Source organism: Arabidopsis lyrata (assembly GCF_000004255.2).
Source record: "Arabidopsis lyrata subsp. lyrata unplaced genomic scaffold ARALYscaffold_2, whole genome shotgun sequence".
Classification (NCBI taxonomy): Eukaryota; Viridiplantae; Streptophyta; class Magnoliopsida; order Brassicales; family Brassicaceae; genus Arabidopsis; species Arabidopsis lyrata.
In genome coordinates this window covers 8,413,324-8,554,541 of record NW_003302554.1, presented here as the reverse complement: position 1 = coordinate 8,554,541, position 141,218 = coordinate 8,413,324, and the positions used below count along the sequence as shown (strand labels likewise).

The window sequence follows — 141,218 nt, the reverse complement described above, 5'->3', positions numbered from 1 at the left end:
TCCGCCGCTCCTTTTGCTTCTTCCGCCGCTTTCTAGAAGGCGAATCAGACTCGTCGGAGCTGTATGACGAAACAGACGACGACGATGTTGCTGAAGATGGAGTATCGTCTCCCGAATCAACCTCTCTCTTCCTGTGCTTAGCCATTTTGTTCAATCCCTGAATCAGATTTTCCAAATCCAATCAAGAGCCTAAAATCCCTCAATCACCAAATTGAAACGTGTAAATAAGCTATTACCTGTTCTCCACTCCTCCGGCACCGTTTAAAACGAGAATTAACTTTCCGGCGGAGTATTCCGTCGTAAATGTCTGTTTGTTCCCCTTTAGGTCGTCGTTGTCTACAGTCTGCTCGTGGAAGAAGAGATGAGCGAAGATCGACACAGGAAACTGCGTCGTTTAGGATTTAAAACTAGCAAAAATAAAAATAAACCGGTTTAGTTTAAAGGGGTAATTGCCAAAATGGGCATTATTTGGCCCAGAAATTTGGATAAAGGAACATCTACCGGGCCTTTCAAATTGGGCATTTATCACTCGTGCGAAATTACACATTTGCCCTCTAAAAGTTGGGCGGGATTGGAATTGCTTGAATTCCGAAAACTGACGACGGAGATGACATCTCCAACAGTGCCGGCTTTTTTGTGGCTGAGAAACGACGATGTGTAAGCTTAATCCGTGGGGTAGGTAAACGTGAGAAACGATATAGGATATAAGAAGAGTGGTAGGTGTTTGTGGATATTTGGATCTGATAATTGTTGTTTAAAATTGTTGGATTCATAAAGCTAGAGCTGAAGATAGAAGTTTAGAGAGAAGGTGGCCGTTTGAACCATGAACTCTGAGGTAATGATTTCGCTTTTATACTCCTATACATATCCATTAGCTCTGGAATCGATTACTCTGAAGCTCATTGTGAGGTTACTGATGTTAAGTTGGAAACTCACACAACTGTCACTGGAATTTAGTTGTTTGTATGATGGGTAGTAGTCCGTTTCTGTTATGGATATTAGTCGGGTTTTTAATTATATTATGCAGAGCTATGTTTGTTGTCGTTTTGGATGCTAGGTTGAATTTTTTTTGGGTTTAAGTGGTTTTTGTACTTGTAGTCAGTGTATAGCAGAATGAATTCGTCAATGGAGTTTGGTTCTGTATCTTATAATAACTGGTAGCTGGGAGTGCTGTGAAAATGGTATATGGGATTTTCTCATTGCAAAGGAGTGCTATGCCCGAAGCATATCAATGAGCATGACAATGAGTTATGACGAGCTGATAGCGAAAGTTACTGCGGAGTTTGATCTGTCCGAGATGACCCTGATGCCAAAGCTGAGTTATTGGCTTCCAAGCCAACTGTCAATGTTTTCAGTTAACCGCAGACCTCCTGTAATAATTTCAAGTGAAATGGGAATCCGAAATTTCCTTAATGTCCGAAGAACTGCAATTCATCTTAATTTGCTCCTGTCTCTGCAAGAGGCTTCAGAAGCAAGTTGTAGTACACGCATGAGAAGAGTTTGTGTTGCAGCAGAGGATGAACAGGATCCTATCCATGGAGATGGGATCAGGATGTATAGTGTCGAGACTGCCACAACTGAGAACAGGAACGAAAATTCCGGCAGTCAGGTAAGGCGTAGGCTCTTTGGAGAAGGCCTTGATAAAGGGAAAGGGGTGATGATCGATGAAGGTGGTTGTAGTCGGCGGGGATGCCTGAGTTATGTGTTGATGCTGGCCCTAGTTGTGTAAGGGAAAGTGTTGCTGGTTTTGGAAGGAGTATTGAGGAGATACCGGGTAGTACTGTCCCTGGTATAATAAGTCTTTCAAATGCATCAACACCTTCTTTATCAAATTATCTGAGTGAGCCCAATACTGAGGATGAACTAATGTTGCGAGAGTTTGAAGCATTGGAGAAGCGTCAGGCAGATTTGGCTAAAGAGAAACGTCAAACCAGTGCAAGGGAAAGGGGGAAGTCTCAATGTGATGGAGAGTCTGACGCCTATTTCACGGATGGGGTTGAAAGTTCAGGTTCTGATGAAAATGGCTTGACTGTGTCTGAGTTGACTGCGTACGCAAACTGGGGGGACCTTAATGACTCCGATTGGTCAGATGATTGGGCGGTTCCTGTTATGGAGGAAGGAGGCGCTTCTGCTGTTGAAGAACCTCAAGATGCTGTAATAAGTAATGAGTGGATGGAGGAACCAAGGCATTCCAGAGAAAGAGATGTTGGTGATGAGGTCCTCGCTTACTTGAATAGATCTCTTGATAAACCTCTGAGTCTGCAAGACACTGATGATATGGGTGATGAGGTGGGCACAATGCCACCAACTAATGCAGGACCTTCTGCTGTTGAAGAACCTCAAGATGCTGTAATAAGTAATGCCTGGATGGAGGAACCAAGGCATTCCAGAGAACATCATGTTTGTGATGATGTCCTTGCTTACTTGAATAGATCGCTTGATAAACCTCTGAGTGTTGAAGACACTGATGATATGGGTGATGAGGTGGGGACAATGCCACCAACTGATGCAGAACCTGTGTTTGATGATGTCGTTGACTTGACCAACACAGATGGATGTGCTCCTGTTTCAGCTGAAGATGATGCTATCTATATTGGACGTGTTTTCAAAGATAAAGTTGATATGCAGAACACCTTAGCCGTTTATGCAATCAAGAGAATGTTTCATTTCAGGCAGACAAGGTCTGATCCAAGAAGGCTAATCTTTGTGTGCGTTGACCCCGGATGTAGGTGGAGAGTGTTTGGGCATCGTGTCTCAGACAACTCTACAAATTTCCAGGTCCGAACAATGACTTTAACCCACAGTTGCACAATTGCGGCAAGGTCACAATATGGAAAGCAAGCTTCAGCTAAGGTTATTGGTTCTGTATTGGAGAAGAAGGAAGAAGTTTGCAAACGGATTAAGGGGGCCAAGAGCTGCAGACATTCCTGACATTGTACTTGAAGAGCTGAAAGTATCTGTGACTTACATGAAGGCGTGGCATGCGAAAGAAGCAGCAGTTAGGAAGAGCAGAGGCAGTGACGAAGAGAGTTACAAACTGCTTGCTGGTTATATGTATTTGCTAAGGGAAGGTAATCCTGGGACTGTTTACAAACTTGAGCACAAGTTGGGTGCAAAAGGGAGCACCCAGTTCAAATATCTTTTCTTTGCACTTGGTGCAAGCATTGCTGGTATTCCGCATATGAGGAAGGTAGTCCTTGTGGATGGGACAGCTATCAAAGCAAAGTTCAAAGGAGTTCTGTTAGCTGCTAGTATGCAAGATGCGAACTTTCAAGTCTATCCTATAGCATTTGGCATTGTTGACTCAGAAAATGCCCCTGCCTGGACATGGTTTTTTAGGCAGCTAAGTGCCCTACTTCCTGACTCTGAAGATTTGGTGATCATTTCTGACAGGCATCGAGCAATATATGCGGGACTTCTTGAGGTCTATCCTCTGGCTTTCCATGGTGCATGTGCAGTGCACATAGAGAGGAATGTTAAGCACTTTTCTGGGAAAGGACTTGCATGCCTAGTTGGAAAAGCTGCAAGGTCTTTCAATGTTGGAGAGTTCAAAGAACACTATGTAGAAATTTGTAGTAGAAGCAAGAAGTGTGGAGAATACTTGGATGCCATTCCCCTTGAGCACTGGACGCAAGCTTACTGTAAGGCGAAGCGGTATAATATGATGAGCAGTAACATTGCTGAAGCGCTTAATAGTGCATTGGCGAAGATTGTTGAACTTCCTATTGTAAGTATGGTAGAGTCGATCAGAACAAAACTGATGCAATGGTTTTGTTTTAGAAGAGCAAAGGCAAAGCGTTTGTTTTCACTTTCGGAACCTATAACACCAAATGTGAACAAGTTAATGATGCGCTACCATACAGCATCAGCAGGTTTGAATGTGAAAGGCGTTTCAGATTGGAGTTACCAAGTGAGTACACCTGAGGGGAAGTCATACTATGTGGATCTTCAGAAGAAGACATGCTCCTGTCAGCAGTTTCAAAAGTTGCTGATCCCTTGTCCTCATGCACTGGCTGCGGCAAGGATAAACGGTGTACACATCCCAACACTGGTTGGAGATGTTTACAAACTGACAGTCTTCCATGCTGCATATGAGCAGTTCATATTCCCTGTACCAAATCAGGGTGATGCAGAAGTCCCTGAAGTTGTGGAACAGGAGCAATTCAATCCGCCAAGGAATCCTCCTGGTCCAGGAAGGAGAAAGAAACGTAGGATTCCCTCAGCTGGAGAACATGTGGTACCTTTCTACACGCCTTAAACTTGTTATCAAATACAAGGATACACATACTGTATTTTACAGGCTTCCTATGGTTTGTCTATATCTCAGGGAGGAAAGCGGAGAAAGGGTGGTCCTCATAAGTGTTCAATATGCTATGAAACAGGACATAACAGGGCCACTTGCTCTAATCCTGCTGTATAAGGTTGGTCAAGTAGTTGACAAAAAGTTAGAAGTTTGGATTTGTAATGGAACTAGTAACATAGAACTTTTAACATAGGTAGGTTTTATAATTGCAGGGGAGAGAACAGTTTTTTGTGCCCCAAATGCAGGGCAGTGGAGGTTTTTTGGTAACTACTGTAAAGCAGCAGGCAGAGCCGGTATTGACTAGAGGCTGGGGTGAAATCTGTTGCGACTTGTAGAACAAGTCTTTTGTGGAACTGGTGCAAGAACGTTTTGGCCACTGGAGTAAGCATGCTTTTGGATTTCAGCTTGAAATCGTAGAAGGTGAAGGCGGAGACCTGAGGGGTTTTGTTTTGTGAACATGTACTAGGCAAGGTAATTGATTGATATGTATTGCCTGTATGGTTGTGTTTGCCTGAAGGATGTAAGTTTCTATTAGGGACTGCAAATAAGTTGCAAATATGTATGTCGCTTTGTAACGGCCCTAACTATATATATGACAATGGCATTTGGTGAAAATTTTGTTTTCTGAATCAAAAGGAAACAGTAGAGGTAGGACAGGAGTAGCAGGTTTTTTGGCTTAGGCGTTACACAGTTTGGCATAATAAAGACTACAGCATACGACAGTTCCATATACTAATACATCAGTAACATGGTCTACAGAATAAGAGCGAGATAGTGGCTGACGAGATAGGAGGATGGGTTAGCACATTGCCTGAATACGCCTTGCGTAGTGGAAGGCGAAGCATTTTGGGCAGAGATGGAGAAGAGAGAAGTTGTTGAGCACACAGTGTGGTAACCCACCAAAGCGGAGTGTGTTGTCATAGAGGCCAGAAGGTAAAATTCCCATGTCCGCTATTTGATGTATAACCATTTCAGCAACTCCAACAGCCTCCTCAATGGTGCTAACACTTCTGAAGAAAGCAAAGAACACTTCCATGCCTTGGTCAAATGCACCGCAGCAAATCAGGAAAGATCCAAGAGCAAAGTGAGCGTACATAACTTCGTCAGTTGCTGAAGCTATTAGATCGAGTGCCCTTTGGCTAGGGCCCGTCTGAACAGCTAAGCGGAGACCTTCGACATAGTTTGCAGTAACGTTGCCTGCAGCAACACATTTTAAAAGGAAAGGCCTGTACCTGGAGTTTTCAAGGCATAGGCGGCTCACGAAGATGAATTCATCTATGTCAGCATCCTGGAGCACTTCGTTTGCGAAAGCTATTGCTTTGGTAGCAGGACCAGCAGCGATTAGGGGCCAAGCTCACGGAACCCATGCTTCCCTACACGCCTAACAATGTCAGTAAGCAGAACATTTGGAATGGTATTCATTGTCTTGCGCTTGCTCTTTATGTGTTTGGGGTACGCTGAGGGAAGACGGTGGAGAGGTAGTTCTCAGTTTTATAGGCGGAAGAAGTTTCAGTGTTTTCCATTGTATGCAATAAATATGGTAGTTCAGAACTGAGTAAATGGTGTACTCATTTATGACTACAGGTGAAATAGGAGAACATAGTGGATGCGTTTTGGGGGAACAGAAGGAGTAGGTAAATGTGTCAGTAAGCTTATTTGGGTCAGTGGAGAGTAGTAAAAGGAAACAGAGCATAAGTTAAAAGAAGAATAACATATTTAAGCTGGAGAACAAACACATAAAAGGGAAAATACATATAAGAGGAAGAAAGACTAAAATTATTTAAAAAAACAATCAAAGACACCAACATAACTGAGCAAGAGCAGAGAACTAGCAAAGGAGGAGGTACATAACAGAGAACCAATAGAGGAAACAGTTAATGCATCTGTTGCTGAGGTTGCAGCCTAGACAGAGAGGAATGTCGACCCATTTCCAAGTATTACTATGACTCCGTATCTTCAAAGGGCCAATTTGCATTATTTGCCTGAAGACAGTACTGCCAATGGAATCTGCTGCTTCGAATGAGCCAGTAGAACATAAAAATGTAGAACAGCTACGAAGAGCATCATCGTAAAAGCCCAAACACACTTGCAGCAAGGCTATGGTGAAGTTAGCATGAGGTAGAGGATCCGGTTGCGATAGCAGCAGTTGGAGAGCATACTCTGCCCGACCCTCTCTTGTTGCAAGCTTTAGGCTTTCTAGGTAACACGCAGTTGGATTACCAGCTTGGACACAGCGGGAGAAAAATGGATGGAAAGGAGATTCATTGGTAATAAGATGAGGATTGTTGAAAAGATATTGTAGAGAGATAGTACGAAGAACTGCAGGATCAGAAGCAAGTGTGTTGTAGAACTTTGAAGTCCCAAGCATTCCCCCTAGATTGATGAAACTATCAGCTCCTACACGCATAGCAATATCTATGGCAACATTGATATCAAGGTTTTCCATATTTGTTGTTTGAGTTATGGTTTGGTAGAAGAAGCATGTACATTATATAGGAATTATTGCATAATAAGGCACTTACCTCAACTTATTTGTGCCTTTAGGCACTTTGAAGGGAGAAGGCACTCTCACATTGCCAAATCTCCATTATACCCTCAATCCGGTTCTACAGCCGGTTCTGTTTCTCTTCCTACAAACCGAACCTGGTTTGCCTCTGTCTCTATCCTCCCCACTTGTTACGGTTTCCCCCCCCACTGTAAAAAACCCTAATTTCTTCTCCCAACTTCTTTACCGTTTCTTCATTCTCCCGTTTAAAGCTCAAATCTGACCCGCCATTTCCTTTGTCAACTAACCCCTGTCGCACGGTTTCCCTACTTCATCGTTGTCGTAGGGCTGTACATCATTGTCTTCGAAGTGTTTACATTATCAGAAACTCCACGCATCTCCCTAATGGAAGGTAATTATTGAACCCAATGCTCATGTTCTCATAACTAATTTATGCAATTAACCAGTTCAAAAACCAACTGCAGCCTCGACTTCAAAGCAACCTTCTTCAGAATGGGATTCAAATCTTCCTAATCGACTATTCGCCACTGATCGTTATCCCAAAGCGAGGCTAAATGTCTATTGTAAACCCGACATTCTTTCGTTTATCCGGTCTATTTTCCATGGGACACCGGAATTCGACACTATTCTGCAATCTTGCTTCGGTCCTCTCTTCGACTTGCCGGTAAGTCGAAGCCCTAGTTCTTGCAAGCTGATACATTCTTTGCTATGTAGGCAGTTGATAACCAAACGGAAGTATGAATTATGGACTGTGTTTGGTGGACAACCCCTGAGATTTTCCCTTATTGAATTTGGTGCTTTAACTGGTTTGCCCTTCGGTGAATTTCTAGAGGACTATGATCCAGAAAGTGAGCCATCTTATGTTGAAGGGCAGGATTGTTACTGGAACGAGTTAATAGGGAAAGATAAGGACGCAACCTTAGGTGATGTATCTGAAATGCTCCTCAACCCCAAAAAACCCTTGTCTCCTGAACACAGAGTTAAGCTTGCGTATCTCCTCATTGTTGATGGTGTCCTCATATCCTCAAACCAAACGGGGAGGCCCACATTTAAATATGTTGAGATGTTGGCAGATATTGAAGCGTTCCTTGCCTTCCCTTGGGGTAGAGAGTCATTTATGAAGACAATAGCATCCATGAGACCCGGGAAACGTATTCTACCATCAGGCACTGGGAAAAAATTGGTGTCAACTGATCCTGTGAAGAATTTCGCCAAACAACTTCAGCAGATCACATTCCGTCTGAAAGGTTTTCCGCTTGCGTTGCAACTCCTAGCATTTCGAAACATTCCTGGCATGGTTGATTTGGTCACTGATGATTCCACCTCATTGACTATCAAACACTGGAATAAAGTCTCTCTGCCAAAACAATTAATTTCTCTTTCTCAAATACACGCTCTTGAGCACCACCTGAAGGTATAAGTTTCCAACCTTGGTAGCTTCATCTTTACATACCCTCTTTGTTACTCAATTTACCCTTCTGTTTGGTCAGGAGAAAGTGGATCCTTATATTCTTCTTGGCGAAAATGTTGACAAATCTTGGGGGGAGTGGGATGATGAGGTGAAAGACAAGAAAGTAGCTTATATGTTGGAACTGATACTCAGATCAAATAAATTCAATAAATCTGAATGGCCAGGAGGTGATGACTCATTACCATTCATTTCTATCCCAAAAAAGAAAGTCGCAGTTGTTCATAAAAGGCACATTGTCGAGCGTAAAAAGAAACCAGGGCAGAAGAAATCTAACACGCGACTACGTGTGAAGTGTCAGTCTCCAAAATCAAAGCATCGCTATGCTACCCGTAGCCGGTCTTCTCTAACTCTATGTGATGATGAGAAGTCTTCTTTAATGGTGGAACTGAAAAACCAAGTGGCAGAGCTATCAAAGCGTGTATTGAAGCTAGAAAAAAGAAATAAGGCAATCATATTCAAGCGCTCTAGGAAACTCTCTTCTAGATGTGGTGAATTTGCCTCTAGATCCAGGCGCATGACGCAAGCTAAAGTTCCTGTTAAATCTCAGACCACTCCGGATGATATGTCCAATGAGGTATATATCTTACCCTTCCTTCAGTGACACTGTTTGCCCCTCACCTTATGGAAACAACTTCTATTTCTTACCCGAATGATCGTTCAAGCAATGAATTTTTATCAAACGCACACATACATGAAGGCTTTCTTATGGAGGTTTATAGCTTCTACCACTCACATAGCTATGACTATAACTATAATATTAATATAAAAAGTGGTTTAACATTACAGGATCACTGCGCAACCAAAGTCAATGCTGACAATTTCGGATCACAATCAGACAATTATTTGCCTATGGCAAACAATAATGAAGGCTACAGCAATCAGTCAGAATATAACTCCGGGTTCGCGCAAACTAACACTGATTTGGATATGGAGGTATGTCTGTTATATCTTATTTGTTTCCTACTTATTGTGTAACAATATCTATATAATATTAAACATTTTTTACCTTTCTAAACAGCCACAATCCAACAAGAATTTCAATATATCGGATGTCGCACCTCAATCTCCTGGAGATATATTGGTTGGTGATGGTGTTCAGCACAACTGGAAACAATACCGGGAGGTATTTGGGTATCCTGGCCAGTTGGGCGTCCATGATGTGGTTGATGGTTTTGGCGAGGACTCCATTGAAAGAACGACATTTAAAACCCCGGTAGGTGTTCTGATTTTTTGCTACTCTTTAAAATTACCCTTTAATTAATCATTGCTTCACATATGACAATCAGGTGCTTGATGCTGACCCCATGGATGTCTTGATTACCCCACTCCCATCAGAAGAGCCTAATAAGCCTGATACACATCAAGGAAATCCCATTTATGACACTGCCAACAAAGATTCCCTTGGTTTGAATACCCCTTCTGCTCTCGAGGGTAACGAATACAATCCATCTTGCTCCAAGGTATAATTGCACACATATACATGTGTGGCTAGTCTTAAACGCGACCATTCCAGTTTTGTTTCTCTCTTGTTTAACAGTTCAACCTAACTATTCTTGATATGATGGACAGGAATATTTGGTCACTTTTATAAACTATATAATTTTTTCACTACCATAATTTCGAAACAAATCTCTTACCAGTTTTTAAATTATATCAGGAAACATTGGCTATTGTCCATGTGTCTGAATATGTTATAGATACACCTGTTGAACCAATGGATGAAGATAATCCACTGAAGGTCCCGTATTTTATTTCATTATTCCTTTTTGCAGTCCCATTGGTCTTTCGTGTGTTTCTAAAACTGCTCTTTATAATATAATATATACCAGTATAATATTGATAGTTATTTGATTTATTTGTTGTTTGCAGCCTTTGGTATTTGCTGAAGATGTCTCAATAAAGGTATACCTTCAAAAACAGATAGTAGTTTCCGAGTGTGTCTTGTTATAATGGTCACGAATTAATGGATACTTGTTTTGACATATCTATTTGACCATATTCCTTTTGCTAATACACTCAGGAAACATTGGTTAGTGTTATTGCATCTCAGGAAATTATTGATACACCTATGCAACCAATCTCTGAAGATAATCCACTCCAGGTCTTCTCTTCTCTTAAACTTGGCCAGTATTGTATGACGTGTATTTAAAGTTTTTTGTATACCAATTCCCAAATTCTTATGTGTATTTCTACTTATACTCACAGGACCACGTAAAGATTGTTCATACCCCTGATACAGAAATTTCTCAAGCAAATTTGAATATGGTCTACCTTAAAACTTCTCAGACCCTTATTATAGAGGTCGCCGTATAAATGCCTTCTTGATTTATATTATTTCTGTTTGTAGGCATTGGTATTGGTGGGGGATCCTGTTTTTGATACCACATCCAAATCAGAGATAAGCAACCAATCATCCCCAACTGAGGTATGGACATATTATCTCTGCCTATGAACTATTTCAGTCATTCTTTAATTCTTACCATTTAATCCCATTAACTTTACAATGTTTTCCATATTGGTGCAGGGTAAAATCTTCTTAAGGGAAAACATTGATGGACAAAACATTGTAGATAATCAGGTTTACTTATAATTTTATCCTTTTATAAATAGAACAAGTTTTAATTGATATTGACTTTTAAAATTCAATTTCTCCTTTATCTGCAGGACAAAGAAGATTCCATTGTTAGTCATTCATATGTACTTTCTATTTTGTTTCCTCCTAATTTGGTCTTTTTAATATAGCAGTATTATGATTGCTTATTTTATTTTATCTTCCAGGATAATAAATCGCAACTGTCTAACAAATCAGACCCTATAGAAGAGGATTTAGTTAATGTTTCAGATTCATCACCAGCACAAGCGAGAGAAAAACCTATTCTTTCGGAACCTGAGTCTATTCTTGTAGCTGAGTTTTTATCAAAACCAAAAATGGAGGCATACCAACTTTTACCACTCCTAAAAAAGACAGATTATGCCCATTTTTTGGATACCCTTTCATCAGCTCCTAATACGTATGCATACACTGTAATTGTTTTCTTCAATCCTCACATGTGGTCATTAAGGCACCTAAACTATCCTTGTTACTCCTCTCAGGGAACATGTTACGGATTCTGGATTCCTATTTCCCAACTCATTCCTCCTGAAGCTTGCAAAACCTCAAAATTGGGTTTCAACTCTGGTAACTATATTTTATTTTCAACTCATTGTTCTGTATTTAGCCAGTACTCAGAGATAATAATATATTAGCCTTTCTTTCCACAGCACATGGAGGTTTTAGTGGAGTTACTTTCTAGTAGGCTTGCAACAAGACTTGCCACACAGCGTGCTGCTTTTGTTGAACCATGGTTTGCTAACCATTTACAAGGAAAATACAAATCTTTCAAAGCAGCAAAAATCAAATCTCGCGTCCGCTGGTCCGATCCCATGAAACGCTTTATTGTTGGCCCCACCACCGAGTGGTTCACAGACATTGATACCATTTACGTACCTATGATCTGGAATTCTTGCCACTGGGTAGGCCTTTCAATCAATCTAGGAGTCTGGGAAGTTGAAATTCTCGACCCAAATACTGACCTCAATTCGGAGGAAAAAGTTAAAGAATGTATCGAGCCTGTTGTTACCCTTTTGCCACACCTCATCCAGAGGTACTGTAAGCCCGCATGTTCCCAGAACCATGGACTAAAACCTTTCCTGTGGAGGCGAATACATGGTGTATACAAGAATGTTAGATCTGGTGACTGTGGCCCGGTTGCTATGAAATTTCTTGAGATAATGGCAAGCGATAAACTCCCAGATCAAATGGAGAAAATCACTGACAAACACGTTGACAGTTTCAGGCGTCAATATGCAATGGATATTTATGAGCATCTTGTCTGTCCTGTTTATGCATCTGACTTTGCTGCCTAGTGTCTACATGTTTCCCAAGTTTCTGTTTGTAATCGTAACCATCATTTCCCTTCTTTCCTACTATATTCCTGTGGATACTGGCGCCTACTCTGTTTTTCTTTATTATGTACTCTGTACTCAAACTATTATTTTCTCTGTAATCGTAACCATCATTTCCCTTCTTTCCTACTATATTCCTGTGGATACTGGCGCCTGCTCTGTTTTGCCTTTCTTTATTATGTACTCTGTACCCAAACTATTATTTTCTCTGAAATTCATTTTGTCTACATCCTATCTTTCCATCCATATTAATTCATCCATTGTTACAGTCGTTTTAGGACTCTATTGTCACATTATTCTTATCTATTATCCTTCACATGAACTGAGTCTTAACAAATCAAATTACTTGAGTCGGATGAAACATAATGGAAACATAATTCATAGAATAAGTAGTCCCACACATACATTACATTTCATACTTAAATCTACTAACTCTACTCTCAACTGAATAATACATAGAATCCGAAAGCCATGATTAAACCACCAAAGATAAATACTTTGTTCTTCACACAAATATCTTCTCTATCTTTCCCACATAGCAACAGTCCACACTTAAGACCTTCAATCTGTTTCTGTGTTTGTTCCTTAAAATCTTCAAATGCTTTGAATTTTTTCTCTATCACTTCCAAGTCTTCTTCCAGAGTCTTAACCACCCTTTTAACACTTTCCATCTCTTCAACCATGGATATGTCGGTCCACTTAAACAAATGATTCTTACTCTATATTTGGCATACAAAATTTTAATCAAATGTTAACAAATAAATCAGATTTTCCTATTGATGTTGCTTATCTGCTTACCTCCTCCGATCCGTAAGGACAACAATGAAAGAGTCTACCAGGATTTTTCGGGGTCTTTGAAGTCTTCATCACAGATAATTGGCCACATGTACATTGCCGAGGGATTCCACTCACGGTGTGAGAGGACAGGTTGCTCACTCCTACACCAGATCAAAAAGATATCATCATTTATCTCGATAATAGCTTTTTCCAAAATTTTTACCATTTAAATTATAGATTACTCACCTCCACTTTCGCATGACGACATCGTGGTTCCTACTCCGGAATATCAGAATCTATATATGGAAAAAATCTCGAAAAGAAAAGCTCCGGATTATCGTGTTTGGGGGAGGTTTGATTATATGCGACGCCGTAAAAATATAAATATTTTTAAACGTGGATTTTTAGTATTGGACACCTTAACTCAGTCCATTCACAATATGTTATGTGATAGGGATACTTATTTTTGGACATCTCTACGACTTTGAAAAAGACAAACTTTTTGAATAAATTATGTTGTTTGTATAATTATAAACAAAATGGTTTCTTGATTATGTGTACTTGTTAATTATCCCAATAACTAATCTAAAACCCAATCCATTACTAAAGAAGAGTTAACAGTGAAAAGTTTAAATCATTATGGGGGAAAATTTCCTGCACAAATTTTAGATGGGCAGATTTAACGTAAGTTGACCTAATTAGCTAGATTGTTAATAAGGTGTCCAAGTCTATATAGGCAAAGTATAGTGTCCATCTGGATCAACTCGATAGGTTTTTCATTTCACAAAACACAGTCACTTTTAACAGGGGGTCACTATAACATATCACTCACATAATTAAGGGTAACTTATGTACTAATATCTAAAAATAAATCTAGTAATCCATCCATGTCCATTGAATATTTAGTAAGTTAGAGACTTGAATCATAGGAAAAATAACAAATTATTTTAATTTGTTACTTATATAATAATTAGTATTTATGAATCATAACTAATTTTACAAAAAATTTAGAAAGTTATTTTAATTTTATCTAATAATACAGATAGTAAGCCATCCATAACCTTTTCTATTGGTTATGTTAGAAAAGGTAAATGTAGAGAAATAACATATTTATCCCGAAAACCAGCTTATTTTGGCTAAATAAAGTTGGACACTTGTAAACCTAACTATGAGGGAAGAAGAGACAATCTGTCTTATCACCCCATTTAACTTTTAAGCGGGAAATTTCCCCCCTAAGGGATTACAACTGTTGGACACTTATGTCTTCTTTATTAAGGGATGTGATTGGTTTTTTCATACAATAAACAACTACAAATATAAAAGTCAAATATCTTTGACATTATAACCATGATGTAGGGGGTGAATGCTAATATGTTGTAGGAAACAAAATAAAAAAAAACAATCAGGGTATAGGGTTTAGATTTTGTTGCTTGGGTTCTCCAAGTATGGTCTAGGGTATAGTTATCTATATTAAAACATGAATTAATATAGTTCTAAAAAGCGGTCTAGGCGGTCGCCTAGGGTATATTAAAACATGAATTAATATAAAGTAGTAGTAGCCAGTATATCATCTCTGATAGGATTTGAACAAGTTATATGGATAATTAAAATTTTAATTAGAGTTTTATTTATATATATAGTTATAAATATTTATATATTGTTTAATATAAATATAAATAAATGTTTTGTCTAGAATAAGGGTTAGATATTACATCAGAGTACATCCTTACAAAAAGTTTAACAAAAACATTCACCAATCATCATAAGAGAGACATGAATATTAGTTTTAGCTTTTGGATAAGTTAATCGCCACCATTTTGATCTCTTCCACTTCTTCAATATCTGGCTCCGAATAAACTTTCGATATAGGCCCATGGCTAACAATCCTCACACTTTCCGGCCTTGCTGCATACCTATCAATCCTCCACCAAGCTAGAGCAAGAATAATATTCGGATGACCAAATCTGCGGTAGCTACTGTCAAAGTCTAGGGCGGTTTGCCCAGTTGCCTCACATCTCAGTACTACATGGCTGAAAATATCAAAAATATAATGTTAACATATATAAACACAAATTAGGTAGGAAATTATGAAATAATTCCTAACGTATATATATATTTATTGTATAATTACTTCCTATCCATGAGTTTGAAAGGAATTCTGTATCCATTGATATCAGCACGATCCGGAGCGTTATTGGTCAGGCTACCAACATAGACGACAGCACCAATTATATCTGAAATACAGAAAGATTAATATGATCGGTACAAGCGTTTAAACATATGTGAAGACTAAGTTTAAATTAAAGGGAATTCCAATTACCAATCAATGTATTTGTTGGGACAGTGTCCTCAACAATGTAGTCGAAAGGTGTGAAATTATTAAAGAGGACAGTTTCTCTAGGATCAGCAGATGTGACACAAGTTTCATCGACGAACCATATCCCATAAGTATGAGAGGTGGCTCTAACTTTTTCCGAGTTAGGGCGAACACGGAACGTTGTTATGGTTTTCCACTGATTTTCTTTGATTTTTTCATAGTAAAATTTAGAAAAACTCCGATCGATTATTGCCTCAATTTGGGTGCCCTTTAATAAACAATTGTGAATTGCATGTTAAGTAAGTATGATAAATTGAGAGATAAAATTACACATGACACAGTAGATAACTTACCGATGTATCGACCAACACCAAGCGAAGTTGGAACGAGGATTGATTGATCCATTTCCTGTAAACCCTAAGCACCATAACACAGATCGTCCATCCCGTTATCACAGGTGACAACTCGTAAAGATTGTGGTAATGACCCATATCGAATTGCAAAACCTAAATCCCTAGTTCTTCGAGACGGTGGAGACAAAAAGCTTTGGTTATTATATATAATTTTTTTATGTGTAAAGTCTATCTTTGGCGAGAATAAGGGGTAACGAATATATAATGGAAAAAATTGGAAGTCTGAAAGCCACGAACATAGTTGGATGTATGTACAGTCTCTAATAGTTTATCCTATATTCAATGAACTCTAAAAGGCAATGAATACGAAAAAGCCAAAAATAAGGATCAATATTGAATGCAATGGTTACTTTTTATTATCAATGAACCGTTGCGTCTATAGATACGAGTTTCGTTGTCCAAGCACAACAGTCCACGACTAACTAGAATTATCAGATACCAAGCGAACGGTTTATAATTATTAGTGAGTATTATAGAAGTTTAGTTAAAAAAAAGTGTCTATACAAGGTTTTCATAATATATGAATTTCACATTTACGTTTAATATACTTGGGTTAAGTAAATATGGACTAGGGTATAGTTATCTTTATGAAAAATTTATAAAATTTCAATATTGTTCGTTTTGGTATTCCTATGATGTATAAATCGAAATTAATATATTTTCCCTTCGGTTTACTAAATATATTCTAGGGTAAAGTTATCTTTATTGAAATTTTTATAACATTTCAATACTTGTTTATATTTTAGTATTATTAGTTTTGGTATTCCTATGATGTATATATCGAATTTATTATATTTTCCCTTGGGTTTACTAAATATGGTCTAGGGTATAGTTTTCTATATTGAAAAATCTATAAAATTTCAATAATTGTTCATATTTTAGTATTATTAGTTTTCGTATTCCTATGATGTTAAAATCGAAATTATAATATTTTCGCTTGGGTTTACTAAATATGGTCTAGGGTATAGTTTTATTTATTGGTTGTCCAAACAAAACAGTCCATCACCAACTGCGATAATCAGAAACCAAGCGAACGGTTTTCCCTTGGGTTTTCTAAATATGGTCTAATAGTAGTTAGGTATTGTATAATTTGGTTTTAGGGTTTAGATTTTGTTGCTTGGGTTCTCCAAGTATGGTCTACGCATGTATGTCCCTTAAAGTATTAATGGAAAAAGGCTTCTGTTGGTGTAAAAGGAAAACAGTAGGTACTTTATTTATTGGGTGAGTACAAGGTAGAGAATAGGATGTAGTTAGCATAGCTCGCGAAAGCAAGTAGCATACATGTAAACAAAACATCGACGACAAAGGGAAAAAACCGTATAATTGTTCAGAAAACAATTAGGCAGACCAGGACCAAAACGAAAGGTATTGTCATAACGACCACTCCTTGGTAATCTCAGGGATGTAACTTGATGTAGAAACGTTTCACCAATCTCAACTGCTTCGGGAATGTTAGGAAGAAGATTAAAAAATGATTCCATGACCACCATACCTTGGTCAAAAGAACCACAACAAACAAGAACAATTCCCAAGGCAAACCTAGCATATATGATGTGTGGAGCAGCAGCTCCTAACAGATCAATTGATAGCTGGGAAGGACCTGCTTCAGCAGCAAGGCGTAAGCCTTCAACGAACTGGGCAGAGTGATTATCAGCGTCCAAACACCGTAAAAAGAACTGCCTGTAGACAGAACCAATATTTGCCAGATGTGGTGCAAAGACGAATTCATCAATATCGACATCAGCAAGGACGGTCTCGTCAAAGGCAAGGGCCATACACTCGGGTCCAGCAGCTACCAAAGAACCTAACTCTCTGAAACCATGCTGGGAGAGACGCCGAACAATGTCAAGAAGCAGAGGATGTGGAATAATGTTCATTTTTTTGGAGTTTGCGTTTCTGAGGTTGCAGGAGAAAGAAAGAACAGCAGTGATTAAATAGGGAATTAGAGGCAAGAGAGGGAACGTATTTGGAGTTGAAATGCAGGTGGGGAGTAAGCGTGCAATGACATACATTAAGTGATATAGGTGGCACAGTAGCAGCAAGTGGTAATTAAAAGCTGTGTGTTCCCTTGCGTGTTGTGTCAAGGAAAAGTGACAGTGTAAAGTGCCTTGAAACTAGCAAATGATATGGAAACCTAAAGGTGTAAGCGTTGGTGTAGATACGGGAACTGCTTTTACTGGAACTGTCACATACAAGATACAAAAATGAAAAAGAAAAAAAAGATTTAGGAATAAGATCTTGAAAAGAGATTAACAAAGAAGGAGGTACATAACACTAAACCAATACAAAAAACACTGTCTGCAACGTCTGTCAATGCGGCACCTAGTAGCAAAACAGGTAGGGATGTCACCATAGTAACAAGTGTTAGCGTGCGAACGAATCTTCACTGGACCAATTTGCATTATGTGTTAAAAGATAGTGCTACCAATAGCATCAGCTTGACGGAATGAACCAACAGACGAGATGAAGCTATCAATTCTGGCAATTGATTCTTGGTAAAAGCCGAGGCAAACCTCTAATAAACCGAGGCAAACCTCTAGTCCATCACATCAATCGTAAGCCCAATATTAATATGACATGTCCATCATAACCTGACCATATAACATACCAATTTTTGGTAATTTGGTTGTCCATTTTTAGGCGGGATTTATCCCCCCTTTTCTTAATTACCGAAATCCATTACTATTAACCTTTATTTACTAATAAATTAGTCACTTTTGCCTTTCGCCCTTACTTTAACTAAAAAAAATTTTATTCTATCAGATTCCCTTCCAGATGTATTCGAATCTACAAACAGAGGGAGATGGTTGTTCTTGTTGGCATTAATTGAAAGAATACAGTAAGAAAGAGATAAGGAACTTATTGTGGATATGTGTAAGAGTAATTAAACAAGTTTGGTAGAACAACTACAATGGTTTACATGAGCGAAGAGAGCAACAATAGGGGAAAAAGTCTCAGTGTACTCCAAATGGAAAAACTTGGTCACGTTGAACTAAAGAGAAATGATAGTATCGAAAGGGTAATACAGCGTCAAGGCGAGAATGGCGTCATCCTAAAACCAGGTGCACTACAGTTTATTGACATATGTTTCGTAGATGTCAAGGGCATAGCGGAGGCGTGCATTGTCAATCTGGGTAGGAGTAATATTGAGAAGGCTACTCTGCAGACCTAACATGGTGAACTCCATAAACTTGACTGATAAAGGACCGCAGTCGCCGCCACGTTTATTCTGCGCAAGCCCAGGAACTCTTGTAAACGTGAAAGCAGTGTCAGGCCACAATGCAGGAATGGAACCGCAAACTGAGAGAATGAGCTCGGGCAGCATCTGCGCAAAAGGAGACATGAAAGAAACAACCTTACGGGCAGAAGTTAAGTCTTCAAAAGGGTCGAGGATATCGATATGGCCTTTCTTAAGATCGATCGCCAAGCCAACCCAATGACGCGTACCCCAATTCATCGGGAGGTAAACTGTATCAACATCTCGCATCCACTGAAGCTCTGGTCGCCTTCGCGAAACTTGACCTTTGACATAGGAAATAAGCAAAGGGTGCCAAACAAATGCTTTGTTATTGTTGTGCTGCTTGAAGCTCATGTACTTGTTGCTGATGATGGAGGTGAACATGGAGTCAAGAATGGTGATCCGGCGCGTAATAAAGAAGGGATTGTAAGTGTCCCAAACAAAGGAGATCAGCAAATCCATGTGCTGCTGAGTAAGGCAGTAGTCAGTTTAAGATACAGAGAACAACACAAAAGCAGTAAGAAAGGAGATGGTAGAAGTGGGTGAACAGACCATAGAGGAAACCCATTGCTGGGGTTTGAGAAGGTCAAAGAACAGTGTTGCAGGGAACACAGTTCCACAGATGCTGTAATCGCTGCAAGAAAGGGCAAAGGAAATGTAAAAATGTGAAAATGGTTACATAAAAATGACGAATGTAGGCGGAAGTGTTAAATGACGTAAGGACCTTTTCGTTGAACGCCTTAGCTGAGACATGAGGGTTGAAACTTTGGTGGGGGAGGGCTTATGAAGGGTATTAAGAAGTTTAGAACAGGCGGCTTCCAGCTTAACATCTCCGGAAGTATGACGCAGCCGGAGCTTAGGAGCAGGTGCAGGGGGATTGACTTCTGGTGCTGCTGAAGATCGAAGCCTTTTGGAACAACGGGTTTTGGGCCGTTGAGAAGGCAGAATAGATGGTGATGGGAGGACTGGAATACCGTGGGGAAGACTACGGGTGGGCATAACTTCTGCATTAACATCCATGGGAGGGAAAACATCTAAGGGTTCATCAGGGGGATCTACTAAAACAAACTGCGTGATGTCAACAGCAGCAACAGGGGGCACTTCCACTGGTGAGTCCTGCGTGTTATGACTTTAAAGTGAATGGTCTGACACTAAGACTGAGAATAGAGAAATAAAGAAGAATAATAAGTTAGCCAGCGTACCCCGGCAGTGGTCAACGATACTGATGGCGAAGAGAGCTTCTTAAGGTGATCGCTGACGGGAGGGACAGAAGGGGGTAGCTCATTTACCACCATGGAGCAGTGCCTATCAGCGGACGAGTGGGTAGCTTCAGCAAGTAGCGAGAACGCCTGCAGATAGGGGAAAAAAGAACAAGCGTAAATAGGCAAACGAGGATACAAGGATATGATGGGGCTATATGAGAGGTGCTCCTGTTAACAGTACCTTGGCAGGGGTTCTTTTCTGAGCGAAACGGAACTGTTGTTTTACCGTGGAGACAGCAGGTGGCTCTAGTGGTTGCTCCCGAGCAGTGGAGGATGGAGAAGGAGGCTGGTACAGCAGAGGATTATACCACATAGAATGAGAAAGATTATAAGGGTAGGGTAAAAATAAGGACCTGCGAAGAAAACTGAGGTACGGCGGTTGGAGATGTAGGACGAGAAGATGGAGGATGGGAATTTTTTTTTGCGTTACAGGTGGCCGATGTGGAACCTTCAGGTTCGATTGTATCTGATCTTGTACCATCACGTTGACTAAGGCTGTGACCAGGGGCTGTTGGAACACGGACATACTGACCAACACGGCCAGAACGGGTCACACGTGATGGTTCCGAAGACCGAGCTTCAGAAACATGAGAAGGGCTTTTGCCTGTCGGTGACTGAACAGCAGGTGGAGATTCATTTGCTCGCATCATTCCACGAAGGTCAGCGAGCAAAGATGCTTTAAAACCTTTAAGTTTTTTATCCAGAAGAGTGGTAACATCCTCTGCAGTATTGATAAACTTGGGCTTTGAAGATTTCCTCTGTCGTTGCATTTCGGAAGAGTCAGAATCAGAGGTGGTACTAGTTGCAGTTATTTCTTTCCGCCTGCGGGAAGTGTACAATGACGGTAAGGACCCATCACCACTACACCAAAAGGCTTTGGTAAATGGAAAACCAGCAAAAATAAGCCTTTCAAGGTTTCCGACTTTATCATCTTCTGATTCTGAAGAACCAAATGGAGGGCCATCCGGGTGTGGGTACAAAACCACCATCTGTTCACATGGGAAAAAGAGATTACACCAACAGTAAAGTAGTACACAAAAAGGATGCAAAACTTAAAAGAAGCAAAACTTACAGATGGATCATTTTCAACAGCTAATATGTTGGAGGTATGGAATGACTTGCATTTGGGAAGGCGCGTTAAGGTTTTGTGAAGGAAAGTTGAGTCATCTTCAGAATGAGGGAGGTATTGAAGGAGCAACGGGATGGATCGAAAGGTAAAGAGCTGGATAGCAAGAGGGAAACCATGAACAGCCATGGTTGATTGCTTTAGCTTGTTTATAAGGTCGGCCTTCGTCTCTATTTTTTCCCCAACTTTGACCATACGCAGAAGCCTTTGGAAAGAGTGGCGGCCCCAGGGATAATTTAAGAAGAAGTCAACATTCTTCACCATCTCTACAACTTCAACCGAAGGTTTAACAGGTTGGGTCTTGCACAAGAGTATTCCTTCAACAATAACAATAAGAGCAAGTCTAAACCTACGCCAGATAGGCATATTTGGTTCAGCCTTTAACCAACTAACAATTTCCTTAACCGTAGCAGCACCAAGCGTCGGACCAATTAGTTGATACCAATAAGGAGCACTACCATTCTCATGCGTTGTTGCTGCAGCAAGTTGTTCGACAGGCGGCAGAGGAGAACAACACAAACCAGTAACTTGGTGAAATTCTGTAAGAGAGAAACGCAAAGGCTGACCCCCATAGACAAACCAAGTTTCGTCTACATTGGTGGTATGAAGCTGTCTACATAACATCTGGTGCACCAATTGGCCAGATACAGAACTTTGCCTCACCGGCAAGGAGAATAAAGACCCAAGCGGGGACGACAATAGCTTCTGCAGCTCAGGTGTCCCTTCCAATGCAGTAAGTATGTCAATTAGGTATTGAGGCTTAGAGTATGAGTTGATACGCACCACATGGCCAGGGTACCGATCGACTTGAAAAATCCTTTCAGGCAGGTCTTCTACAAGGTATGGAAAAGCAGAGGTGGTTAAGAGTACTTTATACAAATACAATAAGAAATGGTATACAGTAATGGAGAGAAGGCTATAAAGCTACTTAAAAGGGCAACAATGGTGGAGAACAATGGGCAGGAAAAAGAACAATAATCAGTAAACCAAAAGAAGCAGGACATATAGAGTTCTTTAATATTCAAAACTAAACCCTACAGGAACAACATAGAAACACTAAACCCAACTACAAACACCAAAACAGTATACTTTCTTGTAAGCACAAGAAGCTTACAAGAAACACTAAACCCTACAGTAAACATTACAGGGCAGTACAATGGCAGCAAAGATAATAAGAGAAGCAGGACATATAGAGTTCTTTAATATTCAAAACTAAACCCTACAGGAACAACATAGAAACACTAAACCCAACTACAAACACCAAAACAGTATACTTTCTTGTAAGCACAAGAAGCTTAGCGAGGTTTGCGTGATAGAAAGTGGTAACAGCTCAGTATAATGACAATCAGAGGACACTAAACCATGGGATATAGAGTACTTTAATATTCAAAACTAAACCCTACGGGAACAACATAGACAGCCTAAACCCAAATGGGAAATGGTAAAACACTAAGCATATAGAGTTGTTTAATATTCAAAACTAAACCCTACGGGAACAACATAGACAGCCTAAACCCAAACGGGAAAGGGTAAAACACTAAGCATATAGAGTTCTTTAATATTCAAAACTAAGCCCTACGGGAACAACATAGACAGCCTAAACCCAAACGGGAAAGGGTAAAACACTAAGCATATAGAGTTCTTTAATATTCAAAACTAAACCTTATGGGAACAACATAGAAACACTAAACACAACGGGAAATCCCACAACAGTATACGTCATTATAAGCACAACAAGCTTAGCGAAGTTTATGTGATAGAAAAAGGTAACAGCTCAGTATAATGACAAGTATAACACACAATACCATGGGATATAGAGTTCTTTAATATAAAAACTAAACCCTAAGAGAACAACATATACAGCCGAAACCCAAACGGGAAAGGGTAAAACACTAAACACCATAATGAATACTATCAGGTTAGGGCGTTTTATGTGATAGAAACAGATAAGTATGGCTCGTGGGGTTAACATATACCTTTGGAAAGGAAATGATCAGCTAGACTCCCATTGGAAAGCATTGTTATGAGCTGAACCTGCTAGGAATCAAATACAAGTATGAAGGAAACGAAGGCGATATCCACGAGGAAAGAAAGCGCAAGACAAATCAGCGGGGATGAGAAAGGGGAAAAAAAACTGTTAATAAAAATGCATAACATTGGAAGTACATATCGGAAAGAAAAAATGGAATTTCAATTGGATTCAAAGATCCGAAACTAAAGAAAAGGGAGGTCGCAAAACTGTAAAATATCTGCAGAGAAACCCAGAAAAGAAGAAGATGGTCGGCGATGCGTACACTATTAGTCAGTCCTGTGTCAGCGGGAGTTAAGGGCGGAGCTTCGCAGGAGCTACTGGAAGGGTGATAATCGGAGAGTTGAGCTGCTGGAAGGGTGATAATCGGAGAGTTGAGCTCCTAGAAGGGTGATAATCGGAGAGTTGAGGTACTTGAAGTGCGATTAATGCAGATTTGATGAGGTTCGGCTCTCGATTTCAAGAGGAGTAAAGAAATTGTTTTTTTGAGCAGAGAGAAAGCACAGTGACAAAGCGTGTAACAGCTGCTTTGATTTAGCTCGTCTTATGAGAAACGTCATCATGGTCTCGAAGCGACGGAAAATCAAAATTCAAAGCGTACACGGGGAGCTTAAGCGTGAGGGCAAGGTGGACATTTCCTCGCAGGTGAAAATGCCTAAAACGAAAGTCCGGGCAATCGTACCGGATTCCGTAATTTTGTCTGGAAAAAGGCCCAGTCCGGTAATTATATCTTAGTTTAAATGCTATGGGCTATTTTTAAAATTGCTAAAGGCCCGTTTAGGCCCGCATGCCATTTTATAAAATTACAATCCTAAAACATTTTCTAAATTAACTAGGACCGTCGGATGGACGGATTTAATTGTTTTTAGTTAAAAACAAATTTAGCAAAAATTTAAATTAAAATTTAGTTATAAATAAAAATTACCTCAAAAATTAAAAAATATAGAACTGTTTTAGTTAGAGAAAAATTTATTTATATATTCGTTATGTTGTCTTAATACAGTAATTTACATTTCTATACTTTAAATTTATTGTAACATTTATTATAATAACCTAGTAAAGTTAAATTATTAATTACCAAAGTTTTGCTAAATATTTGCCATTATTGCCCAAACGTGATTTTGCATTCTCGCCAAAAATAATTTAACAATTTTCTTTAAAAACTTTTTAGATGCAAAATTTTTAAATCGTCATCTTATTTACATATATTAACCAATTTACAATTTACTTCACCACTAAAAAACTGTATTTCTGGGTTGAGAGGAGACGGTAGCTGCGATCATAGGACTTACCAACAGAGACATCTTACTCCGGCTTTGCTTCTAAGTGACAATTTACTCCATTTGGCGAGAACGGAACGCTTGGATTCATGGTACCGGCTACTTGACAACCCAACAAATAGTTCGAAACATGGAGAAGCTTATTCGCAACCGAATCTCCCCGCTTGATTTCAGCAAACCCACGACTCTGCCAGCTAATGCAACGCTGGTTCATGGTTCGCCCATAATCTCTCTTGCAAGAAACGTAGCCAATCGTCTATAGCTCTGTTTTCTCGATTTATGCATGGTTCAATTGGTCTCTCTGTTTTATAAAGACCTATGTTTTTGCATTCTCGTAGTTGATACTATATGAGTTTTGTACATATACCTTTCAGTATCCGTTTAATTAATTACACATTTAAACAAAATAAAAAGTGTATTTACATCCAATTTTTTTTTATCGTTGAAGTATGCTCCTAATCACTTGTAACACCCCAAATTTGAAGAAAATGAAGAATCAGATTTTGGGTTAAATTGTTCAATTTAGACAGATTGCAGGAAGATTTCTGATCGATTCAAAAGTTTGAACCAAAATCTATGAATAGGCAAAAGTTTGAGGACTAAAGTGCAAAAGAAGAAAATTAGGGATACACTCGGGTTTATGCTTTCCGAAAACGAAGGGAGAGTTTTTGGCAACTCAAATCTTGATCTTTCAACCCTGATGTTAAGTATATATATGCGTCTTGAAGCCCCAGAGATTTAGATGCCTATTCTCTTGTCAATTGGAGATTTTTGGTGAGTTTCCATACCCTTCCTCATCAACTCCGATTTGAAAATTGTGGGCATCTTGTGATCAAATTTTGTTGTGGCTTAGGTTGATCGTGCTTCTCCGTATGAGTGCTTTAGTTCTGGGTTGTTTTCAGCTATGGTAGAAGAATTTGGTAAGTCTCATCTTCTTCCTTCTTCAATTTTTCTCCATGGAAGTGAGTTTCAAACTCTTTAATGGTGGATTTCTTTTTAGGAAGAATTAGAACTCCATCTATAACTTGTTAGAAAGCTCACGTTCCTAAGAATCCAATTGGCCTCTTAATATAATTGTGACAAATAGTTATCATCAATATAAGTTATATTATATAGCGTATGGTCGGAAAACATATGATCTTTTTTACTACTTTTTTACCTAAAAAAAAAGCTTTACAAATAGAACGAAGTTGAAGCAATAGTGGTGTTTTTGAAGTTTTTTTTTGTGTTTTGTGAGAAAATATGAGACTATCTATTTTTTATATAGAGGTGAGTATATAGAATTATTTTTCTTCTAGGATTAATAATTAATTTTATAATTTTCTTAATTAACGTATTTTATTAATTAATTTTATAATTTCTTAAATCTTTTTTAAAATTTTAAAGAAAAGTAATATTTTTCTTTCAGAATTTGTAACTTTAAATTAGAATTAGTAAATAATTTTTTAATTTCTATTTTTATATAATAAGATACAAATAATTTCCTTATAATTATCTTTTTTTTTACATTTTTAATAAATTTTTTTATGTAAGATATGTATAGTTTCCATGTAATTATCTTCTTATATTCTCTAAATTGTCTAAATTATAGTTTAAAAATATCTTTTTATATTTTTAAATTTAATAAAAGAAAAATTTTACATGCCTCAAAATTGGACACATGGCACGATCCTATGAGATACTAACGTTGTTTTCCATACTTTATATAATAAGATAATTTTGATCGATTATTCCTACTAAAATTTTGATATATTATCCCTAATTTTCTGCTTTTGCACTTTAGTCCTTATTACGATAATATATCAAAATTTTATTCTAAAATAAATAATATATAAATTTTGTACTAAATGAAACTCAACCCGTGCTATAGTACGAGTAATGATCTAGTGAACAGACAAATCAATACAATAAAAAAAACAAAAGTCTCTCCAGTGCTGACACCTCAGCTTTTTGGAGTGTTCTGGAAGTGACACCTCAGTAAAATCGGAACTCAATCAGAACATTTCAAATAATACAGCTCAGTTTTGTCTTCCAGTAATATCATTTTATTTTTCCACGTACTCTTTCTGATCAAATTTCAAAAGAAATATTTGTTTAGGCCCAACCAAAGTAATAGCCCACTTAATAACCAACTTACAAGACAAAAATATCTAAAACCCTTGGATTTTAAAAACGTAGTAGGTAAACCTCGGAAAATAACTCTACCGCCGGTGACCGATCTTTCCACCGTGGAATCGTGGTTGCCTCGCCGTACACTCTCTTCCAATTGTGAAACCTCCGCTGCTTATGCCTCTGCTCCTGGCCAATCGTGCCGGCTGAGTACATAATGGTTTGTTGATATTGTAGATAGCTAGTGGAATATGGGCAAACACTGTAGGGGGCAAAAGGGTTCTTGGCTTCGGCGTTATCTGGTGGTCAATCGCCACAATTCTCACTCATGTAGATGCTAAACTCGGCCTTCCATACTTGCTCGTTGTTCGTGCTTTCATGGGAGTTGGAGAGGTTTGTTAATTGTGATTACTTTTTATGATGTTAGATATCAATCTCAGATTTGTGTATGTCGATAAGGAGAAGTTAATATCATTGGTGTTCTCCAGGGTGTTGCAATGCCTTCTATGAACAATATATTGTCGAAGAGGGTGCATGTGCAAGAGAGAAGCAGATCACTCACGCTTGTTTACAGCGGAATGTACCTTGGATCTGTCACCGGTTTAACAATCTTCTCTACTGGTTAATTAATTTGGTTTATGTAAACTGCTTTCTTTTGTTGGTTTGGATACAGAGCTGTAGAGTATCTCCACGAGCGTTGTCGTCCTCCGGTTATCCATAGAGATATTAAGTAGTCAAATATTCTATTTGATTCTTCCTTCAATGGCAAGGTAAATAACTTGAATCATTGTTGATGATTCTGTTGTGAATTTGTTTCCTAGACTAAAACAGAAACTGTTTTAAAATTAACAAAAGGCATGAATTTAAAAATTAGTAAGTCTCACTAAAAATTTCAAATGTGAATAAGCTGTGTCTACATAATGTGTTTCTAAAGGAAATATGTGGCTAACACAAAATTAAACAAACTTCACTTAAACAATAGTGCATATAGTCTAAGAAACGGAAAATTTCTTTGTAGATGAAACAACCATCACATACGTGATCAAAATCTCCAACAACGCACTCGTCATCAACTTTAATTTGAGTGAGGAGCATATCGTACTCTTGGTATTGCCTCACGTTTAACTTCAGAATTACCTCACCACAGTTTTTTTGGCATTGTCTAACAGCTTGAAATCCTTGATTTTTCCAAAGTTGGGTGATATAGTTGGATCCTTCATCTATTTTCCCTTCACCGATTAGAATCATCTTGTAAACATACATTGCTTCGGAATGAGTATCTCTAGCTGCGTAAGAGATCTTAGCAATACCTGTAGCAATTTCTTTTTTGAAATAGTAATCTATAAGACCAGACAAGAAGATAGCGTGAACATTCCCATTTTTTGCACATTCAACTAAAAATTTGAAATTTTTAGGAATCTCATTTCATGGTGGTGGAAATACTTCAGTGAGATTAAGATTCTTCCACACGTCTGGAAATTTGGAGATATGAAATAATGCTTTGCATGAAGTAAGGGAAGATACGAAGTCAAGAGCAGAAGATTCTCCAACCTTACCAAGTATGACAACTAGCATGTCGTCGGGAAGAAATTAGTTAGAACTGGCTGAAAACACTTTTTACTCATTATTTAGTTTTTGATATTTGAATTGATGTAGAAGTGTATGCCTTTGGTTCTATTTATAGCAAAATATTTGATTATAACTATCTTAATTTCCCCGAAGATAACGAAGCCACATAAATTCCGAATTCAGTTAATTCCGTGTGACTTATAAGTTACAACCAAATAATATAAATCCACAGCTGGGAAGATAGCCCAACAAATATATAAATGTATCCTCCTGGGATCATAAGATTTAAAGACTGCTATGTAAAAAAAGAAATTTGTTTAGTAATTGCGCCGTGGTCTACCTTTGATTGCTTTGGGAGAAGTTTAAGTGGAATCATCTTCTCATGGCAGCTTGTTGCACTTGTGCTCCTCCTGCTTGTCCACCCGTTGGTTCTTCAGCCATGTTTGATGCTTGTGTCACAGCGTTCATCACTACGAGTCCCAGCGGTATCAAATACATCCACTGCGTATCATATGAAATTTACATCAAGACCTAAAACAAAATAAAAATCATCAAAAGATCTTTATTGTATTACTCACATATTTTGCCCAAAATGATCTCTCTGGTGGCGGTTCAACTTCTCCCTCTACATTCTCACCGCCTAGAATCTCCTCAGTGAATATTGGAGTTCTGTGAAACAGTCAGGTAAGGATAAGCTAAAATATTAGTTATTAGGCTAAGCGGTGGAAGCAAAGCTGTTTATTGATATAACTTGATGAACTGACAAAAAATTTCATGCTATATAGAACACATGTAGAATATAGATGTGCAGGCTCATGTAAAGTTAAGCCATTTGATTTAAAAAACGCAACAATTGTTTTACCTTGGCGCCTGCTCACTGCTTTTCAGGACCATTTTGCTGGCTACAGTAAGCAAAAAAAGAGAAACATAGATTAGATAGCATAGATAATCAAAGTCAGAAGCTCTTACGAAAATGTTACCTTCTTCAATCATAATTATAAGGTTTTGGAGTTCAAGTAGACAAGAGATGTAATAGAACCCAAGCTTGGAATATTCTATCGGAAAATATTTCACTATTAGGAACACTTAGAGAGACCAGCAAATCTCCTAGTTTGTTTATTAGAGGAAACAATTAGCTCTAATCAATCCAAAACAAAAGACTACACTTCCATGGAAGGACGCTTACCCTCATATATAGGGGGCACAAGCAGACAGAAAGGGATTTAGAATGTGCGGAAAGTCAATTAGAGACACACAAACAAACTCACAAAACATGGAAAGTAGACACCCAACACTCCTCACTCCAAACCACACCCCAAAGTCACACAATTATGTAATGTTTACAATGATCCTAAGACCATATTCTCACATGTCTTATCCTCTTATGGTATTTCCTCAATAAAGTTTCTGCCGATATATTACAGAACGTTAATAGATAGTCCACTTCTGCTGAAAATACATAAGCATAATATAGAAAGAGGGTTTGCAATACTGTACTCTAGATTAGGACTCAAAATATGTTCAATCCCCGATAAAATTCGCAAACTGAAAACTAATAACTTAATTACTGTAAGACCACGATTTCTACGACATGGCAAAACTGAATAATTGCAATAGATAATGATAAAACCAGAAATAAATTACAACAACCGAAACCAATATTTGTTAAACAAAGAACGGTTTGTGCGGAGGCGAGACATTCTTTCCTTAATTCTTTAATTGCCCGTAGTGTGACGGCTTGACGCAATCAGAATCCCAGGATACAACCGCACCATCTTCTGATTTGCAACACTCAAAATCAGAAGCCTAACGAACTCTAGTAATGTGTGTACTCTCAGACTCGATAACTAGAGAAGAGAAGAAGAAGGAGATTGTGATCTTTTTGATCCATATGTCCATGAGATAAAAATGGAGAGATGAAGCCTTGGTTTTATAGTCCAAGCTCTCAACACTATAATGGAGCAATAAAGGTGAGAATGTTATTGTTATGAGAATGAATTCTCAACATCAATGCCATTGACTCCATCACCTTTAATTGTTGTGAATTAATTTTTGTTGTTACACAATTTATAATTCACATTAAAGGAGATAATTGTTGACTTAATCAACTTACACATTGGGTAATTAACAATTATCATTTGGGTTATAAGCCCATTTCCCAAATCTCAAAATCTCAAACCCGGTCCGGCTCAACACGATACAACACGGCTCGGCACACATGCCTGGTTTGGATTTCTCCTTTAACTTCCGAAGTGCGACATTTGATCCTTTAGTCAAATTTCAAGCTATCCAAGCTAGCTGATGTCTCTGTATTTTACCGCTTTTAAGCACACTTTTCTCGTGCATTTAGCTAAGTTCCATCTCTCTTTCATTGCATCCATAGTCCTTTTCATATCATTTTCATCACTTAGTACGATTTGCATTGCATGGCATAGCATATTGCATATTGGATGTGTTTCAGGTATTTGGAGCTTATTTGGGACTTAATGGATGCTAAGAAGAGAATTGATGATTCAGAGCCAGTCTGAAGTCCCTCAAAGATCGACTCAGATGGAAGTCTTTCATTGCGATTTAGCTTCAGAGCTCTTCATACAAGTTATAGGAAATTGAGTTACCTTTCCAACGGAGGTGATGTCAAGCGAATCAGAGCTTTGATGCAATAATTATGGTGGTTTTAATGGAGACATATGCAGAAAACTGGTTGGACTCGGCAGGAGGTCGAGCAGGCGCTCAGAAACCACCAAGGGTTGGACTCGACCACACCAACTCGACGTGAGGTCGAGTAGGAGGACATCAAGGAGCACCCTTTGAAGAATCACTCCCCCTCGACCACATGGACTCGACGACACGTCGAGTAGGACGTCAGGAAGCTGTCTGGACACGAACTCGACCACACGGACTCGATGACACGTCGAGTTGGACCACCCACCGACTTCTTATTTTGTCTTGTAGCCAAATTAGGGCAACCTAGTATTCCTATAAATAGGGGTACACCCTTTTATCCAGCGGATATTCCTTTTACCCAGTAGATATTCCGCTGTTCTCTCATAAACCCTAGTTTTTGTAATCGTTTTTCCTGCTGAATCTTTGAGTTTTTGCATTTCTTTTCTTCATCAAAGTTGTAGATCTCTCTCTTATCTATAACGTACTTGTTTTTTAATGATTTATGGGTTTATGCAATTTTCTGGGTTTTTATGCATGATGTTCTTCAGTGTTCTTGAGTAGTGGATTAGGGTTCTTGAGGATGGGTTAGATTAGGTGTGGAATCCTTAGTATATTTAGGTGGTTAAGTGTAGAATTGCTTGATTTCCCTTCTGGTTTAGTAGATCTTAATGCTATTTCTTCTCTGATCAATTGGAAATTGATCTCAGACATTTCCACACCCACAAGGTGTTTGATGAAATGTCTGAACAAAATTTTTTAGAGATTTGCATACTCTAGCCCAAGAGATTGGATGTTTAGAATGCTTATTGACTTTATTAGATTGAATCATAATGCCTGCTAGGTTATATTTCTTCAATGTGAATTGAGTATGAAAGTGATTTAACTTGAGAATCTCTGTCACGAGAGTGGATTGATTTGTATTTGAATCTATTGTCTAGGGATAGCTTGATTGAGTTTGTTAACCACCTAGGTAGATTAAGGAGACTGCCATAATCGATTACCCCATTCCTCAGGACCTTTTTATCTCTATTGTTTTACCTATTCTCTGTACCTATTGCTTGCTTGTTTATTGCTCCTTAGTATTGATAGTTCTTTCTCTTATGCATGATCACTCATGTTCTGTAGTTATTTCTCTTTATGCTTGTTCGCTTAGGATTGCTAAATAACAAACCTCTATTCTGCTTGGCTTGACTTAGTATTCTCTGAGCATATCTTGATTGATAGTAAGAGCGCCTGATTGGATTGATAACCTCTTATACTGCAATGACATGAAAGTATATTAGGGTAATTGATAGCAAAAATCCTAGTATCAATTTGGCGCCGTTGCCATTTGGGTGTCTGCTTGTTACATTCAAGATTTTAGAATTGCTAAGATCAAGTTCTTTCTTTACTTTGGTTACTAACTACTCTCTTCAGCTGCTTGTTTTTGTGCTCCAGGTACCAACTCGACCTCACGTCGAGCCTGCCACGTCGAGACTAACCACTTTGTATGCAAACTCGTTCTAAAGGCTCCAGCAACCTCATCAGCTACAAAGACAACATCAACCAGTTAGCCCGTGAGTTGAAAGAACGTAGAGCCAGAGACGGTTGTGAACTGCACAATCCAGTAGCCATGGAACCACAAGAACAAGACAATCAAGGAGTTGGGATACCAAGGAACATTGGTGCTGGGGATGCACCAAGAAACCATCAACAGAGACAGGGCATAGTTCCTCCTCCTGTCCAGAACAACAATTTCGAGATCAAGAGTGGATTGATCTCAATGATACAAGGAAACAAGTTTCATGGGTTGCCTATGGAGGATCCCTTAGACCACTTGGATAACTTTGACAGGCTCTGCAGCCTCACCAAGATAAATGGTGTTAGTGAAGACGGTTTCAAGCTGCGTCTGTTTCCCTTCTCGCTGGGAGACAAAGGACACCAATGGGAGAAGACACTACCTCCTGACTCCATAACATCTTGGGACGATTGTAAGACGGCCTTCTTGACAAAGTTCTTCTCAAATTCAAGAACTGCAAGGCTAAGGAATGAAATCTCCAGTTTCACCCAGAAACAGTCTGAATCCTTTTGTGAGGCCTGGGAGAGATTCAAAGGCTACACTACACAATGTCCACATCACGGTTTCAAGAAAGCTTCTTTGCTCAGTACACTCTACAGAGGAGCTCTGCCCAAGTTCAGAATGGTCCTGGACACTGCTTCAAATGGGAATTTCTTGAATAAAGATGTTGAAGAAGGTTGGGAATTGGTTGAGAACTTAGCTCAGTCCGACAGTCATTATAATGAAGATTTTGATCGCTCCAACAGAGGTATTGGAGAGTCGGATGCGAAGCATAGTAAAGATATCAAGGCTCTCAACGATAAGTTGGATAAGATTCTGCTGACTCAACAGAAGCAAGTCCACTATATCACTGAAGAAGAGCACTATCAACTCCAAGAAGGGGAGACTACTCACGCTGCAGAAGTCAGCTACATACAGAACCAAGCTGGTTAAAAAAAGGGCTACAACCCCTACCAGCATGCTCATCCTAATCTATCTTACCGGAGCACGAATGTTGCAAACCCTCAGGATCAGGTTTACCTTCAGCAACAACAGAACCAGTCCAAGCCATTCATACCATACAATCAAGGGTTTGCACCAAAGCAACAGTTCAGTGGAGGTTTTCACCAACAGAATCCACCACCCGGTTTTGCACAGCAAACCCAGCAAGCTCCACCTGCACAAGACCAAGACATGAAGCAAATGCTTCAGCAGCTTCTACAAGGTCAAGCAGCTGGTGCTATAGCTCTTGATAAGAAATTGGCTGAGATTCACAACAAAGTAGACTGCACCTTCAATGATCTCAATATCAAGTTTGAAGCTTTGAACTCCAGGATTAAGTACATGGAGAGCCAATTTGCCTCTACTTCTGCGCCTCAGAATCCAGGGCAACTGCCAGGGAAATCTATTCAGCATCAAAAAGGTCATGTTAATGCTATTCACCTTCGCAGTGGTCGAGAGCTGCAAACTCGACCTAGCCCCGCACCTGTCACTGAGGACAGTGAGATTCAAGAGGGGGAGGATTTCATTCAGCATGAAACTCAAGTCGATGACATCACTAAGCTCGACCAAGATGCTGTACCTCGTGATCAAGTCCAGAGCCCCCAGATCAAAGAACCAGTTGTTGATAAGAGTAAGAAGAAAGCTTTCGTTCCACCACCCTTCAAGCCCAAAATACCATTCCCAGGAAGATTCAAGAGGGATATCATTGAGAAGTACAGAGCCATGTTTGCTAAACACATCAAGGAGATTGAATTAAGGATGCCTCTCATTGATGCTTTCATGCTTATTCCGGATTCTCACAAGTTCTTTAAAGACATGGTAATGGAGAGAATTAAGGAAGTGCAAGGGATGGAGAGTCATGAGTGCAGTGAAATCATCCAAACGAAGATTATTCCCAAGAAATTGGGAGATCCTAGTTCGTTTACTCTACCTTGCTCTCTAGGCACTTTAGCCTTCAGTAACTGCCTCTGCGATCTAGGTGCTTTTAAAAGTCTCATGCCTCTCTCTGTGGCCAAGAGACTGGGTTTCAGCAAGTATAAACCTTGCAACATCTCCTTGATCCTGGCTGATGAGTCTATCAGATTTCCTCATGGGTTATTAGAAGATTTGCCTATTAAGATTGGATATGCTGAAATCCCTACAGACTTCATAGTGCTAGAAATAGATGAACCAAAAGATCCTTTAATCTTAGGAAGGCCCTTCTTAGCCACTGCTGGAGCTGTCATTGATGTTAATAATGGGAAGATTGATCTTAATCTCGGAAATGATTTCAAAATGAAGTTTGACATCAATGATGCCACGAGGAAGCCAACAATTGAAGGACAGACCTTCGTAGTTAAGGTAATGGATTGCCTAGCTGATGAACAGCTAGAGGAGGTTGCTGAGGAAGATCACCAACAAACTTCTTTGACTAAGAGTGGTGAAGCAGGATATCTTCCCACTGAAACCTTGAGCTGTGGTAAGTCACTAGATTCACACAAGGAAGTAGTAGGGTCAGAGGTCTTTAAAGGCTTGATTGGGTCAAAAACAGAGGTTAAGGTGGCATATGAAGCAAGCTCAACACATGCTCAACCAACTGACTCGAGTATACATTTGAGCAAGCCTTCAACTAGTCTGGAGAACTCTAGCTCGACCAAACATCGTGATAAGCTGCTAGAGTCTAGCAATTCTGCTCCAGATGGCTGGTTAGAACTCAAGGAGAGGTCCAAATGGCAGGATAAAGCCATAAGGGAGCTAACAGGCACTGTGAGAGAGCTGAATGATCAAATCAAGAAGCTCCATGGGATAGCCAACCAAGTACCACTCCAAATCAAGGACATCCCAAATGATGAAGCGTCTACTCTAGTCAGCGCAAAGGGGAGTGAATTCAGTTCAGCATGGTCTATAGAAGAAGACTATCCAGTTGCTTGTTACACAGAGGACTGTGTAATTTTAGTTTGGGGGAGGGCTCAGGGAGTATTTGACATTGTGTTTTGTTTTCTTATTTCAAATTTTGCATCATTGCATCTAAGGCATAGAAAAACCATAAAAATTTGAAAATTTTCGAAAATGAATTCACAAAAGAAGAGTGTTCATGTAGTTCGCATTGCCATTTTAAGACTGTTTTAGTATGCTCTCACTTAGGGCTGTCGCATCATGCATTTGCATTGGAGATTATGATGATTGCAACCTTGTAAATATGCATATTCACTAAGTAGAACTCAGTGCCCAGGTTGTTAGTTCTCTAATGCATAATCGACTGAACTTGAAGTAAGACCGCACCATCTTTTGAATTCAACGCTTGACTTTCTTGTTTTTAGTCGAAACTCGCTTTGATCTGATGCCATTCCCTATCTATTTGAACTTGAATTTTGACTTATAATTATCATGCTGTGCATTGTGCTATGAACTCATGGATACCTTAAAATACTTAGAATTTCTTTTAACTTTTGATCACTCTTGCTAGTCCAAGTATCTGACTCCCATCTTTGGAGCAGTTATTCCCCACCCTTAGCCTTAACCTTCTTTCAAGCCATTTATCATTTGTGTGTGAATGTGAGGCCTTATTTCGATTGAGCTTGGTAGAAAGTGTTAGGTCTGTAACGACAAGGATAGTATCTCATGTAGTTCTGGTTCACGTTATCTGGACCAGATAGGACTAGGTGGGTGCTTAATTCTGGGTTTGGGACATTCTTAAAAGAAAGAAAAGGTTGTGATCATCACTGGAAGAAAAGAAAAGGGAAAAGAGTTCTTAGGAGAAATAGCTAAAGTAAGAAAAGTCTAGTAAAGGATTTAGGAATGTTAAAGTAAAGAAAAGGGTTCTGTAATAGCTTAAAGAGAAAGACCAAAAATCCTTTTGTTATAAAAAGAAAGAAAAGGGAACCCTAGTTGGTAGAGAAATTCTAATCCGCTAGGCAGAGCAAAGTAAGAAAGCTTCTCCTAGGATAGAAAAGCAAAGACAAGAAAGGAATGGTGTGAGTAAAAGTCTGTAAATGCTTTGAGTGCAAAAGGGTAGAGTTAAGTTCATGATTCTGAGATTAGAAATAGGACCTCCATTTGGGTTTATATTGATTACATTCTGGGTAGATGAGGTTTTATCCTTGTATGCATAACTTGATACTCACCTTTAGCATTCTACTAAAGCTCAATCATTCTTGAGAGATCCCCTGTTGCGATTTAAACCAGATCTTTAAGGGACCGTCTTTGTCTCTAAACCTTTACCCTTAAGCCAAATGTGTTCATATCCACTGCATAGTATGATTCACGGTTCCTGCTTAATCAATGTTAAAGGGAATGTGCTGATTTGAATGCTTGAATTGATTAAGGCAGAGGTTAGGTTGAGATTGAAAGAGATGACTAATGTTTTTAAGTAGAGATCAGTCAACCATGCATTCTAGAATTAGCAACCTGGACATTGAGTTCACTTACTCTATATGCATGTTTTGGTTCTGAGTCTCCACTTTCAAACCTCTTCTCCAGCTTAGTTCTATTTGTTTGCTTGAGGGCAAGCAAGAGCTAAAATTGGGGGAGTTGATGTTGATGTCTCTGTATTTTACCACTTTTAAGCACACTTTTCTCGTACATTTAGCTAAGTTTCATCTCTCTTTCATTGCATCCAGAGTCCTTTTCATAACATTTTCATCACTTAGTACGATTTGCATTGCATGGCATAGCATATTGCATATTGGATGTGTTTCAGGTATTTGGAGCTTATTTGGGACTTAATGGATGCAAAGAAGAGAATTGATGATTCAGAACCAGTCCAAACTCCCTCAAAGATCGACTCAGATGGAAGTCTTTCATTGCGATTTAGCTTCAGAGCTCTTCATACAAATTATAAGAAATTGAGTTACCTTTCCAACGGAGATGATTTCAAGCGAATCAGAGCTTTGATGCAAGAATTATGGTGGTTTTAATGGAGACATATGCAGAAAACTGGTTGGACTCGACAGGAGGTCGAGCAGGCGCTCAGAAACCACCAAGGGTTGGACTCGACCACACCAACTCGACGTGAGGTCGAGTAGGACACCATCAAGGAGCACCCTTTGAAGAATCACTCCCCCTCGACCACATGGACTCGACGACACGTCGAGTAGGACGTCAGGAAGCTGTCTGGACACGGACTCGACCACACGGACTCGATGACACGTCGAGTTGGACCACCCACCGACTTCTTATTTTGTCTTGTAGCCAAATTAGGGCAACCTAGTATTCCTATAAATAGGGGTACACGCTATTATCCAGCGGATATTCCTTTTACCCAGGAGATATTCCGCTGCTCTCTCTAAAAACCCTAGTTTTGTAATCGTTTTTCCCTTTGATCCTTTGAGTTTTTGGATTTCGTTTCTTCATAAAAGTTGTAGATCTCGTTCTCATCTATAACATACTTGCTTTTTAATGATTTCTGGGTTTGAAACGTTTTCTGGGTTTTTATGCATGATGTTCTTCAGTGTTCTTGAGTAGTGGATTAGGGTTCTTGAGGATGGGTTAGATTAGGTGTGGAATCCTTAGTATATTTAGGTGGTTAAGTGTAGAATTGCTTGATTTCCCTTCTGGTTTAGTAGATATTAATGCTATTTCCTCTCTGATCAATTGGAAGTTGATCTCAGACATTTCCACACCCACAAGGTGTTTGATGAAATGTCTGAACAAACTATTCCAGAGATTTGCATACTATAGCCCAAGAGATTGGATGTTTAGAATGCTTATTGACTATATTAGATTGAATCATAATGCCTGCTAGGTTATATTTCTTCAATGAGAATTGAGTATGAAAGTGATTTAGCTTGAGAATCTCTGTCACGAGAGTGGATTGATTTGTATTCGAATCTATTGTCTAGGGATAGCTTGATTGAGTTTGTTAACCACCTAGATAGACTAAGGAGACTGCCATAATCGATTACCCCATTCCCAGGACCTTTTATCTCTATTGATTGTTTAAATCTTGTTTCTGTTAGTTTTTGTTGCTTAGCTCGACCTGTTAGGCCTAGATCGTTTCTCTGGATTGTTAGGTTGTTAGTTTCTTTTCCAAAGCTTATGCATGATAGTTTCTAGTCTTTAGTTCACTTCTTGCTCTTGTTTACTTGCTGTTTAGTTCTCTTTTTATGCTTTTAAATTCGGTATTTGCATGTTAAATTGGTTGCTTAGGATCAATAGAAACACACAAAACCCTTCCATAATTGGCTTGACTTATTTGCTTTATGTGCATATCTTAAATGCTTGCAGTCACACTGAGATTGGATTGATAAACCTGATATACTACAATGACATGTGTATTAGGGATTGATACTTGTTAGAGAGAAAACTCTAGTATCAATTTGGCGCCGTTGCCATTTGGGTGTCTGCTTGTTACATTCAAGATTTTAGAATTGCTAAGATCAAGTTCTTTCTTTACTTTGGTTCCTAACTACTCTCTTCAGCTGCTTGTTTTTGTGCTCCAGGTACCAACTCGACCTCACGTCGAGCCTGCCACGTCGAGACTAACCACTTTGTATGCAAACTCGTTCTAAAGGCTCCAGCAACCTCATCAGCTACAAAGACAACATCAACCAGTTAGCCCGTGAGTTGAAAGAACGTAGAGCCAGAGATGGTTGTGAACTGCACAATCCAGTAGCCATGGAACCACAAGAACAAGATAATCAAGGCGTTGGGATACCAAGGAACATTGGTGCTGGGGATGCACCAAGAAACCATCAACAGAGACAGGGCATAGTTCCACCTCCTGTCTAGAACAACAATTTCGAGATCAAGAGTGGATTGATCTCAATGATACAAGGAAACAAGTTTCATGGGTTGCCTATGGAGGATCCCTTAGACCACTTGGATAACTTTGACAGGCTCTGCAGCCTCACCAAGATAAATGGTGTTAGTGAAGACGGTTTTTAAGCTGCGTCTGTTTCCCTTCTCGCTGGGAGACAAAGCACACCAATGGGAGAAAACACAACCTCCTGACTCCATAACATCTTGGGACGATTGTAAGACGGCCTTCTTGACAAAGTTCTTCTCAAATTCAAGAACTGCAAGGCTAAGGAATGAAATCTCCAGTTTCACCCAGAAACAGTCTGAATCCTTTTGTGAGGCCTGGGAGAGATTCAAAGGCTACACTACACAATGTCCACATCACGGTTTCAAGAAAGCTTCTTTGCTCAGTACACTCTACAGAGGAGCTCTGCCCAAGTTCAGAATGGTCCTGGACACTGCTTCAAATGGGAATTTCTTGAATAAGGATGTTGAAGAAGGTTGGGAATTGGTTGAGAACTTAGCTCAGTCTGACAGTCATTATAATGAAGATTTTGATCGCTCCAACAAAGGTATTGGAGATTCGGATGCGAAGCATAGTAAAGATATCAAGGCTCTCAACGATAAGTTGGATAAGATTCTGCTGACTCAACAGAAGCAAGTCCACTATATCACTGAAGAAGAGCACTATCAACTCCAAGAAGGGGAGACTACTCACGCTGCAGAAGTCAGCTACATACAGAACTAAGCTGGTTACAACAAGGGCGACCACCCCTACCAGCATGCTCATCCTAATCTATCTTACCGGAGCACGAATGTTGCAAACCCTCATGATCAGGTTTACCCTCAACAACAACAGAATCAGTCCAAGCCTTTCATACCATACAACCAAGGGTTTGCACCCAAGCAACAGTTCAGTGGAGGTTTTCACCAACAGAATCCACCACCCGGTTATACACAGCAAACACAGCACGCTCCACCTGCACAAGATCAAGAGATGAAACAAATGCTTCAGCAGCTTCTACAAGGTCAAGCAGCTGGTGCAATAGCTCTTGATAAGAAAATAGCTGAGATTCACAACAAAGTAGACTGCTCCTTCAATGATCTCAATATCAAGTTTGAGGCTCTAAACTCCAGGTTGAAGTACGTGGAGAGCCAAATTGCTTCTACTTCTGCGCCTACGAATCCAGGGCAACTGTCAGGGAAAGCTATTCAGAATCAGAAAGGTCATGTTAATGCTATTCACCTTCGCAGTGGTCGAGAGCTGCAAACTCGACCTAGCATAGCTCCTGTCACTGAGGACAGTGAGATTCAAGAGGGGGAGGATTTCATTCAGCATGAACCTCAAGTAGAAGACACTACTAAGATAGACCAATAGACTATACCTAGTGATCAAGTCCAGAGCCCCCAGATCAAAGAACCAATTGTTGATAAGAGTAAGAAGAAAGCTTTCATCCCACCACCGTACAAACCTAAACTGCCATTTCCTGGAAGGTTCAAGCAGGATATAATTGAGAAGTACAGAGCAATGTTTGCTAGGCACATCAAAGAGATAGAAGTTAAGATGCCTCTCATTGATGCTTATAAGCTGATACCAGACTCTCACAAGTATCTAAAGGACATGATAATGGAGAGAATTCAGGAAGTGCAAGGGATGGCTATGGAGAGTCATGAGTGCAGTGAAATCATCCAAACGATGATTATTCCCAAGAAATTAGGAGATCCTGGTTCGTTTAATTTACCTTGCTCTCTAGGCACTTTGGCCTTCAGTAACTGCCTCTGCGATCTAGGTGCTTTTAAAAGTCTCATGCCTCTCTCCGTGGCCAAGAGACTGGGTTTTAGCAAGTATAAACCTTGCAACATCTCCTTGATCCTGGCTGATGAGTCTATCAGATTTCCTCATGGGTTATTAGAAGATTTGCCTATTAAGATTGGAAATGCTGAAATCCCTACAGACTTCATAGTGCTAGAAATGGATGAACCAAAAGATCCTTTAATCTTAGGAAGGCCCTTCTTAGCCACTGCTGGAGCTGTCATTGATGTTAAGAATGAAACGATTGATCTTAATCTGGGAAATGATTTCAAAATGAAGTTTGACATCAATGATGCCACGAGGAAGCCAACAATTGAAGGACAGACCTTCGTAGTCAAGGTAATGGATTGCCTAGCTGATGAACAGCTAGAGGAGGTTGCTGAGGAAGATCACCAACAAACTTCTTTGACTAAGAGTGGTGAAGCAGGATATCTTCTCACTGAAACCTTGAGCTGTGGTAAGTCACTAGATTCACACAAGGAAGTAGTAGGGTCAGAGGTCTTCAAGGACTTGTTTGAGTCAAAAACAGAGGTTAAGGTGGCATATGAAGCAAGCTCAACACATGCTCAACCAACTGACTCGAGTATACATTTGAGCAAGCCTACAACTCGTCTGGAGAACTCTAGCTCGACCAAACATCGTGATAAGCTGCTAGAATCTAGCAATTCTGCTCCAGATGGCTGGTTAGAACTCAAGGAGAGGTCCAAATGGCAGGATAAAGCCATAAGGGAGCTAACAGGCACTGTGAGAGAGCTGAAGGATCAAATCAAGAAGCTCCATGGGATAGCCAACCAAATACCACTCCCAATCAAGGACGTCCCAACTGATGAAGCATCCACTCTGGTCAGAAAAAAGGGGAGTGAATTCACTTCAGAATGGTCTATAGAAGAAGACTATCCAGTTGATCAACAAGAAGCTTACTATGAGAAAAGGGCCATTGAGTACTCAACTGCCGATTTGTCAAGCGAGCATGCTAAGTTTGATGATTCATCCATCTGGGTGACAGAGGAGACCTCATTTGCTCTCTACAATCCACCCTAAGCTCTTTCAGTGTGAGAAGTCAAGCTAAAGACTTTAAACAAGCTCACTTGGGAGGAAGTCCCATGTCTATCCTTGTAAATATTAGTTATTTCCTTGTTATTTTTGATGTTTTTGCTTAAGTGTCTCAGGATAAAGAGTTTTAAGGAAGCCAAGGCGCAAAACAGAATGAGTGGCCTTGTCTCGACCTGCCCTCCTCGACGTGAAGTCGAGCTTGCCCCTTGGTGTCACTCCAAACCAAAACCGAAGCCCTACTCGATGTACCTGCTCGATGAGACGTCGAGTTAGCCCATGAAGCCCACCAGTACCAGGTCAATCACCTCTTTTGTTCACCCATCCATGAGGTAACAACTCCAATTCACCATTGTATATACCACATTTCATTTTGTTTCTCTCTTGGTTTGCCTTGAGTACTCTCTTCCAAATGCTTGTTACACAGAGGACTGTGTAATTTAAGTTTAGGGGAGGGCTCAGGGAGTATTTGACATTGTGTTTTGTTTTTTTATTTCAAATTTTGCATTATTGCATCTAAGGCATAGAAACCATAAAAATTTGAAATTTTTCGAAAATGATTTCACAAAAACAGAGTGTTCATATAGCTTGCATTGTCATTTTAGGATTGTTTTAGTATGCTTTCACTTAGGGCTGTTGCATCATGCTTTTGCATTGGAGATTATGATGATTATAACCTTGTAAATATGATTATTCACTAAGTAGAACTCAGTGCCCAGGTTGTTAGTTCTCTAATGCGTAATCGATTGAACTTGAAGTAAGACCGCACCATCTTTTGAATTCAACGCTTGACTTTCTTGTTTTTAGTCGAATCTCGCTTTGATCTGATGCTATTCCCTATCTATTTGAACTTGAATTTTGACTTATAATTATCATGATGTGCATTATGCTATGAACTCATGGGTACCTTAAAATACTTGGACTTTCTTTTACCTTTTGATCACTCTTGCTAGTCCAAGTAGCTGACTCCCATCTTTGGAGCAGTTATACCCCACCCTTAGCCTTAACCTTCTTTCAAGCCATTTATCATTTGTGTGTGAATGTGAGGCCTTATTTCGATTGAGCTTGGTAGAAAGTGTTAGGTCTGTAACGACAAGGATAGTATCTCATGTAGTTCTGGTTCACGTTATCTGGACCAGATAGGACTAGGTGAGTGCTTAATTCTGGGTTTGGGTTGTGTTTAAAAGAAAGAAAAGGTTGTGTTCATCAAAGGAAAGAAAAGAAAAGGGAAAAGAGTTCTTAGGAGAAGTAGCTAAAGTAAGAAAAGTCTAGTAAAGGATTTGGGAATGTTAAAGGAAAGAAAAGGGTTCTGTAATAGCTTAAAGAGAAAGGGTAAAAAGCCTTATGTTATAAAAAGAAAGAAAAGGGAACCCTAGTTGTTAAAGTATCCTGATCCGCTAGACAGAGCAGTAAGAAAGCTTCTCCTAGGATAGAAAGCAAAGGAAAGAAAGGAATGATTTGAGTAAAGTCTGTAAATGCTTTGAGTGCAAAAGGGTAGAGTTAAGTTCATGATTCTGGGATTAGAAATAGGACCTCTATTTGGGTTGATATTGATTACATTCTGGGTAGATGGGGTCTTATCCTTGTATGTATAACTGGATACTCACCTTTAGCATTCTACTAAAGCTCAATCATTCTCGAGAGATCCCTGTTGCGATTTAAACCAGATCTCTAAGGGACCTTCTTTGTCTCTAAATCTTTACCCTTAAGCCAAATGTGTTCATATCCACTGCATAGTATGATTCACGGTTCCTGCTTAATCAATGTTAAAGGGAGTGTGCTGATTTGAATGCTTGAATTGATTAAGGCAGAGGTTAGGTTGAGATGTGAAGGAGATGACTAATGTTTTTAAGTAGGGATCAGTCAACCTTGCATTCTAGAATTAGCAACCTGGACATTGAATTCACTTACCCTATATGCATGTTTTTGGTTCTGAGTCTCCACCTTCAAACCTCTTCTCCAGCTTAGTTCTATTTGTTTGCTTGAGGGCAAGCAAGAGCTAAGTTTGGGGGAGTTGATGTCTCTGTATTTTACCACTTTTAAGCACACTTTTCTCGTACATTTAGCTAAGTTTCATCTCTCTTTCATTGCATCCAGAGTCCTTTTCATAACATTTTCATCACTTAGTACGATTTGCATCGCATGGCATAGCATATTGCATATTGGATGTGTTTCAGGTATTTGAAGCTTATTTGGGACTTAATGGATGCAAAGAAGAGAATTGATGATTCAGAACCAGTCCGAAGTCCCTCAAAGATCGACTCAGATGGAAGTCTTTCATTGCGATTTAGCTTCAGAGCTCTTCATACAAGTTATAGGAAATTGAGTTACCATTCCAACGGAGATGATTTCAAGCGAATCATAGCTTTGATGCAAGAATTATGGTGGTTTTAATGGAGACATATGCAGAAAACTGGTTGGACTCGACAGGAGGTCGAGCAGGCGCTCAGAAACCACCAAGGGTTGGACTCGACCACACCAACTCGACGTGAGGTCGAGTAGGACACCATCAAGGAGCACCCTTTGAAGAATCACTCCCCCTCGACCACATGGACTCGACGACACGTCGAGTAGGACGTCAGGAAGCTGTCTGGACACGGACTCGACCACACGGACTCGATGACACGTCGAGTTGGACCACCCACCGACTTCTTATTTTGTCTTGTAGCCAAATTAGGGCAACCTATTATTCCTATAAATAGGGGCACACACTATTATCCAGCGGATATTCCTTTTACCCAGGAGATATTCCGCTGCTCTCTCTAAAAACCCTAGTTTTGTAATCGTTTTTCCCTTTGATCCTTTGAGTTTTTGGATTTTGTTTCTTCATCAAAGTTGTAGATCTCGTTCTCATCTATAACATAATTGCTTTTTAATGATTTCTGGGTTTGAAATGTTTTCTGGGTTTTTATGCATGATGTTCTTCAGTGTTCTTGAGTAGTGGATTAGGGTTCTTGAGGATGGGTTAGATTAGGTGTGGAATCCTTAGTATATTTAGGTGTTTAAGTGTAGAATTGCTTGATTTCCCTTCTGGTTTAGTAGATCTTAATGCTATTTCCTCTTTGATCAATTGGAAGTTGATCTCAGACATTTCCACACCCACAAGGTGTTTGATGAAATGTTTGAACAAACTATTCCAGAGATTTGCATACTCTAGCCCAAGAGATTGGATGTTTAGAATGCTTATTGACTTTATTAGATTGAATCATAATGCCTGCTAGGTTATATTTCTTCAATGAGAATTGATTATGAAAGTGATTTAGCTTGAGAATCTCTGTCACGAGAGTGGATTGATTTGTATTTGAATCTATTGTCTAGGGATAGCTTGATTGAGTTTGTTAACCACCTAGGTAGATTAAGAGACTGTCATAATCGATTACCCCATTCCTCAGGACCTTTTTATCTCTATTGTTTTACCTATTCTCTGTACCTATTGCTTGCTTGTTTATTGCTGCTTAGTATTGATAGTTCTTTCTCTTATGCATGATCACTCCTGTTCTGTAGTTATTTCTCTTTATGCTTGTTCGCTTAGGATTGCTAAATAACAAACCTCTATTCTGCTTGGCTTGACTTAGTATTCTCTGAGCATATCTTGATTGATAGTAAGAGCGCCTGATTGGATTGATAACCTCTTATACTGCAATGACATGAAAGTATATTAGGGTAATTGATAGCAAAAATCCTAGTATCACTAGCCACTTCGGACCTCCATTTCTCATTCAAACGAACTTCAACTTTGAAAGTTACCCGAAAAAGTAGTCCGGCGCAACTAATCAAAATAAGTTCCAACAATCTCCCACATGAATAGAAATGACTCTAAACATATGACGACTCAAAAGACTTGACCTAACTAGACAAGACTCGACAGAAGGACTTTTGAGAGTAACAACGAAAAAATCCACTGTATCTGAGATGGTAGCATTTTTCAGCATTGAACCACTCATTTTAATATCTGTCGGATTTACTCGGCCAGGTGGTGAACATGATGTCTTGAACCACCCGGGCTTTAGTGTAAACCTAGACAACAGCTATGTCACAGCTTCATTTTCTCACAGAACTAGGTTCTCTTGTTGTGTTCATTTTGGCCCTGAACATGCCTGGTTAATCATGAGTGAACTTGGAAAATATAGCCTCATATATTCTCCTAGAAACGGCCCCATTTCACACTCATAAGGTGATTTGCCATGTTAGCTTTGTTTTAAGAAGTATCCTGCAATACTCCCTTCTATCCCAAAGCTATGGACTCAAATCATTAAAAGCAACGCTTATCCTCTGTACATACAGGAAGCACTGTTCATCATCCTAGGAACTGGGAAGAGACTAGAGTCTCACAGTGCGCTTAACAGATTCAGTTTGATTTAGTTTTCCCCTTGAACCTACATCTTGGGATCTCCAGTCACGTAGGTGGGGTTACCATCAAACCTCCTCATAAGTCATAGGCTTTAAACCCATTCCTCTTGATGATTTACAACTTGACCTCATGACACACCTTTAATAAATGAATCCAATAGGTTGTCATTCAATTTGATATAATCTATCGAGATTACACAAAATTGAGATCAGTTTTCTAATGGTTTTACATCATCTTCTTAAAAGAAATGACTAACCATTACCCAAAAAGAAAAACTCAGTGCCTAAGCTTTAGCCGGTCGACTATCACAATGCACTTGATTTTTTTTTACCCAAAAAGTTCAGAGGCTACATAGCTTCTTTAGAATTATCTAAAGCTATGAACTCGCCAAGAACTTATGTAGCTTCTTGTTGAGGATATTATTTGTGGTAAGCAACGCTTCCCCCACATTTCCTGGAGTAACCCAGATCCTCCAACATTGTATTCAACATCTCTTTAAGAGATTCATCCCAACCATATTGATTTCAGAAACTACAACGCATATGCATGTTTCAATCATATTGGTTTTGGATTATCATGGGTCAATTTTTACTACGCCATTCGTTAGCATCGCTACGACATTCGTCAATCTTGTGACCCACAAGCCACTCTTGGCAACATCTTTTTTTTTTTTTTGACCTTTTATTAAGCATCAATCTTGCACTAAAAGCGCCAAGAACTGATCTTAAAATCTGATCAACATCAGAACATGGCACAATCACAAGTGGTTGACCACTACCAAACTAAATTTGGTGTGTCGACTCACTAGACTCATAAGCAATAACAACTCCACCGCAAACGGTATAAATTGGATCTAGACATTCAGATAAACATCAAAAATCTAGTCTAAATAATCGACAAAATCATATGTGGTTGACCACTCCCAACATGGGGTATCGACTCACAAGACTCATCATCATAAAATTCGCTTCCATGGTTTCATCAATGAGCGGTGTACCATCGTTCTAACCGTCAATAAAATCTGGGATTTTTTTCCTTAGTCATACTCAAAATCGAATCTGTTCAACAAATTAGTATACTAAACAAAAAAACCAGAAATTAAAGATCAAGTAATTTAAACAAATATGAATAAATTACAAATTATAATTAAATTAAAAATTCTCAAATTTAGAAAATTCAGAAATTAACAATTTAATTATTAATGCAAAAACCACAATAATACAATTTAAACTACTAGAATAAATTGCAATCATTGATTAAAATTTGCATAACGATGACTAAGTAAGATCACTAACGTTTTTGTTCCAATTATCACCAATGGACAACACAAATAAACAACAATGATAAACAAACAGTGTCGAGACCTGCTAAGTGCTAACAATTAACACAATATACTTCCCAAAAACTGGAAGAGAACGTGTCCAAAAACAAAAACAAATCATGCTTGGTAATTAAGAGCCAAACCGGAACTTTCTAAATCGGTCAAACAAATCAAATTTCGCTCAATAATAACAATGAACTGCTCCGAATTTTTGTTAAAGACAACAAATTTCAGAACCATAAAACGCCACCTGCAAGCAATATAACCTATATATATATATTGCATAAAGCAGATTAGTTAACCCAAAAAATCAGCAAAATAAATAAAATAAATTGCAGAAATTCAAAATAAATTCTGGATTTTTTCCAGGGTTCTCAATCCACCAATTTGTAATCGATCCTGATAACACATCCAAACGAGATTGAATCGATCGATGAAAGAACCTGTTCTTATCAAAACTTCACAATTAATCAGTTTTTTCGTTAGTATAATAACGAAAATTTAAAGAATTAAGACTGTAAGACCACGATTTCTACGACATGGCAAAACTGAATAATTGCAATAGATAATGATAAAACCAGAAATAAATTACAACAACCGAAACCAATATTTGTTAAACAAAGAACGGTTTGTGCGGAGGCGAGACACTCTTTCCTTAATTCTTTAATTGCCCGTAGTGTGACGGCTTGACGCAATCAGAATCCCAGGATACAACCGCACCATCTTCTGATTTGCAACACTCAAAATCAGAAGCCTAACGAACTCTAGTAATGTGTGTACTCTCAGACTCGATAACTAGAGAAGAGAAGAAGAAGGAGATTGTGATCTTTTTGATCCATATGTCCATGAGATAAAAATGGAGAGATGAAGCCTTGGTTTTATAGTCCAAGCTCTCAACACTATAATGGAGCAATAAAGGTGAGAATGTTATTGTTATGAGAATGAATTCTCAACATCAATGCCATTGACTCCATCACCTTTAATTGTTGTGAATTAATTTTTGTTGTTACACAATTTATAATTCACATTAAAGGAGATAATTGTTGACTTAATCAACTTACACATTGGGTAATTAACAATTATCATTTGGGTTATAAGCCCATTTCCCAAATCTCAAAATCTCAAACCCGGTCCGGCTCAACACGATACAACATGGCTCGGCACACATGCCTGGTTTGGATTTCTCCTTTAACTTCCGAAGTGCGACATTTGATCCTTTAGTCAAATTTCAAGCTATCCAAGCTAGCCACTTCGGACCTCCATTTCTCATTCAAACGAACTTCAACTTTGAAAGTTACCCGAAAAAGTAGTCCGGCGCAACCAATCAAAATAAGTTCCAACAATTACATCATCTGCATTCATAACTTATCAGTACATCAGAATCTAGACCGAAGGCAAGAAAGGATAAGTAAACTACCCGAGATAAACACAGTATCGAACTAACTGCCAAGATGTTGGCACCTTCCTGCACATTGATCAGTTTCATGTTTCTTTGAGTATTTAATGAAAGCCTTCTTCTTTGACTTGGCCCAGTTCTTGTAGAACCTCCTCCTCACTTCTTCGCTCAGATGTTGAGCCCAAACAGTGCTTATAGAACGCAGACCTCGAGGTGTCTTCACATACCCAACAACACCAACAACAACCATTGGAGCGAGGTGTGTCTCAATTATAGTTACAGCTTCACATGTTTCCTTCTTGTGGAGCTCTGGCAATAACTTTGAAAAGATCAGGAAAAAAAGTCACATGTATCATTAGTGTAAGTTCTGTGAATCAATAAGGTAAGAGATTGTAAGTTCTGTACCAAATGATAAAAAACCGTATAACATTTAAAGAGGAGTAATCAAATCAGCTATGTACGAGAACATATAATGAAAAGAAGTAGAAATCAGGACTTTTGCAGAGAAATTGTGACAACATGAGGTAGGATTACTCTCTTGAGGGTGGAGTAAACGTGCTTTCTTCTTTTCTCTCTGGCCATCCGTTGATGCTCTCGTGCCGCCGGGTACAGAAAGGTTCTCTAGCGTTCCCGTTTTTGCGTTAGTTTTCGGAGAAGCTGTAGGCAGTCTTTCTAGAGGTTTTGAGGACTTGCTTTAGGAAAGATTTGCACGTGGCAACAATGATGATTCATGATTGGTGTTTCTTCTTCGAGCCCAAATGGTGTTTCTTCTTTCGAGCTGCGGCAATTTCGCAAATGTCCGAACTTCGCGGTTCAGGATTGGTGTTTCTTCTTCGAGCCCATTCTGGATTTTTGCTTGTGTTTTTCCTTGCCGTGTTTTCTCTTGTATTCGTATGTCTTTAGTTGTAGTTTTAGGTCTTTCAATCTCCATGTATTTAGTCTCTTTCAATCTCCTTTGTTATCTCTTTAATAGCTATCGCAAATTTGAAAATGGTATAAATACTTTACATTGTTACCAAAAAAAAAAATTGTGACAACATAAATATACTCTTGAGGAATTCTGGAAATATGAAACGAAATGCTCCCTCGATCAAAGGCCTATGGCATCATTAAGATATCCAAATCTCAAGCTCATTAGAGTGTTTCTAGCTAGAAACCAAATTTGGTTTCTAGCAAAAGAGTAGATCAGAGACTCCGGCCTTGATTTTACAAAGTTATCCGAGGGTTTTCATTTTGAATCATAAACCGCAACAACTTGAGAATATATAAATGTTCAAATCATATAACCAAAAATCACACACATGTTTTTCATATAAAATCACATACAACAACACTTAAACAGCTAGACTGCTAGAGAATGTGAAACTATGATCAAACGAAAAGGCACAGAAAAACTGAAATTTAATGAGAAAATCATGAGGTAAGAGATAACCAAATTTCTCAGTACTAATGTCTGGAAGCTAGATCGAAAGAACTTAACGCAAAATCAAAATCAAGAGAGCTTTGTGTCCCTTAAGAGTTAAGACTTAATAACTTAATATACTCTCTTGTCTACTTAGGGTTTCGGAATTATGATGAGTTAAGAGCATCTCCAATGGTGAGACACTCATAGGGTGTCTCACCAATATAATATTAATATTTTATGTTTAATTTTAGACAAACTCACACTAAAATTCTACTTCCATTGGTGAGATATCTCTATGGATGTCTCACCAATATAGTATTAATATTTTATGTTTAATTTTAGAGAAACTCACACTAAAATTCTATTTACATTGGTAAGATATCTCTATAGATGTCTCATCAATATAATATTTATATTTTTATATTAAATTTAATTTTTCAATAATATTTTGAAACATATCAAATTATATCTTAAATGTAGTCATTCAAACTAAATAATTATATTTATTTATAGAAGTAAATAATATAATGAATATTAATAATGTTTAAAACAACAATTAATAGTACTATTAATTATAAATAATATATTAAAGAGACTATTATTTTTAAAACCACAATTAAACATAAATTGAACTTTAAACTACATATAAAACCATATTAAAGATATATAAATTAAACATAAAATTACATATAAAACCATGATAACATAAATTAAAATGCAAATAAAAACATACAAAACCAAAATAGATAATATAAGTTTTACTCTTCACTTGATGATGCGTCAAACTTTTGCCATATATGCTCAACTAAGTCGGCTTTTAGTTGTTGATGATTAAATTTTAAATACATATATCTGAAATCACAATTATATATTAATCTAAAAATTATTGCAAAATATAAATTATAATTTTTTAATTTAAATTTATAATATAATATTATTGTATTAATTAAAAAAAATTAATTTAATATTTTGTATTAAGCTTAACTAACACCAATTTAAAATAATATTATTATATAATTTAAAGTTATACATAATGGAGCTTGATATATAGATAATTTTATTTTATAATTTTTTAAAAAAGTTAAATTAAAAAATAACAAACATATAAAGTATTTAGTTAATGTTATAAACTATAGAGTATTTGATTTGTTACAAAGAAAACTAAACTAATAAAAAAGTGACAGTGGAAGAAAGAGAGAGTTTCTCATGGTGTCTCAAATGAGAAACGTTTCTATACAAAATTGACTAAAATAATATTATTTAAATGTTTTTCATTTTATTTTATTGGAAGAAATTTGGTGAAACACTAGAGATGGTCTAAGTCAATAATATAGATATGAGCTTCGCTTGTGGTTAGGTTCAAATAGCCCGGCCCATAATACGAGAGTTGATTAGCCCGTCCACCCCACTCTTTCTGCCCATGACGCGGTATGGAATATTCAGCAACAAATTAGTACTTAATCTTCGTTATCAACTCAGTGTGAGGTCGTCAATCCTTTGGTCTTGACTCTTGAGATGGGTTGGGGGAGGAAGAAGAAGCCAAAGTCCGATATAGAGCACAAGAGAGGGGCAATATTATTAGAAGATCTCATCAAATGTTGCGATGGCAAATCCAATCCCATAAAACTCTTCTCTACTGATGAAATCCGCAAAGCCACCGACAATTTCAGTGAGTCGAATTATGTTTACGAATTATCTGATTTTGACTGCAAATGGTATTCAGGTAAGAACGAGAACCACCACAAAATACTCATCAAGAAAGCTGACGATGGCTTATATAACTATCGACAGGGACATTTGTGCCGCGACATAGCAGTTTCATCGATTGTGAGCGGTCACAAAAACTTTTTGAAATTGGTTGGATGTTGTCTTGAGTCTGAAAATCCAGTAATGGTTTATCATGGTGTAAAGAGACATTACAAACTAAATTTAAGTGAACAGACGTGGAAAAGGAGAATGAAGTTAGCGGAAGATATCACTACTGCTTTAGCTTACCTCCACACTGCGTTCCCAAGGCCCTTCGTACATACGAGTATGTCTCTTGGGAATATATTTTTGGATGAAGATGGGGTCGTGAAGCTGAGTGATTTCTCTTGTTGCGTCTCGATTCCAGAAGGAGAAACATTTGTCGAGGTTGACAAAGTAGTGGGAACATATAATTACTTGGACGATAAATACATGAGAAATGGCGTAGTCTCGGAGGAAACCGATGTCTTTGCCATTGGAATGTTTATGATACTAAATATTCTAACCGGAACGGAAAGCTTTTTGGATTTTTATCTAGAAGAAAAAGAAGAAGAAAAAGAACAAGGTGAAGGTGAAGATTATGGTACTGATTATGAATTTGAGAGTAAGATGAGAAGACGTCTTCAAAATTGGCTGTCAAAATTAAAGGAAGACCGACACATGGATGAGATCGCAGATCCAAAGATGCTAGAAAAGATGGATCAAATTTCAGAACAAGAGCTTTGTCAAATGGAAGCTTTCTTGATGCTCTCACTGAGATGCATGATTTCTCTCATGGCCTTTTTAACTACTTGACTTCCATTAAATTTACTAACAAATTCAAACAATAAAAATACAAATTGACAAACACGTGGTGGCAGAGGTCAAAAGTAATCAAAACAAGAATGATGCTCAATATCTTTATTCTTGAGATGTCATGAAGCCTCTAGTTAACAAAGATGCTATCAAGTTCGCAGATTTTTTATTTCTCATTTGCTGAGTACAAAAACACCGACCTAGGATTAAAATTAAAGGTTACATAAAACCAAATGATGACAAGATGGTTCTACATGAAGATCTGTTGATTCATCGTCTCTTAGCAGCTGCAGCTACAACAACATAAGCTAATTAACAATCAGATTTGAATCTTATAACTCACTTCAAAGACGTATATCTTCCTAAACCTCGTTGATATTTCCACATAAATTCCGAATTCAGTTAATTCCGCGTGACTTATAAGTTACAACCAAATAATATATATCCACATGCAGCTGCGAAGATAGCCAAACAAATTTATAAAATGTATCCTCGTGCGATCATAAGATTTAAAGACTGCTAGGTAAAAAAATAAATTTGTGCATCGTAATTGGGCTGTGGTCTACCTTTGATTGCTTTGGGAGAAGTCAAAGTGGAATCATCTTCTCCTGGCAGCTGGTTGCATTTGTGCACCTCCTGCCTGTCCACCTGCGGGTTCTTCAGCCATGTTTGATGCTTGTGTTACAGCGTTCATCACTACGAGTCCCAGCGGTATCAAATACATCCACTGCGTATCATATGAAATTTATATCAAGACCTAAAACAAAATAAAAATCATCAAAAGATCTTTATTGTATTACTCACATATTTTGCCCAAAATGATCTCTCTGGTGGCGGTTCAACTTCTCCCTCTACATTCTCACCACCTAGAATCTCCTCAGTGAATATTGGAGTTCTGTGAAACAGTCAGGTAAGGATAAGCTAAAATTTTAGTTATTGGGCTAAGCGGTGGAAGCAAACTGTTTATTGATATAACTTGATGAACTGACAAAAAATTTCATGCTATATAGTACACATATAGAATATAGATGTGCAGGCTCATGCAAAATAAAGCCATTTGATTCAAAAAACGCAACAATTGTTCTACCTTGGCGCCTGCTCACTGCTTTTCAGGATGGTGTGCGAGTTAAACGACCATTTTGCTGGCTACAGTAAGCAAAAAAAGAGAAACATGGATTAGATAGCATAGATAATCAAAGTCAGAAGCTCTTACGAAAATGTAACCTTCTTCCATCATAATTATAAGGTTTCGGAGTTCAAGTAGACAAGAGATGTAATAGAACCCAAGGTTGGATTCTATCGGAATGTATCACTATTAGGGACACGTAGAGAGACCAGCAAATCACCTACTTTGTTTATTAGAGGAAACAGTTAGCTATAATTAATCCAAACCAAAAGACTACACTTCCATGGAAGGACGCTTACCCTCGTATATAGGGGCACAAGCAGACAGAAAGGGATTTAGAATGTGCGGAAAGTCAATTAGGGACACACAAACAAACTCACAAAACATGGAAAGTAGAACCAACACTCCTCACTCCAAACCACACCCCAAAGTCACACAATTATGTAAGGTTTATTATGTAATGTTTACAATGATCCTAAGACCATACTCTCACATGTCTTATCTTCTAATGGTATATCCTCACAAAAATTTCTGCAAATCTATCAACATATTACAGAACGCTTATAGATATTCCACTTATGCTGAAAATATCTAGGCAAAATAGAGAAAGAGGATGCAATACTGTACTCTAGAATATGACTCAAAATATATTAAATCACAGAAAATATTGGTGAATGGAAAGATAATGACTCAATTACATCATCTGCATTCATAATTTTATCAGTATACCAGAATCCAGACCGAAGGCAAGAAAGGATCAGTCCATGTCCTATTTATCTCAGTTAGAGTGTAAAATAAAAAGAGAAGCTGGGATAATAGAGTTCACTTACAAGTTTCAACTGTCGAGGATATTGACACGCCCCAGGAGAACCATAACTAACTGCCAAGATGTTGGCACCTTCCTGCAAGCGGAGACAGTATAGCAGTTAGCAAGTAAACGAACCGAGCCGAACACAGTTTTGAACTATATTCATAGTCCCAACTTTCTTTGTAATATACTCACGTAGTAGTTAAAATGCCAAGGCGCAAACTAAAATTTGAGCTCAACAAACGTATATACCAAAAAAAGGGCATTACCATGTGTATAATGAAATGCTCATCCAAGCCATCCCGTGGTAGACATCTCTGCAATCAAACAAGTATATTGTTTTATAACAGACACATAGGCTGACGGAAAAGTGGGAAAAGGCAAGAAGGGTGCCTAAACGAGTGTTGTATTTGTCAGTCTAGCCTAGAAACAAATTTGTAAGTGTTTTACAGAACGACCAACCATTTCATACCGATCCAATTATACAAACAAGCTCTCATATCTTGAAAGAGTAGAAATAAATTAGATTATTACTAGAAAGCTGTAGCCTACTAGGAGTTCAATGAGTGAAACTAAATGAACTAATCTTTCAGCCAGCCACCATGGTTACAAAGAGTCTTTTATATAGACTAAAACAAAGCCTGTAATTTACAGCTCCATACATGCGAAAGCACTAGCAAACAATCAAAGAAAAATCACAAAGAAATCAACCTAAAAGGTTGACATTGACTTACAGCTCTCACTGATGCAATCACAAACTCTCTCCCTGGTGGACTGACCACATTAGATGGAAGCCTAATCCGATAAAAGTCATCTCCTTTCAACAGATTCTACAAATACATTCCAACAAAAAAAGCATTACATCTCTCAATTCCAAGGAAATTAGAGAAACAACTGATACAACAATAACATTAGAATAATACCTTGAATGCTTCTTTCTCTTCAGCAGAAAAATCATTCCTAGAGAATCGCAGCTTCGTTAATGTCTGCATCCACACAAGATCAAATCTAGTTAATTACAATTAAATATCAGATAATTTAACAATCTTAATTAGATCAATTCACTTCAGAGCAAAGCCAATTCCAGAATTTGCAGATTAAACTTGATAAGATCGAAGTAACATGAACAGATTCGATCCAAAAACCTAACATCAATAAACCGAATCTCGATACCTTTCCGCCATGACTCCAGGTTTTGAGACGAGCGGAGAAAGTACCGGCGGGGGAGAAATCGGAATCTCCGAAAGCATGTTCGAGAGTAAATTGGACTTTGGAATCCAAATCGGTAGGATCTGAGTATCTTCTCCGGATAGTTGGAGTCTGTTGCTGCTGCTGTGGAGAAGAAGAAGATGATGTGTGAAGATCGGTGGAGCGGGGCTTTGCTCCTTCTAGACCAAATTCATCGTCGTCAACGAGGAGTTCGTCTGATTGGAAAGCGATGCATGAGGAGAAGATGAGAAAGGAAAGGAAGAAGAGAAGTGTGAGCTTCGCCATTGTTGCCGGCGATCGAGGTTTTTTGTGTTGTGTGTAGATTTAGCAGAGTAGTTGTGCGAGGGTCGCTGAGTCCGATATATCGATCGAGTTTTGGAAGTTTTTGAGTCTTTAACGAAACTGAATTAATAAATGGAAGAAGAAGAAAAAAAAAGCTTTATCCCAAATATTGTAAAAGAAAAAAAATGAGATATATTTTTTTGGTAGGAAGAAAAAAAAAAATGAAATATATTGTTGTTATTCTAAATTTTGTTTTATTGTTTTAGTATTTTGTTCGATAGATTTATTTGTTATACAATTTTGTTCTAGGCTTTCCATGATGACCATCGTCTCCGTAGTATTCGGAAGTGTTTTATGAGATTCTGTTTTTTGATTTTTATTTGTCGGGTTATGAAGTCTTAGTTAATTGGTTTCGAGAAATCATCTCCTATGATAGAAAAAAATAGATATTATCGATAGGGTGGCCATGGGCAGCAATGATAAATCGGATTCACAATTTCTTCTAAAGAAAATGTCTTCTTTGGTACTTTTTTTTTTTTTTTTTGAATGAATGTAAAACTTATTCAACCAAAAAAACGTTTTTACAATGAATGCAACCTTAATTCAAACTTGTTTTTGAACTGAATCTGAAATAAAAGAAAAGAATGTTAGCTTCTGGACTCAAACCATACACGAAGGCCATCTTCGTGTTTACGGGGATCCTGTCGCCGGATAGATGAGATTTTATTGTGTATCAATCGATCAATCATCTTGATTAACTGATCTGCAGTACTTGGTAATTCGTCATGCCTTCGTTTGTTCCGCTCTATCCAAATAGAGTGGGTAGTAGCTTGGAAAAGAAGGCGAAGAATGAAGCCAACCGTGCCTGTGATTGTGGAGTTGGATAGAAGATTCAGTACCTCTATGAAACTGGTAGTGTAGCGTTGTTGAAGAAGTCGACGTGCCAGCTCCTCCCAGATTCGCGAAGAGAAGACACAAGAAAAGAAAATGTGCTCTCGTGTCTCCATCGGAGCTTGACAAAAAACATATGACGGATTCACTCCCCTGTTCCAAGAGACCATACACTCACCCGTGGCTAGTCTGTTTTTTGCCGCAAGCCATAGCAGGAAAGAGTGTTTCGGAATAGAGTCCGGGAACCAAACACTCTTAGCCCAGCTTATTTTTGGCCCTACAGTTCGGAGTTGTTTCCAAGTTTCAGAAGTGATGAACCGTGATCTGAGCTTGTTATTTGGTCTTCTCCACAAGGATACATCCGGATCAAGGCATTGTCCCTTGCTTCGAAGTCTCTCTAGCTCCGCCTCAACTTGATTTAAAATATCTAGACGGTGATGCCTAGCTCTGTGATTTGCTAGGACTGTAGCAACCGTAACTTTAGAGGAAACTCCAAAATCAATGAAACCCCGCACTCCAAGAATATCATATAATCGACCAAGAGAGCACCAGTGATCATACCAAAAGGATGTTTGTAACCCACTTTTAACTTCCATTGAGTGAAAAACCTTGGCCTGCGATCTGTATTTGAGCAACTTCTTCCACATCCAAGAGCCCAAAGAGGTGGTTTCTTTGACAGACCAGAATGAACCGGATCGAATGAGTTCTCTTTTTATCCAATTTACCCAGAGAGAATTTGGATTTGAGACTATCCGCAAAATGAGCTTAAAACAGCTTACCTTATTCATTTCAACCACAGATTTGAGCCCCAAACCACCTTCATCTCTTGGCTTACAAACATCCCTCCACGCTACCTTGTTCTTCTTTGTGTTGAGAGACGGACCCGACCACAAAAATGCAGCACATATCTTTTCTATTTCCCTTACACAGGCTGAAGGTAATCGAAATGCAGCAATCCAGAAGTTGGTAAGACTTGCGATCACGGAACGTAGTAGTTGTAATCTTCCCGCAAAGGATAGAAACCGGTTTTTCCATGAACTAATCCGGCCTCTTATTTTTTCAAGCAATGGAAGACAATCAGATAGAGTCATCCGCTTTGTTAGCAGAGATAATCCCGAATAGCGGACTGGTAATGCACCAGAGTCGAAAGGAAATCTGGCTAGAATCTCAACTTTGTTATGAGCAGATATACCGGCTAAGAACAGAGTTGACTTCTCAAGACTTATACTTAATCCTGAGATCTTGTGAAAATCCTTGAAAACATCGAGAATTCCTTCCATAGAGGCTGCTCTACCATCCGTAAAAACCATTATGTCATCTGCAAAACATAAGTGTGTAAGCTTCATATTTTTGCATCTCGGGTGAAAACCAATTTTTTTTTCCACCACAGCCTTATCAAGGAGAGATGATAAAACATTCATACAGATCACAAATAGATATGGAGAGAGAGAGCATCCCTGTCTCAACCCCTTTTCACTCTTGAAAAAACCAGCAAGCTCTCCATTTATTTGAACAGAGAAAGAGGCCGTTGAAATACATAGAGAAATCCAGTGAATGAATTGTTCTGGTAGGTCCATTGCTGCGAGCACATTCAACAAAAAATCCCATTGTACGGAATCAAAAGCTTTCGAAATGTCTATCTTCATCGCACAACGAGAAGACACACCTTCTTTGTGATAATCTCTCACCAATTCAGTAGCAAGTAGTAAGTTTTCCATTAGAAGTCTATCCTCAATAAACGCTGACTGATTCGGAGCAATGAAATCGGGGAGAATGGTCTTTAACCGATTAGCCAATATTTTTGAGATAGTCTTATACACCACATTGCAGCAAGAAATGGGTCTATAATCTTTCATCACCCGTGCATCTATCGTCTTTGGGATAAGAGCTAGAATTGTCGCGTTTAGTCCTTTTGGCAAGAAACCAAACTTGAAGAAAGATTGTATTGCAACTGTGAAATCACTTCTAATAATTGACCAAGCTGCCTTATAGAACTCCACTGTGTAACCATCCGGTCCCGGCGATTTATTTGTAGGCATAGAAAACAAAACCTTTCTCACCTCATCCTCCGTAACATCCGCAAGAAGATGATCCCGCTTTGCCGGAGGACAGCGATAGGGAAGCAGCTCCCGAAGATCATCAACCTCAATACCTACATAGTACGACGGTTTATGTGTCAATAGTTCCGAGAAAAACCGAACCCCTTCCGCTTTTATTTCCTCCATACTCTTAAGACAAATGCCATTAGGGTCTAAAATCTCATGAATAGAGTTTTGAGCATTTCTTTCCTTTGTAGCATTATAAAATGCCTTATTGTTCTTGTCCCCCACATCTAACCAGTGCAACTTTGATTTTTGTTTCAGAAAACCCTCCTCTAAACCCGATAACCTCTCCCATCTTTCAACAGCTAAGGACTCCATGGCCATTTCTACCTTTGTCGGATTAGAGAGAGTACTCAACTGTCTTGCCTCTAATCAGCCCCGGCTCAATATATTTGAGAGCCTTAGGGCAAAAAAATTTTTTTTGGCCTATTATTATATACAAAGAGAAAATTTATTTAATTTTTAAAATTTTTGCGGAGTTTTTATAGTAAAAATTGTTATTAAAAATTTTGGGCCTTTTTATACATTTTCTTATAAATAATTAGACCTCTTAAAATATAATTCTCATATTAATAATATTTTTAAAAAATATTTGGGCCTTTTTTATATGTAAATTTTTTTATAAAAAAAAAAAGCCCGAGGCCGTCGCACCTCTGCCCTACCCATCTGAGCCGGGGCTGCCTCTAATTCCTGAAGAGCTTCTGCAGATTTATTTGATATATCTGACAATGTGTTACGACTAAGAACTCGCAGTGATGGTTTGAGTTGCTTTAGCTGTTTTGAGAGTCGAAACAACGCTGATGTAGAGTGAAACAGAGTCGGATACCCTCTCCAATATTCCTCCAATTGAATAAGAAACTCCGGCTGAGAAGCAATAACATTTGAAAACTTGAAAGGCCCTTTTGGAATCTGAATTTCTGAATCCAAGAAGATCTTACCACGGAGATGGTCCGAGCAGCCCCCGGATTCCATGACACAATAAGAGTTCGGATACTCTCTAAGCCATTCAGCATTATGTAAAACTCTGTCCAGCTTCTTACATATTAGACCATGCTCTTGTCGGTTGCACCAAGTAAAAAGGGGACCGTGAGTTCTCAAGTTTGAAAGAGAACAATATCTTACTACGTCCTGAAAGTCCCTCATCCCCGAAGAGACCATTGGATTAGTAGCAGAATTAGAATGTTCCTCAATGTCTAGTGTCTCATTAAAATCACCAAAAATAGACCAAGGCTTCCCACGAATTACAGCAAGGTCATGTTGCTGTTGGATATCACGCCACAATTCCTTTCTTTCCTCTGGAGTATTAAGAGCATAAATAAAAGAGCACCTGCAACTTAGTTTGTTTGCTCCAAAGTCACCCAAATCCTTCCCAATCTACTGAAATCATAATTAGCCTCTAGACTCCAGTCACCAACAGTTCTCTCCTTCACACCAGTAACTCTGTTTTCTTTGACTTTCGTTTCAAGTAAACATCCAAACTGAAAAGAATTTTCCCGAATCCATTTTCTAATAACACGTTGTTTCTTGGACTTATTCAGACCTCGAATATTCCAAAAGAAACCCGACATTAATGTTTAGATTTGGAATTCTTCTTTCTGAAAGTGCTCTGGACATTGCCCTTTGCTCGCTGGGAATTTTCTGATAAAAACTTGTGTGAATTTTTTGAATCACGTGGAAGCTGCACCCTCAAAGCAACCGAATCCTTATTCAATTAAGACTTTGGATGTGTTTCCAATGCTGTGTCTTTTTTTTCAATAGCCGGAGTGGATTCAGCCTTTTCAACTGTTTCTGTTTCCGGAATGATTTCACCCTCTTCTTGAGTATCCTGCAAAACATCAAACCGTGAAGGAGATATTAGACGAACCTGACCATAAACCAAGCTTTTATCTGACCCTTTAGAGTGTTGCCCCCCTGAATTGGGGACATTCTTCCATTCACCATCCTGTCCTGTTACGGATTGCTTCACGACCGGAGAAACAGGGAGTTCTGTTTCCACAACCGACAAAACCTTCGCAGTGACATTCTCTTCTCTACCTGTTTGTAGATTCACACTCTTTGGGCTTAGCCTCAATTCAAGAACATCATTTGAAGTTTCTTTTCTGTAATACTGTTTGAGACTGGTGCAACAATTATTTGCGAATCTGGTCTAGCCACTGGGGAGCGAGATACTCTCGGAGAGCCAGCTCGGCCAATATTTGCCAAACCACCATCATCCGAGTGTCCCCACTTTTTGCAAATACCACATTTTTGTGGTAGCCATGGGTATTCAAATTCAATACGTACTTCTTCTCCTCGTATTTGAAAAAAATAAGTCTTTGGAAGCTCTTTTGATAAATCAGCTTCCAAGAAGACCTTTGCTTCCTCAAAGCTTGAAACGAGCTCCGTGTCCGGATGCAGCCTCTTCGGTTCACCCACAGGGCTTGCTAAGAAACTGAGACCCGGCCACGTAAACATAGAGTGCGGAACATTTTTAATTTTTACCCACAGCGGCATGGTTTTAATCTCTGGCTGAGCATCCTCCACTATGGGAGTCCATTTTGACATCATCATTGGCTGCTCACAAACATTCCACATGCCTCTCCTTAGCGCACGCATCCTTGCAGAGACGTTACGTATCCGGAACTTGACAGTGGTGGAATTGACCTCAAATACATCAATCCGAATACTCTTGTCGCCCAAGTTCCAGATCTTATTCACTATGACATGGATCTTGGCTACATGAGGGGCAGTAGACGGGAACCGGCCGATTAGAAAATCTTCCCACAGGGGGACTGTATCATTCATAACTTCATCCGGTACAGCCACCATGGCCTTACCATCCACCATTGAAACTTTTACATCAAACTTAGCAAGGCTTGGCCTGCTACCAACGGCATTTGCATACGACTTAGGACTGGATACCTCTTTAGGCTGACTTGAAACCTCCTGTGACTGACTTGAAACCGGCATGGAGACCTCTCCGACACCCTCCACCATCTTAGGGAACCCGGCGGCTGGCCGCCTGAGCACTCCTTGCGTGAGGCAAACGAAAAAAACCTAATCGCCAAAAAAATCGCCCCTGCTGACGTGTCACCAAAATTAACTTATATTTTTCTTCTTCTTTGGTACTTGTGTCAAGTGTTTTTCTTCGAATTTTAAGTTTGTGTGCTTCCTTAGTTTTTTTTTTCGATTACTTTCGATTTCGGCTTTAAAATTTCTTGTTTGTAGTGTGTTTATGTTTCCTTACATAGATCTTAGTCTTTGAAAAAAATTCATGTTTTCTTCCGTCTTAGTTTCTGAGAACTTTTCTTTCGTCCGACAAGTTACAAAGGTCTAAATTTTTTTTGTGTGTTTACTTCTCGACAATATATATATATATATATATATATATATATATATATATAGGGGTGAGCACACAACTACAAGATCTCACCCAAAACAACCCGATAACAATACTTTCTTAACAAAAAAATCTAATCCCAATATACATATTTATCTAGAGGAATATATGTAAACCGGCTCCGAGTATCAAGGAGTAAGATCCTATACTAATATTTGGGAAGTTCATCCTAAGGCTCATAACTTAGATTTTGTAAAAAATTACAATATATGCCATTAGAGATATCTAATTATAAACATTTTTTTCCATTTCACTAATATATATTTAACGGGTCAACGGGCGGGTTTAAATAATTAACGGGTTTAAAGATATCAAAAGATTTTTTTATATAATTTCAATAATTAATATAGTTTAATCTAATTCAATATAATTCAAGAATGTCTTATTCTAATCAATTCGACAATTTAACACAATGATGTTCAATAATCAATTCGAGAGTCATAATTTAACACAATTCGACAATTTAAAAATTTAACACATTGAAAATGTTACTCAAAATGTTATATACTAATCCATCATTCAAACATGTTATAAAGTGAATTATAAAAATGTTATTGAAATTGTAAACATAAAATGATATATCATTGAAAACATTTTATATCAAGCCAATTTATTATAAAAAAAAATTATTATAAAAAAATTTATATAAAAAAATGCTATTCGAAAATTATATATCATTTTACAAGATGAGATTGAAAATGTTAGTAAGATTCGTAATCTTTGATGAAGCTAAACAATATAACTCGAATCCTATATAAACAAAAAATAATTTAAGTTACCTAAATCTTTGTTTCTAAGTAAGATTCGTAATCTTTGATGAAGCTAAACCATATAACTGGAATCCTAAAAATATATTTCAGTTTCCTAAAAATTTTTGAAATTATTGTCAAATCTGTTTGTTATATATGTTATAATTCTATATTCCTCTTTGCTACCTTAGAATATACCTTTTACTAAGTATTATCTAACTAATATCTTCCCAAATCTTCAAAGATTTTAATCGACTATCTACAACTATAAATAACCCTCTTCGTTTTACCATTATACTCACCAAAATCGGCTCTTTCTCTTTTCTTTTAACCTGCAAAAAACAAAAAAAACACAACAATGGCTCAGCTTACTCGATACACACCAGTCAACAACTTGAAGCCTTTAAAAACGGCTTGGAGAATTCAAGTTAGAATACTTCATTCCTGGATTCATTTCACAAAAGGTTCTGGCATGTCGTTAGAAATGATTCTAGCTGATAAGGATGTAAGTGCTATTCAAACATTTTTCATTTATCATTGTAATATATATGAGTTACGTTATAACTCATCTTATTTCTTTTACAGGGTAACAAAATTCAAGCAGGCATCAAAAAGGAACACATCAGCAAATTCCAGCGTTATGTGAAGAATGGAGATTGGAAGATAATTGAGGAATTCTCGGTTAATAAGGCAACAGGAACATATCGATCAACAACTCATTCCTACAGAATCAATTTCCACTACGCTACTGTCTTTTCTCCCTCACCATCCATTTCTAATGAGGTTTGGCTTGACTTAGTTGATTTTACAACTATTCTGTCTGGTAACTTGGATCAAAATAAGTTGGTAGGTGAGTATTTTTTATAATTATTTATTTTGTATTTAAATATTACGTTAATCATTGGGATATATATTTACATCTATGATTCTGTTTTAGATGTTCTGGGTCAATTGGTTAACGTTGGAGAAGCTCAAATAATTGATGTCCATGGTAAACCTACCAAGAAGATTGATTTTCAGCTAAGAGACACTGAGTAAGCATTTTTGTTTTTTTTTTTACATAATTTTATTAAACCTTTTCTTCTGATTTATTATCTTGGTTTTTTAATTCTATAATTTTTCTTTGGTTAGTGATAACCGTCTACCATGTTCACTATGGGGAAAGTTTGCTGACCAAATTAGCAAAGTTGCGCAAGAGTCTCTTGGTTCTGTCGTTATTTGTTTGATAAGGTGGGCCAAGTTAGGAGAATACAAAGGTATGTAATGTTATTATTGGTGAATAACATGACCCTATATAAAACCACACCATCATATATTTATCGTTGTTTGCCATTATGACTTGCAGAGATTAGGAGTATTTCTAATGCTTTTGATGCTTCGGATGTTTTAGTCAACCCAATTTTGCCGGTTGTTGATGACTTTAGGAGAATGTGAGTAATCTACAAACTTTTACATACTTTTGTTTTTGTAATAGATTAAAATTTTGCTTTTAATCTTTAATTTGTTGTGGTTCAGGCTTCCATCTGATGGACTTGCCTTGACTATCATGGGACCTAAGCCTAGATTCGAGCCTCTAAAGGTGCGTGAACAGAGGTCCCTAGGGTTACCTCTCAAGACTATTGCCGAGCTTAAGGCCTCTTATGAGGTATTTGCTACAGCTTTAATATAGGCAATATTCTAACTGTATTTGGGAATTATATTAAATCTTCACTCACCCTACATTATTTTTCTAGATTGAGAAGGTTAAGATCTTCTGCACCATTTTGCAAATTGACTTGGACTACTCCTGGTATTACTATGCACACATCAAATGTAACAAAAAAGTCTTCCAAACTAAGAAACTTCTTAGCGATGGTGCCAAGAAGATATTGAACAGATGTGAGAAATGTAATGCAGAAGTTTCTGCAGTTGAAGCAAGGTCATTGCTTTAAACCTACCTTAAATTACAGATTTGTCTTCGTGATTAATAAGATATGTTCTCACAATTTTTATATCTGTCTTAGGTACTGGCTCCACCTAGACGTTATGGACAACACGGGGGAGACCAAGCTTATGTTGTTTGATAGTTTTGTTGAGAAAATAATCGGAACTCCTGCTTATGAACTCTTGGAGGGCACTGATGAAGCGGTAATATGTAATCATATGAATTTAGCTCCATTCTTTTCTTGCTAGATTATAATCTTATACCTATACTTTATACAGGAACTTGATGATCCTCTTCCACCTCCTGATGTAGTTAAAAACATCATTGGAAAGACTTATCAATTTGTGGTAAGTGTTGAGCAAGAAAACATCTCAAGAGGAAATGATGAATACAAAGTGACTGAGGTTTTAACAAGTCAGAACCTCAATCAAGCTGACCCTAAAGATGAATGTAATTATTCTTTGGATCTTTCATCCATGAGTTCCAGTGACCAGGTAATACATTTTCCTAATTTGAGTGTGTTTTATATTATGTGGTAATGTTTATTGTGAGTTACTCGCCTAATTAAAAACGAAATATGTTTTAGGTTTTGATGCTGACTAATAATTCTGATAAGGAGGGCACTTCCAATGATGTTTTTTCTACCCCATCTTCAAAGAGAAAAGAAGATTTCTCGGATGGATCTGATCAAAACTCCACAAGCAAGAAACAATGCATGGAAAAACAATCCGATGTTAAAGTTGATGGTGTCATTGATGTAGAAAATCCGAAGGAACATGATCTTCCTAAGTTCATAAACAAACTTGATGAGGCAGGTGAACAAGTCATCACCAAAGCAAGTGAAGAAGAACAGAAAAAGGTTCTTTTGAAGAAGATTAAGGTTGAGAAGATCGAAGGTCAGAATGGAGCAAAGTGAGGGAGCCAAGACTCAACAATTTAGAATAAAGTTCATCTGATGAATTTAGGTTTTATTTTATGTTAGTTATCTTTTCAAACATTGTTTCCCCTTGCTTTCATTTCTATCTAAGCTTTCAAAAATAAGTACCTTCATTGAGTAAATTTAAGATCTAATAGCTTTTGAACCAAGCCATATTCATATGCTGTCTCCGGTATATCTAACAAGAGAGAAATCTTATTGATTCTACTTTATAAACTATCCATAATCCTAAAACCATTATAACTGAAAATAAAGTATAGCATGATTACTTTAACGGGACTTACTTATTTTAATGGCTTTTTCCAGACTGATCTTTATCCAATTTGTTGTAACTGCTTTAGCATAATCCTGTAAATAAATCAACAAACAGTTAATTAAAATACAATATCAGTTGAATTAGTTGTATGGTAGTTTAGATCCTTCATAAATTTGTAAATATAATTTTGTAATCTTAATAACAATAAAATATCTAAATAATATCCAAAATCTATAACAAGTTCTACAACAGTTTGCTGATAATTTATATTGAATCCGAATTCAATATTGAGTATCTTGAAGACCTAAATTTATGGAAACTTTGATTATATGCAATCATTTGTATATTGGGTTATTCTGTTGTATTATCATGATAATCATTCTTAATCATTATCTACCTCATATTTAAATAATAATAAATGAGATATATCAAACAAACACATCCAAACGATTCATATTCCCATATCTAATTCTAAATATATTCTTTGAATCTATTCAGTCATATTCGTCTATATATACCTATTTTCTTCTCATATCATCACAGAAACCATTGACTCCTCTGCATTCAATGCAAAGAAACAAACGTGTATATCCCATGGAGTTAGTTCGCAGTGTGTCTGATTTGCATGTAAACTCGACAAAATGGAGGATTTATGTTAAGATTATGTGTATGTGGGAACATGATTTGGGTTCTGCTGGATCTGAAACACTCATGATCTTGGCAGATGAAAAGGTATCAAGCTGTTGCTTCACTTTCTGTTTAGTTTTATCTTGCAATAAAACTATTTTTATGTTTCTCATACAAGTATTTTAAATGTTTTGGTTCTATAGGGTAGAAGAATCGATGCAAGGATTCCATCTGGGACATATCTTTGGAATTTTCGACCAGTACTGAAAGAAGGATTCTGGTTTCATCTCTCTGATTTCCAGGTTATCCAACCAGAGAATAGAATCAGATATTCACCATCTCTATTTGAAATCAGGTTTATCTGGGAAACAGGAATGTGGCCTGTGAAACAGAGATCATGGAGTAACTTCTTTGAGTTTGTTTTCCCTATTGAAGTCCAATATGCTATGGAATCGAATAAAGAAATTGTGACTGGTAGAGATTTCTTGAAATTTTTTTTTATGTGGAATCCATATATTTTTGATTACTGATTATATTTCGTTTATATTTCCATTTTTTGAGTTTAGATGCTATTGGTGTGATTGTTGCTGTCAATACTACTCGAAGATTTCCTTATGTTTGCCCTCGAGGAGGTTCAGACAATGAGTCAAGATTTGTGGCTTTTAAGATAAAGGACAATATGTAAGTTTTTCTCTTAATATGTTTTATTATATATGTAAGATCAAAGATGTTTTATGATATCTTAAAACATATAAACATAATGCTATTCATGAAATATTATTTAGGGGTGGAATAATTGAGTGCATTGCTGTTGGTATGTGTTGTGATTTCTTTATGACCAACTGGTCTGCTAAGGTCGACTTGGTTACTTATAATTATGAACCAATCGTGGCTGTTCTTCGCAACTGGAGAATTACAGAGTTTGATGGTTAGTTCTAAAAAATCTTTGTTTCCTTTTGTTAATTAGACTATCTTATGTGTTTGAAATAGTTAATATTTCTAAATTATATATTTTACAATGGTTCTATAGGAAGAAATGTCTTGATGAGTGAATTTGGTTGTTCCCGTTTGTACCTTGATCCAACTTTTCATGACTTGGATATTCCACAATACGTGTAAGTGTCATTTTTACCAATTATACAATTGACTATTAATGTTACAAGGAGACACACTAATTTGGTCTATGTTATTTCACAGTCGTAGCTTCACTGATGAAGATGAACATGAAGATGATGATGACTAAGAGAATCTGATGATGATGGAAGTTCCCTTGATGTTTTATTTTCATTGGTTTTATCTATTTAGGTTGTTATGATTCAAATTTCGGCTTGATAATTTTTTTATTTATGTTTCAAACAATGTTATCCTACATTTGCTATCAAGTTAATCTCATGAATTGCTCTATAACATTTTAATTTCATAACTCTTTATAATCTCCTTAACTCTTTATATTCCATTGGTTTGATGTTTTCTAAATTATTATCATAAGAGCTACTAAACGACAAAGTATATAGATTTCTTTTGATTTAACAGTTCACTCAAAATCTTCTCAAAACTAATCAAAAGCCTTTTGGAAAAATGTAGGTTCCCCAATATATAAAATATATTATTAGCTACTATCGAAATGATTTGTATTCATCTATACATATAATATAAATACTTCGTTGGGAAGTAAAACTAATAAAATCCTATACTGTAAAACAACAGTCATCATTCAAAACCGGATTTTTGGCTTTTGATATACCCAATGTCTATCATTTCTAGCTGACGTAAAACGTAAACAAAACACTTGAGTAGTTTTTTGAAAGGAATGTTATACTTATTAGTATTTGTTTAAATTATCAGAATCCAGACTATCAAAATTTTTAACCAACTTATATTTATTTTGTTTGCTTTCTAATTCTCTTCTCTTCCATTAACAAGACAACCGTGAAGTAAAACTAAACCTAAATGTCAAACTCTTCCTATCCCATGGATTTTGTTTCTGATTTGAACAACGAGAGAATGAACTGGAAGGTTCATTTAAAGATCTTGAGTATTTGGAATCTTCATTCCACACCAAATTCGAGTATGGTTACCAGCATGATTTTGGTTGATGAGAAGGTATGTGTTACCTATGAGTTATAGTTTATTTTTAGTTTTATTTGTTTTATCACAGACTTAGTTGTGGACATCTTACAATATCACAACTCTTATAAAATCTCTTATGTAGGCAAACAAAATCGATGCTATAATCCCAAATGGTCTCTACAGACACAATTTCAAAAAGAATCTCAAAGAAGGTGAATGGTACTTCATGTCTGATTTCAACGTTGTTCCCCAAAATCCCATTTCTAGATACTCTTGGCACCCTTTCATGATTCAATGTAAGTGGGAAACAAAAATGGTTCACATAACTCCTAGATCAATCAACAATTACATGGATTTCATTGATTATGATGAAATCAAATATGCTGGAACACAAGAAAAGGAGTATGTAACTGGTAAGTTCTATATACATAATTTAGATATATTGTCAAGAGTCATTAATCTGAATATATTTGTTTTCCTGTGTAGATGCTATTGGTTTGATAACAAGTGTGTCTCCCATTCGAACAGTGCCTTTTGTCTGTGGTATAGGACAAACTGATTATGAAGCAAGACATGTGATGTTCAAGATTAAGGACAATGAGTAAGTTTAGCTTCTCTTTTTATTATGTTTTCTGTTACATTAGAATTTTAGGAAGCTAGATTGTATTAACATGAATAATCTCTATGTTCTTTATATTTTTAGTGGCAAAAAGATGATATGTGTTGCAGTTGGAGAATCTTGTGAGATGTTTGTTAACAAATTGTCTACACGTTTAAGTTCTCTTAGCTACAACAATGATCCTATCGTGGCTGTTATGCGATTCTGGAGGATCTCAGAAATAAAAGGTCCTTAACTATATTGAATTACATTATTTCTATTAATTTGATCAAAAACTATATATGCATATTTATTTAATCTAAAACTCTCTTTGTTAATTCCTCTATAGGGTCACCTTGCTTAATGAGTGTAGCTGGCTGTTCAAGGGTTTTTATTGATGAACAATTTCCAGATTTCGATAACTACAGATACATGTAATTTCATACTTTATGGTTTTCTTATATTTTAATTAATATGAGATTAAGATAACTAATATTTCCTCTTTGCTTTTTATAATTTAGTCGATCATTTGCAATCGCCGAGGCAAATGATGATCAGATGGAGGAAGTGGATTCTAACTAAGACAAAGCTAGGAAGATAAAATTGAATCATCTGTTTTATCCGTTTGTACTTTGATATATTCCTGTTATCTCTTTTTGTTTTTTGTTATTTGACTCTCTTTTAATTTTAAGATTTGCAGAGACTTTTAATTATGTTTAAATGTACTTTGCCAAAAATCATTTGCATTGTTATGAACTTATATCATTCGTGAATATGATGGACCTTTAATGTCAGTACGTTACAACTTAAATAAGTTACTGAATAGTTTTTTTTTTGTTAACCAAATAATCTTTCTCTTATAATCTGTTATGAACTATATTGGAAATGAAAATACTAAAAAAACTGTTTTCCAATGCAAAGATTTTAAAAAGTTGAAGCATTGTGATTCTATATATTCTATATTGAATGTATTATTTGTTTCGTAAACCCCCCCTCTCACCCTCTCCCCCTCTCCCCCCATTCTTACAAGTTTTAAGCTTATTTGATATTGTATTTTAAGCTTATATTAAGTTTCTGAGATGTCATAGAAAACATTAATTTTGAAAACCAAAAAAGCTGTTAACTTTTGCCAATACATCAATCATATGCAATGGTCAAGTTTTGCAAATTGGTTGTCACATATAATGTTTTGTTTTCTCTACTTTAGTAATATATAAAAATCATTTTTTTGGCTTTTCTAAATTGTTGCTATTGGTCATGCAATAGGTTTGGCCTTTTCAAGATGTGTATAAATATATATATTGATTTCTACATATATCACATTCAAGTTCTCCCAAGAGTTTCCACAAACAAAAAAATTTCTAGCTTTCATCCTTTTCAGCCGATTACTCTAATCTTTTTCAAATGAAAATTTTTTTAACTGATTTAACTCTTGAGAAGAAGGCATGGTTTGTCGTTGTTAAGATCTTGAGCATTTGGAATCATCCTCCCAAGCATCCTAATGATCACACTACCATGATTTTGGTAGATGAAAAGGTATATGTTATTTTCTCCTTTTTATATCATTTTTTATATAGATTTATTATAGATAATGAGGGAGACAAATCTTTTTAACGTTTTATATTTCAGGGTACCAGAATTGATGCTGTTGCTCCTCCAGATTCATACAAGAGGGATTTTCCTAGAAATCTCAAAGAAGGAAAGTGGTACTTTCTTTTGGATTTTGATGTGATCCCACCTTCATCCCATGAAAAGAACTCTAATCATCCTTACCAACTTTCTTTTAATAAGAAGACAACTATGGCTTACTACAAAAAGAAATACACTTCCGAATTCCTGCAGTGTCTTGATTTTCCAAGGATCAATAATCCATCAGAAGAAGAGAAGCAATTCGTTGTTGGTAAGATTCTGGATTAGAGTTTCAAATTTTTTTTATTATTTTTTATTTACTCTTATATCCTAATTTTTGACTTATTCCCATATTTAGATGTTGTTGGAGTGGTTAGGAGTGTCTCTCCTATTGGAAGACTACTTGAAAGAGGGAGTGATTTGGATTCAAGCTATGTTACTTTTACATTAAAGGACCTTGCGTAAGTTTTATTGGAAAATCAATATAGTCTACGTCTATATGAGTTGTATTAGTTAACAGATTTTCAAAAGTGTCATTATATTTTTATTATGTATCATTACATGTAGTGGCCATTCCATTAATTGTGTTGCAACCGGAAGTTTCTGTGAAGAATTTGTTAGGAAGTATTCTAACAGAATAAGTGATGTGAATTATCACAATCAACCAATCATGGTTGTTCTGCGTTTTTGGAGGATATCAGAGTTTGGAGGTGATGTTCTCCAAACTAATTTTATGATTCCTAATCCATATTTGACTGTATTATGGATTACTGTATCCATATATAGCCAACAAATTTCAGTACATACTAATTATGGTATTTTTGTGTGTTTTTAGGTAAACCTTGCTTGATTACGAAAGGAGGTTGTCCAAGAATTTTCATTGATGAAAATTTCTCTGATATTAACAGAGACTGCTACATGTATTTCCACAGTCTATATGAAATTTAAATTGGTTTATTTATACATAAGTTTTATATTCTTATGTTAGTTATATTTATTCTCGCAGCTGCTTTTTCACTGCTGGAAATACAGAAACAACATCCTCAGATAATGACAATGTTTCTGATGAAGACGGTGATTCTAACTAAGATTTGCAGCTGTGTGGATGGCATCAAGAAAATTCCTCCTATGTTATATTCTATCTTGGACTTCCTTTAATGCTTTGTTTGTTAACTTTTTTTAATCAATGTGCTATTTCCCTATTTGTAAAATTAGACTCTTATGTTCAGTTGTTTTAAATTTTGCTTATCTGTGTTTTACTTTTATTGTGCTTAATTCGTAAGCTTTCTGTGAAAAAGCTTTGCTTAAATAGAGTATTAGCACAATATATGGAATATCTTTTTTTCATGTTAACTATGTTTATAAATTTCAGAGTACATTAAAGAATTTTTTATATTGAGCAAAATTTACTATAATCTGATCCTTCTGAGTGACACTAACCTCAATAATAAAGGTTGATGATCTGAGATCCTTGCTCCCTATTGTTTGGTATTCTTATAATCCAATATCCTGTGTATCACAAAAGTATAGATTTAGTTAGTAACAGATAAGATAGAATATTAACTTACTCAAACAACTTAATTTAGTAAGAGATATGGAATATCTTGAGATATCTAATATTATATACTTCTCCTATCGTCGATTATAAGGATTGTTGGTTGAGAGTTATTCCTCCAGCTCAAATGCAAAAACACTTAAACATCAAAAATTTTTGGACTTTTGAAGGAATGTCATAGGAAATACGCTACAGAGTATTTGGAAAGCCATTACATCCCAAGGTATTCATATTTTGATAGCCTATCATAGAGCTACTTAAATTTATTATCCTCTCTATAATTTTAGTATATCTAATTGGTTTGCAAACTATTGATGTTTTATAGCAAAACCTTTTATGTTCAACAGGAAACCAAGTCATAATGGAAAAAAACGATAATACACATGGTCTAAGTTCTTCTGAAGTCACTCCAACTCCTAAAAGAAAAAGAACAACATCTAATGTACTTGGTGAAAATTACGTTCCACCTTCAGCAGAAAGCCATACCAAAACTGCTGTTGCAATAAACTCTGTATTTAGAAGAGTTTTAACAGATATATCTAACTCACCACGCAATAGCTCTGGACTATCAGCATCTGACCAAATAACTTTTTCATGTTCCACTGCAAGAGGCCAGGAAAATGTTTCAAACAATCCATATCAAGCTCCTTCTTCTAAAAAAGCAAGAAATCTCTCCCCTATTCCATGTAAGTCATATTCTTCATTGTTGTTTGACAGTCTAAAGATATTATATGTAATATTTTAATGATTCAAATTAAGCTAACAGGATAAATCTTATTCAAAGTGTCAGGAAGTCTATTCAATAAATCTCAGCTAACCTCAACAATAATCGATGATTCCTCATATCTTGCTGAATCTTCTTATTCGCAAAATGATGATATTTCCGGAGCTTCTGCGGCAGATCACAGAAACAAAGGTAAATTTTCATGTTAGAATGCATTTTTTTTGAATAATGGATCCAGATTTCATATATAACAAATCCATGTTGCTATTTGTTCATACTAACTATCCATATTTTATCGTCTAATTTGTATCAGATAATCCTTCAGGATCCGTGTTAACATTACAAAAGGATTCTGTTACTGATGATTTCCTTGATTCTCATCATGATTTTATTGAGGATAATGATCTCAATACAGATACAGATGAAGATGATCATTTCTCAGATTATCAAGACTCCACAAAAGGTCAGAGAAATTTTTAAAATATCATACTCAAGCAGATATTCTTATTTCTAATGTCCAAATAATAACAGGAGAATATGAAGACAACTACCAAGAAGATTTGTATTGCAGCAGTCAAGAAGAATTATCTACGGATTCTTCATCAGATGAAGATGACTATGCTAAAGAATGTGCTTATAACCCGAAAGAAGCAATTCATCGAGCTAAAGAACGTTTTGACATACTTACTATGTTAGAAAATGCTTTTGGTAAACCTAAGGAAACCCCTGTCATTCCACCTAAGCAAAAAAATGGTATTATTCCAATTTTTGTAATATATTGTTGAATAACAAATAGAATTGTTATAGTAAGATCTAACTATATTTGATTATTTTTTATTCAGCTTATGTTGATGAAGGTGATCCAATCTTTAGTTGTAGCGAGTGTGGTGCTATTTTTTGGTATGGGGAACGCCTAAACAAGAGGAGCAAAACAAAAAATCCAAAGTTCTCAGGGTGTTGTATGCAAGGACAGATAGTCTTACCTTTCCTAAAGGAATCGCCTGAATTGTTGTGGTATTTGCTAACCAGTAATGATGAAATCGCTAGACATTTTAGGGAAAACATCAGAGCTTACAATATGATTTTCTCATTTACTTCTATCGGTGGGAAAGTGGATCATTGTGTTCCTAAAGGTCGTGGGCCTCAGATGTTTGCAATACAAGGTGAAAATTACCATCTCATGGGTGATATGAAGCCAAAACCAGGAAACAAAGCAAAGTTTCAACAGCTGTATATTGTTGATACTGAAAATGAGATTGACAATAGATATAACATTATGAGGTATCTTCTCTGTTAATCTCTTTTTATTAGAAACATAATATTGAGTTTTTCTATAATCTAATAAGTTTATATATTTTTCAGTAAAGAGGGTGAATCTGCCACGGGCCAGAAAAAGAAAAATTTGAACAAAGACATCATTGAAAGTATCATCAAGCTTTTAGATGATATAAACCCTCATGTTGAAGCGTTTAGATCAGCAAGAGACAGATTCAATACAGATTCAGAAGACACTTTTCACATGAGAATTATTGCCAAGAGAAATGATGATGGAAGGACATACAATCTGCCAACAGCATCTGAAGTTGCAGCATTAATTCCAGGAGATTTTCATGAAAATATGGATAAACGTGATATCGTTTTACAGAAGAAAAGTTCAGGGAAGTTAAAAAGAATAAGTGAACTGCATGTTTCCTATCTAGCACTACAATATCCTCTATTATTTCCACACGGGGAAGATGGTTTTAGAGTTGGTATACTGAAAGCTAAGACCAACAGCAAAGGGAATGCTCAAAAGGAACAGAAAGAAGTAAGTATGAGGCAGTGGTTTGCTTATCGTCTTCAAGAAAGGAAACAGGAGAAACATGTTTTGTTTCGCTCTAAGCGCTTGCTTCAGCAGTTCATTGTTGACGCTTACACTATGATTGAGTCAAACAGGCTGAGATATATTAGGAAGAATCAAGCCAATTTTCGGAGCTCTAACTTAGATTCAATCCAAAGGAATTCAAATGCTGGAAACGATGATTTGCAAAACCAAGGTAGAGAATTGAAGATTCCAGCTTCCTTTACTGGCGGACCAAGGTACATGACAAACAATTATTTGGATGCAATGGCTATTTGCAAACACTTTGGATTTCCATCACTATTCATAACGTTTACTTGCAATTCAAAGTGGCCTGAAATTGTTAGATTCTGTAAAGAGAGGAACCTGAAGTCTGATGATAGACCAGATATCATATGTAGGATTTTCAAGATGAAGCTTGATAATCTTATGTATGATCTAACCACCAAGAGTCTGCTAGGAAAAACAGCTTCAGGTATTTTTTAAACCTGTAGCTGTTATTTATATTATTAGTATCTGTGTTTTGAATTTACCTCTAATCTTTTTTATGTTATGTATTTTTCAGCAATGTACACAATTGAATTTCAGAAAAGAGGTCTTCCGCATGCACACATTTTGTTGTTCATGCATCCCACCAGTAAGTTGTCTACCGCCGAAGACATTGATAAAGTGATATGTGCTGAGATTCCAGATAAGAAAAAGAAACCAGAACTTTACCAAGTGGTTAAAGATTGTATGATTCATGGACCATGTGGTGCTGGTCATCCGAATTCACCATGTATGGTGAATGGACAATGCTCTAAGTTTTTCCCCAAAGACTATTCCAACATTAGTAGGGTTGATAATGATGGCTTTCCAGTTTACAGAAGACGTAACACTGGTACTTATGTCGAGAAGAATGGTTTTCAATGCGATAATCGTTACGTAATCCCATATAATGAGAAGCTATCCCTTCGTTATCATGCTCATATCAATGTTGAGTGGTGCAACCAATCAGGGTCAATAAAGTATCTGTTTAAGTATGTTCATAAAGGACATGACCGTGTCACAGTTACTGTTGAGCCAAGTGACCCGGCTGCTGCTAAGAAAGATAAGGACGAAGTCCAGGATTACTTTGATTGCAGGTTTATTCATTAATACTTTAATTAGTTGTATATATATAGTCTGATTGTGATTATACATCACTTTGTTAATGGCAGTTTCTTATTACAATTTGAACAGGTACGTATCTGCTTGTGAAGCTATATGGAGAATTTTCAAATTTCCCATACATCATCGAACAACACCAGTTGTTAAACTTTACTTTCATGAAGAAGGAAAACAACCAGTCTTTTACAAACCAGGTGAAACCAAAGAGAGTGTTATGAGTCGATTAAGCAGTGAAGCTACTCAATTTTTGGCGTGGTTTCAGCTTAACAAGAATCCTCCAAGTAGAAAAGTCCGTGCTAATGCGAAAAAACCGCCAAAGCCTGCTCCTGATCCAACCAAGCTCTTATTTGAAGAAGTTCCAAATCACTTCACTTGGAACAGCAAAGAAAAAAAATTTGTGATCAGAGATAGAGGATTTGCTATTGGAAGGATTAACTTTGTTCCACGTACAATAGAGGATGCTTATTATTTGAGAATCCTCTTAAACATCAAAAGAGGTGCTACAGGATATAAAGATCTCAAAACTGTGAAAAGTGTTGTTCACGAATCCTTCAGAGATGCGGTTTTCGCTTTAGGATTGCTAGATGATGACAAAGAGTATATCAAGGGTATCAAAGATGCAAATTTTTGGTGCTCTGCAAAGTATGTTCGGAGGCTATTTGTCATTATGCTACTTTCAGAAAGTTTAACGAAACCAGAGAAGGTATGGGAGGAAACATGGAAGATTTTATCAGAAGATATTGAGCGCAGAAAAAGAAGAGAATGGCAACGACAAGGTTTTGTAGTAGTATCTATATATTCTATTTGGAACTATCATATACAACTTTTATTTTACTAATTTGAATGATTAGCAGTTAATATATTGATGGTGAGTAACTTTATTTTGTTGGTATGTTTTTGTAAATGTTGCAGATCTCCATCTAAGTGATGAGGAGAAACAGGAATTTTGTTTGCAAGAGATAGATAGGCTGCTAACAAAAAATGGAGTTTCACTTACAAAATGGAAGCAGATGCCACAAGTTTCATCGGAAGACGTTGAAAAATGCAATCATTTTCTATTGGATGAACTCAAGTACAACCGTGCAGAATTGAAAGAAAAACATGAAGAATGGTTGGCTAAGGTGACTCCAGAACAAAAGAAGATATATGATGAGATTATGAATGCTGTGAATCACGATACAGGCGGAGTGTTTTTTGTTTACGGCTTTGGAGGTACTGGAAAAACTTTTCTTTGGAAATTATTGTCTGCTGCTATTAGATCAAAAGGGGACATATGCTTAAATGTCGCTTCTAGCGGTATTGCTGCTCTGCTTTTAGATGGCGGTCGAACAGCACACTCCAGGTTTGGTATTCCTTTAAATCCCAATGAGGCGTCTACATGTAACATTTCACGTGGATCAGATCTTGGTGAGTTGGTTACCCGGGCAAAGTTAATTATTTGGGATGAAGCTCCTATGATGAGTAAGCATTGCTTTGAATCTTTGGATAGAACTCTGAGAGATATTATGAATAATCCAGAGGACAAGCCTTTTGGCGGTAAAGTTATAGTTTTTGGAGGTGATTTCAGACAAGTGTTACCGGTTATCAATGGTGCTGGTAGAGAGGAGATTGTGTTTGCTGCGCTTAATTCTTCTTATATTTGGGAGCATTGCAGATTTTTGGAGCTAACAAAGAATATGAGACTTCTTGCAAACATTAGTGACCTTGAAAAGCGGGAAATAGAGGAATTCTCAAAGTGGATACTAGATGTTGGAGATGGCAAAATTGCCACAGCCTAATGATGGAATTGCTATGATTGACATCCCAAAAGAGTTACTTATAACTCGGGATAAAGATCCAATCGAATCCATCATCGATGCAGTTTATGGAAATACCTTTATGGTGGAGAAAGATCCTAAATTTTTTCAAGGTAGAGCTATTCTCTGTCCTACTAATGAGGATGTCAACAACATAAATGAGCATATGCTGAGTATGTTGGATGGTTAGTTAACTTTTACCATTCCTTATTTATTTTTTTCAGATGAATATGATACAATTTCAATACAAGCTTATATCAAATTTGCATCCATATTCATTCTGTTTTTAGGTGAAGAGAGAATTTACCTAAGTTCTGATAGTATAGACCCTTCAGACACAAGTGCTGCGAATGATGTCGCATATTCTCCTGATTTTCTGAACAGTGTTAGAGTTTCTGGATTGCCAAACCATTGTTTGCGTGTGAAGATTGGTTGTCCGGTCATGCTACTCAGAAACACGGATCCTAATAAAGGTTTATGCAATGGGACAAGATTACAGGTCACTCAAATGGCAGACACGGTAATTGAAGCTAGAGTTATCACAGGTAACAAAGTTGGTAAGATTGTTCTGATTCCTAGAATGCTCATCACACCATCAGATGCCAGATTGCCTTTCAAAATGAGGCGTAGGCAATTTCCTCTATCTGTTGCTTTTGCCATGACCATAAACAAGAGTCAAGGACAGACACTATCTTCCGTTGGACTTTATTTGCCTAGACCTGTTTTTTCACATGGTCAACTATACGTGGCAATCTCTAGAGTGTCGTCAAAATCAGGTATGAAGATACTTATATCCAGAATATGACTGTTTAAATTATGTATAAGATTATTAATTTTACCCTTATATCAGGTTTGAAGATTCTTATAACAGACAAGAAAGGTAAGCCACAGAGTAAAACAATGAATGTAGTTTATAAAGAAGTCTTTCAAAACCTTCACTAAAGACAGTCATGGAAAGAATCTAAAAGAGTTCCAATTCGACTAGGTAAATATGTTAACTAATCATAATGGTTTTCTTCATTCTTATAGACTAGAGTAGAAGTTGTTTTTATGACTGATGACATTATGTTGTTTTCTATTTTCATTTTCTACAACTTTTCAGCATCAAAACAAGGAATTGAAAGGATGAAGTATACTCAGGACGTGTTTAAAGGGATAAGAGTATGAAAACCATTCTTCTGCATTTGAAGAAGCAACAGCATTAGTTTTAAAGTTTTTCATTTTTTGGTTTTTCTTTCATTTATTTACCAGACTCGAATTTAGATTATAGAACTTTTTCTTCTTCTAAACAAATGAATGCCATCACTCTGTTTAACTCAGTATATCGATTTTACAATTCTATTATGAATTCAATATTCTAATCTACATGTTTCAAAATCAAATGTTTCATTTGTTACCAAATCTAAAAAACGATTCATGCATCAATCAGTTCAATAACATATAGATCAATTTGTTTAACTAATAAACAATAGTGGTCATTATCAATTACCTGGACATTTATGTGTTTGTCTACTGTTGCAATCAGCTGTTCTTGAATTGCATGCTGAAGTAGATCAACCGTGTTTAGATTCATCGCTGATCTTCTTCTTCACAACTCATTGAAATCGACAATTTCATTATCGAGAATTTTATTCAAATCTGCAATCAGCTATTGCATAATTTGTTGTTTCTTAAATCGATATAATCATCAATCAGCTCACGAACTTAATTAATCGATTTCTGTAACTTATAAACAAAATCGTTCGGTTTGAATTTTACCTTTGATCACCACTCCGACGTGCTTCAATTACTCGAAATATATGAACGGATTGGGCAAGAAATTCAATCTGTGTTGTCTTTGAGGTCGAATTTGAAAAAATTTGGGTAGAATTCGACATTAGTTTTCTGGGATTAACTGTCTGAAATTTCCCGTTTGCCGATCTGTTTTTTTTTTGTTGTTGTTTTTTTTTTTTTTTTTTTTTAAACAAACAAACTGGGCCAAATAAACCCAAAATAGCCCACTAAACAACTCAGACCAATACAACAATTTCTTTTTTATATCTAATTATCAATTACTACTTAACTAAATAAATTGTTAATCTTATAAAACAAAATACAAATCTAATGCAACTAAATATATTCAATTCTAAGATAATATATACTACATCATTTTATTAGCAATTCATGTCTTCAACCAAATTAAAATTCATGTAGTGTTAAACAATATAAATTAAAGTAACCAACTATTATAAGGAAAATATATCTAAAATAAATTTTATAGTATTATTTACTTCTACAATCAAAATATACAAATTATCGTCAAATAACTACTACACAATATAATATCCAAATAGTAATAAACATAAAACTATATGATTAATTCCCTTTTATACTAAACTATTACACTATGTTATTTTTACATATTTCAAATTAAATGAACAATATATTTCAAAAAAAAATAATAAAACCCCGTGCTATACAGCACGGGTCATGATCTAGTACTCCTACATAAACAGTAGGAGAATTAACCAAACCAAAGCATGACAATATTGACCAGGTGGAATTAAAAATTTAGCTGCTTTTTACTTATGACACAATCAAATAAATTTTATTGACACTAAAAGCAGGCTCGGCTCTTGGAGTGTGCTGAGTGTGGAAGAGCACAGGGTTCTATTTTTTTATTTATTTTTTCTTGGTATTTTAGGGTCCAAAATATTCAAATAATTACAAAATAGAGTCTAAGTTTTTAATTGTTAAACATTTAGGTCATCATATAAAAAACATTTGCAACATAGCACAGTGCCCAATAATATTTTGAGTCGGCCTGACTAAAAGCATAATAATATTCTAGCGATAATAAACCTATATAAACTATAATTATTAAATAAAATAAATCAAACGATAGAAGCATGGTTCACTAAGCGACAACCGATCAAACAAACCGATAAACCATAAACTATATACCGATCGAATATAAAGCATGTGGTGACTTATCTTTCAGAATGAAACGTATGTTTAGAGGGATCAGAGCTCAAAATCGAAGATGGAGTTGAGATGTTAGAAAACGGGTAGGATTTTGATAGAAATTTATTTTTAACTCAAGCGGCTAGGTGTCGATAACGTGTTGTGAACAAATAGGTTTAAGAATTTGTTTTTTTGTTATTGATAGATTCCATAAGATACACGATATATATATAGGAATTAAACATTAGATTTTATGTTAGAGATCACATCTTCTATAACCTTCTAGACTCTACTAATGGACCTATAATGGACATCCATACAACTACAACATTATTCTTTTTTTTTTTTTGATCAACCAACTACAACATTATTCATGTAAAGAGACTATATTATTATTATCTTGATGTATTATATGATGATTATAAAGCAATTAAATATCAAATAAAAATGATTAAGAATCATAATTTTAAATGTTAATAAAATCTTTTAAATATATAGATTATTAATTGTGAAAATATTATATATGCTGATTTTATAATTAATGTTAAAATCTTTTAATTGTATTTGGTTGTATGAATAGTAAAAATTTAATGGTAAGGATTGTTTGAATATAAAAATATAAATATTTTTATTTTAATAATATAAATATTTTGTATATAAGTTGGGTATTGTGGACAAATTAAATGGCTAAAATATTTGACTATTTACAAGTTTTAAAATTTTCGGAATTTCTTCTTTTTTTACTAGGCTAGCAAACGCGCTTGTGGTGCTCACAACGTCAAACCAACTATCCTCATCCTTGGACCGTCTCAACTACCAAAGATTCAGAAAGAACCTCAACAACTTCCTTGTTTAAAATTGTAATTTTTACAGTCATATTCTTTACTAATCAGTTATAAAATTTATACGATCAAAGTCTTTAAAGCAAAAGTTTCTACAGCGAAAGCTTTTACAGTCAAAGTCTCTACATGGATAATTAAAAGTCGTTACCATTTACTTGTTTGGGTTGTAAAACGATTTGTTTGTTTGGGTTGTAAAACGATTTACTTGGTAGAAGTGGTTTTTTTCGTTTGTAACAATTAAATTTTACTTTAACAAATGCTAACTCAAGAATAATGTTTTATCATCTCTGATATGAATATAAAAGATGTAGTTTAGTAAAAAAGTACTGAATACACAAAATTATGTGAGCAGTCCATAAAACAATATGTACGATAGTGATAATGTTAAAAAATACGTTATCATTGAAGTCCTTGGGTCAAAAAATTTCTTTTCGTTAAAAAGGCTTTGCATTTAGTCAAGTTACAATTTATTTTAGAAATCCTCTTTGACAACTTGTAAATTTGTTACAACTTACAAGTTATACTAGAGTTGTATAGTGTATATTGTTTGTCTATAAGAATAAGATCATAGAAGTTTTTCGAGTTATTTTATTTGTATTGTTACATTTTTTTAGTGTCATAATTAGTCAATAGTTGTTTTTAAAATTTTTTTATCATTTCTATTTTTTTAATCATGAATTTGATATTAAAAAAAAAATTGGTTATGTTTTGCTTATTTTTCTTCTTATGTTTTGCTTAAATATATATATATATATATATATATATAATAATAATAATAATAATATATCTATAAAACAGCCACTTCCATCGAAATCCAAAACTAGAGAAAAATTGAAAGGCTAATTTTATCACATTTAAATCTATTACTTTTGGCATTTTAGAAAAAAACAAGAAAAATTTGCACTTCTAATTCTTTCAATGATTAAATAATTTACATCACCTTTATTAGGATTATCTGGATCTAGTTATTAAATTATGAAGGCCAAAAATATATTGGTCTTAGTGCCTTAGAGGCCTACTTTCATACATAACATGTGATGTAAATAATCTTGTATACATTTTTTTTTTATATAATCTGATATACTTTTAGTGGACACAACAATATGCAATCGCATATGTGGATAACCAACCACACATTTACGGAACCAAAGCTACGATTATTGTATGGGATCACCGGACGACTTCAGTTTAGCTTAGGAAATAACGAGACCAACGATCTCAACACGATCGAGGCGGGTTGGCACTTGGCAAGTAAGTTTTAAACATTAACAATTGCATTTATTTTTTTCCATGCATCAAAACATTATCAGAATTATGTACGCAAATGACTAAACATAAAATCATATTATTCATGATTTAGGTTTTCCCCAACAGGTATGGTGACCACCCACCAAGACTTTTTACGTATTGGACGGTATGTTTGATCTCCCTATCAATTTCATCTTTCGATTTTGATTTTATAATATCTATACTAGTATAATTGCAGCACTTTTTGTGACGGGTGGGTAAAAAAGCTTTCGGTTATATCGGATATCCGACCCATTTTAAAAATTCCTTCACAAAATTTTTTTGAGTCGGATTATATTTAACCCAACTCATACACCGGATATTCCATATTTAATAATTTAGATTTTTAGAAGATTTGATTAAGATTTATAATTATGATTCTCCTATCATCTTTGTTTGATTTTTTTTAACTGTTTTGAATCATCATATAATACATAAAGTAAAAAAAAAATCAATTTTTTTTCTTCATATACTGTGATTCGAAATTTTAAAAACGGACATATATTATCCAATTGACGAAAATGTGTGTTCAACGTTCTACATCGATTAAAATATTTAGACAATGATTCAGAATCATATCATAAATAAGAACATCAATAAAATAAATGAGTTTTTTGGCGGGATGGGTTTGGCGGGACGGGTTTTTGAATCAACAATAATAAAAAGATTAAAATATCATTAATCTGCCGCTTCAATACGGATTTAATCCTTATTTTTTTTAATACAAATCACAGGACGGGTTAAGAAACTACGGAACGGGTTATATTTCGGAAATGATTTATATGGCGGACGAATTTGAATCAATATTTATATACCGCTTTAATACGGGTTAAATCCTCAGTTTATTAATAATTATCTCGTGGACTCGTGGTATACCGTTACTTAATAACAATTGTAAACTATAATATAAATAAATATGTTATAAGGAGATACAATTTACAAAATATTTTTATACTAACTTTAAAATTAAATCATCCCGCGGTGTACCGCGGGTTAAAATCTAGTTATCAAGTATCATAAGTACACATGGCCCATCATATTAATAACATTTTTTAGTGTCGTAATTACTCAATAGTTGTTCTTTTTTTTGTTTTAAATATATCATTTCTATTTTTTTAAATCATGATTTGATATTAAAAGAAAATTGTCTTACTTTTTTTTTGTTAAGTTTTGCTTAATTTTTGCTTCTTTTTCTTCTTAGCTTTTGCTTAAATATATATAAATAAAACAGCCACTTCCATAAAAATCGAAACTAGAGAAAATTTTGAAAGGCTGATTTTAAATATTTAAATCTATTATTTTTGGTATTTTAGAAATAACAAAAAAAATGCACTTCTAAGTTTTTCAATGATTATATCACCACTTTCAGAATTATCTGAATCTAGTTATAAGATTAGAACATACACAAATACGCAACCAATAGAAGACAATTATTCGGATTGCAACTTTCTAAAAAAAACATAAAATATATGTTTTAGTTTTTAAAAAAATAACGAAAACTTGCGATAAAAAGACAGAACCATTCACAAGTGCAAAAGGAATTTATTGGGATTGTTATTATTATTAGATTATTTGTATGTTATTTTTTCCTATATTCTTATGTTTTGCTACAAAAATTCTTAGATTTTGCTAATTAATGGTCAACTTTTAAAACTATATCAATAATTCATGCTAGCACAAGAAATTCCCTCCTCATGGTTTCATTCTAAACATGCGGTTTCTTAATTGCATGTAAATGCCGCATATCTGAAAAAGAGAATAGTCTCAGAATAAGAATGCACTTAATAGTTTTATGAAAATTCAACATGAGGCAAACAATCTTACCAAGTTTCAAGTTCTTATTAATCAATGCCCGCAAAAGAGTAGATAAGGTTCTATTAACTATTTCTGTTTGTCCATCAGTTAGAGTGTTACATGTAATAGAGAATAAGAGCTTAGTCCCTAATTTAGACCATAGAGTTTTCCAAAAGTAACTTAGAAACTTAGTGTCCCTGTCCGAAACTATAGTCCTAGGCATGCCATCCAAATGGACTACTTCATTAAAGAACATATTAGCAATGTGCAATGCACCATCAATTTTGTCACAAACAATGAAATGTGCCATTTTAGAGAATCTATCAAAAACCGCAAAAAATGAAACTTTACCAATTCTTGTCTTAGGCAATCCAACCACAAAGTCGATTAATATATCATTCCAAGGATGCATAGGGATAGCTAAAGAAAGTGATCTCATAAATCTAAGGTTCAACCCTATTGGCAGAGCCGGCCCAATACTATGGGCTGCCTAAAATCCAAAAAAGTTATTTTGCCCACAAATAATAAAAATATAGCAAAATGTTGCTTGAGAGGTTCAAACCCGGATCATGAGAAAGGGTAAAATCCGGAACAGTCATTTTACTAATTTGATGCCCTTAAAATCTTATATATATTTTGGCCCCTAAAACCTTTGCTTGTTGGGCTTTAGGTCAGGGTCGGTCCTGCCTATTGGCCACACATGAGAAGGATGTTGAAAGAATTTGAGACGGATGCGTTACTTGCGTTAGTAACCACTTAATCAGTACTTATTTATTTTTTAGTAAAAAATCAAGGGTTGGTATTTATACACGTTACAGTAATGAATCGTGTTTTCAAATTCAGCATGTAGTTTGTTTACCAAAAAAAAAAAAAAATTCAGCATGTAGTTAAACTAGTTTACATTTCAATTTAACCGCGACTTGATATTTTTCGTTTTTGATAGTCAACTCAACTATATAAGTTAATTTTTTAACTAAAATTGTTGTATGTTTGCGGAAGCGAAGGTAGGCTGGCCTGAATTGCTTCCGTACGTCCACTTCTTCTCTCATAGATGTTACTGGTTTCACTCTAGTGATTTTTTTTTTTTTTTTTTTTTTTTTTTTTTTTTTTTTTTTTTGTTTCACTCTAGTGATAGTGACCATGTTATGCTCAAATCAGCATCCATATTTGGGGAATTGATCGTACTACGTAAATAGTTGGCGGTTTGTTCTTGCTTATCTTATATCACATATATTTGTTACCTAGTAATGTTTTCGCCATTTTGGTTTACTTAATTCAGGAAAGAAAAAAAAAGGATAGCGAAAGAAATCACTAGAGAGTCTTGGCACAAAACTATCCCGAGACGCCCAGTTCATATGGTTTGAAAGTTGAAACATGACTAGCAATATCAAGGATTTCTGGCACAACTGTGTTTGTGGCTAACCCAACTTTTGGTAACATCTCAAACCTCATTGTTAAGCTCTTTAAGTATCCAATGTGTTTGAAACAATGAACAAATTGAATTGCAATGTTGAGGGGGTACAGCTGATTAGACATACCTCATAGTTTCTAAAGACGATTGGCTACGAAAATATGGCAACATGTTTTTCTGGAAAGACAACTCAACATGGAAGACGAGCATTTCTATTTCAATTTTAATCGATCTTTCTTTTATGCCTTACTTGTTAACAAAAATGTCTTGACACACCAATTGGGTCTCCAGATCAACCACACACCTGTGATGAAAATTTCATCCTAAATGTGAATGCAAATGCGAATGCTGCTTTAAATCCGCCGATACCTTAAGCCTCGACATCTCCTGTTTCATATGCTCTTGGCTTTCTTTCTAGCTCCCGTATCTTCTTCAACAGCTCCTCAGTGTTGTTTTGTTTTATTTAGTTAGTACAAATTGAAATTTGGGATTGCAGGAATGGTAAATAGAGTTTTTGTATCTAGTTAAGAGCATGATAGAGGGTTATGAGGGTAAAGAGCCTATAAAAAGTGTCCACTTGACACAAAGTGAGTCAAAGTGTGAAACAACACTTTCAAAAGTGTCTGAATGTACATAAACCAACTATAAATGGGGATTAGATAGCTGGATATTTACTTAAAGAGTACCCACACATGCTTTTGGTGTCTTTCTACAAGACACAAGGATAGTTTACAGCAGGAACCTAACCCAGTAACAACTCGGAAACAGCCGATATCTAAAAGTCGTTAGCTTTCCTTCGCAGTTCGTTTAACTCATTCTCGATCTCTGAGTCTTTGAAAGGGTATCTCGTGCTTGCTGCAACGGTGCTTCTCCCTGGAGGAAGCTCTCCTTTCTGCGCAACAGAGGATAACTATGAGTATGTTTTACAAACTCTTAACTCAGAGTGAAGTAAAATGTTAGTAGCAAAGTAGGATATAGTCAAACATGAAATAAGGGAGTAAGGTAAAAATGGAAGTAATTTGAGTTTGAATTGTTGATTTCAGTGTTCATAGGAACCATCCCAACTTGCTGAACCCATCTGTCTTTTCAGACGGTAATTTGCAATATGGTAGCTTGTGGACATGATATTTTGGTGAGTGATGAGATTATATACTCCAAGGAGCTAATATGATAATCGACGTTTTACAAACCTTTGAGCTTCCGGACAATTCTTTCTTCAAGTTCGCAAGATCATCATCCACAGATGAAGTTTCAAGCATTTGAAACTGCAAGTCACAAAGAAATACACGTTAATGTCAAGATGATTGTATATATACAAGTTCTTCCAACCAACAAACAGACAGTAAACCAGATTAGACCATCCTCTCAGTCATAGAAATAGAAGATATTAGATAAAGCAGCGAACCCTAATAAATGCAAGATTTTACCTCTGAAACAAATTTAAAAGAGAAAGAAAGATTCTTCTCCTCATAGAAATACAAAGACAAGAGATAGACAACCAACCTTCCCCTCGAGTTCATCGGTTCCAATCTGAGTTAGTGCATCTGCTTCAGACTCCATAGCCATCACTGTCAAGCACTTTCTAGATTTTAGTCTCTACTAATGAGCATACATCAAAAAGCAGAAAGTAAAGTCTTTCACAATGAAAAATTCCAACTTCAGACTTCTGATACTAGCAACTCAGAGATTTACAGAAAGAATAAGAGGGGTATATCTGCACGGACTAACATTAATCAACCAGAACCTAAATGAATTGCTAGAAATAGCAAAAAAAAAGTTATCCAGTGTGATTTCTCTCTTGTACCTAAACAAGAAAGGATTCCACTAAGTTTATCTTTTACTCCGACGTCACATTGCACACATTATATTACTGTTCTATTGTTTTGCATGAGGTAACTACAACACTAATTCCACATCCACGTCGCCCAGAATCTGAGCCCTATTTCTCATGGCACCCCATCGCCTAGGTCTGAAGTAGTACAAGCTAACAGAGAGAAAGTAACACATCTATGAAAAAAGGTGGCCTCTCAACTCACTTTCAGAGACTGAATGGTAATCCTAACTACAGGCCAAACTTCAAATTTAGAAACGAATAGTAGGACTAATTGCTGTTGGTTACGCATAGACAAGTTTTTATAAGTTTTGTTCAAGTTGGAGGATCAATAGATCATACCTTTCTCCTCCATTTTCTCAAAAGCTGAAAGAGCACCGCTTGTATTTACTGTCCCTATCATCTCTTGCACTTTGGTTGCGGTCCTAGCAGAATTATTTAAAAAAAAAAAAAAAAGGTGTTGGGACAATATATAAATCAAGAAGAAACACTCTGTATGGACGAGCTTCCCATAAAAGATGTAAAGAAGAATAATAGGTAAATGAGACAAACTTAGCAGTGCGAGCACGTGCAAGGAGCGTATCTTTCTTTGCTTTTGCCTCTTGTATCTTACTCTCCAAGAGCTGCACAGAGAAAAGGAAACAACATAATGTTTACAAACTCAATTTTCTAAGTACCAAACTTTGCCATAAGCAATTTCAGAAAATATAAGAATCATATGCTTTCGAAATGGAAGAATTCTGAAAATACAGATAATAATCTAAATATCTTCTACATTATGTCCATAGAAACACAATAGTGCCTTAGTACAAAACGTGAAGAGAGATACTTAGCATATGAATCTTAAAACGGAGGTATCATAATTCAGGTTCAACTCTGGTACTATCTCTAAACCATTCAAATGTTATGGTGGCATGATGAAAATTATGTATACATGATTCTTTGTTTTATTGAGTAATGCCGTGAAGAAAATTTCATATAATCATAGCTCTAAAGAATCCAACAGTTTGTAGTAAGTCAAACTATATAGATAAAAATGACGAAAACTAACCCTTGTATTTGAAACAAGATTGTCGACAACACCTTTTTGCTGATCTAGTTGAGTTTTCAGAGCACTTGCGTTGTCCTGTTAAGAAAAAGGTGAACAAATAAATAACTTCAAAACAAAAAGTTCTAGATACTTTTGTAATGTAACCAAGACAATGCATGTATTCAAAGACTTCAATAGTTAAAAGGTATCAGCAGGCAAAAGATAGCGATAATGTGCCTGCCTTCAATTCGTTAGCCATTTGCAAAGGTTACACAAAATAATACATAATCAACAAAACTGAAAAAGAGCCATACGGTCCGTTGCTCAAACAGAAGCACATCAAAGATGATAGCCTACATACTGATATGTAGAAAACACTGAAGACTCGTGTTGGCTGTTTCTGCAGTGCTAAATATAACCAAAATTTTATTTTTTTTCTGATACTGAAAGACAATAGTCAACATCCTAATATGTAGAAACACAGAAGGATCGTTTTTGGCTGCATCTGTAGTGTTATATATATCCAAAATCTCTTTTGTTCTAACACTGCAACCACCTTAACAAACAATATCTTTCAAAAGAATACTCGGCATTATAAACACAGCCAAGCTCTATTGCATCTAAAAATGATTGGAAAAAAAAGGGGGGGGGGGGGGGGAAATCCTGAGGAGAATTAGAGAATACTTAGATATCTAAATTTTTCCTTTTTACTTTCACCACCTCCTAACTAAACCTTGTAGAAAACCAAGGGATCAGCCTCAAAACGCTCGAAGCGCCAAACAATTAGGTTCTTTCATTTGTTGGAGTAAGCACACTTAAGAAACAGAAAACTGGTGAAGAAGAGAATGGATAGATATAACCTACAGCAAAAGACTTTCGTCGTTTAAGGGCCTCACGTGCAAGATCCTCATCTCCTTTTGCAAGAGCAAGTTGTGCCCTTTTGTACCTATTCAAGCGTGCAACATGTAAGAATAATCAGTTATGTGAAGAATTAAGTAAGAAAGAACGGATCCAAGCTAACAAACATACCAATCATCAGAAGCCTGCTGTGCAGCTTTATATTTGTTCTGCAACTGCTTTTGTGATGCTAAAACCTTCAGACACGTTGGTAATACACAAGTTAGCTAACCTCATAAATAAAGGCAAACCATGCTCTAGTAAAAAAATGAAGAAGAAAAACATCACAAAGGGACATGTATAAAGCTTTTTCACGAGTAAGAAGTGTACCTGTGCAGTGGCTTGACGCATCTTTGTCAAATCACTATTCATTTCAATCACAGTTTGCTCAAGTATTTTCTCCGGGTCTTCAAAAGAGCTTATGAGCGCATTGGCATATGACTTTGCTTATTGAAATGAAAAATAAACAAGAGAACTGATTAATGAACTCCAATGCATTATGACAGTCAGATACAGAATCAGGAAGATTAAAAGTACCTTGACCACTCTAGAAAATCGTTCAAAAAGATTCATTGTAGCACCATGACCATTGCACCTGAGTCTATTTGCACAAGCTAATCTAAGCACATTCACTCTCAGAGCTCCACCTTGTATAGAAAAAAACAATAATCCTTTTGAGTCTAACAATAAGGCCATGGAAACATCAAACCAACAACATAACTAAAAAGCAAGAGAACTAAATGTTAGACATGTGAAACAGTCAAACGTATACCGAAGTTATAGAAAATGACTAAGAATAAGACCTTGTCGTGCATTTTCACACAAGGTCACCCCAAAGAGTATATGGAAGCATGAGAGACCCTATTTATCTCTAAATTTCATAGATACTAAATCAGAAACACAAAATCATACACTAAATTTCATAGACCCTATTTACTTCGGTTCACTCTCTGACAAATCACCTTCACAAGTTTTTCAGGTAAACTCAAACATGGTCAATACCCAATTTTACTTCAATTCACTCTCTGGCCAATCACGTTCACAGTTTTTTTCAAACAAATTCTAGATAGCTGCACTATTTTCTTCCGAGTAATTCAAACAATGAGCAAGCCTAATGAAATGAAGAGAAATCAAAACCCTGAGGCGAATAAGAGACGACGGATACACACTTGAGTTACCGAAGAAGGATGGTCTGAGGGGTAGAACCCTGAGGGAACAAGGGCGATTAGAAGTCGAAGGAGAAGAAGAAGCAGTAGGACGGAGAGGAGGGAATAATCCGGCAACTGGTGAAGCTTTGAGAGCCATTTCAATGGCGGAAGGAACTGTTCCGATTTCGACTCTTCTCCTTCTCTCGTTTTCGCTTTTGGTTGATTGGAAGATGTTTGTGGTCTCGGAGGCTACTCGGATGTTGTTCCGATTTTTTTTTTCTTTTCTAATCCTACGTCGTTTTGGTCAAAGAAATACATTTACATACACATAGAATGACAGCGTGGAGAGGAGGGCAAGTGTAACGCCCGTCTCCCATGTATTCTGGGTGGTGCCAAGGGTACCTTGCCGAACATAGGGTTGAGTGTACTTGAGTAGATCCGAGGGTGATCGAAGATTCCTCAAAGTGATCGACGGGTCCTCGTATTACCGAGAGAATTACCAACTGGTTGAGTTAGACTCCGGTATTTTCGGATCGGATGAGTAGTTATTCCGATGTTTCGGGTTTTTCCGATTATCGGGATGTTCGATAGTCTGCATGAGTTGATCGAGTGGGAAACGGTTATTCGGCAGCTATCGTGTATGCGCGTGTAAAGAAAATCATCTACATGAAATTTATTTTTTTGTCTCTAAGGATATTTTATTTAAAATTGGAAATAAAAATTACACAAAGCAAACAAAAGCGACTCTACCCTTCCATAGATATAGCCTGCAAGGGTCGAAACGACAAAACCGGCAAATTTGAGAAGGAATTGTGGAAGAAAGAGCTAGAGAAACGGGCGAATTATGTGTTGTTGGGGGAGATTAATATGTGTGGAAAGACGAGAAGAGGATGAGAGATTTAGAATGGAGGTGAAGAGAGAGGAGTGAAGGTTTCACTTGGTAGTAAGTAATTGGTGTTTGTTCAAAGATTGACATATTCTCATGCTTATGAAATTGTTGTAAGCTCATACACGTTTTAAAATGACGATCATAATAATTCACTAATATTCTTCGATTCTTAATATGCAAAATACAACTCCAAAAGAAGTTTTACAAATTGTGTCCATAGGCTAAAATGCTTTCACTATTTGTGGAATCAAAACAATTTAGACATCAAGTGGTAACTATACGAAAAATATGTAAATAATATCCAGACAAAAAGTGTGGATATTGTGTGATATTCTGTACTTAAGGCTTTCAATATTTTTGTAACCAAAAAAAAAAAAACACTATTTACTATTTAGACTTACAAATGGTAAGTGGTAACCATACACAAGCTTTAAGGTAGGATCTCACAATAGAATTAAAAGTAACGTAGCACTATGATAGATTTCCGTTGACCCAGAGATTAAGAACAACTTCGATATTCAAATAGCTAAGATCTGATCGATTACCAAAGTATTAATCAATCTGAAATAAGAGATACAATCGTGAACTCTCACTCGCAAACGATTACAAAGAGATAAACATAGATCTCTCTTCTAGCACATTGCTAGACCAAAGTCTCACAAAGAACTCACAATTATTTATAAATACAACAAAAAATTACGCAAAAGTAAACAAAATGAAACTTGATAATGTATACGAACATGAATCGAACTTATTTTCAGTACATTCTTCGACTTTTTACTGGAAAAAAAAAACATAACCCATTGAAACATTTCGTGAAATACCTGGCAGGCACTTGTTTGCACTTAGCAATGCCTGTGTGTGTTTGAGAGGACGACTGAGGAAGAAATGTCTTGGGGAGAGTCGAAATGGGTTTCTCCAGAAGGAGAAGAAGAGTCGTTATTAAGAGATCTTTGAATCTTCTTTAGTTCTTTGGCAACTTCCACCATCGTTGGAACTTCTTCCCTAGGACCGATGCATCTCAGTGAGAGCATTCGGAAAGCTTCCATTTGACAAAGCTCTTGTTCTGAAATATTATTACCCATCTTTTCTAGCATCTTTGGATCTGCAATCTCTTCGATTCGACGGTCTTCCTTTAATTTTGACGGCAAAGATCCATCACAAAGCTCCGACAATCTTTGTTTTCCTAATAGAAGCGTTTGACCCATAAACATTCCAAAGGCAAAGCCATCTGTTTTCTCTGAGACTACGCCACTGCTATCGTCATAAAAATACAAGTAACTGTAGACTTTGTCAACCTTAACAAATGTTTCTCCTTCTGGGATTGAGACGCAGAGAGAGAAATCAGTCAGCTTCGCAACCCCATCTTCATCCAATAAGATATTCCAAGGATACAAAATCCTATATATGAAGGGCCTTGGGAAGGCAGTGTGAAGGTAAGCAAAAGCAGTAGCGATATCTTCTGCTATCTTCATTCTCCTTTTCCACGTCTGCTCATCTATATCTAATCGATAGTGTTTCTTAACACCGTTATAAACCATGACTGGCTCTTCAGACTCAAGACAACATCCAACCAATTTCAAAAAGTTTTTGTGACCACTCACCATCGATGAAACTGCTATGTCCCGGCACATAAGATCTACTCTCGAGCTCCAAAAGTTAGCACCTTTCTTGATGAGTATCATGGGATGGTTCTCGTTCTTACCTGAATACCAATCGGAGTAATAAGCTAATCCAGAAACACGATTAATGTCGCTGAAATTGTTGGTGGCTTTGAGGATCTCATCAGCAGAGAAGAATTTGATGGGATTGGATATGCCATGGCCGAATTCGATCAGATCTGTTAACACCTTGGCTCCTCTCTCAGACACTATATCGGACACCACATCGGATTTTGGCTTCTTCTTCTTCTTCTTCCACAGCCAATCCATCTCAAAATCTAAGAATTAACGGAAAGAAGCTTTATTTTGAAATCAAATGAGCAAAGGATTCGAGACCTCACACTCACTTGATAACTAAATGGGATATTTGGATTATATTTCTAAAGGAACTCGATTCTTCGTTGAATATTCAATACTGACGTCCTTCCACGAAATTCAGAAATAAACATTTTATTGTTTTTTTTGTGAAATTATGGTGATTTCTAGGATTTTTTGGTCTGCTGATGTCATCAATTTAAAAAATTTTAATGGTTGTTACTTAGTGAAGGTTCTTCAAAAATTCACACCTCGGCTGGGATTAGATCATCTAATTGTTAAGATTTTCGGTTACTACATTTTCAAAGTTACGAAAATATGTTCTGTAAATCAATTTTTCTTTCTTTTTTACTCTAATTTTTTACGAAATAAAATCGGTGTGTCCTTGTACTCACCCCCACTTGATCTTTCTATATATAAGAAACACCATACCACTTCCTTGTAAAGATTTTCACTAAAAACTAAAGAAATTTTCCAGAAACTGTCCATAGCTTTCAAATTCTTTAGGAACTTCTACAAGCTTTTTGATAGCTTCCAAATTCGCTCAGAACATTCGAAATGAAGAAAGTAATTGCGACCAAACTATCTTCTAAGTTTTATCTTATCAAATTCATTAGGATTGAACCCGCAAGACAAAAACTTATTTTTAGTTAAAATCATTTTTTAACATTAAACGATAATTATCAAATTTATTAGCCCCACAACTTTTCTGAATAATTATATTTTAGTTTTTAAACCACCAATCATTCTTTCATTCTATCATTTTATCTTAATTCCTTAAATATTGAATTCTTCAAGTTTGACAATAGTTCCCAAAATGGATTTTCTTTACTAATATAAGCATCGGTTTAAAAGAAATAAAAACAAAAGCATTGGTTTGTAATAAATGAAAAGTAAAAAAAATTCAAACATCACATTTGGCAATTTTCTAAATCCGTCTTTGAAAACGCGTCTCTGTGTTTTCTTTTGCCGTTTCTTTGTCTGAATATGAAACAGAGAAATCACCAGAATTTAATTCATTAATTCAAATAAAATCTCAAATTTTCTCCTCCGGAGATATCTAAGATATTATAGGCGATGGAACTGAGGAGAAAATTGTGCATTGTGGTTGCAGTTTTCGTAATTGTGAACGAATTTGCATCAGGCAATTTCGTGTTTAAGGTACAACACAAGTTCGCAGGGAAAGAGAAGAAGCTCGAGCATTTCAAGTCTCATGACACGCGCCGCCACTCTCGGATGCTCGCTTCCATTGATCTCCCTCTTGGCGGAGACAGCCGCGTAGACTCTGTCGGGTTTTGTTCTTTTTCCCTCTCTTTTTCTATCTCAAATGCTACCGTTTTATGTATAATAAATAGCTTCCGACTCAAAACCAATTGGCAATAAGCTTGAAAAAATTCATGTCCGTTATATACTATGTTAGTTAGATACAACGCAATTCCGCAAAGTTGAGAGTTATAACGCGATCTGGTTGTAATCGTATATTTTTGTTTGGTTTACGACATAGTTTATGTATCATTTGGGACAATGCGTAAGTTTAGGTACTAATGAAGTTAAATTTTCTTGATTTTGTTTTAGATTATACTTCACTAAAATCAAGCTCGGGTCGCCACCAAAGGAATATCATGTACAAGTTGATACAGGAAGTGATATACTTTGGGTCAATTGCAAGCCGTGTCCAGAATGTCCCTCGAAAACTAATTTGAATGTAATGCTTCCTTCTTTTTATTCACTTACTATCAATTGGTAACACAGATGGATCATATCTTTGTTGTTTTTTGCCAATGCAGTTCCATTTATCGTTGTTCGACGTGAATGCTTCTTCGACTTCTAAGAAGGTTGGTTGTGATGATGATTTTTGCTCTTTCATTTCGCAATCGGATAGCTGCCAACCCGCTGTTGGATGTAGTTATCACATTGTCTATGCGGATGAGAGTACAAGTGAAGGTAACTTTATAAGGGACAAGTTAACTCTAGAACAAGTTACTGGAGATCTTCAAACTGGACCACTTGGTCAAGAAGTTGTATTCGGGTGAGCTTAATATCTTCCTTATCTTTTGTTTGTGTGAGTTATCGTTTGTGGTGTTTTTTTTCTCATAAGGGCTTTTCTTTGAGACAGGTGTGGAAGTGATCAATCTGGACAACTTGGGAAGAGTGACTCAGCAGTTGATGGTGTTATGGGTTTTGGACAATCAAATACCTCTGTTCTTTCACAACTAGCTGCCACGGGCGATGCGAAAAGAGTTTTTTCGCATTGCTTGGATAATGTTAAAGGAGGTGGGATTTTTGCTGTTGGTGTTGTGGATTCTCCAAAAGTTAAAACAACCCCTATGGTACCTAATCAGTACGTGATATGTCTTCTCAAGTCTATTTATTCTTTCCATCAAGAAGTTAGAGTAGGAGTTGTTGCTGTTATACGAAGACCTTCTTAGCGACCGCTAACATGTGTTTCTCAACGATTTTAGGATGCATTACAATGTAATGTTGATGGGAATGGATGTGGATGGAACTGCCCTTGACCTTCCACCAAGTATTATGAGGAACGGAGGAACCATTGTTGATAGTGGTACAACTTTGGCTTACTTTCCAAAGGTTCTTTATGACTCCCTAATAGAAACGGTAACTTTCTTTGCTCATTTTAGTGTTTATTTCTAGTTTGTGTGAATCACAATCCTGACATGAGTTTTTGATTTGTAGATTCTTGCTCGTCAACCTGTAAAACTTCACATAGTAGAGGACACCTTCCAATGTTTCAGCTTTAGTGAAAAGTAAGATGCTTGTTTCTTTTCCCTACCGTGTTTATTTCCGAACCATTCTCTTTTAGATACCTATAAATCGAGCCTTTCTTAAGTAGTATGCATCATTACCTATATAACTTTAGTGTGTTATATATATGCTAAGCTCTTCCTCCTTAAACTTGCAGCGTGGATGTGGCGTTCCCACCAGTAAGTTTTGAGTTTGAGGACTCTGTCAAACTAACCGTTTATCCGCATGATTATCTTTTCACACTTGAGGTAAGTCAATAGATGTTTGCGAGATTTCATCAAAACGTTTCGAGATGTTCTAGCAGGATGTTTCGAGTTATGATGATTAATTGATGGAATTTGTCTCTTTGTTTTTGCTAACAGAAAGAGTTGTACTGCTTTGGTTGGCAAGCTGGTGGACTGACAACTGGTGAAAGAACAGAAGTGATTCTCTTAGGAGGTAAAATTCAAAATTCTAATAAAATCTTTCTTTCGATATTATCACTCTAGACGATAGTCATTTCACTTATCGTTTTGTAGACTTGGTGCTCTCGAACAAGTTAGTAGTATACGATCTGGAAAACGAGGTGATCGGATGGGCAGATCACAACTGTAAGTATCTCTAGAACCCAAAAAAAAGTAGCAAACTCTGCATCCTTTCTTCTCATACAAGCAAATGCGTTTCATATTGAAGGTTCATCAAGCATCAAAATAAAAGACGGATCGGGAGGAGTATACTCGGTCGGAGCAGACAACCTCTCATCAGCGCCTCCTTTGTTGATGATCACAAAGCTTCTTACAATTTTGTCACCATTGATCGCAGTGGCTTTACTTCATTAGCATAGTAACAAAGAGACCATTCATCTGGTTTATATATGCATTGTCTTGGTAATGGATGCTTAAAAAAGATTAAATCATTTTAATAGTCTTCCTTCCAACACAAACAAACACATCTCTTTTCTTGTTCAGTTTTGTATACAGATCATATACAACAGTATATAGGCATTTACATATCTGTTATAGAGGATGGGAGATAGGGTAACTAGAGAGTGTTCTTTAAGAACTGTACAACAAAATAGACAATGGCTAGAAACAGTGCAATTTGATACACATCTCTCTCAAAGCTGTCGTCTCTTTGGAAAAACTGCATCACCACAACTAACATTCTCTTAGTTTGCAAGAAAGACTATGTAGCCTTTTGTCTAGCGTCTCCCGGGTTTGTTTTAAATCAGACTGATTAATGATTGACTATATGGTTTAAGCAAGAAATATATAATAGTGTTTTTTAGTTGAAACTGACCTTATTTGGATCGGTTGGATCGCGATATATATCTGTGTCCTCTGTTCGAGTTGTCAAATTGGCGGTCAAGTCTTTTGTGACATCGGATAAATCTTTTGCGGATTCAGAAGCAGCAAAGAGGCGGCGGGATGTCCAGAAATAGGCTTGTGCAATAGGGGATGATGAAGATAAGTCCCAAGACTCTTCATGCTCAATCACTTGGCCACTAATCTGGTTAAGAGTAAATTCAGATTTGACTTTGATTATCAAATCTCCACTTACAGCAGCAAGAATAGATTTGGGTTTTCCTTTGACTGTCCATTTAATACGCAAGACGCTGGTCGATAACATTACCATCTCCTGTACCGTCTACAAATAAAGGGGAAAAAATCACATAACTTGTAACCAAAATGGTTAGAAACTGCCAAAAAAATGTTATATAAAGGTTGAGATCAGTTCTTACCACGGTAGGATTCTCTAATCCACTAGTTATCCACATTGGTCTTTTATACTTCTCACGACCTGTAAAACTTCTAACCGGATCCTGAAATCACTATCAATCACGATGTATTTACTTACTGTCAAGGAATATCAGAACATCACACGAGAAATAATGGAACAGAAGTGTTGTAATGTTCGAACAAATCAATTTTTACAGGACCAAGTCTAAATGCAAAATATCCTTCACCCGTTAGCTTGTTAGTCCCTTTAATTGTTGTTGGACCTTAAACAAAACTGTGCCCTTTCCATTTCAACAGCAATTTGTAAAGACTATCTCATCTAGTTCATGAGCTAGACATAATATCTATTGTACAAAATATAGTCCAAGCTATTCAAAACAGGTGAAAAGTCTGTTTCAGCTGCGTGAACTGCCTAAAAGACAAGAGGTTGCTACAAATTTGTTCTAGACTACTGCTTAAAGCTAGAAAGAATACAGTCACAAGATATATTCGAGTGATCCATTTTGAACAAAGTGGATTAACCAGTGTAAATTACAATGTGACAGAGAAATGTACCTTATATTTAACGGAAACTGCATAGCATGCAAAGGCACGATTTCCTTCTCTGAGTTCAAGAATGTCGCGAACAAGTTGTCTAGCTGTGGATTCCACTTGTGGGCTACTTGTGCACTCAAAATCATTGCATAATTCCCCAAAATCAATCCTGTCAACAAGCTTGTCTACTTCTGATTTATCAATGGATACTTCAGTCCTGGTGGAATCATTCATAACTAAGACAAAAAAAAAAAGAACAAGATAGGATTTAAGATAGAGTAGAGTGGGAGATAAAGAATCAACAGCAGAAGTATCATTCAAAGATATAATAAGATCACATAATAATCCAAAGATATAGAAAAACCAAGTGGTGAAACCTGATATAGAGAAGAGTAGTAATGTACCTTGGGGAAGACGGTGGTGGATCTTAGAGGGAAGCCAAGGGTGAAGGAAGAAGCGCCGCCGGAGAAAGGCGGCTGAGGGAGGAGAAGCAGGGAGGAGGAAGGAAGAAGTATTCATCGGAGTGTATTTCCATTATGATATCTGATTGTGTGGCCAACGGCTTAATGTCTTCCTTGCCCAAATTTTTTGTGGTTCCCTTTTAAATAACAAAATCTCCTGACTTTTGGATAAGGTTTTTTTATTTTCTCAACTTCTTATTTTTTGGCAAGTATTTTTCAAGATGACATTCCTGTATTATTACCTCACAAAGAGGTTAAAGACATTTAAGCTCTCTATAAACCAAAACCAACAAACAATTCTTAATAATCTGTTTAATAAGAATCACACCAACAATGTAGGAATCAAAACCTTAAAAGCATCTGAATTTTGCGTTAAGAAAAGTAAAAGATTGTGTTTGTTTTATTAAAAGACAGTGAAAAAAAAAAAGCAGAGTGTCTCTCACTCACTCCTCTTCTTCGGCCTCTTCCAGCCAATTCACAAACGGTTCCAATCCCTTCACAAACGCTTGCCTGCAATGCAAACCAACACACACCATCATTACATATATATTACTAAGAATCCTATTATTAACCTTCTTTTTGCAAAAATCAAATATAGTACCTGCCCTTTGGGTTGGTCCCTTTGCGATACCAGTGGAGAATGGTGTCTTCAGCGAGCACATCAAGTTCATACAGAGACCTCACTACCTCTGGAAACACTTTCATCAGCTTTGCATCTTCATAGCATTGCATCTGTACTTTGTACATCAGTTCCATCTCCATGTTCCCGCTGCAGCACAGCGTGTTCAGAAGTGGCGCCCATGTTTTCACCTATCACAAAATAGCGGCTAGCTTAGCTTAGCTTAGCTTTAAGACCAAACAACATAATCTTGCTTCAAAACAAAACAGAAAATCAACTCACTTGGCGTAATACAGCATTTGAATTTTGCTGCTGGTTTTTCCCAGACCATTGAACAGCATTCATTATCCCATCCCAGATCACATGCACAACCTCAATCTCAGGCAGCTTTGCATCTTTCACTTGTTGCTTCACCGTTTCAATCACTTCATCTACGTTTATTTCCTCTGTCACTTGGCTCGTAAGGACCGCTTTGATTTCCTTCAGCTTCACCTCAAATATTTTCCTTTCATTGTACTCTACCAGAGCTGTCAATCCTGCCTTGCTTAAAATCACAAGAAAAAATATAGCACATATATCAATTTTACAGATTCATTAAGAAAGCAGAGCCGACCAAAGATGAGTGATAAACTAATACAGAATCAGAAGACAGAGGACCTGGGAATGTTGAACTCAACAAAATATTGACAAAAAAGTTAACCTATTGGATCTTAACAATGGCATTCATATCAATATTAAACGAGTAAAATTTAGAGAAATGCAGGGAATCAGAAGAGCAAGGAAACTGTAACAAGTAACAAAAGAACCAAACATTATAATATTGAATACAGCAAACTTCAAGCGATTAAAACTCACGTGAAATGCTCGGCAAAACTTTCAGTAGTCCGCTTTGTGGGTGGCAGGAACTCCAAGAGTTTGTCATCCATCTTGCCACGCCTCAGAATAGAAATCAAGTCATCAAGACTGTTCTCAACCAAATATTCATTGAAGAAGTCTGTTACAAAATTGAGAACTATCCCTTTGGCAACAAGATTATCCTTAAGCAATGGCTGGAAGACAGTCTCTGCAGGTAATCCTGAGAGCTTCTGGGAAAATGCGAGCGCTGTGAATATTGCAAGCTTCTTCCTCTCATTCTCCTCAAAAAGCTCCAGTGACTGCAAGAATCTCCGCGTAACATTTTCAAGGTTCTTAATAAGGAAGGCTTTCCTCCGCAAAATTTTCTGTATGTATACAACTGATGGTAAAATAGCTTCACGCGTTGGTTCACAGTCGATTATAGAGTAAGGGTGGCGTTCCCCTTCATCAGATTTCACTGAACCAGTTTGTGTACGTCCTCCAATGAAAACAACCTTAATTGATAAGAGAGAGATCCATCAATTCATAATCTCGGAAAGACAAGCAAAACAAAAAGTCACTTGAGACAAGAAAACAAAAAACTAGTAGTATCCCATGATATAGAATGAAATCAAATATCCAAAGATCTTGAAAAACATAACAGTCAGGTAGATCTCCTATTACACCATCTTCAGAGAATATATAAACCATATTTCACTGATTTTTGGGAAGTGATTAACAATAAATGGACCCAAACAGATGAATATAACTGTTCAACTGGACATGAGAAAATATCTCTTAAGAAGACATGAAATACATAGGTAATAGAAGACAGCTGAGACAGCATTGATATATGAAGAATTACCTCAAAGAAAATATCACCGTATCTTGAGAAATTAAGATCAGATGATTCTAAACTTTTGGCAACAAGTTCCTAGGAGAAAGCAAAAACAAAGTCATAAGTTAAGGTGCAAGACTTTTTACAAGCAAACTAAAACAGATAAATAAATACTTAAAACACGAAAAGAAGTACCAGATCACCAGCATTATCCACATAAATCTGAACTACAGCATCAGAAAAAGCAGCAGGGTCGAGAGGAGCAGCAATATTCCTTTTGCGGGTCTTAATCCGCGTACCTCTACACACAAAATTGAACAAACTATAAATACAAGCAGTTCCTAAGTCAAAAAAAAAAAAAAAAACACAACTTAATTTCAGTCATTCTAAACTTAATGCTCATGTTAACAATTTCTAACAATAAATGTAACAACTTCAAAGTGTCACTAGCCAGATCAGGGGTCAAGCGAAGAGAGTCTTCTCACAATTCATTTCAAAGTACTTCAAATACTTTATTAGCCTCAGCAGAAAAGAGTACAAGAATCAATAGAAGACAGCTTCAAAGTATCAGAGCTAAATCGGTTAAAACAACGAAAACTAACCATAAAATATCAGAACCTAAGTTTTCAACTTCCATGGACAAATCACAAAGAATAAACATAGACAAAAGGCTCAAACTACAAAAAAAAAATGTAGAAAAGCTTTAAATTCACATACCCGAGAGTGGGTTTCTCCTTTGAGCTGCAAGAAAAAGAGTAATAAAACAGATTAGCAGATAAATAAACAAGAATCTTGAGAAGAATTTTAAATTGATTACGAAAGAATCTTGAATATATACATAAGAAACCCTAGCCAGCCGAAACAAGTCTCGTTTCAGCCCTAAATACATAGATTCGAGAGAAGTCTAATTCAATTACGAACAGTGAATATCCATAAGGATTAGAAACAAATTCAGAATTATGCAAAATCGAAGAAATAGAAGAGATCTGAATCAAATTTTCACGAGAAACAAAATTGGCAGATTCGTCGTCATCAGAAAACCTAACGAAAGAGTGTGAAATCAGATTACCTCATAAACCAAGACGCTAGAGAGATTAAACTGGAGACGAAACCTCTATGAGAACTCACAAGTACGAATTCAAGAGATAGAGGAAGAAAAATCGAGAGCTTTGTCTCGACGCTAAAAAAGAAGAAGGTTATTAACGAAATGACGACTTTAACCCTAATATTCCAAACCGATTCGATTAAGATCCGGTCCGGTTCAAGATCGGTTAACTCCTGACCCGGTTAATTAGTCCTCTTACGTTTTTGTCACTTTGTCAGAATTCAAAAAAGCATCTAAAGAATAAACTTTGAAGAAAAAAAAGATGCAGAGGACTAATTGAAACATGGTTGTATAGAAATAATTAAATAAAGTAATAATAACTCTTTAACTTAAAATCAATGGCACATTAAACCAATAGTGTTAAAATAACAAAACCAAAATTATAACAACTAAATGAATCTAAACTCTAGAAGGCTCTTCGAGACGAATGTAATCATACATAAGTCCTTCAAATGGTCCTGATGCTTTAGATTGTCGAAGATAAATCGTGTTGGTCCCTGTTCGTAGCAATCTTCCAGGTACATTGATGCTATAAAGCCGGTAGAGTCCATGGATTCCATGTCTTGCTATAGCATTATCTCTTCCAATATAGCCCGTTGAGAAGAATGGCCTCGTGTATTCGTTATTGAACCGTACTTGTAGATTAGCCCGTGCAGCCGAGGCTAAAGCTAGCTGCAATGTGTAGCTTCCTCTCATGTTCACGTATGGAAGATGAAACACGATCTGCCATGTAGTTGGTGTGTACGTCGAATCACCGTTGTTTCTTGTGACTTGAGCGTAGAACCAGTCTTGGCTATACTTACTAACTCCAATTGTGTAAATGAGGTCATGATTTGGATATAACTCTGTGTATCGTTGCCATAATCCGTATTGCCTAAACTTGTCCGTGTGGTTTAGATATAAAGGGTTCATTGTGTTCTTGTATGGCTCCGGTACAAAGTATTCTCGTGCTGTTCTATCCGGTACACCAATCTCCCATAGCGTTGGACCGTTTCTAGGAGGCTTGTAGACAACTCTACCGAGTCTACGGTAACAAGGTTTTGGTATAGAAAGTCTCCGATTAAACCGTGAACCCATCCATAGAGATTGTAAGTTCCTGGTCTAACGTTATCAATCTTGAAATAACCGGTTTCGTTCGTCTTTGTCCAAAACTGATAACCCTTAGTATTTGTCTGCCACGAACCAGCTTCTCCCGGTGGTGCTAAACCGACATATGCAAATCTCCCCGGCGTTAAGAATCCGTCGTTGACTAGAAGACGACCGGTAACGGTTCCTCTTTCTCGACGAGAAGGAAAGTCAGAGAATGCTACAAAATCGTACGGCCAGGCTTTAACTTCTTCTTTAGACTGTCGTTTAGCATCTTCCCATAATAATTCATCGCCGGAGTTTAAGTAAATAAAAATAGGTCCTAAGACTTTTTTCCACGCTTCACCACTTTTGTAACGTGTGTCCATGTCCGTACCAACATAATGCCCGCTTATAAAGCTTGCAATGGCTGTTGGGCCGACATGAGATGTGAGCTCTTGTTTCATCGGTCCACCAAAGCGATATTCGCCACTCGATGAGATAATCCAAAAGCCAACGTGGGATTTAGTTGAGATCCAACCATGCACCTTGATGTCTTTGATCTCACATGAGTATTGGTATTTATCATCAACTTGGTCTTTGAACATGGAGTTATGAGGATGAATCAATTGTACAGCCTCTTTATAACCAAGAGCCTTGGCATGACCACGATGGATATCGCGGTCATTGTCCGTTGGCATCTCTCTTTGTATATCATCCGCGACTGCCATGTAATGAAACTTATCTTGGTCGAGTTTGAATACCATTCGAACTTGACCCATCTCAACTTCTGGCCATTCGGGAAGCCTCTCGAAAATTCCGTATGCGTAGAGTCCTGAAGAATTTGTACGTATAATATACCTCTTGTCTACGTTTAATGGAATAATATGAGAACCAGAACCACTCTCCCATGTTCTAGAGAATGAAATCTCCACTTGTTCTTGGTTTTGAGTTATGATTCTAAATTTAGTTCCTTCGATTCGATCTATGCCACCACGAGTCTTTTCTCCTTGCCATGTTATGTCCCAGTACCCTCGAGCTCGTTGATGTGGACTGAGAACATTATTGACTCCTTTGTATTTGATGCCAGTTATAAGTCCTTGAGGACTTGAGAAACTGACACTAATAATACCATTGTCCACTATGACCTCTCTAGTTCCATGTCTGTTTCTTATTTGTTGAACAGTTGGAGCTCTTGGACTTGTTCCATCTAAGTTTCTTGTCGGCCTAGAAAACGCGATTGGAAGAAGAAGCAACAGAAAAGAACAGATAATTAACGAAGTTATCTTCTTCTTCGAAATCATCTTTGCTTTAAAGATCTTTAGATTGAAAATAATTTAAGAAAAGATTGTTGCTTCAAGTTCAACCTATGGATGTGTAGTCATGGGGCATGCATATTTATATGCGTGTGTGGTTTATTTGTTAAGCTAAAGTCCAAGACTAAACAGGAAGAGGTGCACCAAAAACTAAAATATATATCATTATCTGATTTTTTTTTCTTTTTTAATTTTTGTTAAGATAATGTTGAAATAGGCCATGAAAGATCGACCAAAATATATTATCATGAATATAATCAGGTCTTACCTAGGTTTATCAAAACCTAACGACAAAGTCATTAAATTTTAAATAGATATTCCTCTCTTCTAGCAGTGATGAACTTGAAGACGGAGCATGGAGAGAGCTGTTGGTTGTGCGTACCATTGTTCATTTCCTTCCATAGGTGAAAGACCAACCAAAAATAAAAACAAATTAATGGAAACTAGCTTGCGCGTGGATTTAACATATTTTAAAAAATGTTGATATATACGAAGAAATTTGATGTATTTTTGATTTTCTGGTCTTTGCTTTATCAGTAATATAAAAACTTAAACAATAAAAATTATTTATAAATTCGGATTGGTTTTAAAAAAAATTCAGTTTGGAACGATTTGGTATTCGATTTTTGTCAAAAATAATTTTAAAATATAACGAAATAACTAATTTTTTTAGAAATATCATATTAATTAACCAATTGAAAAATATCTACAATGGAGCAAACACTTCTTTTATTCACCCCTTTATCATATCATCTAATTAAATAAATTAAAACAATTAATATTATCTAAATAAATAATATAATAAATTTTCATTAAAACTCCCTAAATTGAATTAATTGTAAAATTTAAATTCTAACCATTCTTATATAAACCCAAACCGACATATAATTTTATTTAATTGTAAAATCCTAATTCTAACCACTCTTTTATAAACCCAAACCGACATATAATTTCATTTAATTGTAAAATCTAAACCTTAACCACTCTTATATAAACCCAAACCGACATATAATTTTGCTTAATTGTAAAATCTAAACCCTAAATCTCATTTATAACCCCAAATCGACATATAATTTTGTTTAATTGTAAAATCTGAACCCTAATCGCTCTTTTATAAACCCAAACCGACATATAATTTGGTTTGATTGTAAAAGCTAAACCATAATCCACATTTGTAAACCCAAACCAACATATAATTTTGTTTTAATTGTAAATTTAAACCCTAATCACTTTCTTATAAGCCTAAACCGACATATAATTCTGTTTAATTATAAAATCTAAACCATAATTTCATTTATAAACCCAAACCGACATATAATTGACCTTGTTTAATTAAAAGCATACATATTTTGTTTCCTTAATATTTTTTGTTTTGTGATTTTAATTTTGATTATTTTAAAATATAGTATTACATGGCATATTGTTGTATTTTGATTGGTTAATTAAGAGGGGATGAATAAGAGAGGTTCATCCCTAGGGGTGAACCCAAGAATTTTTCCAATGGAGCTATATGAAAAGTTAGAGCATCTCCAATGGTGAGAGCCCCCCATGGACTCTCTCTCATTGTTTAATATAAATTGTGGAAATTTGTAAGATGAGAGTTTGTGTAAAAAATTTAAAATTTTTGATAGTCCAATGGTAGTATCTCAAGTGGGGTTCTTAGAAAGAAATTTTTTTATAATATTTCATAAAAAATAAAGATAATTGCAGTTCATAAAATTTTATGTGTTTTGGATATGTTTTTGGTTTATGTGTTTTGGTTTTGTGGAAAAAACAAAGATACGATTTTGGTTTATGTGTTTTGATATGTTTCACAATCGGAATCGTAATTGAGAAAAGACATAGAAAGTTTACAATTGGTTTCCTCTATCACAAATCTGTTTCATAATTGTTTTCCTCTATGACTAAACTTTACAAATTTGATCACAGCATATACAAAGTTTTTCAGTCATCACTGTCTTTAGTCACCAAATCCTCAAACATTCATCAATGTCTTCTCTTTTCTCCTTCCTTGTGAATCGCTGCAACCTTATTCTTCATCCTCTCTGCATACGTTGTCACAAAGCTATCTTCCCACGCTCTGACAAAAGAAAATCTTTTCTCCTTTGACAAATAAGCTAGCTTAACATACCTATATAACAAACAAATGGAGCTCAGTAATTTCCACAAAACATTACAACCAGGAAGTTGTGTTTTTATCCATCTGTTCTCTCTCTGGTAACACACCACTCTTAACACATACAGAGCATGCCCAATCCCAGGCAATCAATTCATTCAAAATCTCTAAGTTCAAAAAAACACTACCATTCTCCTTCTCACCAATCTCCTTAACCAAATCCCACAAACCATAAGCATCCATTCTACATGTATTTGATAAAGACGAAAATCGTTTGATGAGACTATGCAAGACTCTCTCCACTTTTTTTAAAGACGTACATAATTACTATTTCTTATTTTATTATTACTTTTGTAGGTGAGAGACTTGCATTGCACATGCTTTTACAAGTCTATCACAACTAGGATAAAGTTTATTTACCCTTAAATCTACACACGATGATAAAACTTAATCCCTTATCCTACGAGGATTTCTAGAAATATTTTTCGGGTGGGCTTTACTTCATAAATGGACATTGACGATTCATAATACTTGATCTGCATTATATTTCTTGCTCCCCAAATTATATCAATATATCTAAAAACCAGTGTTCTAAAAAGCGGTCTAGGCGGTCGCCTAGGCTCCGACTAAACGCTAGGCTCTCATGCGACGCCTAGATAACCGCCTTAACCGCCTAAAATCACATAGATCTTGTTTAATGTATTTTTTCAATTTCAATTAGAGTTTTATTTATATATATAATTATAAGTATTCATATATTGTTTATTATAAATATAAATAAATGTTTTATCTAGTTTTTATTTATAATTTCATAATTTTTAGTTTTATATAGATATTTTATATAACTTTTATATATAATATTATATTTATAATTTTTTTATGTTATAAACGTCTAAACCGCCTAAAAATCGCCTAGGCCCCGATTAAACGTTCTAGGCGCTAGGCACTGGGTCACCGCCCGCTTAGCGCCTAGCGCTTTCTCGAACACTGCTAAAAACAAACAAGGAAAGCATAGCAACGATCTTGAAACGGAAGACCGAGCCTACAAATATATCGATTTTAGTTTGTATTATATTACTATTTTACGACTACTTCTTTTGAATATGTGGATCTAAAATCTGTTATCAACCTTTAGTTTTGATTTTTGGTACGTTATGTAACTATTTTTGATTATTTTGGGTTGATTTCTCTGATTTTTTTTATCAAGTATTATGGCACATAAAAATTTTGATGATTTTGCCTTGTTTGTATTAGTGTCGTGCTATCCTTTTGCAACATTAATTCATAATACCACTGATTTTGTAATTGATTATTGAACCAATGAGACGTCATATCTTGAAAGATCCAAAATAGCGACGCATGTCCGGATAAATGAAACACTGGATAAAACAGTGACCACCAGATAAATCAGCAAGATCAGTTATTATGAACGAAAGCTGCAACAATTGAGGAAGAGGACAAAGCATCGACAACTAAGGAGAAAGAAATCAGCACCGTTGGTGTCATTTCTTGTCGCCAAAACATGTCCTACGACACCTAAAACATTGTGAAATTTTTAAGATTGTGAAACATTGTGAAATTTCCAATTTTTAAATATTATCGAAAAATAGTATAAGTTTTATAGTACTATCTTGTTGACTCCAGATATCCCACCAGGATTAGGTATTTTGGTCCACATCGTAGGATGCGATATCATCTTGGTCAATTTGGTAGAGGAGGACCATCAGTAACTGCACGAGAGTTGTTCAATCGAAAGCATTCAGATTTGCGATCTGTGATTGAGATGACATTTGGAGTATGAAAAGCAAAATGGAGGATTTTGGATCGTAAGCATCCAAAATATGGTTTGACTAAGTGGATTAAACTTGTAACAACGACGATGACACTACACAACTTCATAAAGGATTCACATCGGGAAGATCATGATTTTTTACAGTGACAAAGCACAGAAGAACATATTGCATATGAGCCGACCGGTGGTGGAAACATTGCGTGACAACATCACGAATGAATGTAATAAAGGTCATTTACCTTATTAGATATATATATATACTAGAAGACATACCCACAAATGAAGATTTGGTTAGGGAGCTTGATGAATCTGATGATGATGGCGAAGACATTAACGTTGATTTTGAGTCTGATGATGAGCATGGTTTATAGAAGGAGATTGGGTGATGAGATGACGATTAGAAACATCATTAGAGTTTATTTATTTTTTTAAAACTCAAATTTATTGTTTATTCTATTTTATTTTATGTTTTACACTTTTATTAGTAAACATTAATTATTATTTTATTATTTTTGAAGTAGTTTTATTCAGATTATTTTATTATGCTATGTTATATATATAACTATATATATATAATAGTATTTTATTGAAATTCCGCCTAAACCGCCTAAAAATCGCCTAGGCCCCGATTAGGCGTTCTAGGCGCTAGGCGGAGGGTTCCTAAGTCTTAGAGAGTTTAGAAGTTCCTATGTAACAATCCCTAGTACAAAATCCCAAAGCTAAAATTATGATTTGAAAAAAAAAGGAAGCATTCTTTTAAAACATATTTTCGAAAATTATAAAAAGTAATTAACGAAACATTATGCATTCCTTCGAATCATAGGATTGTTATACTATATATAGATTAAACCAAATATGTGATTGTATGGCTAGAGCACGTACATCATTTGAGGTGGCCAACATACACTTGAATACAAACGGTCAGCATGATTTATTCCAACATATAGAATACAAGAAAAAAGATCCACGCGATGTGTGGGTATAATTTGAATATATTTTATCGTAAGAAAACTAAATTAGTTTTACCTAAAAACTTATTGTAGCCTCTATTATAAAGAAAATATTAACAAAAAAGCTTCCAAATTATTCATTAAAAGTATTAGTAAACAAATCTTCCAATTTATTTCTTCTCTACAATGACTTAAAAAAAGTTATAATTTACATATTTAAATGAATCATATGATTTGACAAAACATTATCAATATATTTGAAAGACTTTTGAATTAACATTTCGAGGGAGATTGGAAAAATAATGAGAGGGTTTTGTGCAAAAAAAAAAAAAGAGGACGATGGACAAAAAGTGAAAAAATTGGTGAGTTGAGATAATATTTTGTTATCTTAAAAGTCAAATACTTATTGATTATTACAATATTACCATCACAAATAGAATTTATACCACAATTATAGAAAACAAAACAGTACTCTTAAATCCTAGTAACTAAATAAATTTAACAAATAATTTATTATCAATTTTGCCAAATTTGTAATAAATTGTAAATTAATGTAGTGAAATTTTTTGTAACTTATGTGTATCTATAGGGGGTAACAAAATTTTGAATTACAGTACTACAAAATAATGTTGGATTATATAAAGCTGAGAAAATGTAAAGACAATACATTAGTGGTAAACTTTAATAGAAACATAATGATTTAAGATATTATTAAAAATATTTAATCGATATTTTACGAAAATTGTCAAGTAGTATCATTACAATACATGGATGTTACGTTAAAGTACCATTTATATCTCTTGAATCCATTTTGATAATTTGATTTATTAATAATTCATGTAATAGTTAGTTCACATAGCTATTAGTCTTTTAAATTAGAAAGGAAATTATAAGCATGCATAGTCATAATTATAAACGGTAGTATTCATAAGTGTTTTAAAATTGAATTTGTAAGAGCTTATTCAATATTGTCTTTATCCCTTATATTACATGTTTACTTTAAAATAATGAAAATTTAGGTATATAAAATTTTTAAATATATAAAATGTTCAATATGCTTCATTAATAAAAAATATTTATTAATAACAGGCTGAAAGGATGCTCAATATTTATTTGAAAGTGAAAATAGAAACAAAATAAGAAAAATATGGCACATATCACTTAAAACAAATATTACTACATCTTATATACAGTAAAACCTCTATAAATTAATACTCTATAAATTAATAACCTCTCTAAATTAATAAATTCTTTCGGTCCTTAGTTGGGACCAGTGTAAAATATGACATAAATCGATAAATTAATAAGATAATAATTTTTTTAAAAATCCTATATAAACATATGGTCCCATCTATACTATAAATTAATAATTATATAAAATTATCTATATATATATATATGTATATTTAACCTAATATATATGTGATATAAATTTATATATGTCATATATGAATTACTATGATATATATTAAAAATATTATATGTAAATTTTTTAATAAAATATGACTCTATTATTCGAAAAAAGTTTGTGTTGTTTTTTAAACTTAATAATTGCTTCTCTACTTGCAATTGGTTTTAAAAAGATATTGCTTATAAAGAAAATTTTTATTTTAGAAAGAATTTTTTTAAGAAATTACCAAATTAGGAAAATCTCTCTATAAATTAATAATTATTAATTTATCGATAAATTAATACCTCTCTAAATTAATAAAATTTTCTGGTCCCAACATTATTAATTTATAGAGGTTTTACTGTATGTTAATTCTCAATTTTATAAATGATAGTAAAAAGGAAAATATATATATAAGATGTGAGAGTAGTTATTGAAAATTGCTAAGTTGAAGATTGTTAAATTTATTTTTTGAATATATACCGCTTAATCAGAAAATTAATTTTTTATAATAATTTATTTTAACGGGAGAAAAAAAAAATGGCTCATGTTGGCAAAACAAAAGAGCATTTTTGTATATGTGTAGAATTTGAAATTATATTTAGTGATTATGAAAACTTGTCACCTATTTAGAATTGTTAGCTAAACAAAATTCATCATCATATAGAAATATTTTCAACAATATAGTCTGCATACACAAAACATATATATATATATATATACAGCAAATCTTACCATTATAAACGTACTAACATATGACATTGTGGATTGAAATATACTTATAAAAATGACATAAAAAAAATAAAAGAAAAAAATAACACCATAAATTATATTAAAAGTGATGTATAGGATATACAAATTGATTTCATAAGAAAATTTAATCGTACGTAATTTACCTTGTAAGGATGATGACTTCTATTTTTTTTTTCATGAAATACATAACAAATAAAAACTATAGATAACCAAAAAAATATAATGACCTCACATGAAGGTTCAAAATCAAATTTGAGACAAATTGAACATAAGAAACTCCATGAAAAGACAAATACAAAAACATAAGAAACCACCAAATGTAATGATCTCATAAAAACTTGAGAAAAATTGAAACATAAAAAAAAACATATAAGATATAAATACAAAAAGGCATAAGAAACCACAAAGAGTTATATGATCTCACACATGAACTTGATGTCAATTAGGTTCACTCTAGAATAAATGGTGGTAAGAGCTACTAAGCATAATTCGATTAAGCGAAAATATTAGTGAAATAAAAAGGATTAGAAACCAATAAAATTAAATTTAAAGCATCAAATTAAAGGAAAAAGGATTAGAAACCAATAAAATTAAATTTCAAACATCAAATTAAAGGAATAGATAGCACTTAAAAACAAAAAATAAAAGCTACGCTCAAAACCTCTTGTATTTTGGTTTTTGATGGATTTTGGGTCTCTCATGTTGAGATTTAAGATTGATATGTCTTTATAGTAAATTAGTATTTAAATGTAATCTCTACCATGAAAAAATACATTAATTTTTTTAAAATTAAATTATGGAAGTTACAATAATATTAAATAGTGTGTTTGAATGCCATTGAATAGAGAAAAAAAGTTAATACACAATTTATATGATTTAGGTTACAATTTAGTATTAAAAATTGGATTAATGAATATGATTAAATGTATTATATTTGTGGTTTAATAAGATATAGATAAAGTCAACTGTATTAATGTATTCATTATCTTTTAATAAAAAATTCAATTCTCATGAAATTACTAATTATTTAAAGTATTGATAAACTATATTAATTAATAGGAGAAAATTTATTCACATGCACAAAATGTAATAATCATGTCATGCAAATTATTTATATTAAACTGAAGAGATACAACATAAAATAACCATAGGGAAATATGCTATATGTAAGAAATAAAATTAAATTAAAAATATAACATCTTATCGCATATACTTAAACTATTTTATCGCCAAATAATTTGATCTTTAATTTTTTACTATAAATTATGTGAAAAAAACAAAGATAAAATGTAGGAAAATATCTATTTATTCAAAAATATCATTTAATTATTTTATCGTCAAATTTTATAATTTGATTTGAGGACTATTGTGGTTATTATTCTCAAAAATCAATTAAACAGATTTATTGCACTCAAATTAAAAAATAAACTGAAAATGACATGTGTCAAAAGAGTAGAGTGTCAAATGTCACATTCTTAGAGCTTGTTTTGAAGAAACCTTGTCATATTATATAAGATATTATGAGATGGTTTATTATTTTAGTTAATGACTTTGTCTATCTTTTTCATTTATGACTTGGTGTATTACGTTTAGTTAAATGTTTTGATTTACTATTTTTGTTTTAATTTAGCTCAAGATTTATCACAAAAAAATTATATTGTTAAACTTGTATATTTTACTAAAAAATTATTACTCATTACCCAAAAAAACACTAAAATTATTACTAGCTAAACAAATATTTCTTATGGATGTAAATATATTTAAATTACATTTTTCTTGATTCAAGATATATTTAAATTTATACAAAATAAACTAAGAATTAAGTGAAAATTGTCGCAGCGTCAGAGAAACGAACACAAAAACCTGCGGCAGCGGCAGCGTCGGCGGCAGAAGTCGCGTCATTGAAACGAACACAAAACCTGCGGTTGTAACTGCGGCAGCGTCGGCGACGACGAAACGAACAACAACATCAGTAGTGATTGCCACTGCCGCAGCCGCAGCCGCCAGCGGCGACGAAACAAACAGACTAATTATTACATTTTTAGTTGCTAATATTTTGTATGGATAAAATAATAAAAAATTATTATGCAAATAAACAAGTATATACACACTTATTTGTAAAATGAGATTGTAGTTTTGTTTTTTATACGGAAATACAAATCCTGAGTTTTTGCGTTTTCTAATGCGATTATGCAGATTTTCTTAATTGGCAAAATTTTTGCATAATCACATTAGAAAATGCCATTCGGCCATTATACGGTTACCAATCGGAGGCTAAGAATCGATTCGAAGTTTCCAAACATAGTCTAATGAATTGTCGCCTACTGGAAACCCCTCAGAGTATCTGTATACGAAGACTTAGAACCAAACACTAAGTACCGGCTTGTGTCAATGGTAAAATCTGAAAGAGGGTCACAAATGCTTGTGCTATTGTTCTTCTCTGTTACAGTCTCAGATTTCTGGAATGCAGATTGGTTGTGGCCAGAGATTCTGTTTTATGAAGCTGGTCGATTGATGGCCTAAATAGTGACAGAGTTATATGAATAGATAAGTTAAACAGTGGTATGTTTTATTTCAAAAGAAGTTGTGTTCATTATATGAATAGATAAATTAAGCAGTGAAGTTGGTAACTAAATTAACCAGATTGTTAGTATCATTTTTCGACCATGATGATCCCTAGTTTCTGCAACTTCAAGGAGTGGACTAGAGAAGCTTTATAGTATCACAAAGCCTTACTTGTTTATGCCTAGGTGGGATGATCAGGTACAACAGATAATCTATAAGTATAGTACAATCTCGCGGAGGGACACAAGTAATGATAAACAAAGCTTCCCAATAAAGGAACTGAATATCACTTTTCTATAGTATATCTAACAAAAGCCAAGTTTAACTAAATCTGCAAACTATGGTACATCAAACCGAAATGCATAGACTGTAGTAATGAATCAATCTGAGCTGTGCTTGTAGTGGTTAGGTACGTAGTTTTGGAAAATGATCATAATAATGATAAGGTATTCTTGTTAAGTCTAGTACAAGACTACTGTCTACTGTAACTAGCTTTGCAGTGAAAGTGTAGCTTTTCAAGCTCAGCAACAGACATTTAACGGTTAGTTGAGAGCTGTAGGTTTAATAAGGACTAAGGAGGTAGAGGAATGAGTTGAGACATTTTGCATTGATCAAGGATCTTTGCTTCTTTGATTAGGTATGTTTGAATTAAAAAGTGAGTAAAGAGAGACAAAAATGTTGATTTTAGTACTTCTTGTTCTTGATATCTCTAGTCCACTCTAATATGCCCTATAGCATTTGATGATATACCTTAATAGAAGAAGAGATTGCTAAATTGAATCATAGAAAAATTTCAAAATAAGTGGTACGTAGGAAATAAAAACCATACCATAACAAAACCGATTTAAGAAAAAACAAGGATATAAACAAACAAAAATTAAATAACTAAAAAGATCATCATTAATAGTCTGACATGCACATGCATGGTAGATAGATACATAGATATCTTAAAAATAGATAGAGTGTTTGATGGAAACAACTTCACATTCAATTCTACGCTTAATACAGAGTAGTCCTAGAGTAGTAGTAGTAGACATGACATGATAGCTAAATAGAGAGACAGATAATGATATCCTAAACATAGATAGAGAGCGTTAACTTCACATTCAATTTTACGCTAAAAACAGAGTAGTCATAGACTCTAGAGTAGTAAACATGGCATGGTAGATATCCTAAAAGAAGGGATGGTTTTTGATGGAGTTTTCAAGTTCACATTCGATCTCTACCTCCAAAGTACCTTCACGGTCCAAGTAAGCCCCCTGAATTTTATCTAAAGACATGGATTGAGGAAGACCCATCGCTTTGGTCGAGTTCATGATCCAACCTTTAGCTACAACAACAATAAATGTATGTTTAGTACATTAGTTACAAACTTAAAACCACTAGTTTATAGTCAAAGGAGTAGGACATTTGACATTATAAGTTGAGAACGCCTATTGAAAATGTCTAATTTATCCCATTCATCAGCGCTGACAATAAACATTGCGAAATAGTAACATCAATGGTTTTTGACTTACTCCATCCTTTTAGGTGATCAGATCCACGCGGGTCTAGAACCTGCAGGTTTACTCGCACGAAAACCAGCTCACCCTTCAATAAAACTTCACCGTCAGCTAAATGCAAATGCTGGGATAACTCGCCATCTGCCTCAGAGTCTCCCTTTGGATACAAAGTTAGAGTCCTGTAAAATATAAACATCCACTAGTATAGCAAGTTGACACTAATGCACACATACAACAATATATCAGAAAAGGAAACTTCTGATAAACTCACCAATCCTTTTCTCCCATGTGAAAGGTTTTCGAAACGCAATCATTCTGTCTGAGAAGGGAGAAATCACGAATAGTCCAAGAGAATTTGTGAAAAGGGAGATCTTCACCAAAGGAGTCGGGTCGTGAAACAATCTTCACATGAGCTCCAAACTCATGTAGTTCTCCGTACAAGATAAATCCCTTTGCACGGTCTTTGAGTGCTTCAATCGAAAGAGCTTGTGACAATCCCCAAACCGTTTTTGAAGAATTGAACCTCTTAACTTCAACATCTACATGTCAACATGTATAAACACATATTACTGAATCATTCATATATATATATATATATATGCATACGAGAGAAAGAGAGAGATAATAAGGGTATGAACATACGAACCTTGAATAGAGAGGTACTTCTTCTCTTCCTCGCTAAAGATAAAGAAAGTGAGATAAGCAAACACATCAATGGGTGGTGTTGTCGATGAGAGACATTCCACATACATTGAAACAAAACCCATTCCATTGTCCTCTTCGTTTCCTTTTGGGTAAACAACCAATCTCCTGATTTTACAAAAAGGACAACATTTCTTAGTTATATATGCTTCTAGTGAAGAAAGATGTGAACTTTAGTGAAGAAAAATGTGAACTTTAGAGAAGAAAGATGTAAACTTTAGCGAAGAAAGATGTAAACTTTAGAGAAGAAAGATGTGAACTTTTAAGTAGAGAACAAGATCACATACCAGTTGTGTCCACCGGAAGAGAAAGGAGGGGATTCGTATTTGTCGTTAGCAAGCTGAGAGAGTCTGACAAGAGAAGAAGAAGAAGGAGCATTCTTTCTCCAACTCTTCAACATCGCAGAGTCTGATGCATTTGAACCCATTTCTCTACAAAATGTTGCAACACTAGAGAGTAAAACAAAACATTTATCCAAAATCAGAAAAGATTCGAGTTATATGGACTAATATGATACAAAAGAGAAGACTTTGGTTTAGAATTCTCAGATACTAAAAACCACACAGAAAGTTTTGTGCTTTTTTCTCTTAAAAGACTAAAGAAGTTGAAACTTGAAAGCTAAGAAAAAGAATTCGACGAACCTGAGACAACGAGAGATCTTGAGAGATTTCTTCGTCACTTGTTAGATCTAGGGTTTAGATAAGATTTATATAGAGGTTTGTTAGAATGGGCCTAAAGCTACAAAGCTGGCCCGTTTTATTTTTATATTGTTGGTTTGATGGACATTTCGAAAATGTCCAAAAAAGATTTTGATTATTGAATCGCTTTACATTTTGCATTTTCTTCTAAATTAAGATTGGATGACTATAGTCTAACATAGTAATATCATTCTGGTTAGCCTACCAAAAAAAAGTAATATCATTCTGGTTTGGTTATTTAATTGAAGCTTAGCATCATTCTTTGGTTCGTGTATTGATAGAAAACTATGTGAATGATATCATGATATATTCTTCTTATTTAAACACATTTAAACTATTGTTAAATTTTGTTTGTTTAATTTAAATTTGAATTAGTTTATTTAAAATTTCAATTAAATACTGAAGCACAAGAGAAACTTTAAATAGAAGAATCAAAACACAAAAAATGAAGATATGACGTTTCCACTTAAATGGATAAATTGGGATAAAATTAATTTAAATTTAAATGAAACAAACATAATTTAACTATTCCGCGTTGAGAGATATTATTGTTCTGTCATCTTTTATAGCTACACAAACAAAAAAGCTAATTTTAAGGTTTATAGTGTTAGTATAAATATATTGGTGGTTTAAAGTATTAGCGGAATTCTCTCGAGGTTTAAAGTGATACTCGGTGACACTTTCAAAGTTAAAATGTAATGTTCCCTACTAAATGATGAATACTTTGGCAAAACTTTTGGTGATTAGTAAACTTTTTTTTTGGCCAAAACACCATTTGTATTAAGTTATCGAATAATTTAAATTCAATAGATTATTATAATAAATATTACAATAAATTTAGATTATAGAAATGAAAATTACTGTATCAAGGTAAAAAATGAATGTATAAACAATTCTTTTATTGAACTCAAAATCTATTTATTTACTTCTGAAAGATAGTTTTTACTTACAACATAATTTTGATATCTCTACCTGTTAAATTTTATTTCATTTTTAAGAAAATTAAATCCGCACATCGAACGGGTCATAATCTAGTATATATAATGTTTCATAATCCAAGATTTAGTTTTAATTTTGTTTGTTTTTAAAACTTAATTAAAGATAAGTCAAAAATATTACTGTGTCAGAAATATAATATATTGTCACTGCTGCCAAATTTCCAAAATCATCAACTTGACGATATTAAAAAGCCTCATCAATCTAGTTTCCAATTAGTCCAAAATAAGGTAAATCCATGAGTAACTTTGATGATAGATTGGTAAACTAAAAGAAAGCAGTACAAAGTGGTACAATTTTTATTTATACCAATCACAAAAACAATTTTAAAAGCGTTACTAAAAGTGTTATTCTTAGTGTTTTCGTACAGTTTTCGTGTACTACTCTTTTTTACAATTTTGTACTATACCGTAACACCATACTAATCCAGTTTACAGCTAAAAAACTTATACAACTTTGTGTTACCAATCAGATCATATAGCTAAAGTAATCTCAGCTAAATAGGCAAAAAAAAGGAGAAGTTAACATACACTCCGTGGAATATTAATGGACTAACAATACCATTACTTAATTATGTAGTACTTTGACGGTAAAAATTTACTCTAGTTAGAAAGAATGTGTACTCAGACAAGTTTTACCTCTTTGAACAAAAAACATTAAGTAGGAAGAGTAGAAGCAAGCAAAGTATGCCAACAAGACCAAACAACCAACCTAAAAAGAGCGTGAGCCATGCATGTTTCATATCAATATTCCTCCGGTGAACAACAATATGGTGAATAACGACATGTACAACAAAAACATGTTCTTTGTTCAACAAAAGTGAATAATATCCCGCGTTTCGAACACTAGGTAAATGGCAAGCTCAGAGAACACAACCTGAGGAATTATCTCTTTAGGTCTAGTAAACTCCTTCTAACAAGTGGAGGGAGGATCAATGAAGAAGAGATATCTGAGTAGCGTAAAATGCGTAGAATGTTGTGGTACTGATTGCACAGACCGTGAGGAACTAAGACGTTGATTACGAGTCATCAGATGGCAAGAGAAGGTTGCAGTATATGGAGAGGCCAAAGAGCGAGAGTAGAGTCATTGCATACCATATTTCTCACTACAAAAATAGGGGTGATTAACGTCAGTTATATTGTGTCAAAAAATTAACTGACGCAAATTTGAATTAATTAATAATAAGTGACACTGATTTGACAGTTCAACATCATTTCTAATAAGTGATGTAAATAGCACCTGGTATATGACGTTTGATTGAAAATGATGCTAAATAATCTAAATTTGCATCACTTTTAACGAGCAACACTAATAATTCGTATTTGTAACAGTAATATAACTGATACTTTTGCAAATTGTTTCGTATTTTTAATAAAATTTTTTTTGCATCAATAACAAGTAATATTAATTTAACCTCAATTATAAAACAGATGCATGTATGTGTCTTAATTGGAAAAACGGTCTATTTCCCCATGAGAAGTATGCATATCACGCCAGATAGAGCCCGTTCTTTGACCTCGGTCTATTTGTCCATGAAACGGAAGTTAAATACTTATTTCCCCACGAAATCGAAGTTCAATAGCTTAATCTCCCCGAATATGAAAGTTCGAGATCTATAACCCCATCGTGCTGGGTTTAATCGGTTTACTGTATTCTTAACCGATAATTAAACCATCTTAACCTAATTAAAACCGAACTAAACCGGTTTTCAACACGATTACAACCCGATTTCATTCATTTAACCCCAAATCCCCATTCCCAAATCGAAAACCCGAAACCCTAAAATTCTCTCGACGAACCCTAGAAACCCAGAAATTGAAAATCAAAGCTCCTCGATCTGCTGTTCAAAGTCTTGGAGATGTCGATAGTTCCTCATGATCCTGATGTTGTCGGCGATGTCGATCCTGAAGCTAAAGACAAAGATGAATTTCACATGGAAGAGATGTTAAGGGAGTGGACCGACGAACCACCAATCTGCCACGATGTGTACCCGGAGAGTGATACTGAAGACAACGACGACGATCCTGCAAGATTTCATACACATGTAAGGCGTGGTGATGGCCATTTGTACCCGAAGCAGAGTTTCTTCAGTGGAGTTGCATTCAAAGAGGCGGTTGTTGATTACGCTCTCAGATCCGGATGCAATCTGAAGCAGTACAGGTATGATAATGATAAGATTGGATTCAAATGTGTTGGAAATGATGGTAAGGAGGATGGAGTTCGGTGTGAATGGCAAGTTTATGCGGCAATTCTTCCGAAGGATTTAATGTGGAAGATTAGGAAATTCATTGACAGACATAGCTGTATCCCAAATGGAGAATGCGAGATGTTTAAGGTGCCACATATAGCTAGGTTGTTTGTTGACAAGATTAGGGATAATCCCGAGTTCAACATGCCTGCAAAGCTTGAAGAAATCATCATGGAACAATGGAAGATCTCTGTCACTAGGAATCAATGTCAGTCAGCGAGGAAGAAAGCGTTGCAATGGATTGAGAAGGAGTTTGATGATCAATTTGCAAGGCTAAGGGACTATGCGGCTGAGATCCTTGAGTCAAATAAGGATTCACACGTTGAGGTAGATTGTCTGACGACTGATGAAGGTAAAGACATCTTTAATAGGTTCTATGTTTGTTTTGACAGCCTGAGAAGGACATGGAAGGATTCTTGTAGGCCTCTAATAGGTATTGATGGTTGTTGAATAAGGTTAAGGGACAGTTACTGGTAGCATTAGGTAGGGATGCTAACAATAGGATCTATCCTATAGCTTGGGGTGTGGTTAAAGTAGAGAACACAGACAATTGGGTTTGGTTTGTGAAGCTGTTGAAAGAGGACTTGGGTTTAAGCAATGGTGAAGGGTTCATCATGATCTCAGATAGACAAAATGTAACTTTTCTTGTCTTTTGTTGTTTTGTTTTGTCATTCTAGTGTGGTTGAATGTTCTTGTCTAAGCTAATGTTTTTTTTTTCAGGGTTTAATCAAAGCTGTTCAGCTTGAGTTACCCAATATAGAGCATCGGATGTGTGTCCAACACATCGATGGAAACTTGAAGAAGACTCATGGTTCTAAAACCAAGATAAAGCAACTGCTCTGGAATTTGGCTTGGGCCTATAATGAAAAAGATTTCAAGCAGCACTTGGAGAAGATATTCTGCTATGATAGTGTTGTCTTCAATGGTTTGCAGCCTTCTCAACCTGAACCAAGTCAAGGTTCACTCACTCAAGCTTGATCCAAGGAGTTTTTAGCTAAGACTGACATAGGGTAGAAGAACTAGGGTACTTATATTGTGGTTGTCTCATTGTAATTTTCGACCACATTGACTTCTGTATCCTTAACTTCTTTTGAATGTTTAGGATGAATGTTATTTTGAATGTTATTTTGGATGTTGAATTTGAATGTTTAGGATTAATGTTATTTTGAATGTTATTTTGAATGTTATTTTGATCAAATGCATTCTCTTAAACATAAATCAAACAAGAGTACCAACAAGAGTACTAAATGCAATCTCTTAAACATAAATCAAACAAGAGTACCAACAAGAGTACAAACAAGAGTACTAAAGACATAAGAGAAATCAAACAAGAGTACAAAGACATAAGAGAAAGCTAAAGCATTCATCGGATCCACATTCATCCTACAAGTTTGGTCAATCCAATCATAATCATACACCCTAACACTACGATAATCATCATCTTCTTATTGCTTGATTTGGCTTCAGACAAAACATCTTCCACCTTCTCAAATAACGCCGTCTCTATCTTCATTTGGCCATTCTCCGAAAGCATCTTAACAAACTCCAACCTCTCTGTTCTAAGCTCTTTCAACTCCAGCTCAAGTTCAGAATTCTTTGCTTTCAATGTCTCTAACTGATTGAGCAAAGCTTCATCAATCCATTTGAAAGTGTGATCATCGTTCCTTAGCTAGATATGAACAGTGATCTTTTAACATTAGAAGAATCTAAAACATGAAAAAGAGGAAATAGAGATTGACATTACCCTATGTTTTGCAGCAAAACCGCAACGAAAGTATCTCCGGTAAGGATTCGGATCAGATTTAGACATTAGTGCAACGATTCCTTCCCCGCACCAGCAGCTCTTTGGCACTCCGACCACTCTTCCTCTTCCACGAGGACCTGTAGATCCCGTCGAACTCGATGATAGATTGCTCATCTTCAAACTCAAAATCGGGTATTCAACTCAAAATCGGATTTTAGGGTTCTTGAGTTTTGAATTTGGGGATTTTGAAATTGGGAATTGGGAATTTTGATTTTGGGGTTTAAAACGACAATGGGTCGGTTTTAATATGGAATCAGGTCTTTTTTGGTTTGGTTACGACCCATACATGGTTTTGTCTCGGGTTTACGCACCAAACCGACGAAACCACGATTCGGGGAGATTAAGCTATTGAACTTCGATTTCGTGGGGAAATAAGTATTTAACTTCCGTTTCATGGACAAATAGACCGAGGTCAAAGAACGGGCTCTATCTGGCGTGATATGCATACTTCTCATGGGGAAATAGACCGTTTTTCTAACTTAATTATTATTGTTTGGTCATGTTAATACAATATAATAAAATATTAACTAACTAAGAATAATGTTTTACCCATGTGAATAGAGTAGACTCAAATTAACGACAAAAATACAAAATGACTCTTGCAAAGCCCATCTAAGTAAAGCCCATATATGTTCATCTTCTCTTTCGCCGTTGGCCATTACACATATGCTCTTCTTCGATTTTGCTTCAGTTTTGTTTACAAAAGAATATTAAGGTAGATGCAAATCAATTTTGTTTGTTTCCTTTGTTTGAAATCCATTGTTGGATTGAGAGTACGGTGATTTCTGATGATTCCAAGCTCCGCCGCTTTTATCACGATGCCTTCGATAGAGCGAGAAGCCGTCTTCGATTTGATTAACTATCTATGGATGATTTTGATTTGTGCTTTGGAAATTTCATGAAGAGTAAAGAGAAGCCTCTTATTACTGGCAGATGAGTTACTCTCTCTCTCTCTCTCTCACTTATACTAAATATTTATAATCACAGATCTGAACAAACTATGAAAAAAATATATATGTAATTATCTTCTTTTATGTAATTCTTGCACATACATATATAATGAGTCTAAGGATTTATTTAAATAATGCCTGCTCTTTAATCATTTTTAATGTATCCGTAGGAAGAACAAACTGGAAAAACACCGTGTCGAGCATAATTTTTCATTGTAAGTCGTAGGTTTAGGCAAAAAAACCGCTAACCAAATAACCGACCGAACCGAACTGAAAAAAACTGAACCATATCCGAACAGAAGTTTTTTAAATAACCGAATGGTTAGTAAAATCCCCTATTCCAAACTAACCGAAACCGAACCGAACCAAACCGATAACCAAATGGTTAACTGAAATATCCAAAAACCTATAAGATACCCAAAAATAATATCCAAAACTATAATTATAGACTCAAAATATTAATTATTTTTAGAATCAAAACAATCAAATATTTTAAATAATCAAAATATCCAAATTGTTTGTTATATTTGTCAAGTTAAATACTCTTTTACAAAACTGAATCAAATTTTATTTTTTTTCTAATATTTTTCTTTTTTTGTATTTTCTTTTTGTATTTTTTTCGGTTAATTTTGGTTAGTTTCGGTTATATTCGGTATATTTCGGTTAATTTGGATAAAAACCCGAACCAAACCGAATGTGATAAAAGTTTGGTTATCTATTTAAATATCCAAACCGAACCGAACCGAAAGGTAACCGAACCGAACCGAACCAAAATTCCTAAAATATCCTAATGGTTATTATATTATCATATCCAAACTAACCGAAACCGAACGTAACCGAATATTTCCGAACCAAAACCGAATGGTTAACCGAACGCCTAAGCCTAGCAAGTCACATGAAACCTGATGGAAGTTTTGTATGTGAAGAGGCAAAAAACCATGCGGTTAGTTTTTTTATTTATATAAATGCATTGCATTGTTAAGCTTTTTTTTTTTTTTTTAATATATTAATAAACCCAAATGGGCACGACAAACAGAGTTACACGGCCCAAAAAGGGCCCACAAAAAAAAAGGAAAAACAAATCAGAGGCCCGACGGTAGTAGAGCTCGGAACCGGGTGCGAGTTACCGGAGACAACGACTAATCGTCCACGAAATCCGGCGTTAACAAAGGGCACTACTTCGCTTCACCTTCGGCTGCTCCAAAGCTTCGATTGGAGCTAACGATTCCAAACCAAAACTCTAAAGCCTCGGTCAGATATTACCCGTAACTCTCTTCCCGGACTGAACCTAGCCAAAGACAACCGGACCCACCACCTTCCTCTCCCCGACATAGCAACAAGAAGGATCTCGGATCTAACCCCCACCTCCTACTCCGGGACACCGAACCACTAACCTAGACTGCACCTGCTTCAACCGGGAGAGACGAAAACCAGCTCGATAACGGTTAGGTCGTCGGCTCAACACAACCACAACCGCCAGAACCCTAGCCAGCCAGCCCAGATCTGAAAAGAACAACCACAAATCGACCCAACACATGGTGAAAAGCCTCCGATCCGCCTGTCGACTTCCGCCGCCATCCACAGATCCAAAACCGACACCTCGAGCTGAATCACTTTAAGCCAAACCACCGAGTCCTCAACAGTAGTACAACGACAAAAAGCAATTCCAATGTCGGATTCGCACCCACGAAAAGCGTCTAGGGCAGATCTACCACATCACACCACCACCGGAGAAACAAGGCCGACACCAACCGCTGGTCCGAGAACCCTCTTTGCCGACGATGAAGAACAAACAACTAAGAGGCAGGAGGGAGAGGAGCAGAGGCAAACCGGAGAAGGAAACCGGTGCCGGAGAGACTCCTCTCCCTCAGATCTATCAATTGACGGCTAGGGTTTATTAGGAGAGAGGTGGGAGAGTTTTTGCCTCTCAAAGGCCTAATATATTTTATGCATTGTTAAGCTAATATGCTTAGTTTTATCAATGGTTATGCTTGTTTATATCTTGATTAAATATTTCAGGATGAACTCACACTCTTGATGAGTCAAAATCCTTCAGTTGGAGGGTCAAACAATATCACCGCAAGTTTGGATGATGAATACTCCAAAGTATTTGGTCCAGAGCGTTCAGGACGCGTCCGTTGTGTCGGATGTGGACCTACACCTTCAAAATTGCCGAAATGTTCTCCTACTCCAATATTAGATGCAACAAATTCCGAAGCTGTTGAGTTGAGGTCACAAGTTTCAGGGTTGCAAAGCCAAGTCCAGAACTTGGCTGGGATTATTCAACAATTAGTTGGTGCCTCTACTACTCAAGTAAATTTATGGTGCTTAGTTTTTCATGTTATAATAGTATGTTTTATTGTGAACTAATGTTACTGTATGTATAGACAACTGGATCGACGCCAAATTTAGCTGCTCTGTTAGCAAACTTGGCCAATCAACCAAATTTTACTACTATTTTATCGAGCTTGGCCAATCCACCAAATTCTCAGGTATTTTTTTGAAATCTTTATGTCTTCACTTGTTTAATTCATCATTTCTCCTCAACTCTCTAATATTCTATTTGATATCTAAATATCTGTGAAGAACTAGTCAGGAGAGAGTAGTCTGACATAATTTATTTTTAATTGGGTTGTTCATAGGCAATGAAAGATGGACATGAAAATCGGAACGTTGGCAACTCCGGTACTTAGGATTACAAGATCTGGTTATATTAAGTTCATTAGCTATATTTCTTTGTGGATTATGTGTTTGCTTTCTTTAAACAGTGATATCTACATTTTGTTAGATTCAACTAGGTTTTATATTTGATGCATTTTTATTTTATCTCGTATTTAATAGATTTTATTTATTATTTACAAAAGAAAAAAGTTTATTATAAAATTAAAAAAGAATTATTACTTCGATTGTAGAAGTGATGCATAACCATTAACGACGACTATATAAAGTGATGCAACAATAATTTGTTAGAATCAATTACAATAAGTGATATAAATATTTTTTTTATCATTTTTTATAAACGTCACAAAAGTTAATATCAGCTCTGATAAACTGATACAATTTATTTCATCGTTTATACGAACTGATGTCACTATTAATATCACATATTTTAACTGACACAAATTTACCATCACTTGTGAAAACTGACGCAAATTATTACATCAATTATTAAAACTGTTAGTAAATATTTACATCGGTTATTGTAGTCGTCGCAATATTTACAATATTTCTTATAACTAACGTATTGTAGCATCATTCATTATAATTGATGGAAATGTTTCTATCGGTTGCTATAACCAATGCATTAATTTACATCGCCACTTTTGATATCAATTATGTAAGTGATGGTAACTCATTTGTATCATTCGATAACCTATGTAAGTATAGAAAATAAGTGATGCTATCCACATGTTTTTTGTAGTGCCTCTGCATACAATCACATAACTTATAATCTTTATGTTCTCCATTATGTTTCTCATTTCTTCTTCCTTTTTAGGTTTTAATTTTCTCCTCAATGTGGTAAAGGCTTCGGAGATTTAATATAGGGATGATGAAGTAGGGTTTTTGACTTATCGTTTTGAGGGTATCTAGATTACACACTACTAAAAGATCTTCAAAATTTTTCACAATCACAACAAAACTAACTAAGAAAATATAAATAAAACCTTATCAATACTTTATAAGTTTTTTTTCAAAAAAAAAAGACAAACTAAAAATAAATTAAAAAAAAACTTACCAATTTGTTAATATTTGAGGATTCTCATGTCCAAGAGCTTTCCGTTGGGATTTCATTATCTCTTTGTCAAAGAAACATCTCCGTGAAGTCATGAGGAATTGCTCTCTTTTAGACATAAAATAAGATCAAGACAAAAAAAAAAAGTGAAACATTAGGTACTTGAATGCCAAAGAAGAAAGCAGTAAACAGAGATATACAGACAAAGAAGCAACACATTATGTTCTTCGGAACACCAACAAAAAAAAATGAGTGGACAAATGAAGAGGTTTGCTTAGAGAGAAATGTAGTGAGAAGCTACATTCCAATTTTTTCATTAACACATAGAAAACCAAAAGATTAAACATTTAAGATTTATGATCCCGAGTTCGAGATCAATTCTTGTCAGTATTTGTATTTTTTTTTCTTCCAACAACTTTTTGTTAATGGGGCAAACACATTTTTACTTGAGGCAACAAAAAGACTTGGACCGGCCCTGCATATAATGGGAAAAGTTTCATAGAGAGTGTCCGTGAATGCATTTTTATAGCTCAGAACTTTAATTGCTTCAAACTTGCTTTTTATGTGTATCCCCTTGGTAAATTAACATATTATAACCCATTTATGTTCACTCTTACATATTTGTAGTACTAGTATTAAATAACCAATGACCACATTTTCAGTTGACCAAATTATTAACCTTAAAGTAGCTGAGTAATCAGACTCACTGAATCGTCTTCATATAAATTTGACTGTTAACCACTAAAGTGAGGGAAACTAATAAAACACACAATTAGAAGCTCGTTGAATATATATATGAAACTAAAAAGTAAAACCTAAAATATCAATTGATAAAATCAGATGTAAATAATTTTTTTTTTTGAAAAGGATTCAATATTCACAGTTTACAAAGGAAAATTGACAAAAAAAAGAAGGGAAATTGTTAAAAATACCCTTTTTGGTATGTTCCTTTTAAAAAATGCCCATTTTAGATGTCCATTTTCAAAAATGCCCCTTTTTAAATCTGAAATTTTTATAAAGTTTTATTAGGTTTATAAGGTACTTATGGATTGTAACTACTACTTGAAGACTCGATCCAAGTATTTATAAGGTTTTATAAGGTGTTTTTAAAGGTTTTACAAGTTATTTTAAAGGATTTTTAAGGTTTTTCAAAGGTTTTACAAGATATTTTAAAAGTTTTTAAAGGTATTTAAAATGTATTTATAAGGTATTTATAAAGTATTTATAAGATTTTAGATACATAGAAATGTAGTTTGTGTATGTTTTAATAATATTACATACATATTTGGGTAAATCTTATATTTTTAAGAACATTTTTTATAAAGTTTTTTAAAAATAATATTTTTGAAAAGTAGCATTGGAAAAATAGCATTTTTGCAAAAGCCCAAAAAAAGAAAAACAAAAGCAGCAAACAGTTCAGTTTTAAAAATATTTTCTTTTGACATATCTTTGACCTTTTTTTTTTTGCTCTTTCAAAGCCAAAACCTATTGTGATGACCAATTTGATCCCAAACACGAACACAATTCCACTCTTAAGTCACTACACACCCAAATTCGAAGGCTTTTTTCATTTCTTACACTCTGGGAAGGTGCAATTTAATCGAAAAAGTTGTGAGATTTACTCAAAACGAAGAATGCCCACAAGGTGTTCGACACAATTCCTCAATACCCAAAATGGGTCTCCGTTGTTTTTCACAAAGACCCTGTCACGTGGCTTGTACTCGTTGACATCTTACTCGTTGATTTTTCCCGCTTCTCCTCTGTTTTCTCTCGCCAAGAACAACACCTCTCTCGATACCAAGAAAACGCAAGATCAGATCTTTGAGAATCGTTACTGGCTTCTACTCTCTTCCCCAACATGGAGCTTCCTACTCTAGGAGATGCTAACAGCGAAAAGCTCTTCAAACGCGCCAAAGATTTCTACTCTGCTAAAGATTACATCAATGCGTTGGAGATAATTGAAGATTTGCGTTTCGTCCAAGGGAACGACAGGGTGTTTATTAATGTGGTACAAGGTCAAATCTTTAAGGAGCTAGCGGAGAAAACAGAGAACACTGATGTGAAAGTTGCTTACTTGTTGGGTTCTGTACAATGCCTTTCGATAGCTCCTGGGTTGTCATCGTTGGCGGCAATTTCACTCTTCATTTTGGCACAACAGCTTGATTCAGTGGTGTATTACAAGAAATCTGTGCGCAAAGCAAAAGAAGCTTTGTATAATCTTACAGTGAATTTGAAGGACCCAGAAATCACCAAGAGAGAACAGAAAGGAATGTTGTCTATGATCGAGATTGCAGAGTCAAGAATCGCTGAATCCAAGACACCAGGAGTTGTGAAAAACTGGGAACAAAAAGAAAGTGGGGATACAAGGAAGAGTGAGCCTGATATCATTAAAGGATTGATGTTGTATTGGGCGGGTTTGAATGTTGAGATCAAACGGAACTTTATGAAAGTAAGCACTGCAGAACTTACGAGTTATGTCGAGGGATTATGTGGTAGTGAAGGACAAGATGCGTTGGAGAAAGTTCTCACTTTTGCAAGGGAAGAGGGAAAATGGAGGTTCTGGATGTGTCGGTCTTGTTCGAAGAAGTTCTCTAGTGCTGAAGAGTGTAAGAATCATCTTGAACAAGAACATCGTGCAAAATTTCTACCTAATTCGACAAAGCATATGCCCCAAAGGATAAGTAAAGTCTGGTCTCGTAAGATATCCATTGGAGGTTGGGAACCAGTGGATGCAGCAGCTGCCATTGAACTGATTAAGAATCGATTGGAAGATGTGAAAGCATTTGCATATGAGAATGGATGGTCCAAAGACTGGCCTTTAGCTGTGGATGAAGAGCGCAGTAAGTTACTCAAGGAAATCCAGTTGCTTCTTGTGTCGTTTTGTGACCATAAAATTCTCTCCTGTAGCGTTCGAGACTGGGTGGTGCATTTTCTTGTAAACCATCTTGAAAAACTTGAAGTTTCTAAACATATTCTTACCGATTGTCGCCTAGTAGAAACACCTCAGAGTATCTGTTTTTTGGAATGTTGTGAACTCAATCAAATCCTGGAATTTCTAAAAAACATCAAGTGTGAAAGGGACGATGGTACAAATCTAGTTTGCAGAGCAGTGGACAGTTTCTGTGGTGGTACTCGAGTTAAAGAAAAGATTGACTTTGACCCTCAGTTTTCAGTTCTGCTCCTGGATAAGAGACTGCTGCAATGCAAGATTTCTCGATTCGATGACGAAGGCACGATCAATGTCTTTGATCCCAGTGTTCACTATGCCAATGCACATGCTCAGGGAGGTTATATCTTATCCTGGTTAGTCGACAACTCTTCAGAAGATGAGAGTTTTCGATTTCCCACACCTGTCAGGATGCATAATCTTGATATTTGGGTGGCTGTTCTGAAAGCCGTTCAGTTCGCATGTTGGACTTTGGCAACCAAATATGCAAATAAGTGGAAGCTCCTAGATTATGATGCAGCTCTTACTGCCGCCAAAAATTTGTGTATTAGTGAAGATGTAAGGAGGAGGAATCTACATAAAGATCAATGGAACAGTTATGCATCTCTTCTATGCGATACATGTGAAGAGAATTTAAGGAGAGACGCTGGAAAATCCCTGAATTCAAAATTATTCTTGTGTGCAGTACAAGATGTTTTCAAAGGAGCATCATTTCCGATATTTGATTTTCTCAATTGCATGACTGTTATACGTGAGCATAAAGATCTTAGTGATGATATTGTGATGAAGTCCATAGACCTTCTGAAATTAGCGGTCACCAACAAGGTTCATTTCTTATCTGAATTTCAATTAACAACAAGATATCATAAAATTGTTTATCATAAAGTGTCATTTGATTACAGGTTGTTCGAATAGATTCAAAAATTTTACTGGTTGAAAGTGCAAGGATTAATTTGCTGAACAACCTCACCAGACTTTCTGTTTTTGACTATCGCTCTTACATTCTTCGACCAATGAAAGAACTCATCCTGGTTGGTTTGCTTTTCTACAGAGAGCTTTCAAAACAGTTCTGATTGGGTCTTTCACTTGTTCCTTATATATTTTTTTTTATTGTTTCATCGTTTAGGATGGTATTATATATATGGAAAACAAAGCAAAGTTAGCTGCAGCAGAAGCAGAGCTTATATCCGAGGAAAAACAAGAGGAGGAGATGAAATTACCATCAAAGAAGAAGAAAAATAAAACCAACAAGGTCTTTGAAGCTCTAATTTTTCTATTTGCTTCGCAGACTTTTTGGTTATTCAATTGTAAGAAGGAATGTATTCATGGTGCAACAGAAAAATTCAACGAGCATGTCTAGTCATCTTGATAAGACTTTTGAACAGTAAGTACCTCACAAGTCTTTTCTGTTATGATAATATATTGTCTTCAGGTTGTTTCTAAACAAATTGTGTTCTTACATCTCTAGTGAACATTCTGTCAACTTTGAACTGGAAAGTACATCTCCATCACTAAAACCGGCCGAAGAAGATACTTTTTCAAGTGAAAGGGGTCTATTGGAAATGACATCCAAGACTACCAATCAAGAGGAAACTACTAAAGGTGACCCTAGTGACTCAATTGACGAATATTCTAAAAACTCTATTGTCTTGAGCTTGTCATATTATTTCTTATTTATTTAGCTTGTCATCTTCAAGATATGCAAAGCAGGCCTGGAGAAGATTCACTGTCGAAATATCCGTGTTCAGCATATGAAGAAGCTACAACCAGATACAATTCAATTCTTGACATGGTACTTAAGGTAAAGCAATCACCAATCAAAACCTAAACTATCTTCTACTGATTCAGATCATTCCTTATTTTCTTTGCTAATATGTGCTCTACTGCAGGCCCTCTGTAACCTTAAGGTTCTTAAAGAGGATTTGGTTCACAATCGGCAACCATTTTCTGACAACCAAGTTCCTTGTGCACTACGAGATTTCTTTTCTGCTTTTGTCTCGGAGCAGATAGAATACGAGGGACTCTACAGTTATATCCTAAGCGCTTTACTTGCTTCCCTAAAAGAAGTTCATCCCATGGTTTGTGCAGAACATAGATTCTAAACATTGCATAGTTTATTTTACAATAAGCTTTGTTTGTGTCTTAAATGCCATTCTCATCTTTTTTTTTTGTCTGGTTTCTTTTTAGTCAAATGATGCTGTGGAGGTAGTCATAGCCATCCTTGAGTTTTGGCAATGCTGGAAAAGTCCACAAAGAGAAAGCTTGGTAACTCGTCTTTTTACGCTGGAAGTATATGAAAGAATGCAATGTAGCAAATGCAGAAAGATGCCAAATTATCCAGAGCAAAGGTCTTATGGCATTGTTATAACTGCAGATTCAATCAGAGACCTAAAGGTATATTTCATTTATTTCTCTCTCTGTCTTTCCTACAGAAGCGGGTACTATCCCTTCAGAATCTGTTTTGTGGTTATGTATGTATATGCAGTGTGCTTTTGGGAATATAAAGTTTGGAGACATCATTAAAGTGATCCGCATGGAAGATACAATGTTATGTGACATCAAAACAAGAGGCTGTGGAAAGGCAAACTTTGTTCGTCACACTATAAGTAGCTGCCCGCCTATCTTCACAATTGGTAACTTTTTACAATGATTGTGATCTTATCTACTCATTTCAATTTTTGTGGTATGATAGAACAATGTTGGTGTTTTTGTGGGTTTGCAACATTAGTGTTGGAATGGGAGAAGAATGAAACTGAAAAAGAGATATCTGAAACACTTAAGGCTTTGGACTGGGAGATAGATATCAGCAGGCTATACGAAGGCTTAGAACCAAACACTAACTACCGGCTTGTGTCAGTGGTAAAATCTGAAACAGGGTCACAAATGTTTGTGCTATTGATTTTCTGTATCTCTTCTCTGTTACAGTCTTAAAATATGGAATGCAGATTGGATGTGGTGAAGAAGGAGAACACATTTGCATGGCTTATAAAAAGAACCGGTGGGTCAGTCTCAGACATGAAGCTTTAACAGAAGAGGTAAGACACATAGTTGCTTTTGTCTTTCTTGAGCTGGAATGTGAACGTTGATGGGTCAGACATTATCATGTTATAGGTTGTCGGTATTTGGAAGAGTGTGGTCAGATTCTGTGGAGAACGGAGGGTTCGGCCAGAGATTCTATTTTATGAAGCTGCTCTACTCGATCGATAGCCTAAGAAGTGACAGAATTGTATCAATATAGGAACGCAGCATTGATGTATAAAAAACAGTGGCAAGCTAGAAGTTGTGTACATTATGTGAATAGATCAGTTGAAATTAGTAAGTAGTCAAGTTGTTAAATAGACCAGATTGTTATTATCATTTCAACCATGTAGATCCCTTGTTTCTGCAACTCCAAAACTGTAGATAGGTCCTGAGAATATTTTCATTTTTCCCGATTATAGCATATCACTTGTTGCCTCATTGTGTGTGATAAACCTTTTTCTTCTCTGCTTGGCAATCTAAACGACATGGGCTAATGGACTTGTCATTGGAATTTGGACACGACACTATGTTAGGTTTCCTATCAAGCCCTAGAAGTCTCGAGCTTCCAGAAATTACTAAGTGACGAAGAACACCTCAACAAGAGTCAAGGCTCTCACTTTCTCCGTCTCGTCTCGTCTTAAGCATTCTATTCTTCTATTAAGGTAACATCAAATTGTTCTTGTCATGAGAAGAGTACTTGAGAAGTTTCAAATATATCATCATCTGTTGCAGCTAACTTTGTTTTGTTTTCCATATATGTAAAATGCCATCATAGACAATGAGACATTTTCAAGAAATATGATCTTCATAAATTAACACATTCACATACTGTAAATGGTTTTTACATACATTAGTTCCATAATGAAAAACCGGCTATTTCATACCTCAACTCAATAGGTATGTTCAATTCATACCTTAACTAAACTTATGTGTAGATACATACCCTAACTAAACAAAAATTCAAATTTACTACCCAATCTTACCATTTTGTGCAAAAACATGCATATCTCGAAGTGTCATTAACGTCCCGTCTGCTATAACTTACGTGGATACCATGTCATTAATGATATTGTTTAAACTTTAATCAAAACACCTAAAATTTGAGACAAAGCAACGTTGTTTTGCTCTTTATTTTATAAAACGACGTTGCTCTGTGCCACCCTTTATTTACTCCTTCCTCTCTACTGGAATCACTATTTGACGATTTCCCACAGTCTAGGATTCCTCAATGGCATCATTACCTTGTTCAGATTAGCATTTTAATTTTCTTAGGGTTTTTAAATTGTAGGTAATTTTAGTAGATTCAGAACTTGAACAACTGAAATAATTACCTGGGCAAGTTGATGATGTAATTGTAGAATAGATTTCCGAAAATCTCCTGATTGTGATTCCAGTCGAGAGGAAGAAGAAGGAGAAAATAAATGTTGGTGACGTCGTTTTGTCTCAAATTTTAGGTGTTTTGATTAATGTTTAAACGGTGTAGTTAATGATATTAGTATCTAAGTAAGCTACAGTAGATATAACTAGGTGAGTCCCCGCGCCTTGCGCGGCCGAATGGAACCGTCGAAAAAAACTTAAAAAGTTTCTTAAATTATTCAAGACAAAAACTTTAAATGTTGTGTAAGAAAAATGGTATCAAAACATCTCTTAATTTTTTCATTATTTCATGATCATTAATAAGAGTAAATTTATTAATCACAAAGATCATCTATGACCATAGAGCTAGTATCTCACATGTTTTGTATTTATCATAACCCGTTCCCTAATTTATAGACATCACAAAAATATTTTTAACTTTCCGGAATCTCTTCCTCGTATTGTAACTAACTTAATTCACCTTCTCCAGTGATGGTGGTGATATGTTTTGGTTCAAGATCCTCCGCGCTTTGTATCTTCCTTGTTCACTCGTCTCCCATGGAAACAACATCGAAATTATCTAGGCTTTTTAGTGATTCGTTAGGGCTTTTAATTGACTTACGTTTCTATTAAGCTTAATTTTGTAGGGAGAGTATACAATTAGGTGTTTCGAGACCTCATTAGAAATTAAACCCTTAACTAACTTAAACCAATCATAAATCCAAACTCATTTGAATTCCTAGATATGTAAAGCAAAACCAGAAACTATTGATCGGATATAAAGAGACAAACCTTGAGAACCTTGAGAACTGAATCATCTTACGCCACATAAGGTGACTTACTTTAAAATGTATACGAAGATATTACGGTAGTTACAGATTGCCGATTGTAGCGTCTTTTTTTTTTGATATTTTCTAGCATCATAGGGTCATAAATTGGCTGCCATAGTGAACACGTATTGTTAAAATGACTTAATTGGCTGCCTCTGAAAAAAACTAAATAATCAACAAATAGCAAAATTGTAACAAAAGGTATATTATAAAAAAATTAAAACAAAACCAAGAAACAAAAAAATGTCACAATTTTCAGAAGCGTTTTTTCTCATGTACTTAAATTTACAATTTCAAGTCTGGAGACCTTGTATAATACATTTTTTCGTTAAAGAACATTTTGATGCTTCATAGCGACCATTTTGTTAGATGTACGTTAACGATGGTGAAGGACTAAGTCATGACGACATGACTCTCAAGTATGTACATGATGAGTTTAAGTTCTCTCTCAGCACCTTGCCGGAGCCAGAACTCGTCCTGAATCTATAGCTTTCATGGCTGGTGATTATCAAAAAAATTGAAATTTTGTAGAATGAAATAATATATTAGTCTCCCACCATGTTGATGATTTAGCAGTAGGTCTGCTATGCTTGAATCTCATGTCATCTACATAATTATCCAAATTGTATACATCTTGAAAATCCATTAAATTGAAATAGTTATCGAGACTCAAATATTCCGAACCGTTGTTGATGTTTTCAAATGAATTTGAAAAGCATGAGGAGTCGGTCTAAACGCTCCAAGATGTTTAAAATGACCTCCAAAGTTTAATAAATGATTCCTGAGCCATCATGAAATCTTAGACGATACCAATAAAAGCACAGAAATTAACAGAACATATCAAACAAAGCATTCAGTTGTAATCAATTACCCATGGAATCTCTTTTTTTTTTTTTTTTGATAAAATCCCATCGACACTCATGTAATCACGTTCATAATCGTAAATCATTTGTAATCATTCATCATCAAATTTAGATCACTTTGTGCATTATAAATAATTTTCTCTCGTGCTTTTTAATTTGGCCGTGTATGGTTTTTTTCTCCTTTTCTTTGACTACCACGATTTTCCACTGACTTTTTATCTTCTGCAACGTACCACCATATGGAGTTTGGGTTCTGATGAAAGATATAATAGCATGACTGGTGATGTCGACCTAAGATTCAAGCATAATTTACCTAAGCTTTAAGCAGAATTTACCCACCCAGTTTGATGATTAAAGGGTCGTTATCACCCTACCGCTTGGATTTTGAAAGAGAGGGGTTTAGAAACCAAGTTTCTTTGATCATAAAACTGTTGTTCTTTTGAGAGAAAAAAAAAAAACTCTGGTTGTATGCGAAACACAAAAAAAGAGGGTAATAAAGAAACGAACGATCAGAGAAAGTAAAGAAAGAACTATGATTAAGTCGAAACACTATATTTATTTTTGGACACCAAAATCAAAGAATAGATATACAAAATATATTAAAAAAACGCTTAGTTTGAAAATAAATGAGAACGATTACAGTTAAGTGTGCTTGTTGTTACATACAACCAACCTAAGTGGTATCATTCGGGTTTCCCAACACGCATAAACACAGATCTACTTATAATTATCAATCCTATAAGGTATTTTTAGTGTCCTTGAGCCCGCAGAATTGCCTGGCTTTTGAAGCACATAATTCAACCAATCTTCACACTACCTGAACATTAATAGAAGCAATAGAGAAAACATTATCAGAACATTAAAGGCAAAAACTCAAGGATCTTTTAATTTTTTATTTTCCCAAGAGAAATAAACTGCATCTAGATCTACCCGTACACCTTTATAATAGATTTCCAAACCCTAACCAAACTTGGTCACCAAGGCAAATAAAATCAAAATTGACGAAGAAACATATGTATCTCTTAGAAATTTGATTCGGTCGTGAAATCAAAGCCTTATACCTTTGAGTGATGAGATAAATGGATTTTGTTCTTTCACTTCATCCTCAACAGCCTTGACAATGGAATGTATAATAACTTTCTTCCTGGGAGAGAGAATGAGAGACACGTTTCTTTCCATCCATAACTTCACTGATGACCAAGCCGATCAGCCGTGCGTCACCGTACACCTTCGCAAGAGCAAAGTGGTAACTATGATCATAAGCCTAAAATGCTTTTGTTTTAAGGAATAAATGAGCCGCTAACACATCTAATGAGATTAATTTGAGCACATAATGTCAAGGAACCAATATTAGAAAATCAACAAACAAACACTAAAAGAATCCAAAAATCCTACTATATATCACCTTTTTCTTCTCCATGTCTCACTTGGTTTCTTTCTTCTCCTTCAATCTTTTCCTAAATAGATGCAAAACAATATAATAGATTATAAACTAATACTAAGTAAAACCATCAAATGATCTTTTGCTTATAATGGATGACCATTGCTTTGAGACACATTGGAACCTCATCAAAGATTTTGTTGGGAGTTTTTTTGAGTATCTCCACAATTAGGTCAAGGAGTAGTTGAAAATCTTCTAATTTTGATAAAATTAGTTGAAAATCTTCCAATCATTTTTATTCTTCTTTTGATGATTTCTTCTTTGTCAAATATCTTGTAACTTTAGCACTGGACAATAAAAAAAAGAACGACTGAGAAGGCTGTGTTCTTTTATTAATAGAGCCAGTGGTCTACTTAAACTTATAACTAAAACTCGAAAAATATAAACAGAAAACCGATATGTGGTATAGAAGAAAAAAAAAGATAGACAACATGACGAATGAAGATGGAGAAAAAAGCATGATATATATTGTGTTAGAGAATTAGGGTGTGCGAAACAAATATTATTTTTAGGATAGTGCGAAACAAAGAAAACGACTAAGATGATAATATCGACGGATATAATAATCGTAGAAAATATTATTAATACAAAACCATCCAAATCACTACAACGAACTGAGGAAAATAGAATCGTGTCATAATAATATGAGAAAATATGATAATATCATAATAGTTTAATCATACATTGAGATATCGATCATATGGTATCAGTAATTAAAATTCCTAAAACGTTTTCTTGAATTCATCAAGCTTCGTTCATGCTCTCTCGTATTCACCAGATGACGTTTTTGCTCGGACATGGCGATGATAAACGACACAACGATGTCCACAATCTTGGAGTCCGAGCCACATATGCCACTATTTGAAAAAAATTAATCTGGCGTGCCATCTTATAATCTGAGTGCCACCATAAATGTGATATCCCCAAATTACCCTTAATGAAATTAGGGCGAATTAGTACGGAATAGTATAACTAGGTACAACTTTGTACAACTAAGAAATAATAATACAACTGGTACAGATGAGAGATTGTAAGATGACTGATCCAAATGGTACAACTGAAATATAATAGTACAATTGGTACAAATGGTATTACTGAAATATAATAGTACAACTGATAAAAATGGTACAACTGACATATTAATAGGGACAACTAGACAACCGGTACAACTGATACATAAATGGAGACAACTGGTACAAATGGTAAAATTTAAGCAATTTGTAATTATAAACCCTAGCGCCATCATCGTCTCTTCTTGCTTTGTTCATTGTCGTCGCCGCCGATTCTCCTCCACCGTCGATTCTCTTCCTCCGCCCATTCTCCTCCACCGCCGATTCTACTTCGTCACTACACAGCCGATTTTGGAGAAATCTAGATCGGGATTGTTGTTAATCTCAGATCTGTGAGAAGAACGAAGATCTATGGATCTAGAATGAGAAGATCGAAGAGATGGAAGCTAAGAAAGATCCATGGAGAAAAAGAGATCTAGGATTTCGTTGAAGGTAATGATGAAGAAGAAGAAATCTAGGGTTAAAGATACGAAAAATTCAGATGAGAAAGAAGAGATCTAGGGTTAAGGATTCGAAAAATCTAGAAGAAGAAGAAGAAGAAGAAGAAGATGAAGGAGAAAGAGATGAAGGAGGAGAAGCGTGAAAATGAAATAGAAGGAGGAGAAGATAAAATAATTATGTTGTTAGGTTGGCAATGACAAGGGTACGTAAATACTAAATTAGGGTAAGGGTTTTCTGACATTTACTACCGATTTTGTATTAAAAGAAAAATAAAATATAAAATATAATATAAGAGTGACATAAACGATTACTTTTTCTGAGAAAGTGGCATTAGTGACAAAATTCCACAATCTTGGGCATATCCTTCTTCTTTTTTTTTTTTTTTTTTTTTTTTTTTTTTTTTGAATAAAATGTAAAATTTATTCGAAAAAACGTTTTTACATCAAGTGCATCGTTTGGTTAATAAGTGATGAAATAAAATTACAAACTATTCCCTTGTAGTGTTTATCTCGAAGCAAACCAAGCTTCCATGCATCCATCGTACCTCCTATCTCCTTGTTCTCGAATCGAGGAGATCCTGTTCCGAACTTGTTTGTCAAGAGTTTGAAGCAGCTGCAGTGGTGGTATCGGTGTTTCTCCATGCCTCCGACTGTTCCTTTCTCTCCATATTGAGTATATGGCTAGCTGAAAAGTGAGGATCCTGAGAACATCACTCCACGATGTGGTGAATTTCTGTCCAAGTATCTTACGGCTCAAACCAGACCAGATTTCTTCAGCATAGCAACACTTAAAGAAGAGGTGGTCTCTGTCTTCAATTTGTTGAGTGCAGAAAACACAAGACGGGTCTACTCCATTTTGCCAAGTTAGCATTCTGTCTCCAGTTGCTAAGCGATTCTTTATTGCAAGCCATGATATGAAAGAGTGTTTGGGTGTGGCATGGAGGAACCAAATACCC

The 141,218-nt window shown here is 35.8% G+C and overlaps 16 protein-coding genes and 4 long non-coding RNA genes across 25 annotated transcripts in view; 9 read left to right on the top strand and 11 right to left on the bottom strand.

Annotated features, from left to right (window-relative positions):
• LOC9322901 (calponin homology domain-containing protein DDB_G0272472) overlaps nt 1-343 on the bottom strand; it is a 3,427-nt gene extending 3,084 nt beyond the window's left edge. Inside the window, exons 1-2 of the mRNA XM_021035242.1 lie at nt 237-343; nt 1-157 (exon numbers count right to left, since the gene is read on the bottom strand). The exon at nt 1-157 is cut by the window's left edge and continues 254 nt beyond it. Coding sequence (XP_020890901.1) covers nt 1-145 — 145 coding nt within the window. The 5' untranslated portion in view covers nt 146-157; nt 237-343. The remainder of the gene's footprint in view (nt 158-236) is intronic.
• A 3,504-nt stretch (nt 344-3,847) lies between these two features.
• LOC110230922 lies at nt 3,848-4,420 on the top strand. Its single transcript, XM_021035182.1, has 2 exons — nt 3,848-4,237; nt 4,301-4,420. Exons 1-2 carry the CDS (start codon nt 3,848-3,850, stop codon nt 4,418-4,420), a joined length of 510 nt encoding a protein of 169 aa, XP_020890841.1.
• Nucleotides 4,421-11,136: 6,716 nt separating this feature from the next.
• Nucleotides 11,137-12,287, top strand: LOC110230942. The gene is made up of 3 exons (XM_021035295.1): nt 11,137-11,291; nt 11,374-11,458; nt 11,542-12,287. Exons 1-3 carry the CDS (start codon nt 11,209-11,211, stop codon nt 12,184-12,186), a joined length of 813 nt encoding a protein of 270 aa, XP_020890954.1. The 5' UTR covers nt 11,137-11,208; the 3' UTR covers nt 12,187-12,287.
• Nucleotides 12,288-25,114: 12,827 nt separating this feature from the next.
• On the top strand, nt 25,115-28,465 carry LOC9322899. The gene is made up of 4 exons (XR_002334054.1): nt 25,115-25,441; nt 25,521-25,587; nt 27,014-27,169; nt 27,265-28,465. It is a non-coding gene; the product is annotated as an uncharacterized LOC9322899 (long non-coding RNA).
• Nucleotides 28,466-28,510: 45 nt separating this feature from the next.
• Nucleotides 28,511-29,236, bottom strand: LOC110230951. Its single transcript, XR_002334015.1, has 3 exons — nt 29,208-29,236; nt 28,924-29,014; nt 28,511-28,846 (listed from the first exon to the last, which is right to left on the bottom strand). It is a non-coding gene; the product is annotated as an uncharacterized LOC110230951 (long non-coding RNA).
• Nucleotides 29,237-51,995: 22,759 nt separating this feature from the next.
• LOC110230934 (probable inactive receptor-like protein kinase At1g65250) lies at nt 51,996-53,227 on the top strand. 2 transcript variants are annotated; one of them, XM_021035270.1, is made up of 2 exons: nt 52,183-52,271; nt 52,394-53,227. In XM_021035270.1, exons 1-2 carry the CDS (start codon nt 52,242-52,244, stop codon nt 53,141-53,143), a joined length of 780 nt encoding a protein of 259 aa, XP_020890929.1. In that variant the 5' UTR covers nt 52,183-52,241; the 3' UTR covers nt 53,144-53,227. The 2 variants fall into 2 exon arrangements, with proteins under 2 accessions (XP_020890928.1, XP_020890929.1); XM_021035269.1 differs by having other exon boundaries at nt 51,996-53,227.
• A 6-nt stretch (nt 53,228-53,233) lies between these two features.
• LOC9324395 (ER membrane protein complex subunit 10) lies at nt 53,234-56,710 on the bottom strand. 3 transcript variants are annotated; one of them, XM_021035282.1, is made up of 9 exons: nt 56,251-56,710; nt 56,001-56,063; nt 55,812-55,907; nt 55,347-55,394; nt 55,100-55,171; nt 54,231-54,289; nt 53,948-54,038; nt 53,710-53,870; nt 53,234-53,451 (listed from the first exon to the last, which is right to left on the bottom strand). In XM_021035282.1, exons 1-8 carry the CDS (start codon nt 56,569-56,571, stop codon nt 53,742-53,744), a joined length of 879 nt encoding a protein of 292 aa, XP_020890941.1. In that variant the 5' UTR covers nt 56,572-56,710; the 3' UTR covers nt 53,234-53,451; nt 53,710-53,741. The 3 variants fall into 3 exon arrangements, with proteins under 3 accessions (XP_020890941.1, XP_020890939.1, XP_020890940.1); XM_021035280.1 differs by having other exon boundaries at nt 53,234-53,436; XM_021035281.1 differs by having other exon boundaries at nt 53,234-53,430.
• Nucleotides 56,711-64,047: 7,337 nt separating this feature from the next.
• LOC9324394 (replication protein A 70 kDa DNA-binding subunit B) lies at nt 64,048-66,550 on the top strand. Its single transcript, XM_021035251.1, has 10 exons — nt 64,048-64,194; nt 64,275-64,539; nt 64,627-64,723; nt 64,821-64,945; nt 65,035-65,119; nt 65,205-65,334; nt 65,423-65,607; nt 65,693-65,813; nt 65,892-66,107; nt 66,200-66,550. Exons 1-10 carry the CDS (start codon nt 64,048-64,050, stop codon nt 66,527-66,529), a joined length of 1,701 nt encoding a protein of 566 aa, XP_020890910.1. The 3' UTR covers nt 66,530-66,550.
• Nucleotides 66,551-66,845: 295 nt separating this feature from the next.
• Nucleotides 66,846-73,950, bottom strand: LOC110230962. The gene is made up of 3 exons (XR_002334056.1): nt 73,834-73,950; nt 73,171-73,239; nt 66,846-66,898 (listed from the first exon to the last, which is right to left on the bottom strand). It is a non-coding gene; the product is annotated as an uncharacterized LOC110230962 (long non-coding RNA).
• A 5,704-nt stretch (nt 73,951-79,654) lies between these two features.
• On the top strand, nt 79,655-80,116 carry LOC110230967. Its single transcript, XR_002334062.1, has 2 exons — nt 79,655-79,779; nt 79,897-80,116. It is a non-coding gene; the product is annotated as an uncharacterized LOC110230967 (long non-coding RNA).
• Nucleotides 80,117-87,617: 7,501 nt separating this feature from the next.
• Nucleotides 87,618-92,239, bottom strand: LOC9322897 (membrane-associated protein VIPP1, chloroplastic). Its single transcript, XM_002886785.2, has 11 exons — nt 91,999-92,239; nt 91,367-91,476; nt 91,160-91,270; nt 90,962-91,026; nt 90,797-90,878; nt 89,954-90,028; nt 89,455-89,525; nt 89,245-89,327; nt 88,575-88,639; nt 88,262-88,336; nt 87,618-87,963 (listed from the first exon to the last, which is right to left on the bottom strand). Exons 1-11 carry the CDS (start codon nt 92,132-92,134, stop codon nt 87,847-87,849), a joined length of 990 nt encoding a protein of 329 aa, XP_002886831.1. The 5' UTR covers nt 92,135-92,239; the 3' UTR covers nt 87,618-87,846.
• A 1,142-nt stretch (nt 92,240-93,381) lies between these two features.
• On the bottom strand, nt 93,382-94,951 carry LOC9324391 (probable inactive receptor-like protein kinase At1g65250). Its single transcript, XM_002886784.2, has one exon. It carries the CDS (start codon nt 94,795-94,797, stop codon nt 93,712-93,714), a length of 1,086 nt encoding a protein of 361 aa, XP_002886830.1. The 5' UTR covers nt 94,798-94,951; the 3' UTR covers nt 93,382-93,711.
• Nucleotides 94,952-95,751: 800 nt separating this feature from the next.
• Nucleotides 95,752-98,508, top strand: LOC9322896 (aspartic proteinase-like protein 2). Its single transcript, XM_002888281.2, has 10 exons — nt 95,752-96,134; nt 96,418-96,547; nt 96,630-96,871; nt 96,959-97,183; nt 97,305-97,458; nt 97,537-97,607; nt 97,763-97,853; nt 97,968-98,043; nt 98,124-98,195; nt 98,278-98,508. Exons 1-10 carry the CDS (start codon nt 95,920-95,922, stop codon nt 98,421-98,423), a joined length of 1,422 nt encoding a protein of 473 aa, XP_002888327.1. The 5' UTR covers nt 95,752-95,919; the 3' UTR covers nt 98,424-98,508.
• On the bottom strand, nt 98,498-100,471 carry LOC9322895. The gene is made up of 5 exons (XM_002886783.2): nt 100,262-100,471; nt 99,879-100,093; nt 99,326-99,406; nt 98,884-99,231; nt 98,498-98,727 (listed from the first exon to the last, which is right to left on the bottom strand). The coding sequence occupies exons 1-5, from the start codon at nt 100,374-100,376 to the stop codon at nt 98,626-98,628; spliced, it is 861 nt and encodes a 286-aa protein (XP_002886829.1). The 5' UTR covers nt 100,377-100,471; the 3' UTR covers nt 98,498-98,625.
• A 121-nt stretch (nt 100,472-100,592) lies between these two features.
• On the bottom strand, nt 100,593-103,792 carry LOC9322894 (basic leucine zipper and W2 domain-containing protein 2). The gene is made up of 8 exons (XM_021035261.1): nt 103,679-103,792; nt 103,327-103,350; nt 102,805-102,910; nt 102,637-102,705; nt 101,793-102,286; nt 101,220-101,481; nt 100,920-101,128; nt 100,593-100,828 (listed from the first exon to the last, which is right to left on the bottom strand). Exons 1-8 carry the CDS (start codon nt 103,681-103,683, stop codon nt 100,762-100,764), a joined length of 1,236 nt encoding a protein of 411 aa, XP_020890920.1. The 5' UTR covers nt 103,684-103,792; the 3' UTR covers nt 100,593-100,761.
• A 192-nt stretch (nt 103,793-103,984) lies between these two features.
• LOC9322893 (rhamnogalacturonate lyase) lies at nt 103,985-106,322 on the bottom strand. The gene is given in 2 exon segments (XM_021035241.1): nt 103,985-104,739; nt 104,742-106,322. Coding segments are annotated over 2 exon segments (1,968 nt in total). The 5' UTR covers nt 106,084-106,322; the 3' UTR covers nt 103,985-104,113.
• Nucleotides 106,323-116,541: 10,219 nt separating this feature from the next.
• LOC9324390 lies at nt 116,542-118,540 on the bottom strand. Of its 2 annotated transcripts, none has more exons than XM_021035279.1 (6): nt 118,507-118,540; nt 118,153-118,314; nt 117,810-117,973; nt 117,435-117,702; nt 117,179-117,342; nt 116,542-116,991 (listed from the first exon to the last, which is right to left on the bottom strand). In XM_021035279.1, the coding sequence occupies exons 2-6, from the start codon at nt 118,290-118,292 to the stop codon at nt 116,834-116,836; spliced, it is 894 nt and encodes a 297-aa protein (XP_020890938.1). In that variant the 5' UTR covers nt 118,293-118,314; nt 118,507-118,540; the 3' UTR covers nt 116,542-116,833. The 2 variants fall into 2 exon arrangements, with proteins under 2 accessions (XP_020890938.1, XP_020890937.1); XM_021035278.1 differs by having other exon boundaries at nt 118,153-118,296.
• A 2,472-nt stretch (nt 118,541-121,012) lies between these two features.
• On the top strand, nt 121,013-122,239 carry LOC110230940 (the record flags this gene model as incomplete). Its single annotated transcript, XM_021035292.1, has 1 exon — nt 121,013-122,239. A coding segment is annotated over exon 1 (822 nt), but the record flags the coding sequence as incomplete, so codon positions are not given.
• Nucleotides 122,240-129,748: 7,509 nt separating this feature from the next.
• Nucleotides 129,749-134,700, top strand: LOC9324388. Of its 2 annotated transcripts, none has more exons than XM_021035225.1 (12): nt 129,749-132,066; nt 132,144-132,272; nt 132,368-132,493; nt 132,579-132,625; nt 132,710-132,843; nt 132,939-133,042; nt 133,131-133,319; nt 133,429-133,635; nt 133,727-133,874; nt 133,970-134,100; nt 134,187-134,276; nt 134,353-134,700. In XM_021035225.1, the coding sequence occupies exons 1-12, from the start codon at nt 130,153-130,155 to the stop codon at nt 134,446-134,448; spliced, it is 3,315 nt and encodes a 1,104-aa protein (XP_020890884.1). In that variant the 5' UTR covers nt 129,749-130,152; the 3' UTR covers nt 134,449-134,700. The 2 variants fall into 2 exon arrangements, with proteins under 2 accessions (XP_020890884.1, XP_020890883.1); XM_021035224.1 differs by having other exon boundaries at nt 132,924-133,042.
• A 5,971-nt stretch (nt 134,701-140,671) lies between these two features.
• The window catches only part of LOC110230943, an 846-nt gene continuing 299 nt past the window's right edge, over nt 140,672-141,218 (bottom strand). Inside the window, exon 1 of the mRNA XM_021035297.1 lies at nt 140,672-141,218. This exon is cut by the window's right edge and continues 299 nt beyond it. Within this exon, the coding sequence (XP_020890956.1) occupies nt 140,768-141,218 (451 nt within the window). The 3' untranslated portion in view covers nt 140,672-140,767.

What these genes read in the sequence shown, in the direction of transcription:
- LOC9324395 (XM_021035282.1), bottom strand. Translation starts at nt 56,571, where the DNA reads ATGGCGAAGCTCACACTTCTCTTCTTCCTTTCCTTTCTCATCTTCTCC. An exon ending in AAGAGAAAGAAGCATTCAAG is followed by an intron (nt 55,908 to 56,000) that starts GTATTATTCTAA and finishes ATGTATTTGTAG; the next exon opens with AATCTGTTGAAAGGAGATGA. An exon ending in ATCCTCGACAGTTGAAACTT is followed by an intron (nt 54,290 to 55,099) that starts GTAAGTGAACTC and finishes TGCTTACTGTAG; the next exon opens with CCAGCAAAATGGTCGTTTAA.
- LOC9322897 (XM_002886785.2), bottom strand. Translation starts at nt 92,134, where the DNA reads ATGGCTCTCAAAGCTTCACCAGTTGCCGGATTATTCCCTCCTCTCCGT. An exon ending in CAGCAGGCTTCTGATGATTG is followed by an intron (nt 90,879 to 90,961) that starts GTATGTTTGTTA and finishes ACGCTTGAATAG; the next exon opens with GTACAAAAGGGCACAACTTG. An exon ending in TGAGAAAATGGAGGAGAAAG is followed by an intron (nt 88,640 to 89,244) that starts GTATGATCTATT and finishes AGTGCTTGACAG; the next exon opens with TGATGGCTATGGAGTCTGAA.
- LOC9322895 (XM_002886783.2), bottom strand. Translation starts at nt 100,376, where the DNA reads ATGAATACTTCTTCCTTCCTCCTCCCTGCTTCTCCTCCCTCAGCCGCC. An exon ending in GATTAGAGAATCCTACCGTG is followed by an intron (nt 99,232 to 99,325) that starts GTAAGAACTGAT and finishes CTTTATTTGTAG; the next exon opens with ACGGTACAGGAGATGGTAAT. An exon ending in ATCCAACCGATCCAAATAAG is followed by an intron (nt 98,728 to 98,883) that starts GTCAGTTTCAAC and finishes GTGGTGATGCAG; the next exon opens with TTTTTCCAAAGAGACGACAG.
- LOC9324394 (XM_021035251.1), top strand. Translation starts at nt 64,048, where the DNA reads ATGGCTCAGCTTACTCGATACACACCAGTCAACAACTTGAAGCCTTTA. An exon ending in TTTCAGCTAAGAGACACTGA is followed by an intron (nt 64,724 to 64,820) that starts GTAAGCATTTTT and finishes TTCTTTGGTTAG; the next exon opens with TGATAACCGTCTACCATGTT. An exon ending in GTTTCTGCAGTTGAAGCAAG is followed by an intron (nt 65,608 to 65,692) that starts GTCATTGCTTTA and finishes TATCTGTCTTAG; the next exon opens with GTACTGGCTCCACCTAGACG.
- LOC9324390 (XM_021035279.1), bottom strand. Translation starts at nt 118,292, where the DNA reads ATGGGTTCAAATGCATCAGACTCTGCGATGTTGAAGAGTTGGAGAAAG. An exon ending in GAAGTACCTCTCTATTCAAG is followed by an intron (nt 117,703 to 117,809) that starts GTTCGTATGTTC and finishes GTTGACATGTAG; the next exon opens with ATGTTGAAGTTAAGAGGTTC. An exon ending in CACATGGGAGAAAAGGATTG is followed by an intron (nt 117,343 to 117,434) that starts GTGAGTTTATCA and finishes TATATTTTACAG; the next exon opens with GACTCTAACTTTGTATCCAA.
- LOC110230942 (XM_021035295.1), top strand. Translation starts at nt 11,209, where the DNA reads ATGGAGGCATACCAACTTTTACCACTCCTAAAAAAGACAGATTATGCC. An exon ending in CTTTCATCAGCTCCTAATAC is followed by an intron (nt 11,292 to 11,373) that starts GTATGCATACAC and finishes TACTCCTCTCAG; the next exon opens with GGAACATGTTACGGATTCTG. An exon ending in AAAATTGGGTTTCAACTCTG is followed by an intron (nt 11,459 to 11,541) that starts GTAACTATATTT and finishes TTCTTTCCACAG; the next exon opens with CACATGGAGGTTTTAGTGGA.
- LOC110230922 (XM_021035182.1), top strand. Translation starts at nt 3,848, where the DNA reads ATGCGCTACCATACAGCATCAGCAGGTTTGAATGTGAAAGGCGTTTCA. An exon ending in CCTCAGCTGGAGAACATGTG is followed by an intron (nt 4,238 to 4,300) that starts GTACCTTTCTAC and finishes TGTATTTTACAG; the next exon opens with GCTTCCTATGGTTTGTCTAT.
- LOC9322896 (XM_002888281.2), top strand. Translation starts at nt 95,920, where the DNA reads ATGGAACTGAGGAGAAAATTGTGCATTGTGGTTGCAGTTTTCGTAATT. An exon ending in CCTCGAAAACTAATTTGAAT is followed by an intron (nt 96,548 to 96,629) that starts GTAATGCTTCCT and finishes TTGCCAATGCAG; the next exon opens with TTCCATTTATCGTTGTTCGA. An exon ending in ACCCCTATGGTACCTAATCA is followed by an intron (nt 97,184 to 97,304) that starts GTACGTGATATG and finishes CAACGATTTTAG; the next exon opens with GATGCATTACAATGTAATGT.
- LOC9322894 (XM_021035261.1), bottom strand. An exon ending in AAGGAGAAACCCACTCTCGG is followed by an intron (nt 102,911 to 103,326) that starts GTATGTGAATTT and finishes TTTTGTGTGTAG; the next exon opens with AGGTACGCGGATTAAGACCC. An exon ending in GGGACCAACCCAAAGGGCAG is followed by an intron (nt 100,829 to 100,919) that starts GTACTATATTTG and finishes TTTGCATTGCAG; the next exon opens with GCAAGCGTTTGTGAAGGGAT.
- LOC110230934 (XM_021035269.1), top strand. Translation starts at nt 52,118, where the DNA reads ATGGGTTGGGGGAGGAAGAAGAAGCCAAAGTCCGATATAGAGCACAAG.
- LOC9324388 (XM_021035224.1), top strand. Translation starts at nt 130,153, where the DNA reads ATGGAGCTTCCTACTCTAGGAGATGCTAACAGCGAAAAGCTCTTCAAA. An exon ending in AATTAGCGGTCACCAACAAG is followed by an intron (nt 132,067 to 132,143) that starts GTTCATTTCTTA and finishes ATTTGATTACAG; the next exon opens with GTTGTTCGAATAGATTCAAA. An exon ending in TCAAGAGGAAACTACTAAAG is followed by an intron (nt 132,844 to 132,923) that starts GTGACCCTAGTG and finishes TTATTTATTTAG; the next exon opens with CTTGTCATCTTCAAGATATG.
- LOC9324391 (XM_002886784.2), bottom strand. Translation starts at nt 94,797, where the DNA reads ATGGATTGGCTGTGGAAGAAGAAGAAGAAGAAGCCAAAATCCGATGTG.